At 46.0% G+C, this 143,076-nt stretch overlaps 1 protein-coding gene across 1 annotated transcript; it reads left to right on the plus strand.

Moving 5' to 3' along the window:
* The first annotated feature begins 379 nt into the window (after nt 1-379).
* On the plus strand, nt 380-63,324 carry WNT9A (Wnt family member 9A). The gene is made up of 4 exons (XM_056485102.1): nt 380-561; nt 34,641-34,900; nt 45,919-46,181; nt 56,569-63,324. The coding sequence occupies exons 1-4, from the start codon at nt 467-469 to the stop codon at nt 57,040-57,042; spliced, it is 1,092 nt and encodes a 363-aa protein (XP_056341077.1). The 5' UTR covers nt 380-466; the 3' UTR covers nt 57,043-63,324.
* The last annotated feature ends 79,752 nt before the right edge of the window (nt 63,325-143,076 follow it).

A 143,076-nucleotide genomic window follows, 5' to 3' on the forward strand; every position in this document is an offset into this window, starting at 1 on the left:
CTTGCACGACCACCCAACCTCTGCGCACCTCATCCTCGCCCAGCTGCGCACCTCTGGAACTCTCACGCCTCGCTCACCTGGCCCTGGCACTGCTGCCCGCCCCTGGCACACCCATCCCTGGCACACCCATCCCTGGCACACCCATCCCTGGCACACCCATCCCTCTCCTCACACCTGCCCATCTCGCCCCTTTCCCCCCCAGCCGTGTCCCATCCCCGCTCCGCCGCTCCGCTCCGCTTTCTCCGCGCTCTGCCCGCCCCGCCGCTCCGTCCCTCCTCCCGGGGAGTGTCCCCGTGTCCCAACCCGCCCCTCGGCCGTGTCCCTCCCCCCCGGCGGCCCCTCCCCGGCCCGCCCCGCCGCCGCTCGGGCTCTCGCCGCCGGCCGCGCTATAAGAAGCGGGGCGGGCGGCGGGGCCGCAGCGGGCGCGGCGGGGGAACGAGATGAGCAGCGCCGGCGCCGCTGCAAGATGCTGGATGGACACGTCCTGCTGGGATGGCTCTCCTCCTGCGCGCTCCTAGGGCTGCTCGCCTGCGCCCCGCGGCCCTCCGCTGCCTACTTCGGGTAGGTGCTCCCCCGCTCCTGCTCTTTTAACTTTTTGCCCGAGTTTATTTTTTGGATGCGGGAGGGGTTCTGCGCTTTTTGGGGATGCGCGGGCATCTCCTGACAGCCGGACAGGGGCAGCGACAGCGCCGTGCCCGCGCCTGTCCCGCGTCCCAGCGCTCGCAGACGGGCACCGGGATCCCTTTGGGTTTGCCAGTCGGGACCGGGCTCTGCGGGAGCTGCCGGAATATTCCCCGGGAGCTGCCGGAATATTCCCCGGGAGCTGCCGGGGCTGGGCGAGCGCTCCGTTCCGCCGTTCGCGCACGGAGCGGACCCGGAGCGCACCAGCCGCGGGCTGTACCCCCGTGCGACACGGGGCAGAAAACTCCTTTTTCCCCGCGATTTAAGGGCGTGTTCCAACAGCAGGTGCTGGCTGGTGATGCTTTTTGCGGAGTTTTTTTTAATTTTTGGTGGGGGATCCGCGGGTGCGCATCCCCGGCGCTCACCTGTGCGCGCGGCGGGGCGCGGCCGGCAGGGGGCGCTCCCGGCCCGGCGCAGGTGGATCCCGCTCCTTCCCTTCCCTTCCCTTCCCTTCCCTTCCCTTCCCTTCCCGAGATTTTATCCCTGTTTTATCCCGCTGTCCCTCCTCTGTGCCGTGAGCTGGACCGGCCAGCTCAGCCCGCGCCCCCGCTCCTCTTCAACCCGCGTCGCGCCGCCTCAGCTCCGTGCGCGGCTTTCCCTCCGTGCTTTATGGGGTGTTGCAGCCTCTTATCCTTAATTTTCAACCATTAGTCCCGAAGTGTCAGTTCGAGAAGAGGGTGGGACGCGCGCACCTGTGTAAGAGGTTTTAAGTTTGCACAGCAGTGATGGTTCTTACCCTCCTCTTTTTTTTAGTGTTTTTTTTCCTTCTCTTCTTTTTTTTTTTTTGGGGATGTTGTGTTGTGACCACTGGTAGGAGCCACTGGACCAGCCCTAGAGAATGTTTTAGCAGACTTGAGGTTTTCCCCCCTTCTTTCCAGTAAAACAAATCCCGGTGTTGAGGCTTGTCCATTGCTTGTGGTCTGGCAGAGTTTTCCAAACAGTGCTACTTACATCTTCTGTTTCCAGCTCCAGAACCGTTTCACTTCCTGCTGCTGGGGCTGGTTTTCTAAGGAAACAGCCTGTCCTGTGTGTGCAGGTTTTTAGGGAAAGCCCTTTTCTCCCTCGGCAGTGTGTGGAGCGCTGTTCCCAGCCCGTTGGCTCGTGTGTCTGCCGAGGACCACCGGCACTGTGCAGCTGAATTGTGCCGTGGGGACTGACAGGCTTTGGAAGGAGCTTGGCTGGAGCTCCTCTATTAATCCCTGCTGTGCTGGTGTCTGCTCTAGAGCAGCAGGTAGCTCGTTCCAGTTCCTTCTGGGGTTTCTCCCTTGGCTTGTAGAGGTTTTAAGTTAAGCAGGGACATCCTGAGCCCAGGGCAGTGTCTGCTGTCTGTCCTGACTGCGCTGGGTTTTCTGTCTTGGTACAGCTGCTGTCTCTGATTTGAGACTCCCTCCCTGGCAGTAAGGAGGGGAGAGGAGATGCTGCCAGATGTTCACCCAGCCAGATGTGCACTCCAAGTGCTCCAGGGCTGCTGTGGTGTGCAGTGGAGTTTGCTTATGCAAAGCATCCTTGTCTCTGGTTAGAGCCCAGTGCAGGAGCAGCATCTGCTGCTGATCCCTCTTTGTTCTTCCAGGAGCAGGGGCTGCACTTGCTGAGCTGCTGGGGACACTGGGAATAGCCAGTGCTGAGATCCCAGGTGCTGATAATCCACTCTGAGATCTGACAAGTGTGTGGGAGAGCTGAGCCCTCCTTGCTGTGTGCTTCTGTGTGTTGATAAGGAAGGAAATCCCACCTGGTAAAAGCTGGATATTACTGCAGATCTCGATGGCTCTGCAAGTGCCCTGGGAGGGCTGGTATTGATCTTTTTTCTTATGCCATGTGCATGAAGGAGCTGCTCCAGGTGAGGCAGCACATCTGCTCATCCTCATAAATCTGTCCTGACAACTTGGCTGCATCAGCTGAGCTAAAACACACCCTCTAGGCATCTTCTTTTGAGTCCAAGGCATCACCTGCTGGCCTGTCTGGGTGCTGGCATCCCTGAGGAGGTGGTGGGGCACAGAGTGAGGTAGTTAAGCAGATGTCAGGCTCTGGCTGCAGCTTGGCTGTTCCCTTCTGCAGTCTGGAGGGGGATAGGGACAGCTGTGCATGATCCCTTCCCCACCCCCCCCAGCCCCAATGTCTTATTTCAGGGAAAGAATTCCATGTCTCCAAATGTGTGGCCTGGTGGGGAATTAGTGCCCAGGGACAGCAGTGGGGCATGGTTACACGATAATGAGATTGTGTCAGCATGGAGTTATGTCTGTGCTGGGCTGGGAACAGCACGGCTGGAGGCTGCTGCCTCCCTGGAGCTCTGCTCCTCCTGCAGGGATGCACAAGCAGCCAAGGAGGATAAATCAGCTCTGGAAGCTGAGTGTGGAATGTGGGGGGTTAAAGCTGTGGTGCAGGTGGGGCTCTTGCTGTTTTATTCCCCATGCCCAAGCTGCCTGACTGGGAGGTGTGCAGAAGGTGATGGTCCATGCAGGGAGAGATGTTTTTTTTTAATTTTTCTGAGGGATATTGTGGCAGCCTGGGTGTTGCTGCCCTGCTCCCTGCAGCAGGTGCCAGCATGACCCAGGGCTGCAGTGATGCTGGTGTGCAGAGCTGGGACCCTGCAGCCACCTGCTCAGGAGGCATTTTGAGGGGTTTGGCTCGGCCCTAACAGCTGGGACACAGCTGGAGGAGCCTGGCAGCAGGGATGTGGTGATGCCACAGCTCCAAAGCTTTGTCTGATAAAAAACTTTATGATAGAAGAAAGCATGTCTGCAAAACTGAGCACAGCCCTGGTGGCTTTTTGTCATTTAGAGCTGCCCCACAGGAGGAGGGTGATGGTGGCAGCTGAATTTTGGGGAATTTGGGAATTGTGTTGGGACTTACACTTCTGGGCTTTGTGACAATATTAACCATGCTGGGGTGGCAGAGTGGCTGAGGAACTTCAATCCTGTGCTGGTGGGAAGGGAAACCAGCCCTTAGGAGCTTCTGCTTTCCTGAGCTGCCTGATCTGTGGATCCATAAATCAACCCCCCCTCTATTTCTGGGGGTCCTGATTTGGAGTCTGAATCTGTTTTGATGCACCTCTTTAAAAAAAATAAAAAATAAATTATTTATATATTTCTTTATATCTGTATTTGTTTATATCTATATTTATTTATATATTTATATCTATAATTCTTATATACTTATTTATATATTTATATATTTATATATTTTTTATATATTTATATAATTTTATATTTATTTTTATATTTTTATATATTTATATATTTATATCTATAATTTTTATCTATTTATTTATATTTATATATAATTAGTTATATGTTTATATTTTTATATACATTTTACATATATAAATATGTATATTTATATATAACTTATCTATATTTATATATTTATATTCATTTGTATGTTTATTTATATTTTAATATACATTTTTACATATATAAATATGTATATTTATATATTCATATATATTATATATTATATGTATTTTATATATATATTATATGTATTTTATATATATATTATATGTATTTTATATATATATTATATGTATTTTATATATATATTATATGTATTTTATATATATACACATATGTATACACATATATGTACAATTATTATTTTAATTTTTGCTGGAAGAAGCATTTTTCCTGCAGGTTGGGATTTGCTCTGCCTTCCCTCTGGGAGCAGAAGGATCCCAGCAGCTCTGCCCCCTCTGCAAACACTTGTCAAGACAGTAGTAATGTTACAAGTGGCTCATGCTTACATAGTGTTTATATTGACAGATTGCAATGTTCTGCATAAATGTAACTGATCTGTGCCCTGCACGCAGGCAACAGGAACCCTCAAATGCTCACGGGGGGAGAGGGAGGGAGGGGAAGCATAGCTTGCCCTAATTTACCAGCACAGCCCTCCCCAGGGCTGCTCTGTGGGGTTGGCAGTGTGGGAAGTGAGATGTATTTTTATTCCCTCTGGCAGGTGCAGAATAGGTGCCTGCTCTGCTGTGGGGCAGCAGCCTCGTGGCTCAGGGTGGGATTTTAAGAGAGCCTTAGGAAAGAGCAGAATGTTGGGCTTGAAGGGCTGTTGGTTTTTCCTTGCCTGGTTTGTGTGTGGGATTTTATTTAATTTTTTTTTTTTTTCCCCCTCCTCTCTTGCTGTTTGGAGCTGGTGAATTGTCACTGCTGTGAGTCCTGCCTGGCTTTGCTCCCAGACTTGGCCTCTCTGGGTCAACTCAAGTGTTTAACCTCCATCCCTTTGGAAAAGGAACCCTGTGCCCAGGAGCAGCTTTTGCTTTGCAGGTGCTTGGAAGTGGCACTGGATTGATGGGGTGGTGACAAAGCTGGAACATCTGGAGAAATGACTGTGCCAGAGCTGCATCTTCATCCCTGGGGAGTGGGGTTTGTCCCACATCAGGCTGGGAAGAGCTTGCAGAGGATGGAGCAGCAGTAATTCACACAGGAATTAATATTTTTTTGGCTGAAGTAGTGGGTTGACCACGTTGCTTCACCTTTTGGAGCCACTTGTGCCTCAGTTTCCCTCAGCTGGGGCTGTTCCTCCCTGAGCTCAGGTGAATGATGGGCACTCTTGCAGCCTCCATGTCCAATTGTTGCATTTTTCTTTTCCCAGTGCTGTAAATGACACTGTGGAGAACTAAGATGGGTTGTCAGGAGAATATTGAGTGGATACCTGGCCAAGCAGGAGGCTGGTGACTTCCTTTAGCCTGGCTGGTGATGCAGAACCAGAGACCAGGAACCCACAGGACTCTGCTCTCCTGCTGAAAGGCTGGTCAATCATTAACTCCATTTCTGGGAGCTGCTGACAACAATAAAAGGGAGTCCAGCCCCACAACCCCAACACAAAAAGCCCCAGAGTGTTTAATAATTAAAAACCTTGTGCTTTCTCTGGGTAATGAGGATCCCCTTGAGGCTTATTTGGTTGTGGTAATTAAATTAGGCTGTGGGATAGGGAAGGGGAGCAAGTTAGGTGGAAAGTCTGGAGGACTGCATGGAGAGACCTCTGTGATGCTGCTGAGTCTGAATCTTTCAGACCTGAGCAAGTTCTGTCAGTTTTTGCTGCTTTATTCTTTTTTTCTGAGGGATTAATTCATTGTGCTGGCAGATTTGGTGTAGCTGCCTCTTGGAGAATCAGGGAATGATTTGGGTTAGAAAAGATTTTCAGGTTCCCTGGGCAGGGACATCTTTCACTATCCCAGGTTGTTCCAAGCCCTGTCAGACCTGGACACTTGCAGGGATCCAGCTCTGGGAAACCTGAGCCAGGGAAGGATTTCCTCCTAATAGCTACTCTAAACCTGTTCTCTTTCACTTTGGAACATCCCCACTTGTCCTATCACTATCTAGCTGTGTAAAAACCTTCTCCCCAGCTCTCCTGTAAATATTCCAGGGATGCTCCATTCCATTCCCTTCATTTAAGGACATGGTGATGTGTTATTTCTAATGAGCGTTGATATTTAAACATTCTTTAAGTTTTTTTTTTGAAGTGGAAAATCTGAGAGTGAACTGCTGAAGTTAAGCTGGTGTGAGGGTGGCTGGGCAGCCAGAGGAGGTGCTGGAGCAGTGAACATCACTGGTATTTCCACAGGGTGAGGCATTCATGGTCCAGAGCTGCACAGGGTGGGACATGGGAATCTTGGCTCAGAGCTGAAGATGGGATTTGCCTTCCCTGTCCCTGGTTCATCTCTGTGCCTTGACCCCTTCTAACAGGCAGTGAGGTCAGAAGGGGATTTTGAAGATGTTTAATTGGAATATCCCCACTGGGGTGGGAGGAATTCTGATGGCAGGAGCTCCATGTAGATCCTCCCTGCTCCAGTTCATGGAATTATGGAATTATGGAATAATGGAATCCTTCAGGGCTTGGGTTCTGTGGCCACCTGAGCTCTGTAGGAGAGAGAGGGATCAGCTCTTCCCCTGGAGTTTGAGGACTTCATGCATTAAAAATGTCTTGATCTCCTCTCAATTTCTGACCCTGTGGTTCCAGCTGCCTCCTGAGACCCCTCTGGGGTGGGATGGTGAAACCTCCTGTTAGACACAAACCTCCCAAGTTCCCACCTTCCAGGGCTGTGCTGGAGCAATCCAAGAACTCCCTTGGATGTGATTTTTCCAACCTGAGCCTCTGGCTTTTCAATCCCCTTCTCTCTGCAGCCAAACCATCTCCCTGGTGGCTTGTGGTGTGTTCAAACAATTGATTTCCTCGACCTGAGGAGCCCTGGAGCCCAGGACTTGTTGTTTGCACTCCTAAATGGTTTTGGGGGGCCACTGCTCCTCCTGCAGAACGTGGCTGCAGGTTCTGGACCAAGGATCAGTTTTCCTGACTTTTTCCAGAGCTCAGGTCAAGCTGAGAGGACCCAGAAATTATTAGGATTATTTTTATGGAAAGGGTTAACCCTTTAGAAGGTTTTTTTTGACGTCAAGATGCAAATTTTTTTTCCTCTTCTCCTGTTTGTAACTGTGCTTTTTCAGGTTCCTTCAGATGGTGGCTGTAAGTGCTAATGAGCCTTATCTCTCCAGATACTGTCATAAACACACTTATGAAGTTTATCAGCTCAGCAAGCTTTACATTTTATTGTAATGTGTGTTTGCACTTCCCTAAGTGGAACAGGGAGTATTTTGACTCCGTGGATAAACACAGCAGTTACAGGATTTGCTGGAGCTGATAGAAAAATCTATGCTGATTTTTTTTTTTTTTTCTTTTTTTCTTTCTTTCCCCCTCAGCTCTTACCAGGAACTCTTGCTTCAAATGGATCCAGCAGCTCCTCATTGGGCTGTGCAGCCTTCCAGTCTTATTACAAACCATTCTTTAAGGTGTGGGGAGCATTTTGTTAATTCAGTTGAAGGATTTTGTGGGAAGGGGAAATGAGAGGTAAAAAAACCAAAAAAACAACTAAACTCTTTTTTTGGGAAGAACTCAGAGGAAAACCTCTTTTCTCTCCATCCACCACAGAACATGCAAACTCAACAGTGTGACAGTAATGCTGAGCTGGGGGTACAGCATGGAACCCCCAATTCCTGTTCATTCCCAGGCTGGGTGGGACTTGGCAGTAATTCTATCAGCAGATTAATTAAACCTGGCTGATTAAAACAGCATTAATTGGGCAGCCACATGGCCATGGAGCTTGGGGCAAAATTTGCTCTGATTTCTGCATCTGCCATGCACTGGATGGAGGAGTTTCCCAATTGGAGCAAAACTTTCCTTTCTTGGAAAAACTTCTTGGAGTCTTCCACAGTGAAGCAGCAAACTTGGCCATGGGGCAGAGCAGGAGTGACTTTTTGGGATGTGGAGCAACAGATGATTTCCCCTAGACATGAAAGAAGCATTGAGAGAGGTTCTCAGGATATCTCAGCTTAGCTTAAAACCCTCCCTGGTGGCTGGCTGAGGCAGTCCTGGGAGGAATGGGCAGAAGTTTAACCAGAACATTGGTCTGCTGTTGATATTTTCTGAATTTCAGCAGCCCCAGCACAAAGAGGGTCAAGCCACTGTTGTTTTCAAGGCCAAAATCCTTTTGGAAGAGGTCAACTGGTGAGCAAAATAAATAATACTTAAACATTAGCAGCTTGTTTTGAAGTACACAGGGAGGTGTGCTGAGTCTGAGCCCTGGGTGATGCACAGGAGGTGACACAGGTGGCAAAGATGAATTGTGCTGGCTCAGAGCCCACTTGGCACTGGGATTTCTGCTGCTGGATCTTCAACTCTGGCCATGGAGAGACCTTGGAGCAGCTTCCAGTGCCTAAAGGGGCTTCAGGAGAGCTGGAGAGGGGCTGGGGACAAGGGATGGAGGGACAGGACACAGGGAATGGCTTCACTGCCAGGATAAAATGGGATTTTGGGAGAGAATTCTTCCTGTGAGGGTCTGGCACAGGTGCCCAGGGGAGCTGTGGCTGCTCCTGGATCCCTGGGAGTGCCCAAGGCCAGGCTGGATGGGGTTGGGACAGTGGAAGATCCCTGTCCATGGCAGGTTCTGATGAGTTACTGGGGTTTTTGTAGCCTTCCCTCACCTGATCCCAAAAGGAACAGCACAGGGACATGGCTGTGCCTGCTCCTCATGGTTTTCCTGCAGCTGATTCCCAGTGTAGATCTCAGTGGGAACCCCTGTTGTCAACCCCTGCTGAGCTGGGGACATTGGTTTTTCACTATTTTAATATCATTGGCATCTCTTCAGATTAATGTGGTTTTTTGTTTTTTTCTTTTTTTTTTATTTTTTTTTTTGGTTGGTTGCGGGGTTATTTTTTTTTGTTTGGTTGGTTGGGTGTTTTTTTGTTTTTTTTTTTTTTTAAATACTTGTGATCTGATGCTTGGTAGTGCAACAAAACAAAGCCAGGCAGCCCTGGGGGTGTAACCACCTTCTTTTTTTTTTTTTTTTTTTTTTGAGATTGCAGCTGAAGATTTTAGGTCAAGGTGGCTCTTTTCAGAGGACCCTGTGAGGTTTTCCAGCTCTGTTTTAGCATCACCATCAAACACCTCAGTTTCCAAAGCATCCAAGGTGTGAAGTTGGATTTTCTGGATGTTGGGTAGTTCTCACCTGTGATTGAAGTTGGAGTGGTTTCATTCTGCCCTGGTGACTGTGCAATGCCACCCTTGGGATCCCTGGCAGCTGTCAGCTCTTGGGGTGAGATTTTTGGGGTGGATTTCCCATTCTGGAGCTCCTCTCTGCTGCAGGGAGGGTCTCTGCCTTGTCTGCCAGATTCCTGCAGGAGGAATGATTTTGCTTTGGGCTCCTGTGAGTCTCTTGTGTCTCCCATGGGTGCAGAGCCCCTCCTAAGGCACAGGGGAGAGTGGGTGAGGGCTCATCAGGCAAAGCTTGGAAAATCACTCAGATAATCAAGTTTCCACTCTAGTTTAACTTGAAATGCTGCTGGATTTTGGGGTTTCTCAGCTTTTTTACATCCTGGGTGCCAGCTCAGGGATGAGCATCCACCTTGGACTGGCTCCACTGGTGTTGGCTGCAGAGCTCTCCCAGGGCAGCCCATGACTTCAGGGGACCTTTCCCAGCTCAGAACACAGAGTTCAGCTGCTCTGCAGTGCTGCCCATCTCCTCTGACAGGAAACCCAATCCTGCAGCCCAAACCCCTCTGGGGACAGTTCACCAGAACTGATACTTGATTTAAAAAGAACTGACTTGTTTGGCTTAATCTTGACAAAATTCTTTTCCAGCCCTAATCCTGTCCCAGTGTAAGGTGAGATGTTGAAATACCTGGCAAACTTAGAGCTCTGGGCCTCCCTGCAATCAAAGGTGAGGGGGTAGGGGCTTTTCCAGCCCCTGCCAAGGAGAAATCTCCTGCTGGGAGCAGGCAGGGAGCTCTTTCCCAGTCTGTGGTTAACAAGTTGATCTGACAGGCCAGAGGTGAAGCAGCCACTTGAGCTGAATTACAGGGTCTGACCAAAGATCCAGCATTTCCTCTGGCTCATTAGCACAGCTGTGTTGCATCCCTGGGGACTGTTTCTATCTTCTGGCTTGTCCCATGTTGACTCTGGAAATCCAGAGGCTTAGCATGAGTTTGGAGAGAGGACTGGAGTGAAGAGCTGCCCCTGGGAGGGTGTGAGCTGCACTGAGGAAGGCTTTGAGCAGTGCCTGTGGTCACTGTTATGAGCTGTGATGTCCAGGCTGGTTTGTGGAGCTGAGGGAAAACGTGTTTCCACTGAGTCCTGCCTCTGCAAGGTGCAGGAGAGGCACTGGGCTGCAGGGCAGTGGGACCAGGCACATCCTGCACTTGCAGGGTCACTGGACCCCTCAGCTTGCAGAGGGGTCACCAGCCATGAAGGAACAACCTGATGTTGTGGAGATAGTTTAAAGCAGCTGCAGTGCAGTGGGGATTTTGTGTTGGACGGGCTGGGCTCAGCAGGGTGGGAGGTACCAGGGCAGGAGAAGAGCATCCTCCTCCCTCAGTGCTGCATCCCTGGGGCTGCTCAGGCTCATGGAAACTGAGTGAGCTGGGCTGACTCACTGGGACAGAACCACCCCAGTCTGGGCTGCACAGGCTGGCTGACCCTGTCACACCATGACCCTGGGTGTGTTTTTGCTCTCAGATGTGGGGAGTGACTCCTCTGCTCCCAGGGATGCTGTGCTGCAGCTGGGCCCATCAGGGACAGGCCACTGCCCCTCCCTGCCTGTGTGGGGCTGTTTGCTCTGCTCCCAGAGCTCTGGAGGCTCCTTCTGGTGGTGGTGGCTCCAAGGCTGGTGCCTGACCTGTCTGGATGTTGTTTTACCACTCTGGGTGCTCAGGGTCTGCTTTGGGTGCTTCAGCTGTGGCACAGGAGTGTTCTCACAGTGAGCAGGCTCTGAGCTGAGTCAGGGATTTGTGCACATCCTCTGGCTCTTCTCAGACCCCCAGAAGGCTGTTGGACCACGAATTGTGTTTGAAAATGCCCTCAGTATGTGCCTGACCAAGCTGAGCCCGCTGGGTTGGAGTTTCTCCTCTTGTTGCAGCAATAAAGGAGATGTAAAGACAAATTGATAGGAATCTTCCTGCTGACCTGGTGAGGTCTGAAGCCTTTAAAAGCAGGAAACACCAAGCTTCTGGCTGCACACCAGGAGGGTGGTGCAGCTTCACTTTGGGGGTGCAGTGTGGCACCTGCTCTCCTTTCCCAGAGCGTGGCTGGATTTCCAGGGCAGCTGCTGCTCTTGCTCCAAGCAGCAGCCACACTCTTGCTGCTGTCAGCTGCCTGAGCTCCTCTGCCTGTGTGTGTGCCTGAAGGCTGGGAGAAGGAAGAAACCTGACCAGTGCAATGGAAACCTTCAATTCCCCACGGTCCCAGGAGGAGCAGAGCAGCCCCAGCCTGGAGCTGGGCATGAACTCGGTGTGTACACTGCCCTGCCTCTCCAGGAGCAGCAGCAGCCAGGAAAAACATCAACAGTTCCATGAAAAAGTCTGCTGGTTTGCTCAAGTAGTGGAATAAACATACCTGTAGGTAAAGGAGCCCGAACCACACAGGAAACATTAACAGGAGTGAACACACACAGCCTGTGCCTGTGGGTCAGGAACTGCACCCACGGCAGTGGGACAGCACACAGCAGCTGGGGATGGTTCTGGGCTGGGGGAGAAGTGGTTTGCATCAAACAGGGGCTCTGTGGTTTCCTAGAAAGGCAGAACCTGGGCTGAGCCTGCCCTGTGCTGCTGCTGGGTCCTGGGGGGACCTGGAGTGAAAATGGAGGCAGGATGTGGTTTGGGGTGGTTTGATTGTTATTATTATTATTGTTTTTTAATTGCTCTTCTTGGCTTTCTGATCCCTGTGGGGCTGACCTGCTTTTGCTCTAACCAGTGGAAAAGCTGGGATGGAAACCAGTGGGGAAGCTTGCAGGAGAGTGGGATGGGTGTGGCAGCACCAAATGGGGATCCAGTCCCCAACAACCAGCAGGGCAGGGGGGAGTTGGCTCATTCCAGCCCCCAAATCCATCCTCTGACCCCTTTGGGATAATGGGGGTGCAGTGAGATGTGTATTTGATATTTCAGTGAGGGGGTGAGAGCCTTGAGCATGGCTCAGGTGGGAGATGCTGCCCATAAACCCCAATTTCCCTTTGGCAAATCTGGCTTGCCCAGAAAATCCATGTGGAAAATGCCTTTGGTTGCAACCAGATGGCACCTGTCAGGCACAGGGAGACATTTCTATTAGTGCTGCTCCTGGAGTGTTTTGGATCCCTCCCAGCCTGAGCTGTCCTCCCCAGGGCAGATTGATGGGATTATTGCAGCCTGGAGACAGTCCCTGTGCTCCCAGGCCCCATCTGCACAGCCACTCAGCACAGCTAATCTGAACTGACTTTTAAAGTGGATTAGTTCAATTACTCTTAACCAGCCCTGGTGGAAACTGCTCTCCTTGGGGATTAAAGATCCTTAGTTCACTTCAGCAGGGCTGGTTTCAATGCAGAGTGGGCTGAACTGAATTAACTGAATTAAGGGCACTCCAGAGCTGGTGTGGTGCATTCCTGGGCTCCATCCATTCCAGCTGGGCATTCTGGGGTGTCCTGCCAGTGAGTGACACAGGCAGCCTCTGACAGAGCCTGCCCCACCTCAGCTGGTGTGGGACCAGCCCCTCTGAGCACCTCCTGAGCCACTCTTCAAACTGGAGTTTTAGAGGTGCTTGCTCTCCTTAAGTTTCAAACTTTTGTTTTCCTTTTTTTTTTTTTTTTTTTAAATTTTATTTTTTTTTTTAAATTTTATTTTTATTTCCCTTTAACTCTTCAAACCAAGCTCTTTGCTTTTTCACTCAAAAGATGCAGGGCAGTGAGTCCCACATCAGCTTTTCCCTGCTGTCCTGGTGTCTCTGGATGGAGTGGGAACACTTGACCCACAGCACACTCCTCCTTTAGCTGAGGAGTTTCCCTCCAGTTGTGGCTGTGAAAGGCTTTTTTGGCCTCGGTGTTCCTGAAGTTTTTGTGAAAAACATTCATTCCATGTGGTGCCCTGGGTGTAATTCTTGCTTTGGAGGGAGCTGGGTGGGACAGGGCTTTTCCTCTGCATTTGAGCTGTTGGATGATGTGGGTGTGGAGGAGAAGAGGGGAATCCTGCCAGTGCCAGGGAAGATCCCTGAGGGGAAAAATACCATTTTAATTTTATTCTTTTCTTCATGCTGATCCTAAACATTTTGCCTCTGGAGGGTAGAAGAGCACTGACCCCTCTGCAGATGGGGCTCTCCACCCCTTGTCCTCATCCCTACACCCCAATCTCTGACCTGAAACCATCCTGAGCCCTGCTTTGGGTCCAGATTTAATCCCTGAGCAGATGGTGGAGGGCAAGGCTGCTTGGCACAGCTTTGCCACCTTTCCAAGGAAAGGAAGGGTTAAAGGCAGCCTGCAGTGAGTGCCAGCATGCTCTGGGTAAGGCTCCTGCAGCCTGCCAGAGCAAGGTTTATTTTACTAATAGCCCTGTGTAACTTCACCCTCCCCTCCTGCTCAGGGTGTTTCAGCATCACTTCACAACTGGGGGAGCACTTTGGGTGGCCACAGCAGCCACTGGCAGCTGTGTAAGGATTTATTTTATTTTATTTTGGTGGGGGGGGTGAACAAACCCTGAGTTGGGTTTTTCATGGCTCTGCTGTGGGGAAGGGAACAGAAATGGATGCTGCTGCTGTGCTGGGGCTCAGAAATCCCTCCCAGCCCCTCTGTGCTGCCCTGCAGAGCTGTCTCTGCCTGAGCCCTGAGTACTTTAATCTCATTTTCCTGCCACCAAGGCCAGGGACATCCCCCAGCTGCTCCTCAGTCCCTGGACCTTCAGGCTTGGCACCAACACTGGCAATGTGGCTGCTGAGGTTCTGCACTGAATTTGCTGGAGTTCTCTGGGGCAGGGATGGAAATCAGTCCCAGATTTGAGGTTTATTCTTATCATGGGATGGCTCATCTTGTTCCACCTCTGCCATGGGCAGGGACACCTTCCACTATCCCAGGGTGATCACCTTTAGCATCTCTTACAACTTTTGGGGCTGTTGCTCTGATAAATACTGAAAACAAAAACAACTGAGAGAGAGAACACATCAATTTTGTGTAAGCATCCAACTGAGAAACTCCTAAGGTGTTGCTGAGAACTCTTTCACCTCAGGACACATTTTTATTTGGGAGTGGTGCTGTATTTCAACCTCAGGGTCTCTAATAAAACCTTCTCCTCTCTTAGGGGTACCTGGGGCACCCCCAGCCCTGGGAGTGTCCAGTGGGTTGGACAGGGCTGGCATTATAGACCCAAATTCAATTATTTCATTTGAAGTGCCACTTCTTCCATCGTGTGTTGCTGTGACCATTGGTTTTAGTGGCCCTAAAATGATCTTTCAGTAGGTGGAAGGTGCCTGGCAACACCTAAACTGAATTTTTCCTGCTGTAAACTTTCAATCTGAGGGATGTTGGCCTGTGGCATTCATGGATTAGTGAGGTTTTCTGTATTTTCTGTGTTACTTGCCCCCTTCTTTCTGCTCCTGCAGCTTTCCCACAGGGATGTGAACTCTGCTGTTTGAGGAGATCCTCAACTTCCATCTACAAAAATGAGCTAATGAGTGTCAAAATTGGGAGGGGTGGATCAAGTGAGGTGTTGGTGTATGGATTTTAGGGTTTTTTTGTGCTTTCATGTTGGGAAGAACAAACCTAGGAAGGTTCTAAAAGCTTCCTGAGTTCTTGCTGTGATCAGGTGGTGGCTGGGTGAAGGGCAGAATTAAATCTGGAGTAGAATCACAGCTGCTCCCAAGTCCTGTCCCTGTGATGTGAAAGATCCAAAGGGGAAATTTCTTTGCAGACCAAGCTCTTGTTCAGTTAGATGAGGCCAACATCTTCCTCAACACAGAAAGATGAATCACTGAAAACTCTTAAAATCACTCAAAATCTCTGCTGTGGGATTTATATCCATCCTGCTTAATGGGTTCACACTGGAACACTTCTTGATCTCTTGCTGCCCTGTTTTCAGCAGCCTCTGGACAACCTGAGGGCCTTTGCATTTAGGTGCCAGGATAATTTGGTAAGGATTTGTCCTTTTTAATGGTTTCTTTCCCACCTCACTCCTTAAAGCTGCTCTAATTCCACATTGCCCTAATTGTGATATGCAAACTTTAAAAGGAAAATTGCAGCCAATGTATTTTAAGATCCTTTTGGGCAAGCAGCCCCCTGCTTAACGTGATAAATTTGGACAGCTTTTCTCACTAAGGAAAATAAAAAGCTTTCCAAATCAAGAAAATTATGTAAGCAAATCCGATGAGTGTGCTCTAAAATTAAACCTGCCTCACAGGCTTTGGGACCTTTAGTGTGGAACTAGTGTTGGGCTTTTTTGAGTTTTTTTTTTTGGTTGGTTTTTTTTTGGTTTTTTTTTTTTTTTTTTTAAGCTGTAAAACCTTGCTGGGCAATGTCCAGTGGTTTTTCTCTGATGGATCCATCACTTATTGTGACCAAATGTGGAAGAACATGGAATTATCAGGGACCATCCTTGCCCAGGACACAATTCCCATCATTCTAAGTGAGCCATGGTAGGTGTTGGCCCAGAAATTTTCTGGAAGCAGTGGCTGCCTTGTCCTGGGTCTCCTGCCATGCAGCATCCAAAGGCATCACTCTGTAGAACTCCAGAATCTTTGGGTTGGAAGGGGCCTCAAAGCCCATCTCATTCCAACCCCTTTCCACCATCCCAGGGTGCTCCAAGCCCTGTCCAGCCTGGCCCTGGGCACTGCCAGGGATGGGGAATCCACAATCCCTGTGGGAGCTCAGTGTGGGATTTCTGTGCTGGAGCCAAGCTGTGCTGTCTGCTCACCTGTGACCCCAGCTGTCTGGTGTGAACTTCCTAAACCTGGAGTTGGCAAACTCCTACAGACACTCTAGAAATGACAATTATTCCAGGATGAAGGTGGGATAGAAATGTCTTTACTGGTCACTTTTCCATAAATCCTTGTCTCCTCATTCCAAGTGCATTGGGAAATTCTCTTTTCTTGCTGCTGTCTTCATCCTGCCTCCCACTGTATCACCCAAACTCTCCTCCACTTTGTCCAAGGAGTGTTTCTCTGTGGCCAAAGTTGCTTTGGAGACCTTCATTCCCTTCTCTCTAGTGACCAGTGACAGGATCCTGGAGAGCAGCAGGAAGCTCTTGAGGGGTTTAGGGTGGATATGAGGGAAGGTTTTTCCCCCAGAGGGTGCTGGCACTGCCACCACCCAGGGAATGGGCACAGCCCTGAGGCTGCCAGAGCTCCAGGAGTGTTGGGACAGCACTCCCAGGGACAGGGTGGGATTGCTGGGCTGTCTTTGCTTTGATGGTGCCTGTGGGTCCCTTCCCACACAGGGTATTCCATGATTTGAGTGTCTCCACGAGGTTTCCCTGTTGGGACTCTGGTGCCAAATGCCCTTCCAGTTTGGAAAGGAAGACCCTGAGCTGTGCATGCAGTTGTTTTCTCCAGCCAGAGCTGGAGTTAATTTACCTTAACATTTGTTCTGAGCCACCTTTGGGCTGTCGATAGCCTGGGGTGACCATCGGGGGATCATGGCACCTTTGCTGGCCAAAACCACCTGTACAACTTCAGCATTTCACCCTGCTCTGTGCTCTTCACTTGCCAGCTGTGTCAGCTCAGCCTCCCAAGGTGTCTCCACGTGGGGAGAATCTCCCCTGATGCTGTTCTGCCCCTTTATCTGCAGCCTGGGACGGGTTTCCAGCAAACACTGGGAGCAGTTGTTAGCGTTGCTATCCTTCCCCTCTCTCCTCTTGGCCCTTGGTCCTCCCCAGCTCGTGCAGCCAGCACTGTGCAGGACACAGCAGGGATAAACATCTTAATCTCAGGGATCCTTCCATCTGAATGTTTCCTGGGGCCCTCCTTCGGGCGGGATCAGGCGTCCCCGAGGTCGCAGCCCTGCCGCTGCTCGGGATGCTGGGCGTGTGTGAAAGCCTCAGCAGAGAGCCTGGGATGCCATCCCTGTTCTCCAAGGAGCATCTGTGTGTCCTCCTGGGCTTTGGACTTGGCTCTTGGAGCTCTGCCTGGCCCTGTTAGCCATTGTGATAGCGTTGCCTGGAGCGCCCAAATGTGACATGTAGCAACTGGCATTTTGGCTACACTGAAGTGTAAGATTTTTCCAGTGTAGGTTTATATCTGGTTTGTTGAGTTTTTTTTTTTCTCCCTCTTCTCTCAAGTGTGTGCTTATTACTGTTATGATTTATTTTCAGGCTGTAACTCGGGGTTTTATCGCTTGAAATGCTTTGGAAACTTGGAGGGCTTTTTTTTTTTTTTAAATTAGCAGCATGGCCTTCTTTACCTCGGAGGAAAATTTCAGGGTGAAGAATGCTTTTGATTCCCAAAGAAATTATGTTAGAAAGGTTTTCCTCTTATCTTTGTGTTCTTTGGGCATTACTTTCCTCCTTGGAGCTGCCACTTGCTTTGCTAAAGTTCACTTTGCTTCTTGACAGCTCCAGAATGGATTAGGGTTTGTTGCTGGAATGTCAACGTGGATATCCTTCAGCAGAAGGTTGGGTGGGAAGTCATGATCCTGGGAAAATGGTCTTGACTTCTTGCTTAAAGTGACACAGGGTGGAAGAAATAATGCAAAGAGTATTTTGATGACAAACAGCAGTATTTTTGTGCTGGGATGGGCTGTTCTTGCTCCTTCCATCCCAAGACCTGTAACAATGCAGTGAACATCTCCCAGTCTTTCCCTCCCTATAAAATGTGTCCCCACAATTTGGGTTTTGGTGTTTTTTGTTGCTGCAGCTGCCTGTGAGCTGAATGTTGTTGGGGCTCTTTCCACCACTGCTGTTTTAGGGATGGACAGAGGTAAACTGGAGGGATTCCTTTGTCCAGGAGCACAAATGGCACCTGGGGAATGCAGCAAAGTCAGTGAGCTCTGCTGTTCGTGTTGTCCACAAGTGTCCTGGTTTGGAGGACAGGTGTCTGCCAATAAAGGCAGCAGCTTCTCTCTGAAATGCAGAATGTAAACCCCCTTCTTCCAAATTATGATAATTTTGAAATTAAGGGGCTCTCAGGCAAAGATAGGGGAATTAGGAATAACAGTTCTTTACTAGGAAAATTAAAATAGAAATGCAGTATTACACAGAACAATCCCAAACCCTGCCAGAGTCAGAATCCAAGCTGACACCCGTCAGTCAGTCAGGGTGTTGGCACAGTCCCATTCAATGGTGGCTGCATCCTCCTGCAGGGGCAGATGTGGTTCAGCTGGAGCAGTGCTCCTGGAGAAGGTGCAGTTTCCTCTGAAGCTCCAGGGATGATGTGCAAAGGTCTGACTTTCCTCTGGAATCCAGTGGAAAGAAGGTGCCTTGGTGTCTGAAATCTCAGTTTTTATCTGGGTAGGAAAGGCTTGGCTGCTCCCCTGGCTGGAGCATCTCCCAGTGGGATGATGGAATTTTATCAGTCATGCCCTGGGACTCACTGGCCATTAACAGGAGATATCTCCTGGAGGGAGGATGGGCTGTGGGAAGATAAAGATGATTGCCCAGCTGGTTTAAAGATGGCCCATGAGCAGATAATGTGTGCCAGGAGATCAGGGGCACTGCCCCAGCTGGGTTAACAGATGGGACAGAATCCACATTTCTGGCCACATCAACCCAGCACAACAAGAATTGAGGTGTGAGAGCTGCAGGTGGGATCAGGAAATGTGGGTCAGGGGTGCTGGATGCCTCCCCAGCCTCAGGGGGGTTGGGCAGGAGGCTCTGGCAAGGGGGAGCCCCCAGGGCTGGGCTGGGACAGGGTTCCTGACTCGGGGTCAGCAGGAAAGTCTGGGCTCAGACAGAGGGGCTGGGGAATGTGATCCCAGCTCCCAGGAGCTGTGTCTGCCAGGCCGAGTTTTGTCACAGAGCTCTTGGGTTTCAGCTGCTGCTTCAGCAACGTGGTTGTGTAGGATTTGCTTCCAAAGCTGGGAATTCTCGTTTGGTTTGTCCAAGAAACCAAAGGCAGGTTTCACCCTGGGATCTGTGTCTGCTTAAACTCCAAACTTCCTTGAATCTCCTGATTTTCCCTTCAATTTACATTAATACCCTTCCTTATAAATACATTTTGCCACAAGATTCAGGGGAAAAAAAAATGACTCAGGCTAAGTTGGAGTGCAAGCAGGGCTCAGACAGATTTTAATTTCTTTTGCTCTGAATTTTCTTCATGTATTGAGTGGGTGTCTCTGGTTTTGCTTATCCTCCCTGCTGAGGAGGTTTGTTCATAAGCAATTTTTATTTGGGAATATAATCTACTCTTGCTCCAGTGTCATAATTAATATTTTTTTTGAGATTTTTACTCTATAGCCGATCACCTTCGTGACACTTGGAAATTAATTTAGATCCTTCTGGTTTTATTTTTTGAATACTTTTAGCTTATTAACTCTAATTCTGATGGGCTCCATGTGCCCTGTATCCTCCTGGGAATAATGACTCAGTCTCCAGATCCACAGGAATAGGTGGGATGTGGGATTTGTACAGCTAAGCCCACGTGCATTTTGGAGACAGATGGAAACTCCATTTCAGGCTGGGGCTGCTCTGCTTGTGATTAGCTCTAATGAGCATCTGTTGATGGAGGAGCTCAAGAGGGTTCTCAGTGTTCTTTATCCCTGCTTGGGTTGGAATATCAAGAGCTGAACTGAAAAGGAGGGTTCAGGTTGTGAAGATTTCCAGCAAATCTGTCTGAATATGGAGTATACCGAATGTGGGAGTTTTAATCTTTATTTTAATTTTTATTTCCCTTGTTGTTGTGTTTCCATATCGGACAAATTCCACCTGTGTTGTCAAAAATATTCACTTTTTGTTTATTCACACCCCAGGATTCCCCTGGTGTGTTTGTACCCTCAGGTACAAACTGGACTCCCTGGAATTTGCTTGTCCCTTGTAGTGCTGGACACAATTCCTGGCAAATCCACGAAAAATGAGCATAACCACCAAAGTGAATCCAGCTGTAATTTGTGCCAGACACCTTTTCCTGCACAATTACTGCTAATTAAGAGCTCACAGTTTAATTTGGGAAGCTCCAGAGGAGAACTGAATTTCTCAGTCATCCCCTCCTCTCCCTGCCATGGAATTTTGTCCCGTGATTCCATGTGAGGTTTGTTCTGCATTTCCTCACCTCTCTCGGTGAATGGGCAATTACTGAATATTTCTTTTCTGTTCTCATTAACTGCCTGGCCCCAGGGCTGATTTAGAACACATTATCCCTGTTCTGTATTCCATGGAAAACACATTTGGGTCCTCGTGGGTGTTTTTAAGGTGCTGTCTGAGACAAGAGCTCAGAGAAAGCTGTCAAGAGTCCACTTACTCCAGCATCCCTCCTAGTGCTGAAAATCAGATTTCATTACTTTGGAGTACTTGGAATTATCACAGGTCATCCTATATTTGCTTGTCACACCAGGGAAACCTAAAGCCTGGAAAATGAGGAATACTGATGGCTTGGGAACAACTGTGAATGTTCTTTCCCTGAATCTGCCTTTTATTGTGGCACTATGAGAATGAATTTTAATTCTCAAAAAATGAGTTTGCTCCTCCCATTTCTCACTGCTTCCTTTCCCTTTAGCTGTCCTTTGGGAATTAAGATGGGAATGTGGAAAAGGATTCTGCTCCCTTGCAGAAATGGCCATTTTTCTGTTTTTAATGGAACTGATTTCCTACTGCATACATAGAATTATGCTGATGTTTCCTGGCCCTTAAGTGGCTCAAATAGAAGTAATTTGTCTGTAATGACTTTGTTCCTTTTGCTTCTTCCACTCCTAGTTCCCAAAGGAATTCACAAGGAATAATTCAGACCCCAAACTTTCAAATCTCTTCATCTCTTTCACAGATGGATTCTGTAGCATTCTGGGTTTCAGAGGAATTTAGGGATGTAGATGTAATAATTCCTATTAATGCAGGAATTATTTCAAATGAGCTGCCAGCTAAATACCTCTGAATCTTTGGAAAACTGATTGTCCTGGATTGGGAATGGATCCTGCATTTTCAACACAAGCAATTCCTGTTGTGAGGCAGAGCATCCTCTTGGGTCAAGGCTCTGTGCTGAGTGCAGAAATTGCACCACATTTTCCCAAATGTGGCCATTATTGGGATTTCCCTCAGCTGGGGCTTCTGGCCTCACTGTAGTTTTTCACAGAAACCTAACACTCTCCATGCAGCTGAAACTCAACAACCTTTGAAAGGAAAAGATTCAAACCCTTTACTGGAGATTGGTTGGGGAATAAACTCCTCCTTTCTGAGGTCTAAAGAGTAAAATTAAGACAGGGAAATCATGGAATCACTCAATGGTTTGGATTAGAAGGATAAAGGATAAATCACCTCAAGCCACTGCTCTGGACACCTTCCACCATCCCAGGCTGCTCCAAGCCCTGTCCAGCCTGGCCTTGGACATTCCAGGGATCCAGGGGCAGCCACAGCTGCTCTGGGAATTCCATCCCAATATCCCAGCCAGGAATTCCATCCATCCATCCATCCATCCATCCATCCATCCATCCATCCATCCATCCATCCATCCATCCATCCATCCCTCTGGCAGTGGGAGCCATTCCTTGTGTCTTGTCCCTCCATCCCTTGTCCCCAGCTCTCCTGGAGGGTACTAGGAGCATTTTCCTTTCTCCTTCAAGTTCTTTGGGACTTGGAAATGCCCAGTGTGAGATACTGAAAGGAGCCAGTGTTAGGCCATGGCAGCTTTACTGATCTCAGTTCTGGTCAGCAGGTGAAGGTACAACATCATTTTTTCTGGGTAACCCATGATTGGCCTGATCTTTTTTTTCTGGGTAACCCATGATTTGGGTTGATCATTTTTCTGGGTAACCCTTGATTGGGTTGATCATTTTTCTGGGTAACCCATGATTGGGCTCATCATTTTTTCTGGGTAACCCGTGATTTAGTCACTGTATTTCTGCCCTGCTGCTTTTCTGAGCTGTTGATGTGTGTTTTAGGAAATGGGAACTTGCACAGATGGATTTCAGGTGCTTTGGATGATATTTACATGCTGAGTTAACTCTAAACCTGTGGACACTCTTCCCATGAGAATCTTCCCTCAAGTTACTTCCTCTTGTGTTTTCTTGCACTTTTTCATTAGAATTCAAGATTTTTTCCCCTTTAGCTGCAGGCACCAGGGATGCAGAGGAATAACACAGTGCAGCTCTGTTGTAGCTTTTGTTGGGACTTCCTTCTCCAACACGCCCAACTTGAAAACCAAATTTTTTTTATTTTTTATTTTTTTTTTTTTTTTACCTGCTGCTCCTGAGGTCACCTTTTTTTAGGCAGTGGTTACAACTGGAGCTGCTTCTTGGAACTGGGGTGGAACAGCCCCAGGCTGATGAAGGGTGAGTCTCACAGAGCAGCTCTCAGCTCCATGAATATGGATGCAGCTGTGGCATCCCACAGCTTCACCTCCAGCCCCAAAGCCAGGCTCTGTCCCCCCAAAAGGAGCCCAAAATCTCCCAGGAACAGCTGCCACATTCAGGGGGGATTGGGCTGGCCAGGCACACAGTGACATAATTTGTCTTTGGCCTCTGTAATCTTTCACCCCTTCCACCATCCAGGCACACAAGAGCCGATTCAATTCTTAATCTTGGTGGAAGGAAACCACCTCGTGGTCTGTGTGTTTGAGTTGCTCTAAATTGGGATGGCAGGAGCTGCTGAATCTGACAGCTTTGGGCTATTTTAGGTGGTGAAAATCTGCCATTGGCACTATGGGAGGCATTTATAAGTAACAAGCTAATTATGTAAAATGCACACTGTCCACTTGTTAAGATCTTCTTAAAGTTTCATAATCTAATCAGAATTTGCTATGTATAACACTTGGCTTGTTGTCCTCCCCCCTGCCTTTTTAATGCCACTTTGTGGGGTGGGGGCATGATCAATACAGGAAGGAAATTCTTTCCTTAATACTGGTTGGTGGAGTGTGCCCCACGTGCTGCTCTAATACAAGGCACAGAGGATTTTCCTTTCAGTTCCTGAGCACAAATGCATTGCTTTGAAGTGGATCAGAGAGCCAGAGGCTGGGTTGGGACTTTTTTCCACACCTCCTGCTATCCCTGGTTATTCCAAGCCTCACTCATCCAGGGATGTGGTGCCTTACAGGGAGGAATTTCTTCCTTATATCTAATCAAAACATCTCACCTTCTAAACTAAAACTCTTTCTGCTTATCCTATCACTGAAAAATGGCTCTCCCTCTTTCTCTGATTTTTTTATGGATGCTGTGCTCTGCCCAGCAGCACTCAGAGAATAAAACTGTGGCTTTCCCTGGCCTGGAGTGTTTTGGTTAACGTGGCTCTTTGTTCAGACAGATTTTATGTAGTACTAAAAAAACCCAGGTATGTGCTGAACTCAGCAAGTATCCTGAGGGTGTTCACCTGAAGTGCTGGCCAGGGTGGGTCTGGCTGAGGTCCTTGCCAATGTTCTGTAGTCAAGGCACTTTCAGAAGGGAGCTGAGGTCTGTTAAAAACACCAACATTGATATTTGTCCCCTCTGATTAACCCCAGTCACAGCATCAGCTTCCCTCCCACGAAACTGGGCCTGGGCTCAGGCCCTGGAGGGAGCTGAAGGAGCATCAGGAGGTTGAGGGCAGATGTTCAAACTGTTCTTTCCTTTTGCTGGGACAAGCTGAGGTGTGCAGGAGCAGGTTTTGGGGGCTGGGGGAGCCCCAGAGGGATGGATGGATGGATGGATGGATGGATGGATGGATGGATGGATCACCCAGTGCCCCTGGGTCTGGAGCAGAAGATGGTTTGTGGTGTTGGTGACTTTCCTGGGAAGCTGCTCCAGGTGCAGCAGCAACAACAGATTCCCCTGCACTGGTGGCTCGTCCTCACCTGAGTGTGAAACCGTGGCCAGGGCTTTGTTTAGCTGGAGGTTTGGCCATTGAAGTGTCATTTGAGGCTTGTGAAGCCTCAGGACTGCAAGGCTCCTTCAGGAAACCATTCACAAGACTTTTGCCATCCCTTTTGTCATGGGATGGATTTCCTGCAGGAGCTTTTGGGTGTCTTCCTGCTGAGTTTTGTAAGGAATCAACCTCTGTGCTCACAAGGATTCCACTCCCTGTGCTGGGGCTCGGGATGAGGATGAACTTCCACCTCCCCATCGTGCATCCTGCTCTGCCCAGTGCCCTGAAAGTTTGTTTTTTCACCTGTTTAGTTTTGAAACCTGCCACGAGGATAATGTGACATGAGAGTGGAAAAGCTCTGGGGGCTGTGCAGGGGAGGAATTGCAGCCCTGTAAACTGCTCCCAAAATAGCTGAGATGATGTGTCAAACTGCCCAACCATCCCAACCCTCCACGAGCTGACCTCCCAGGGATATCTAATAGGGGCTGTGATGGTCTGAGGGGAGGGGGAGAGGATCCCCCTCCTCCCTGAGCCCACATGCCTCTTTCCAGAAGTTGTCATTTATCCAGGATTGACCAGGAGCCAGTCTGTGCTTCCAGCTGGGACCTCCAGCTCCTGTAAAACCAGGGCTGGCCAGGGAGGAAGAAGCTCCAGTTGGTTTTTATTCCAGTTGTGTGGTTTTTTTCTCTCTCCAGTTGTGTGGTTTTTTTCTCTCTCCAGTTGTGTGGTTTTTTTCTCTCTCCAGTTGTGTGGTTTTCTTCTCTCTCCAATTGTGTGTTTTGTTTCTTTCTCCCGTTGTGTGCAGTTGGTTTTTATTCCAGTTGTGTTTTTTTCTTTCTCCAGTTGTGTGCTTTTTTTCTTTCTCCAGTTGTGTTGTGTTTTTTTCTTTCTCCAGTTGTGTTGTGTTTTTTTCTTTCTCCAGTTGTGTTGTGTTTTTTTCTTTCTCCAGTTGTGTTGTGTTTTTTTCTTTCTCCAGTTGTGTTGTGTTTTTTTCTTTCTCCAGTTGTGTTGTGTTTTTTTCTTTCTCCAGTTGTGTTGTGTTTTTTTCTTTCTCCAGTTGTGTTGTGTTTTTTTCTTTCTCCAGTTGTGTTGTGTTTTGTTTCTTTCCTCCAGTTGCGTTTTGTTGTTTTTTTTTTTCTCCAGTTGCGTTTTCTGTCCAGGTGAACTCCACCAGCTCTGTGCTTCCCTCGAAGGTTTCATTTCATTTGTGCTGTCTGGAGAGTGAGTTTGATTTTCCCTTCAGCTGCTGTGTGTGCCCAGGGATGTCTGCAGGCTGCCCTGCTGCCAGGCTCTGTGCTCTGTGGCAGTGCAGAACAGAGCAGGCAGTGTTGGGATGGATCTGTGTGTGCTGCAGGTAAATGGAGTTCTGCCCTCCCTGGCTGTGGCAGTGACCCTGCCCATGGCCCTGGAGCCCTGGGAGCTGTGCCCAGCATGGCAGGAGCTGGGATTGCTCCCACCCCATCCAGCCACAGCTCCCATGGACACCCTGCTTTTCCAGCCTAGAGCTTTGTCACAGCACCTCTCTAAATATTTGTTTAAAGCCATTCCCCCCTTGTCCTATTCCTTTCTTATTATCTTGTAATTTATTATTATCTCATCTCTTTCTTATTGCATCATAAAACATCTCTCTTTTCTTTCTCTTTTCTTTCCCTCTTTCTCTTTTCTCTTTTCTCTCTTCGTTCCCTCTTCTTTCTTTTCTCTCTTCTCTCTTCTCTCTTCTCTCTTCTCTCTTCTCTCTTCTCTCTCTTCTCTCTTCTCTCTTCTCTCTTCTCTCTTCTCTCTTCTCTCTTCTCTCTTCTCTCTTCTCTCTTCTCTCTTCTCTCTTCTCTCTTCTCTCTTCTCTCTTCTCTCTTCTCTCTTCTCTCTTCTCTCTTCTCTCTTCTCTCTTCTCTCTTCTCTCTTCTCTCTTCTCTCTTCTCTCTTCTCTCTTCTCTCTTCTCTCTTCTCTCTTCTCTCTTCTCTCTTCTCTCTTCTCTCTTCTCTCTTCTCTCTTCTCTCTTCTCTCTTCTCTCTTCTCTCTTCTCTCTTCTCTCTTCTCTCTTCTCTCTTCTCTCTTCTCCTCTCTTCTCTCTTCTCCTCTCTTCTCTCTTCTCCTCTCTTCTCTCTTCTCCTCTCTTCTCTCTTCTCCTCTCTTCTCTCTCTCTCTTTTTGATTTGATCCCCTTGGAGTCTCTTCATCCTTTTGGGCTTCACAGCACTGGTGGCATGGAGCCTTGATGTTCAGTGATGTGCACTTTGGAAACAGGGCTCTCTTCTCAATGTCTGCCACTTAGTATTGTTTTATTTTTATTTTTTTTTAATGCCTGGTCTGAGTCAAAAAAGCAGAGTTCTCCCTGGGTTTGGTCAGGCCCAACAGCTTGAGCTGGAGGGATCCAGAAGGATGGGCAGGAATGTTTTGGGAACTGGAATTATCCTTTTGAAGGAGTGTCCTTACCCCCTGTGTGATCTTTGCTGATTCCTTGGTAAACCTGCTGGGATAAATAAACAGCAGCACAGGGAACAAACATTTATGGGGTTTTTGGGCCTCTTTGTTTAGATTTCAAATTCCAAATATCATTTATTCTGTGCAGCTCTTCCCAGATAAGGGAAGCTGGTGAGAAAGAACATGAACTTGGATTTTCTTTGCTTGGAAAAGAAAATCAAAGTTATTTCTGCAGGTTTCTAGATGACATTTTGGCTTCTAGGAATTTGGGATTTGTGGTAGGAGCAGCTGGAACAGAATTTCCATGGGGCTCAAGTTTGTCCCAAGAAACTGAGACCACTGGGCCCCTGGGCCACTTCCTTTGGTCTCCTGTCTTTAAAATGTTGGATAAATTCTTTTTTTTTGGTGTTCTCTCATGTGATCCATGGCATTTGTGGTCCTTTCCTGGTGCTGAACCCACCAAAAACTGTTCAAAGCAAGGCAGGGATGGTGATGTATATCTTCTGTAAGTGGTATCTAGAAATGTCCTTTGTTTTCTGTGCCATTTTAGGCTCAATTTTATTAAAAATCATCTCACCCTGTGCCTGAGCATGAATTTCTCTGACCCTGTGTCAGGGATGGAGCTGAGATTCTGGGATGAAAAGATATTCAGTAATGTAAAAAAAAATAAAAAAAAAAAAAAAATCCCCAAACCCACAAGCTATTCCCCCCTCCCCCCAAAAACCCAAATAAAAGCCCCAATATTCTGAAAATCTGTCTCCTTCTGGGTTTTTTGATTTTTTTTTTTTCCCTCCCTTCTATACCATGTGGAGTTAATGGGTTAAAACATTAACTTTAATTTTCTTCTGTGGGTTAATTCTTCATCTTCATTTCCCTGCTTCCCTGCACCAAAACTCCCAACTCCTTGAATTAAAAAAAATGAATTAAATAAAAACCATCAGTGGCAGGAGCTGGGGTTTGGCTTGGGGGTCCAGGAGCTGTCCAGCCAAGGAGGGGACATGGGGGATAATTCCTGCCACAGGGGCACAGCTAATGCCTCTTAAACCAGCAGTGCAAGCCCCTGCTGCTGCCTGGCCCGTGCATTCCACTGGCACTGAAAATCCTTTGTAAATCTCCCTGATTGCTGCTTCATTCTTGAGAGGATGAAGGGGAGAGGAAACAACTTTTCCCTCCCCACCCTCTCTCTCTCTGCTTCTTGTTTGTGGACAGAGTGGGTTGTTCCAGGGGAATTAGGTCTTGGGGTTGAGATATTTACCTAAAATAAAATGTATTTTGCTGTGATGGTGCTGGAAATTTCCTGAGTAAGGTTTGGTGTAAGAAGAGCCTTGTGGTTCAGGTGCAGCACCAAAGACCCAAAATTGATTTTTTTCCTCTGCTGTGTTTGTTCCTCCTGTCTGGGGAAGGGAAGGCAAATCCTTTGGGATGTAATTCCTGCTCTGTGCAGGGCTGGAGGATGCTGCAGCAGCTTGGAGGAGTTTCTTGTGGCCAGAAGAGCTGTTCCTCATGGCACCTCCATCCCATAAAATCTCTGCAGGGATGGGAACATCTCCAGCCCTCCACAGCTGGATTGAGTCACATCTTCCCTGCTCATCCACTGAGAGATTTTTTTTTTCCTTTATGTCACTTTTTTTCTCCTTTTTTTTTCTCCTTTTTTTTTCTCCTTTTTTTTTGCCCTCCTTTTTTTTTTCCCTCTTTTTTTTTTTTATTTCCCTCCTTTTTTTTTTTTTTTTATTTCCCTCCTTTTTTTTTTTTATTTGCCTCCTTTTTTTTTAATTTTCCTCCTTTTTTTTTTTTTCCTCCTTTTTTTTTCCTCCTTTTTTTTTCCTCCTTTTTTTTCCCTCCTTTTTTTTCCCCTCCTTTTTTTCCCCTCCTTCTCTCTTCTCCTTCTCTCTTCCCCTTCATCACTCAGAAGCTGATCCAAGGACTTGGAGAATTTCCCTCTACCCTAAAATCCCAGAACCTTGCACTGGCAGAACCTTTGCTCTCCTTTGGAGCAGGGCTGTGGGGTTTGGCTGTTTCCCACCTGGCTGCTGTGAGGTTGGGAGGCTCCATCACCCCAAATTTGGTTTTTTGGGAGGGTGTAAAGGTGTAGTGCTGTGCTGGGGGCTGTGACTGGTGCAGAAGCTCCAGCTGAGGTTTGGGTACTGCTGACTAAGCAGGAGAGGTTGTCACCTCAGGAAAAGTCTGGCCCTGCTGTTTGGGAGGAAGATAAGGATCAAAACAGGCACTGGGGGTGATTGTGATGGGAATTGCTGGGCTGGAGTTTCCAGTTGCCTCTCTAATTTTCTCCCACAGCAAGGCACCATTGTCCAGGGACAATGATAGGAGAGGTGAGCCCAGGGCAGAGCTGGAATGGTCCTGAGAGAAGAGAGCTGGCAGGAGGAGTGCTGGAACTTGCAAAAATGAGTTTTAACAAAGCTGGGTCTTGATTTCTAGCTGGGGTTCATGGCTTGGATTCCCTCAGGCTGGGAAAAACACTTTTTTTTCTGTCACCTTCCATGACCTCCCAAGGTCACAGAATCCTGTCAGAGGAGATCACTGGGAAAACTGCACTGGGAAGGGTTGGGGTAGAAGTGGAGAATTCTGACAGAGCAATCCTTCTGAGCACTTGCTGAGATTTCACTTCGGAAGCTGAGGTTTGGGAAATCCATTGCCTGATTTTTATGTAATCTAAGGAGATCTGGGATATTTCAGAGTTTAGAGTTCATGTGGCCACTTAAAAACACTTAAAAACCCAAACACAGTAAAAAATCAGGATGAGGCGGTTGAGCCTTCAATGTCCAGCTCTTCTTCCAGATACCAAATTTTCATCCCTCACCTTGAAATTCAGATGTTTTTCTTTGACTTTTGGGTTTTTATACTTGAAATATTCCATAGCCTTTGTGGGAGGAGGAGTGTGATAAATCAATTTAGGAAAGATTCACGGTGTGTGAATGTGATGATGGGGGGAGAGAGCAACTGGAGGTTATTAAATTATTAAATAATAATTAAATAATAATGCCTGGTGTCCAGCATAACTCAGACTCCTTGAGCTACAATCATTAATTTAAGTGTTGTAGTGAAGTTTTGAGCTCATATTGTCAGTTTTCCTTTTTTAAAGTGGTGGAAAGAGGGGGGGAAAAAAAGGGCTGAAAATGTGGCAATTCCACAGAAAAAAAAATTAATGTGGAAAGTGGAACCAGAATAAATTCAGTCATTGTGCAGATGGACCAAAGAGGAATTTTCCTGGGAATAGCAGAGAAGACAGCTCACCTTGGATCCCACCTCCAGTGGAGCAGCTCAGGAGTGAGGGTGCACTCACAGGTCTCTGTGGGTGCCTGAAATCTGCCTCAGCAGATTTTTTGCTCAAATCCCCATCAGGAAAGTCCCCAGTTAAAGCAGGGAAAATCCAGGGGCACTGGTGGGAGTGTGAGCTGATGAGGCCAGGAGAGCTCCTGAGATGAGTGGGAGGCAGGATCTGCCTGGAATTGCCTCTTGGAAGGGCAGTGAGTGGTTTCATGATGTCACAGATAAATCTTGGTGTGGTGGCAAGGCTCTGCTTGGGATCTCTCCCAAATCCTTGGGTGGTTGAACTCCAGGAAAAAAAAAAGTAATTAGCAATGTCTGAGATAAAAGTTCACAAGCAAGGAAGCAGGGTGACAGCAATAGTGTGTGCAAACCAGCTGGGTCTTGTTTTTTACATCAATTAATGATAAACCTCCTGATTTCCTGGCCTCAAACTGGTGGAACTGGGATGGGAACAGCACAGATGGTGCTGCAGAGGTTCCTCTCAGCGTGGGGGCAGCCAGGTCCTTCCTGAGCTTTGGATGTGCACTCAGAGCAGAAATTGGGCAAGATTAGGTCAAAAAACCCACAGAATATCCTAAGGAAGGGTTCATCAAAGTGCAAAGTTGTGCAGCAGAAATTCAAAATTCTGAGTTTTACAAACAGTCCCTTGACTCTGGAGGTTGATGTTGCTCTGAGAGAGGCTGGAGTTGATTTTCAGAGAGGTAAAACCTCTTGCAATGAGCTGTTTGCTCTCTCCAGGTTCCTGGTGGACACACACACAATCCTTTGGAATCTTGGAATCCAGCTAAAAACAGTTTGGGTTAGAAGGAACCTGAAAGATCATCCAGTTTCAACATTTTTCCACTCAGAGATTTCCACTCCATCTCCCACTCAGCCCCTTCTTGGAGCAAAAAAACACAATCCCAGAGTTCTGGCTGGCAGTTTAATCACAACAGTGGTGTGTAAAAAACAAAGGAACCACCCCCCTACACCCCCTGAAAGGTTTCCTTGGGAAGAACAGCTCGGCCTTTGTGAGGAGCTGAGAAAGAGTCCGACTGACACCGTTGCCTTACAGGACCTGGCTCAGCCAGGGTTGCATAAAAGGGTTTTATGGGATTAGGAAGGTTCCCTGCAGCAGTGGGGCAGCTCTCCTGCCTCTCCCTGGCCTTTGGTGTTGGTGGAAAGTGCCACCTCAGCCCTGCTCCCTGTTCTGGGATGTGAGGGTCCTGGCAGGGAAAAGGGAAAAGGTGTGTGTGTGCTTCTGCTCGTCACCTGGCAGAGTTTCTGCTTGCTGGTGAGGGAAAACCCCTTTTTCCACTCCATTTGCTCCTTGTCTTGTTCCAGGGATGCTTCTGATGGGCAGACCTCTGTTTGTCATGAGTTTTGTGGCACTGTGAAGCACCATGAGTTCTATTTCCTACCCTCTGCCAGTCCCTGGGTGTTTATTTCGTGTGTGTTGAGGTTTGCTGGAGATGCACACCATTGCTGTCAGCAAGTTTTGGAAGCTGATCTGTGGGAAACTGTAATTTTCAGTATCCCAAAGCCAAGCACCTGAGGGGGAAAGGTGGGAAGAGGGTGAAAATCAGCAACTGCCCTGCAGGAATTTTGGCTGTAGGATCAATTCCCATATCCCTCCTCACTCCACGAGCCACCTGCTGCAGGATCCTTGGAGATTTTTCCCAGCCCGTTTAGGTGAACAATGGAAAGAGAAAATGGGGAGGGAGTTTAGGAAATGCTTTGATGCCTCCCTCCCTCTGCCTTGCCAGTGAGGGTCTCTTGTGCCAAGCATGGACATTTGCAGAAATGAACATTTAGAGCACCATGAGAGCCAGGAATGAAGGTTCTGGAGTTTTTGTTACAGGTATTTGCTCCTGGGAGTTTTGGCTAATGAGGCACCAGGGCTGGGTGATGTCCCCTCTCCTTGGGGAGCAGCTGGGACAGACCAAAAATGAAAGGGTTAAAATATGCTTCAAATAGAACTTGCTGTTTGGCTTTTCAGATTTTTTTTTTTTTCCTTAATTATTTTTTTTGGGGAGAGCAAAACTTAAGGGAAGATATTTTTCCATGTTTCCCACAAATCACTCTGTGCTTTTATCACTGCAGGATTTTTCTGGAGATACCAATCCCTTTGATTGTTACTGAAGGAGAATTTTCCTGCCCATTTTTGTTGTAAAAATCTCACCTCAGCCATTTTTGCTCCCTCCCTTAGATGATAGCTGATATTAAATCACCATCAATGCCTCATAGTGACTGGGTCTGTACTGGATGTCCCTGGCTGGGGCTCAGCTCAGGATTTTCTGCCCACTGTGCACCAAGGCTTGGGAGTTAAAGCATCCCTGAGTGCCTGCTGGCAGGAGGCATCCCATGCTTAGAGAGAAATTATCATTAAAAACAGCAAATCCCTGCTCCTGCAGGACAGGTGGGGCTTTAAAGGGTTCCCAGCATCCCAGCAAAGGGGGTGGTCCCATCACCCCATTTTTCCCAGTGATGTCTGAGCCCTCCCCAGTGCAGGACTGCAGCATCCCAGTGTGTTCCCAGTTCTGCATTTCAGCCATTCTTCCTTTTTGGCTGGGGATTGTATCCCCAGCTCCTGGGACAGCGATTCCCATGGTGTGTGTGTGTGTGTGTGTGTGCACTGGCACCTGGCAGGGCCAGCAGAGTGGGGACACAGCCTGGCCACAGCTCTCTGAGCCCAGCAGATGTTCCTGCAGCCTCTCTGCCCCTGGGGCTGGTGCCAGCCTGGTCCTTCTCCAGCAGCTCGTCACTTGACACCGGGAACAGGCTGCTGGCATCTTCTGCTGCCCACTCTGCAGTCACAGAAGGCAGGGGAGGGAGGGGACAAGGCAAAGGGACACAGATTTATCTGGGTTTTGGGTTTTTTTTTAGGTTTTGAGCTCGTTCTGTCTTGTAAAAGCTTTTGGCAGCATCTCCTGGGAAGTGTCTCCTCTCTCCAGCCTCGGGCTGTGGCTCGCTGGGTTTTGTGTCAGGATCTCTTCTGCTGAGGGCAGGGTGCCTTTCTGTGCTTTCCCAGGGTGTCTCTTGGGCTTTGATGGGACAAATCATCCTCTGTCCCTTCCCAAGCTGGGTTCTGGCTCTGCTTGATGTGCTGAAGTTGTTTTTTTGTTTGTGCCCAGGACAGTGACAGTGGTGCTGGTGTGTTTTTGCCAGTTCCCCAAGTTCATGCAGCGAGACACCTGAAATGATTTCTTTCCACTTCTGGTTATAAACACAGTCCTGTGGTGGAGGTGGCCAAGGGTTTATGTCCTAACAAACTCTGTGAGAGCTGGTAGGGAGCATAAATCCAAATATTTCCTTTTACCTTTTTCCTGCTGCCACCTTGCACACACACACTGTGAGGAGCCCACAGGGATGCTCAGCCAGGAGATCCTGATCCCACCACCGACCCCATTCCTGCCACAGACTGTATTTCCTGGAGCCCCAGGATGGTTTGGGTTGGAAGGACCTTAAATACCTCTGTCCTGGTTTGGGGCAAATTTGGGAGAAACCCCCTGAATGGGGTCCCTCTAGGAAACAGATTCAAGCAGTCCCTCCCCCAGCTGGTCAGGGAAATATTTCCTCAGAGAGAAGTGAATTGGTGAAAGGCTGTTTTAAAGTTGGTAAACTGACTGAGTTGTTTTCTGTACGTTTTCAGTGTGAAAGAAAAGAAGTGTGTGGAGGGAGAAGAGTGGTCTAAAGTTTTATTCTGAGCTTTTTTTTTTCCTTATAGTTTCTAGTAATAAAGTTTCTCTTTGTACCATTTAAAGTTAAGCCTGTTTTGCCTTCCTCCTAATCCTATCTCACAGTAGGAGAATTTCACAGAATTCACAGAATGACTGGGTTGGAAGAGACCTTCAAGACTGAGTCCAGCCCAGCCATAACACCTCAACTAGACCATGGCACCGAGTGCCACATCCAGACTTTGATTTTTAAACACATCCAGGGATGGTGACTCCAGCACCTCCCCAGGCAGAGGAGGCTCAGATTGGTGAACCAAAACCACTACATTAATTGGTGTTTCCGCCTGGTTTTGACCTGGAACCAGGACAACCATCTAGATCCAAGCCCCTGCCCTGGCTGGGGGATTCACCAGATCAGTTTTCTCAGGGTCCAGCCTGGCCTTGGACACTCCCAGGGATGGTGCAGCCACAGCTCTCTAAGCAACCTGTGCCAGTGTTCACAGGGGAGACTCTCTTGCAGTAATTTTTATTTCTCTTCCCTCACTGTGGTGCCCCTGTGTTGGAGTCAGTGAGTCAGGGGACTCTGAATTCTTCAGAAATCAGAGTGCAGGGATTGAAAGCCTTTGGATGGATTGAAGTATATTAAGCCACTCACACATAAAATAGATGTTTAAGTTAGTAACTCTTAGGGTGAGTTCTAATGCTTTTAGTGAGTGAAAGGTTTCAAATGCCAGAGTAGCAGAGCAAGTTCTAGTGAAGGTTGAAACACTGATATCTTCAGCAAGAGACTCCAGGCCCACAGTTGTAGACAGGACTTAGATATAATAGAGCTGTAGAAAGAATATTGCTTATATTTCTTAGAACAAGATAGGTCATATTGATGCTTTGAGGTCTGAGTTTTCTGTTCTGCTTGGGTGTGCTTTTCTGTTGTGCTTTAGGGTGATAAAGACAAAACAGTCTGATACCAGCTGTGATTCAAGGACAGTATCTTCAGACTTCAAGTCTAAACAACGTGAGGAGGATGACACCTGACAATTTGAGACTATTAATTGGATGGTCGACTCCTGTATGCAAATGGACTGAAGTCTATAAAAATGTAAAATCATGTGACCAAGCTCTCTTTTACTTCCATCGTGGAGCCACTCAGGCAGGGCAGGGGCCACACTGTGAAGTCCTTTCAATAAATACCCATTTTACTTCCCTAACTCTGTGTGGTCTCTGTTCCAGCTCCTCAAGGCAGCAGTACGCGTAGTTTATACCTAGTGCCAAGAAATTAGGATTCTGATAGGTTGAGGAGTGGTGGTTCGAGCTTGTTGGGAAAATCCTACATAAGAGTTAGTGTTGAGGAGAGAGAATTCAGAGGAACCCCTGGCTGACTGATGCTCCACCCGTGTTTCTGCAGGCTGACGGGGAACGAGCCGCTGACCATCCTCCCGCTGACGTCGGAGCTGGAGGAGGCGGCGGCCAAGGCGCACTACAAGGTGTGTGACCGCCTGAAGCTGGAGAAGAAGCAGCGGCGGATGTGCCGGCGCGACCCCGGCGTGGCCGAGACGCTGCTGGAGGCCATCAGCATGAGCGCCCTGGAGTGCCAGTACCAGTTCCGCTTCGAGCGCTGGAACTGCACGCTGGAGGGTCGCTACCGCGCCAGCCTCCTCAAGAGAGGTGGGTCTGGGGCTCTGCCCCGCTGCTGTGACCCGGTGCCTAGAGGTGTAAGGGGTGTCTGACCCTTCCCAAGTCCCTGTCCCGTTGGCACAAAGTCGTAGGAGCCTCTTCCCTCCCTTATCTCTCCAGTTACCTCGTGTCACTGTCCCGTTGCACAAAGCTGTAGGAGCCTCTTCCCTCCCTTATCTCTGTTACCCTAACCTCGTGTCACTGTCCTGTTGGTACAAAGCCAAATCTCCTCCCTTGGCCCTTCCCTAGAGAAGTCCGTTAGCTCAGACCCTAGCCCTCTTTGTCCCCTGAGTCATCATGCAATAAACCAGAACCCTGAGAAAGACAAAGAGCTTCTTTTGGATTCCTTGCTTTATCTAATGTAACAAACTCTAGCTCCCTCTGAGTGAACAGCTAGGAGGGAGTTACAGTTTGCTGCACCCGAGGTGTCTCCTTAGAGCTGACATCACCTCAGGAGGACATGTAGGTGATCTGGAACCCAGCTCTTCCCACTGATGAGAGACTGCAGGAGCTTTTCTTGGAGGTTTTCATGGTTGTTTATTGTTCCTTATCTCAGGAATCCTTTGTCCAGAGAACAGCAGTCTGCTCGCCAGACATCCAGGGCAGAATCTGCCTGGTAGAGGCAGGACTTATCTTTTATAGTCTAAATTACCTACTAGGTATTTACAATTATTTTCCAATATATCTTTGTTAAACTGTCCAGTTTTTGTCCCCATCCAACCCAAGAGTGCCATCATGTCACCCAGCATGGATGACATGGAGAAGAAGGAGGAAGAGGTTCCACACCCCAAATCCTCCATCTTGGCCACGAGCCCCTTAGTATAAACATTCTAGAAATCTGCTAATTCTACATTCTAACAGTCTAATTTACACTCTGTTTATTTTTGCAGCTTGCATTTCTTCTCTCAATGTTGGTAAATTGTTCCAAGGAGCTCAATCCAGCCCTGAGACACCTGGGTCTCATTGGAGGGTCTTTGGGGACTCCCCCAGGGGGGTCTCAAACCTCCCAGGGAAGCCAGAGGAACACTCTGGGCTCCCACAGGGGTTCACTGCCCACAGGGTTTTGTTGGAACCCACAAACCTGGGGTTTATGAGCTTTCTGTGCTTTCTGGCACTGGCACACTGTTGGGAAGGATGAATCAGGAAAAACTTATAAATAAGATTGCCTAGCTTGTTGGAGTCCAGGATGTTCCCCTGGCTTTCTTTGGTGCTTCTAGACCCCCCTGGCATGGTGCCCAGGGGTCCTGGGGGCTGGACTTGGGTCCCTGGAGAAATTTGCCAACATTGCAGGAAGAATTACCAGTCACAAAAAAACAAGTAGAGTATAAATTAGGCTGTTGGAAAATAGAAAAGTGAATTTTAGAGGTGTTCATATTAAGATGGAGGATTTGGGGCGTGGTATGCTTCTTCCTCCTTCTTCATGCCATCCATGCTAAAGTGCCACGTTGGCATCCTTCGATTGGATGGGGACAAAACTAGACATTGCAATAAGATTGAAGTGTATTGGGAATTAATTGTAAGTATCTAACACATAATTTAGAGTATAAAAGATAAGTCCTGCCTCTGCCAGGCAGATTCTGCCCTGGACATCTAGCTAGACAAATCACTGTTAGCTGGGCAAAGAATTCCTGAGATAAGAAATAATAAGCAATCCTTGAAACCCCAGAAACCAGCCTTCTGCAGTCTCTTATCAGCAAGCATTGGGGAAAACCTGAATTTTAGACCACCTTCATGTCCTCCTGAGGGGATCTCAAGCATAAAGAGACACCTTGGGCTGTGACACCTAGCAAAAGATTTTGAGAATATGGAAACTATAAGTGAGATTGAAATGAAAGCCATCTTTGAGGTACCAAAGGTTAGTTACTAAATCACTAGAAGACAATAGGATGGCCAGGAAAGTAATCCCCTCTTGATAGAACAATGGTCCAAAGGTCAGAGAAGACCCTGCTAGCTTGGCAGATGGGGTCCAGAGAATAGTTTTTTGGGGTTTAAAGTATAACACATTATGTTAATGTAATGATTCTTATGGGCTGTATGTAAATGCTATAGGATTTGTATCTTGGATTATATTGGTTAGTGGAAATTAGAATATTCAGCATAGAAGAAGATTTATTGTATTGTAAACAGGAAAATCACTCTCTTACTTCCTTCTCTTACCACTCTCTCACCTCTTGGAATTGTTACTACCCCCCAATCTCTCTCTGCCCTGCTTCCAGCTGTGGCTGGCAGCTCCCAGCAGGGCCCTTTTTACCCACACCTGTGCAATAAACCACAAGTTTCAAGACCTGGCTTATACAGATCTCTCAGTCTGTAATTTAATAGAAAAAAAAAAAAAAAGAAAGAAAAATAAAATACATGTAATAGTACAAAAGAAAAACCACTGACAAAGTCAGAATACAACCTGACACCCCACTAATTATGGTTGTGGTAGCAGTCCAGATGGAGTGATCTTGTTGAAGCAGTGATCCTGTAGGAAGGTCTGGTTGCTCTTTTCCTCTAGAAACCAGTGGGTAAGGGATGCCTTGGTGTTCCAAATCTCAGTTTTTATCTGGGTAGGAAATGTTTGGCTCCTCCCCTGGCTGGAGCATCTCCCAGTGGGATGATGGAATTTTATCAGTCATGGCCCATTAACAGGAGATATCTCCTGGAGGGAGGATGGGCTGTGGGAAAGATAAAGAACATTACCCCACCTGGTTTAACAGCTGGCCCATTAGCAGAGGATATCTCCACAGAGATCAGGATCACTGCCCCGCCTGGTTTTTAACACATGGCCCATTAGCAGAGGATATCTCCCACAGAGATAAGGATCACTGCCCCACCCGGTTTCAACAGATTGTGATAGAATCCAGACTTTTGGGCACATCTTTACATTGTAACCTAGGACACTAAGATTCCCCTCTAATGTACAACCCTCCATTTTAATTTTTAATTCTTACAGAATTCATAGTTTTTTCCCCCATTGCTTCTTTCATCTTTCAATATCCAATTTCATTTATCAGCAAACCTACAGTTTGTTTGTAAAATATCTTTTTCCATTCATCCATCAGTGGAATCCTTCCCATTGTTTCTTTTATCTCTCAGTGCTGGTTTGTAAAGCCAAATCCATTCCTCTCACCCTGGAGAACACTGCTTTTCACCTGAGGGCTTGGAGAAGGCTTCCAAATTTGAGTGATGGAGTTGGAGTCATGGGTGTGTAGTTGAAATAGAAGTGGACATGCTCGAGGCCAAGCTCAGTGGGTCATTAAAAAACCTGTTCTAATGGAAAGTGTCTCTACCCTTGGCAGGGGGGCTTGGAACTCAGTGATCTTCAATGTGTGATTTCACATGGTGAAGAGTTTTGAATTTGAGTGTTTTTTTAAATATACTAATAGGTATGGGACAAGATGGAGGGTTTTGTGTGTTGTTTTCTTTCTATCTTCTTTTTCCTTTTTCATGGTTTCAGGCAGTAGTTTCTGGTTGGACAGTGCTGCACTGAGGGTCACAGGAGTTTGGTTATTGGGTCAAAAGTATAAATACTATAAGTGTTAATTCTCTATTGGACTGTTTGGCTTTAAGAGACCTTGTAACTAGCTAGGTTGATCTCCATTTTGCTCACTTTTAGCTGGTAGCTAGAAGTGCTGCAGAACTCTCTGTACTTTAGATAAGATTTAATAAACAGCCAAGTCTGAACACAAGAAATTAGTCTCCTTCATGTTTTTAATCCTGGCTCTGGGTGAAGACAGAAGAAACTGCAGACAAACCACTAATTAAGTGGTGCAAGTACCACCTTTTCAAGTTTTTATCTTCTTTTTTTCTTTTTGTAGTCAGAGTTGGGATTAAAGTACTAGAGACGGAATTTCGTGTTTGGACTGAGATGTTTATTAATTTTTATTTATAGTACAGTGAGCACTATGGCACTTTCAGTTAACAAGCTAAAAATGAAGGAATGGCGTGATCTTTTAAAGCCAAACAGTCTAATTAAAGTCTAACACCTACATTTTTATTTTACTTTTGACCTAATGACCACACACCCATGACCCCCAGTACAGCATTTTCTATTTAATTAAAAGTACTGCCTCTACCCAAGAAGAATAAGGACAAGAAGGAAGAAAAACGCCCTAAAATTTCTATTTTGTCCTGTACCTATTACTATATTCTAAAACCCCTAATTCCAAACCCTTCACATGTGATACTACACTTCTATTCCAGCTACAAACCAGTGATTCTAGTTCTGTCATTCAATTTTGGAAGCGTTCTCCAAGGCCTCAAGTCAAAACCAGTGTTCTTTTGGGGATCAGTGCCTGACAGCACAGAAAATTCAAAACTCCCAGGGTTCCAGCAGCTGGCCTCCTCCCCTGCCCTGATGTCAGTCTGGGCCATCCTTTGCTGGTGCTGTTTGCCCCAAGATGCACAGAGAGTTCTGTGGAAGGCTGGAGCTCATCCCTGGAAGTGCAGGGCAGGCAAAGAATGTGCTAATGGGGGTAATTTATGGGCTCACCCCTGCCTGCTTCCCACTGCTGGCCCTGGCTGCTCTCCTTGGAGGCTGGAGGTGTTTGTGCAGGTCTCTGCAGCCAGGAGCTACATTTTGTGCCCATTCCTGCTGGAAATTGAGCTGCTGCTGGAGGAGAGGGTTGGGGAGCTCTCAAAGCTGTCCCCTCTTTATTATTTTATTCATTTGTTTCCTAATTATTTTTCCTATTTGTTATGCCAGTCTGTCAGGAAAGAAGTTGAGAAAATGCCTTTTTTTTTAAAGAAATAAGGCAAATCAGGCTGTTCTGTGCTGTTCTTTTAGAAGGGGGCAAAGGGAACCCTGTCATAGTACAGGACAAAACCTGCAAATGTCTGTGTGCTGTTACTGCCATGGATGTGAGCAGTGGGTGATTCCCACCCCTCTTCCCAGCAGCTCAGGTGGAGATGGCCAGGAGTTAGGAGTATTGGAGGAGAAAGTGATATTTTTATTTATTTTCTTTGTACTACCACGTATAGTCCAGTTTCTTCCTTCCACCCTCCCAGTAAAATCCAGTTCTTATTTCCAGCCTGCAGCACCATTTTACAGACAGCATGAGAGGGTCTCCAGGGCTTTAGTGACTTCCAGAAAGTGCCACACTCAGCAACGAGCCTGGACCTGGAAAAGCCAGGGTGTGAAGTCTCCAAAGATAAGAGCAGAGGCTTGCAGGGCTAATTAGTGAGGAGGAGTAATTCAGAAGCACCAGGGCTTAACTAATGCACTGTCACTGGCTGGTGGAAACAAGGAAAGTCCTTATGAAACCCAAGAGGTCCGGCCCGAGCTGCAAGACATTTAAAAATATCCCTGCATGCCAGAGGAGTCCCTGGATTAGTGGTGCCTTGGGGAAGCCAAGCACTTTCTCATGCTGACACCTGGAGGCCACAGCTCGTTCCTTCAGACCTGCCTGTCCCCTGGCCAGAGTTAAAATCCCACGGAGACCCCCCCAAGGCAGCCCTTGTCAGGGACCCAGGTGATAAATGCGAGCTCTGGGGGCTGCAGGGCTGTGCTGCTGTCTCATCCTGCCGTGCTTTATGTCCCTGCAGCATCCCTGCCCTGCCCCAGTGCTGTAAATCCTTCAGCTGCTGCTCCCCAGCAGTAACACAGTGCCCTGTAAATCTTTCCCCTCCTCTCCAGGAGCTGCTGGTTCCTGGTTCAGCATTGCAGCAAGGGGTAGCCCAGGGCAAAGGCTCACATGTATCACCCACCAGGGCACAGCTTTCCAGATTCATCGCTCAGGGCTTGTGTCATCTCCTCCAGGACTTTGCAGGGAGAAAGGAAAAAGGGGGAAAAAACCCTTAAAACTTAAAAGTTTCTCCCTCTGCTTTTACACTTAGCTCTGGCTGCTGGTTTGCTGCTTGGGCTGATGCAGCCCCGTTTCTTAAAATAACAGAGGATTGTTTAAGGGACTCGTTATCCCCTTTGGATACTCGTGCACAATTTTGGAAATGGCTGAAACTGGATAGCCAGGGCCGGCAGACTGTCAATGCACTGGGGCTTAGAATGCCTGCATTGATTTAAAGCTCATTATCTTGTTACAAAATATCTTGGTGCAATCAAATAGTGCGTGGTGGAGATGGCTTTAAAATCTGGCCAGAGCCAAATGTCACATGGAGCTCGTTGGGAGCTGCCTGTGGGTGAGATGATCCCGGTGCTGATGGGCTCCGGGAGTTTGGAAAGCTTTCACTGATTAATCAATTAAGGCTGAAGTGTGCAAGGCCAGCTTGGATGGGCTTGGAGCAATCTGGGATAGTGGGAGGTGTCCCTGCCCACGGCAGGGGTGGCACTGGATGGATCTCGGGGTCCCTTCCAACCCAAACCGTGCCATGATTGCAGTCTCAGACCTCCAGGGTTTGCACACCCCATCCCACTGAGGATTCTCTGTTTCACACTGGTACCTCTTCATTCTGTGCAGCTGTGGCAAGAATTCTCCAGCCCAGCAGCACAGAGGCTGGGAACATCTGTCTTTGGTAGTGGCATCCCTCTGACAGGCATGTGGGCAGTCTGACCTGGGGTGTCCCCCTGAAAAAAACAGTCTATAAAGGATGAGAGATGCTTAGAAGGCATTTTCTGCTCAGAGGAGTGATCTGGATACCCCTGAGTTTCTGTTGTGTGAATTAAGGATTCTCTCTCTGCTCCCAGTGAAGTATTTGCAATGCTGAAGGTGTTTCTGGGCTGTCAGAGGACATGGTCTGACTTCAGGGAGAAAACAAAATTTGTTATTTTAACTCTCACCTCTCTTTGCAGGGTCCTCATTGAGTGTAGAGGTGAATCCTTTTTATTTTAATGTTGTTTCTAGTGAGGAAAAGTTCCTGTTCTCCTTTTCCAGGTGAGCAGTAGAATGATTGGATAATTCCTGCCACAATCTGGGAGGAAGCAGAACCTCAGAACCCTGGGGAGGACCAAACCTCAGTCTCCTGGGCTGGATTTTCATCAGTCTTCCTGCTCCTGGGAGTGTTTTGGGGAGGCAGACTCTGGGAATGGCCACATGAGTTTGCTTGGAGTGTCATGAACCTCCCAAGGAACAGTTCCAAAAATGACCTGGCAGTGTCTCTGCCTGTCCTTGGTTGACACACCAGCTCTCAGATATATCCACTACTGTCACCATCCACTTGTGTTATTTTTGAGTGGGGGATTTCTTGAGTCCCATCCAAAGCTGGTCTGGAATTGCATCTCAAATATGCAGTCGTTTACAGCTTCCATAGCTGCAGAATGGGCAGCTATAAATACTGCCATGTTTGCTTTTTATTTCTGGCTTTTATAATTTGGATTGAAACCGTGGGTCCCTCTGGGTGTCGTTTGCCTGCTGGGGGAGTGGATGCTGTCACATCCCTGCAGGTGAGTGTGGAGGTGTAAAGAAAGGCTGTGCATGGAAGGTTTGAGGTGTAAACTGGCTTTTTTTTTTTTTAGTGAGGTGCTGCTTTGGGTGACACATCTGCCCTCCAGCTCTCAGGTGTCTTCTGTCAGCAATTCTGCTGGTCTGATTTGATTTGATTCAGGAGGAGAGAGAAGAATGAGGAGGACTGAAAGTCTGTGCTGGGTTCCTGCTGTTTGGTGCCTCCATGTCCTGCCCAACTCTTCATGGATCAAACAGTGCTTTGGCTTTGAGGGGACCTTAGAGCTCATCCAGTTTCACTTTCCATCAGACCAGGTTGTTCCAAGCACTGTCCAGCCTGATCCTGGACAGTTCCAAGCATGGGGCAACTCTTGCTCAACTCTTTCCATTTTCAGGCAGAGACTGTGAGTGACACAGAGTGACAGCCACCGAGCTGGCCAGATCCCATTTGCATTCCTGGATCCTGGCTTGTGCCCCTCTGTCCATCATTCCTTGCCCTCCCCATGCCCTCTTCACCATCAGTGATGAAGCAGAGCTTGCCATGCTTTGAGGGTCAGGAGCACAGACTGGTTTTTCCAGTGGTGCCCAGCAGTGCCACCACAGGAGGAGCAGGCAGGAACTGATGCCCAGGAAATTCTACCTGAACTTGAGGAAGAATTTCTTTTCTGGGCAGTGACTGAGCCCTGGTGTGGAGTCTCCCTCACTGAGAATATTCCAGAGCAGTCTGGATGCAATCCTGAGCCTGGTGTGGAGTCTCCCTCACTGGGAATATTCCAGAGCAGTCTGGATGCAATCCTGAGCCTGGTGTGGAGTCTCCCTCACTGGGAATATTCCAGAGCAGTCTGGATGCAATCCTGAGCCTGGTGTGGAGTCTCCCTCACTGAGAATATTCCAGAGCAGTCTGGATGCAATCCTGAGCCTGGTGTGGAGTCTCCCTCACTGGGAATTTTCCAGAATAGTCTGCATGTCATCCTGAGCCTGGTGTGGAGTCTCCCTCCCTGGGGATATTCCAGAGCAGTCTGGATGTCATCCTGAGCCTGGTGTGGAGTCTCCCTCACTGGGAATATTCCAGAGCAGTCTGGCAATCCTGAGCCTGGTGTGGAGTCTCCCTCACTGGGGATATTCCAGAATAGTCTGGATATGTAATCCTGAGCCTGGTGTGGAGTCTCCATCTCTGGGGATATTCCAGAGCAGTCTGGATGTCATCCTGAGCCTGGTGTGGAGTCTCCCTCCCTGGGGATATTCCAGAGCAGTCTGGATGCAATCCTGAGCCTGGTGTGGAGTCTCCCTCTCTGGGGATATTCCAGAGCAGTCTGGATGTAATCCTGAGCCCTGTGCTCTGGGATGGCCCTGCTGGAGCAGGGAGGTGCCCCCAGATGCCCTCTGTGGTCCCTTCTTTACCACTCTGCTGTTCTGTGACACAGCTCACGCTCTTCTCCTGTTGGAGTCAGTGAGCCAGGGGTTTCTGAATTCTTCAGAGAGAAATCAGAGTGCAGGGATTGAATTAAAAGTGCGAGTTCTAGTGAAGGTTGAAAAACATGCTGATGTTTTCAGCAGAGGCTCCAAGACCATAGTTGTAGACACTGCTCAAACATAATGGAGCTGTAGTAAGAATATTGTTTATATTTTTCAGATAGAACAAGATAGATTGTAAGTGTAGTCTATACATAACCTAGCATGTTAAAAAACTAGAATTCTAGTAAGTTAAGAAGTGGTGGTCCAAGTTTGTGTCTTAGCTTGTTGAGAAGATTCTATATAAGAGTTTGAAGAGATTTTATATAAGAGTATTGAAAAGAATCAGTGCTTTTTGCCATTTACTTCTTGCCATCTCTTTTCTGCTTGTCTTTTGACACCGATGTGCTCCTGCAATAAATAACCTTTTAGCAACTACTAGCTGCTTTACTCAACAAAGTTGGGTCATAACCTCACGTTCTCCCAGTAGGATTTCCCTCCATTTCCTGCTGGTTTTTTCCCTTTTTGGCTGGAATTACAGCCTGTCCCTGGTGTCCCTGCAGGTTTCAAGGAGACAGCGTTCCTCTACGCCATCTCCTCAGCAGGGCTGACCCATGACATGGCTGGGATTTCCCTCCATTTCCTGGTGATTTTTTCCATTTTGTGCTGGAATCAGAGCCTGTCCCTGCTGTCCCTGCAGGTTTCAAGGAGACAGCGTTCCTGTTCACCATCTCCTCGGCGGGGCTGACCCATGGCTGGGATTTCCTTCTATTTCCTGGTGATTTTTTCCATTTTGTGCTGGAATCAGAGCCTGTCCCTGGTGTCCCTGCAGGTTTCAAGGAGACAGCGTTCCTCTACGCCATCTCCTTGGTGGGGCTGACCCATGGCTGGGATTTCCCTCTATTTCCTGCTGGTTTTTTCCCTTTTTGGCTGGAATTACAGCCTGTCCCTGGTGTCCCCGCAGGTTGGGATTTCCCTCCATTTCTTGCTGGTTTTTTCCCTTTTTGGCTGGAATTACAGCTGTCCCTGGTGTCCCTGCAGGTTTCAAGGAGACAGCGTTCCTCTACGCCATCTCCTCGGCAGGGCTGACCCATGGCTGGGATTTCCCTCCATTTCTTGCTGTTTTTTTCCCTTTTTGGCTGGAATTACAGCTGTCCCTGGTGTCCCTGCAGGTTTCAAGGAGACAGTGTTCCTCTACGCCATCTCCTCGGCGGGGCTGACCCATGACATGGGATTTCCCTCTATTTCCTGGTGATTTTTTCCATTTTGTGCTGGAATCAGAGCGTGTCCCTGGTGTCCCTGCAGGTTTCAAGGAGACAGCATTCCTCTACGCCATCTCCTCGGCAGGGCTGACCCATGGCTGGGATTTCCCTCCATTTCCTGGTCTCCTTTTCCCTTTTTGGCTGGAATCAGAGCCTGTCCCTGCTGTCCCTGCAGGTTTCAAGGAGACAGCGTTCCTGTACACCATCTCCTCGGCGGGACTGACCCACGCCATGGCTGGGATTTCCCTCCATTTCCTGCTGTTTTTTTCCCTTTTTGGCTGGAATTACAGCCTGTGCCTGGTGTCCCTGCAGGTTTCAAGGAGACAGCGTTCCTCTACGCCATCTCCTCGGCGGGGCTGACCCATGACATGGGATTTCCTTCTATTTCCTGGTGATTTTTTCCATTTTGTGCTGGAATCAGAGCCTGTCCCTGGTGTCCCTGCAGGTTTCAAGGAGACAGCGTTCCTCTACGCCATCTCCTCGGCAGGGCTGACCCATGGCTGGGATTTCCCTCCATTTCTTGCTGTTTTTTTCCCTTTTTGGCTGGAATTACAGCTGTCCCTGGTGTCCCTGCAGGTTTCAAGGAGACAGCGTTCCTCTACGCCATCTCCTCGGCGGGGCTGACCCATGGCTGGGATTTCCCTCCATTTCTTGCTGTTTTTTTCCCTTTTTGGCTGGAATTACAGCCTGTCCCTGGTGTCCTTGCAGGTTTCAAGGAGACAGTGTTCCTCTACGCCATCTCCTCGGCAGGGCTGACCCACGCCATGGCTGGGATTTCCCTCCATTTCTTGCTGTTTTTTTCCCTTTTTGGCTGGAATTACAGCTGTGCCTGGTGTCCCTGCAGGTTTCAAGGAGACAGCGTTCCTGTACACCATCTCCTCGGCGGGGCTGACCATGGTGTGAGATTTCCCTCCATTTCCTGCTGTTTTTTTCCCTTTTTGGCTGGAATTACAGCCTGTGCCTGGTGTCCCTGCAGGTTTCAAGGAGACAGCGTTCCTCTACGCCATCTCCTCGGCGGGGCTGACCCACGCCATGGCCAAGGCGTGCAGCGCGGGGCGCATGGAGCGCTGCACCTGCGACGAGGCGCCCGACCTGGAGAACAGGGAGGCCTGGCAGTGGGGAGGCTGCGGGGACAACCTCAAGTACAGCAACAAATTCGTCAAGGAGTTCCTGGGGAGGAAGCCCAACAAGGACCTGCGAGCCAGGGTGGACTTCCACAACAACCTGGTGGGCATGAAGGTGCGTTGGGGGCGCCGCGGGGTGGGGTGGGGGTCACACTCTTTGGGGTTTTAGGGATAAAAATGCTGGTTTTGGGTGTGGAACAGAGTGTTGGATGTGAAATGAATGGAGTGATCCTCTTTCTGGAGTCTGAGTTGGTTTGCACCGTGCAAAACCCTTGGAGAGAGAAATGGGACTGGCCAGGTGTAGGAATTATGAGGTGAAGACAAAGATTGCTGGTTTCCCACAGGGAAGAGAGGATTTCACACCACAGAGGGATGGAATGAGAGGTTCCTCAGGCTTGCATGGGGTAGAAGAAGAGTTTTGTGCTGCTGCAACATGTCCTTGAGGGACGCTTCTCTTGCAGCAGTTCAGTGTGGCATCTCCTTGGCCAGGCTTCTTTAAAACTGGCTGGAGAAACACCTGGCTGGGAACCAGGGTGGAGAGATTGATTTCTGGCTGACCTCAGACCTAAAAGTCCCTTCAGTGGTCTGGCAGAAACCTTCTGTGTCACCTAGAGCAGGAGAAGGTGCTAGGTTGTAGAGTCCCTTTTTTCTTTTCCCATCTTTATCCTCTTTTCTCTTTACACCTCCTGTGAGCTGCCTGGGGGCTTCCCTGCAGGACTGCCAGAGTTCTGGAAGCATTTGGATGATGCTCTGGGGCACATGGTGTGATTTTTGGGTTTGTGCCGTGCAGGGCCAGGATTTGGAATCAATGATCCCTGTGGGTCCCTTCCAGCTCAGCATTTTCTGTCACAGATGTAAAGGACAAAGTGTCTGCAACACTGGGTCATCCAGCAAGGGGGAAAAGGAAAGGGCTTTCCACCTTCTCCCATGATATGCTTGGCTGTACCTAGCCTAGAGTTGCTCCAACATGAAAATCCCCCAGATTGGCCAGCACAGGTGCTCAGGATCAGTGTTTCATTGCACCAACCTCCAAGGGGGACATACTGCAGGGCCAGAAATAGCCCTGGAGCCTTGTTATTGTCTGTGTGATTGGATGCAGGCTTGGGGCTGGGATGGGGGACCTGGGTCTCCAGTTTCCCAGGCAAATGCAGCCCAGCCAGTTGTGCATTCTAGGAATGGCCACCCCAGCTCAGTTGTTGCTGTGTCTATGTATAAAATGTCATTCCTCGCGACGGAATTGGGGCATCGGGGAATGCACCAGCCAGGGCTGGCCAGCAAAATGTCTCCCCCTCTCCCCACCACCAGATGCTCCTAGACAGAGCTGAGATCAGGATTAGAAATATCCTGGATTTAGCTGGTGTCTGGTTTTGGCTGACAGCTTTCCTGCTCTGGATTAAAGGGCTCAGTGTCTCTGAACTCCTCAGCAGCTCTTTGACGTGTGAAATGGGCTTTGCAGGATGATGAGATTGTTTCAGTCCTTGTGTTGGTTGCTCTGTCCCATCTTTTGGAGCTGAGTGTGTGCTGGCAATGGATAAGGTGGCCACAGAGGCTGTGATTCCATGCTGGATGTTTCTGTGAGGTGTCCTGGCTCTCCTCTCATTCCCAAGTCACACAATACTCATCAAAACCTCCAAGGATGTGACTTTAGCTGCCACTGGCAAGTCCTTGCAGCTCCAGGAATATCCACCAACAGTGGCAGGGCTAAAAAACCTCCCAGATGGGTTGGGTCCAACTCCCAGTGTTCCCAACCCCAGGAGCTGCAGTCAGGATGTCCACACGGCTGAGGCCACTCTTGGATTTAGGATTTGTGTCCTTAATTACCCATCTGTGCTCTGCACTGCCTGCCTTTGAGCTCCAAGGATGAGCTGGAGGGCTTGAACCTTCCCTTGTGTGTCCTGATCCTTGTAGTTAGCTCCCAGGGGAAGATGCAGGGCTCTCCAGCATCCTCTGCCTCCACTTCCCCTGGCACAGTCGGACTCTGGCAGAGGTTTCAGAGTGTGAGACCTGCAGCTGAGCAGCTGAGTAACAGTTGTGACACTTGTCCAGACACCCAGAGCCCTCCTGGCAGTGCAAGTCACAGACCTTTGCTGCAGGTCAGTGATCCAGTGTTCCTATTTTTGTCCCCCCGTGTCTGCCGAGTTGGGATTGCTGTCTGACAGCTTTCCTTTGCCTGTTTGCAGCAGCAGTTGAAATGATTTCTCTGTTTGTGCTGCTGGAATAATTCATTGTGCCATGGTGTGGTTGAAAGCCAAGCCAAGCAGCTCTCCAGGCTCCCAGCACCACCAGGGGAGGAGGGAATGTTGAGAAGGAAGCTTTCAGGAGGGTGGTGATTGAAGATCACACATCTGTATGGTTGGGATATGTGGCCCTAAACCACTGGCACAATTCAGTGTCACTGAGATGATGATCAGAGATGAGGATCCAGGTTGGCTTTGTGGCTACAGAGTCAAAACTTGGGAGTGCTTGCTTCAGATTCCACAATATTGAAACAGTTTGACCCTCTTGATGCATCTTTGCCACTGCTTGCTCTCAGGTGTAGATTAATATCAGGTTTGATCTCTGCTCTTCCTCCTGTTCCCACTAAATCTGTCCTGGTTTGAAGGACAGGTGTCTGCCAATAAAGGCAGGAGCTTCTCTTGGAAGTGGAGAATGTAAACCCCCTTCCTCCAAATTATTATTATAATTTTGAAATTTAGGGGCTCTCAGGCAATGATATGGGAATTAGGAATAACAGTTCTTTACTAGGAAAATTAAAATAGAAATGCAGTATTACACAGAACAATCCCAAACCCTGCCAGAGTCAGAATCCAAGCTGACACCCGTCAGTCAGTCAGGGTGTTGGCACAGTCCCATTCAATGGTGGCTGCATCCTCCTGCAGGGGCAGATGTGGTTCAGCTGGAGCAGTGCTCCTGGAGAAGGTGCAGTTTCCTCTGAAGCTCCAGGGATGATGTGCAAAGGTCTGGCTTTCCTCTGGAATCCAGTGGGAAGAAGGTTCCTTGGTGTCCAAAATGTCAGTTTTTATCTGGGTAGGAAAGGCTTGGCTGCTCCCCTGGCTGGAGCATCTCCCAGTGGGATGATGGAATTATATCAGTCATGCCCTGGGACTCAGTGGCCATTAACAGGAGATATCTCCTGGAGGGAGGATGGGCTGTGGGAAAGATAAAGATGATTGCCCAGCTGGTTTAAAGATGGCCCATGAGCAGATAATGTGTGCCAGGAGATCAGGGGCACTGCCCAGCTGGGTTAACAGATGGGACAGAATTCACATTTCTGGCCACATCAACCCAACACACACTGCAAGTGCAGGGATGAGAGGATGGAGGCTGAGAGCACTGCTGCATTCCTTGCTGAGTCGATGGATATTTTCCTTGAGGAAGCTAGGGAGTTAAATATGATTCTCAGCACGTTTCTTGTGTCTTCAAAGGAGCTGCTCACCAACCAACTCCTGCCCTAAAGACTTTGCAACCATCGAGTGGGGTTTGATCACCCCGTGACTGCAGCAGTCTGAAACCACTTTGGGCTAACCTGGTGTGGTTACTGGAACAATAACTCATCTGGGTTTGATTTGGGGTGGATCAAAGGCACTATAGGAGTGCAGACAGCCTTGATTTGTGCCATTTTTGGAGCTGAACAGTTTGGAGCTGCAGTGTGTGTGTTCACTGAGGGAGTGGAGAAGTCCCTGTGAAAGATACAGCACAAGCTTGGTGGTCTCCCACTCATTCTTTACATGTCATTTTTCCCATCTAACTACTCCCAAACGTGGCAAAACATACAAATAGTCCCTTGAGACCCAGCAAAATGAGGACCTGTGCTGGACTGACTAATCTGGCAAGCAGCCCTCTCCCCTCCTGGTCACCACAGCAGTTTCTCCATGGTGCCACAGCAGCAAACAATCCATGTGTTTCTGAGAGGGTGACATGATCCTATCCCGCCTAGTTTTAGTGTCTCCTGCTAGACGTTCTCATTTAATTATGATTTTACTTCTGCTTTTTTACAACCTTGATGGGCTGCCTGTAATTCTGCTGCCACCAGTGAAATAATGACTGAACATGTTGTGCCCGTGGTGGCTCACCAAGTTATATGATGTGACCTCAGTGGTTAATGAAAGGGCGAGCTTGTCTAGAGTGAGGATGAGGTAATTAGACCAGGACTTCTCCAGCCTCCTCTTTATTGAAAAGCAGGAGTTCTGAATAGGCCACTTATTAAAAAAGCAATTTCCCTTCTTTTGCCAGATCTACTCCCCTTCATTCAGCCATTCTTTCCGAGGGGTCTTGGGTGGAGAGGGTGTTTTGGGGGGAGATGTGTGTGTGGAGGGGATGGGGGAGAAGTCAACTGTATTAAAGCTCCATTGCCAGCAATGAAGTTTCTGAGTTATATTAAATGAAGCCCAGGCAGCCTTGCTAAAGCTCTCATCTCCTCTCTGTCCTCCCCCCTTTTCCCCCTTGTACACACAAGTGCAGCCCTCTTTTGTAACCCATTAATGAAAAGGAGGAATATTAGAGCACTCAATTAGTTCCACTGGGCTTGAGTAAGTGATGTTTTAATTAAATTTGCCCACTTTCTCAGCAAAGTATCATTAAACATGACTTTCCAACTCCCTCTCTGGAGCGTTGCTAAGTTTCTTAATCCCAGGAGTGCTGACCTCTTCCAGAGGTATGTCTGGTCAAGCATGTCTTACAGATCCAAGGGGCACAATTAAAAGGGGCTGCTGTTACCCTAGGAAAAAAAAAAATTATCATGTTCTCATTGCCTTTTCCTTCATCCTTCCAGAAGGAGGGATGTAAACCTTTGCCTGAAGTGTATAACCACAGTTGTCTTGAGAGTGTTTAATACCAAATTGTGGGGAGGCAGAAATGGAGAACAAGAAAAGATCTCTCCTTAAGCAGTTTTCCTGCTTTGAAACTGGTTCCTTCCATGAGGCTTCATTGGTTTTTTTGCACAAGATGTTTTGGTCTGTGCAGAGCAAGTGTTTCTGAAGGATCACAGAATCCTGGAATGGTTTGGGTTGGAAGGGACCTTAAAGCTTGGCTTGTCCCATCCCCCTGTCATGGTCCTTGTCACCCTTGTAGGCTTCAGATCCAGACCCATCCTGAGACAGCTGCACCTGAAACCATCTGGGATGCTCTGGAGAGGATGGTGGGAGGTGCCTGCACTTCCCCTTGCTGTTGACTTGCTTATTTTGGAATTCCATGTGAGGAATGGCTTTTCCCCCCAGGCAGTGCTGGCAGGGACCTCTCTGGAGGGCTGGAGATGCACTCTCCATATCAGGGAGATGTTTGCCCAGCTATCATCTGTCTGAGGAACTTCATGAGCTATCACATAACACGTTATCAGAGCATGCCACCCTCTTCATTTCTGGAGCTCTGCTGGGCAGAGGGGGGAAACTGAGACCCAGAAAGATTAAGTGACTCACTAAAGGTCACACACAGGCAGAGGGAGGCACAACTCTCCTGTTGCAGAGACAGTGTTTACAAGCACTGGCCATCCAGTCTCACACAGTTCCTACTCCTTAACACAGTTCCAGTCGAACTCCAAGTTTTGCTGCACCCTCATGATGTGTAATCATTGCTGTTTTGGAGCTTTATCCACTTAATGCATGAAAAAAAAAGGAAGATAAAGAGACTTAAAGCATCCTTTTGGCAGTTTTTTTAGGGATGTGTTTGCAGTGAGAAATGGGGCATCACGTGTTCACCAAGGTACAAATCAAACCCAGCAAATAACAGCTTGAGAAGAGCTCTTAATGTACAGATCAGTTTTCAGGGCCACCACTGGTATTAATTGCTGCAGGTTATGACAGGTAGGAATGCCCAGGCGTGCTCTCTGGATTTTCCTCTCCTCTCAGGCTGAGAATGGCTCAGCCAAAGCCTTTCTTAGGCCTGGAAATCAATACTCTGGAAAAAAATCGCTTGCTGTGTCCCATAAGTGATTGCAGTTGGTTGTTTATGTGGAGCTTTTTTAGCATGGGAAGCATGCTAGGAATACTGAGCATGGGGAAAATACTTCTGAAGTTCTCAATTTGAAGTGGGGTTATGTTGTTCTATGATTAAATGTTTGTGTTTTAATACCTATGCCACTAAAATATGAGTGTTCCTGTTTTTTGAAGAGGAAGGGTGATGGGAGGGGAAAACTGTTCTGAAACAGCAGGTTGAGAACAGGATGAGAAGAAGGGTTTTTTTAGCAAGGTAGGAGAAAAAAAAAAAGAAAGGACAACTTCTAACAATCTGTGAAACTTTTATAATTCAGGCAATGGCATTGAAGGGACAAGTCTGGTCCACTGGCTGTGTGTGGGGACCGTGGCTGCTGTCCAGACAAACATTAATACTTGAGCTGAGAGAGTGACTAAGCCTGTTTAAATTGAAGAGGGGGATGGAAGGGATTGGGTTTGTGGGGAGGCATCCCAAAGCCCTCTCCAAAGCCAGGCAAGGCTTTTCCCTGGGTGAGCTGCCCCGAGGAGGAGGGTTTGCTGCCTGCTCTCCCCCCAACCATAGCGAATGGTTTGAAGCCCTGGAGCCGCAGCCCAGCCATGACGACAGCGGAGCAATGGAATTCCCACTGCTGCTGCCCAGACAAGGGTTGTCTGAAAAAAAAAAAAAAAAACAAAAAAACCCACCCCCAGAGCCCCGTGACCCAGCTGGGAATGAATGGGAATCCTGTCCTCGGCGTTTCGGCTAAAACACTGAGAAATTGTGTGTTGCAGCATGTCTGAGACTGATCCTGACGGGGCTGAGCTTCGTGGCACACCATTGTGGGGAGGAAGGATTACATGTTGCATAGCAATGCTCTGCTGTGATCCCTTCTCCCCGTGGCTCCTTGTAAAGCCACTTGGGAAGGCAGTCCAGCAGCGCTATCTGGTTTCCTCCCAGCAGCAAAGCCCAGGGAAAATGGTTCTGTCTTGCTTTGTGTTTTCCTTTCTCTGTGTTTTGGGTGTTCTCACAGCAAGGTCAGTGGGAATTTGTGTTCCTAAGTCAAGCCAAATAGCTCAAAAATCCTTATTTTCCTCCCAAACTGTTCTGTTTGAGACTGCCAAACCAGGTGGTTGCTCAGAGGAGAGTGGGAGGACAGAATTTTCGTGTGTGATGCCATCCCTGACCCACCACTTGTCTTTCTTTGGCTTTGTTTTCATGGTAGGATCTCTCTACAGCACCCAGTACTAAAAGGATGCTCCTTGTTGCTGTTTCTCCTGAGTTACTACAACCCTGCTGCTGTGTGGTAACTGTGGAGTTGGGCCCATGGGGAGCATGAAATAATTTTGTGCCTTGGATTGAATCTGGGCCATTCTGCTTCACATCTGTGACAAACGTGCAGGTGGCCACATCCTTGGTGTAGACAAAATGATTATTCAGGGCTCTGTTCAGAACATGTTCAGGGCTGTGTAGGATGCAGGTAAATCAAGCTCTGAACTGTGATGAGCCTTAAAAAGAAAGCAGGAGCTACTACAACTCTTGAAATATGATTTTATATGGTAAAACCTTGTTCCTCCTCATCTAACCAAGAGTTCTTTTGGGAATAAACATTGCATTTTTCTATCCTGGAAGCCCCTCCAGGTTTGAAAGCATGATCCAGACATTTGTCCCAGCATCCAGCCAGCAAAGCTTTCTCCAAGCAACCTGCTGACTTGGATCAGTCTTGCTCTGCTTCCTGAAGAAACGAGGTGGATTTAAGTGTCTCTGACAGGAGCTTGCCACAAGAGGAGGAGAGGTGGTAGTGGAAGCTGGGGAGCGGGACGGGAAGCAGAAGGGCTTTTCCAAGATTCTTTTTGGCTCGTGGGTGGCTGGGGAGGCAGCAGGTCCCCATCACGCAGCGCCTGGAGGAGCTGCAGCCTGACTGACAGCAGCAGGGGAGGCTGCCTGGGCAGGGCATTTTCCTGGGATTTTCACTCCTGCTGCCTCGTAACATTCTCGAGCCCGTCCCGGTGCTTCCAGGGGAAGGTTTACGGGGCGGTCGGGATGCGTGTGAAAATCCACACGCTGCTCCTCCTGAACTGCTGCATTCATGGCTATGGGCACAATGGAAACCCTTTATGGCCCACCAGTGCCTGACACCTGAGCTGTCCCAGCCTCGAGCTAAAAGTGAGTCAGGAAAATCCAGACTGGGGTTCATTTGGAATTTCCTTTGACCCCAGATGAGGAGAACAGAATTAATCTACTTGAATGCACTTATTAGTACCCCTTGAGGGACTTTTGTGCTGCTGAATGTTTTAAAGAATGTTTTAAAGCACCTCCATTAGTGCTAGGTGGAGATGTTTAGACACCTGAGTCTGGCCCAGAGGGTGGGATTCTGCTCACAGAATCCCCCAAACTGAGGTGCCTCTGTGTGAGCTGGGTCCCCAGGCTCCTGTTGGTGTGCTCAGCTGTCAGTGGGAGCCTGGAGAGCTGTTCAGTGGAGCAGGTGTTTGCCTCACTGCAGGGTCCTCCCCTGACTCTGACAGGAGTTCTGAGGTGTTTCTCAAGCAGAGGTGTTTAAACTCAAGTGTTTGCCTGGGTGAGGTCAACCCTGGCTGGCTGATGTGATTCAAGTGCCTAAACCTACATGCTTACACCTGACTGAAGGTCTTCTGCCATCAGCCAGCTGCCAATCCATCAGGATCAGGTTTTCCAACACGTGTTGGGCTGTATCCACCAGCCCCACGTGGATGCCTTGGCCGTAGTGCTCCTGCAAGGTCAGCACTCCCACAGAGCTCCAGAGAGCTCCTGACCAGAGCTGCCCCGGCTCCAGGTTCCCTTCCTGAGTTTCATGACCCTGTCTTGTTCAATCAGCTCCAAGCTGAGCCAGTTCCTGTTGGTTTCTTGCCTTCCCATCTCCTGTGCAATGGGGGTTGTCTCCTGTTCCAGGTGGAGCAGATGCAAGTGCGCTGGGGGAGGAGGAAAGGTTGTGGAAAGCCTGAATGGATGAATGAGTGCAGTGTGCAGCCTTTCCCAAGTATCCCAGCAATGTCTGCCCGGTTTGCTGATGGTGTGGGCGTGAAATCAGGTGGGGGAGCTTTGTTTCACACGAACTCAGCTCTCACTTCTGGGCAGGCAGTGAAACGAGACTTTACACGAGGGAGGGCGCGGGTGAGGGTTGGGGTTTTTCCCACCCCCACGGTGTTGAAATGTGTTCTGCACGCTCTTGTCTGACATTGTGGGATTTCTTGTGGACTTGGCGAGACACTTTGGCACACAAAGCGTGACAGCCCTTACCCAAGCCATCCCAGCTGAGCGCTATAACCAGCAACACATCTCCCCCTGTAACCCGCCACCGCTTCCAATGCTACTGTGTATTATTGGATTGCACTTGCAAAGGTCTCTGGCTGTCACAGGAATGAAGTGTGACCATTGGACAGGCTCTGCTGAAGGCTGCATTATGCATATTGTCTTTCTAAAAATGTTTCTGGAATATCACAGTTGGGCCAGGCCCCAATTCCGAGTCCATGACCTATTGCACGGTTGCACATGGGGCTCAGCAGGATTTGTGCAGCCAAATAATTAAGAACCGGATGGTCAGGAAATGGACTGCAGCCAGTCCTCTGCTGTCAGGAGGCCACAACGTAGCCAGATGCCATCATGGGCACGGGGGGGTTGTTTTCTTCTTTTTTAGGTACCGTAGATGCCCAAAGGAAGGGCACTTTCAGCAATACTTTGGTACCTTGTCAGGACCCAGCTCTGTGAAACAAACTCTGTTCTCACCTGCTGTTCTAAGGGGGGGTTGTACCTTACCCATTTAAAGCCAATAGAATCTAATTTTGGGGAAGTGGCAGGGTAGGAAAATTAGAAATACAAATTTGTGTTTATAATCCCTGGACAAAATGTGGGGTATCTATGGTTGTCCAAATAACATCTCTGCTCTTGTGTTCCCATGGAGGTATCCCAGGTGACAATCTCTCTCTGGAGAAGGGGAGTTGGGACATTCCAGTGCTGTTTCTAAGGAGATGGATGTGGTTGTCTGCCATGAAACTTCTTTATTGCAGTTGACTTTTTTAAAGCATGTGATCTTTTGTTTAGCATCAGTCAGTTGATGATGCTAAACTAAGATTACTTCTACTCATACTTGGGTCTGGGGTCATGTGGTATGGAGAAGGTTCCTATTGTCCACACTCCTATTCTGGAGCATGTGCCACCCCACCTCTTTCCACTAAACCAATTTCTTCCACTTTTATATCTTATCTACTTATTATTGACAAAGATAAAGAGGTGTTACAATATGTATTAATCTCTTAGTTGTATCACAGTTTCAGATCTCTGTCTACACGATGAGCGGCAGCACTGGACAATCTTTGTGCACCTTTCTGGTATCTTTAATTAGCCAATTAAGCAAAGTTTTTGCAGGTAAATGTCATACTCTGGGAACTAAGATCCTTTTGAAATAAATATTCCCTGTAGGATGTGTCTTCCAACAGATACTTTTTGCACTGTCATCAACTTTGTGTCCCTCAAGTGTCTTCTAGAAAATGTCGTGTTTTAGTTGGTGATTTGATTTCTTGGGCCGTGACTGATTCTCTTGGGGGCCGTGTGTGTGTCTGCAGGTCATCAAAGCGGGCGTGGAGACCACCTGCAAGTGCCACGGCGTGTCGGGATCCTGCACCGTGCGAACGTGCTGGAGGCAGCTCTCCCCCTTCCACGAGATCGGGAAGCAGCTGAAGCAGAAGTACGAGACCTCGCTCAAGGTGGGCAGCACCACCAACGAGGCCACGGGGGAAGGCGACATTTCCCCGCCTAAAAAATCCAGCCCGGGCCACAGCGATCAAATCCCAAGGACTACGGATCTCGTCTACATCGACGACTCGCCCAGCTTCTGCCTGATGAGTCGCTATTCCCCCGGCACCTCGGGGCGCAAGTGTTACAAGGACAAGAACTGCGACAGCATCTGCTGCGGCCGGGGGCACAACACGCAGAGCCGGGTGGTGACGCGCCCGTGCCAGTGCCAGGTGCGTTGGTGCTGCTACGTGGAGTGCAAGCAGTGCACCCAGAGAGAGGAGGTTTACACCTGCAAGGACTGACACAGCCCACGGCCGCCCCCGGGGATGAGCTTGGAGAACTGCCTATGGAGACAAACAGGGTTTGATTGACCTTCTGGGATCTGGAAGCTATGTTGAGACATAAGCACTTTGTAGGGTACAGGTGACCCAGCTGTGTTGCTGTTTTGTTTTGGGGTTTTCTTGTTTTTGTTTTTTTTTTTTTGTTTTGTTTTTGTTTTTCCTGTAGACTGAATTTTCATGAGGTCCAACCATGTGGAAATAAGTGCCTGTCACACTGGGGTTAGACACCAGTTGACCTTCACCTTCCTCGTCTACGCAGTTTGACGGATCATTTCTCCTTGGAACATTGTTTCAGCCATCCTCCATGAACTCCTGGGCTAAAACAATCCCTTTGGCATAAATATCCTGTACTTCTTTATTCCTGGAGCTCACCCAGCTGCCTAGAGAGCTGAGCAGATACAGAAGATCTTTTTGCTTTGAGTGCGGTGCTACGTGAAGCGGACGCATTTCTCCTAAAACTGGAGAGGGATTTGTAGGGAATGATGGGTTCTTCCAGTGGAGTTTCTGCACATGGAGCAAACCAGGCTCTGACAAAGAGACCCGCTGGGAGCATCAGCTCTGTAATGACAGCTCTGTATCCGCGTGCACTGCCACCACGTGCAGCTCCAAAACGTTGGGTCCACCACGCTGCCGACAGAAACAGATCCAAGGAAGAGGTTGGGAAGACAGCAGAACACCAGACGTGCCTGTCCCCTTCACCCAATCCCACATTCTTTATTTAAAACAATTTGCCCAAATGCAGATTCTTTAGCACTATCGCTGTCTTAAATTTATTTTTTTTTTTTTAAACCACTAGATACTTTTGTTTCACTCTTCACTTCGCGCATGTTTTTTCTCTCCTCTTCCCGCCTCTTGCCGATGGAGGTCAACCTGTGGTAACAGCTTCAGAAATCCCAACTGGAACTTGTTGAGTCTTATGCCAGCTGAATTTGGGTGTTTCTCTTGAGTAGGACAAGAGGAATCCAAATTTCTCAATCTTGGAACTTGGGCTGTCTTGCATTGTGGAGCGTTTTGGCCTGGATCAGACCTCTGGAGGAGTTGACTTTTCTTTCCTAGGTCATCATTCCATTTACTCTAAACCATGGCAGTGGTACATGACACAAGCTGTATGTAAACCCTATGACCTTAAGATGATTTTTTTTTTTTTTTTAAACCACTAGATTCAGAACTGTATTTTAAAAACACACCTGCTAAATCCTAACAAACTCGTGGATTTGGAATAAACCAATTGACACAGAGGCAGCCTGAGAGAAGCCAGAAATTTGACTGCAGGGGTTGATCACTCCAGTGCTGTGAAACACACGACAATCTCCAGCATTTCTTTTTCACTTGGAAGAGAAGATTTACAATCCAGGACTTGGTGTGCCAATATTCTTCATATAAAAGTGGATTGGAGGCAGCCAGCGAATGCCTGAACGAAGCTTTCTAAGGAAAAAATGGGGAGCAGAGGGAATTTTGTTTGATTTTTGGTAGCAGTTATTGATTGTCCAGTAGTAGCAATTTCTACCAAGTTTCTGTAAGCCATTGATCTGGTGTTCAAAAGAGGAGATTCTCAAGCATTAGTAAAAATTAGTGAAACAAAACGAGAGCAACTTCCCAAGACAGACCATTATTTTTCAAAGTATTTTTTCCTTATTTTTATTTAATTTTTAATTCCCTCCCCCCAGATTGTAGCCACTAATATTTAAGTTGTTCATATGCATCTGCTGGGAGGAGAAAAGATAGATTTGGGGTTTTCTTGATAACAAATACCTGCAGCTCAGCCTGGCTTGTTGGCATCAAATCTTGAGGAGGGGACTTGGGGAGGGACAGGGTGTTACTCTTCAATAGCACCATGGTTCTGCAAAGAGAAGAAAAATGTCTCTTTTTTTTTTTGGTATTTCCCTATTTGCTGTACAATTCTAGAGGTTGGGATAATGCTGGAGGAGTGAGGATGGAATCCACATGTGGAATTCCCACCTTCCACCCCAGCAAAGCACCAGGAAGGTCTCACAGCTTTTGGGAAAGTCACCCTTGAGCAGTTTACCTAATGGTTTAAAAAATAAATTGCCTAGAAACCTATTATTCAGTGTGTATGTATAGATATATATACACACCCTGACACATAAATATATATATATATAAATATTGAACATTTATTTATTGTAAAGCCCTTCAGAAGGACCTTCTTATGGTTTCAATGTGGTATTATGTTAAATTCTCTTTCTCCCTCTGTCTCTCTCTCTCACACATATGTGCAAATGCACTGTTACATTTTTGTGTGTTCTAGAATAACTCTTTCCCTCCAAAGTAAAGCCAGATCCAAACCTGCTCAAAACAGGAATTTTGGGATCTGAATTACTATTTCTGGCTCCATTCTTTTTTTAAATCTGTTCTTAATTAAAAGAGGGGCCGCAATTTATGTGCATTATTATTATTATTAATTATTATTATTATTATGGTTATATTTAAACCATGGGCCTCATTTTCCTCCTTTTCACTGGTGTCTCTGTCTCCATTGACCTCGCTGGAGTAACTCCACATTGCACTGGTGTGAGAGGAGAATGAGTCCCTAGAAGCAGAAGAGAGGGGAGTGTTGGCATGGATATCCTGGCTGAGAAAACTCCAGGATGGGATGGACAGGGAAGCTTGGTGTGTTCAGCAGTGTGGGGGAGAGAGAGATGGGTGGGAAACAAGGCAGATTGTCCAAGCTTGTCTAGAAGAAAGCAGCAAAGAGTGAATGAACTACTGAGTGAAAGAGCTCTTCTGTGTATTATAACTCACGCACTGAAGCCTGGATGCTTTCTGTAAGTATTTAAAAAAAAAAAACAAAAAAAAAACAACAAAAAGACAAAAAAAGAAAAAAAAATAATAACAAAAAAAAAAAAGACACCACAAATTGTATTTATGTTCATGTGGATATAGTACTTGCCTGTTATATATTGTAAATAGCAAGGTTTATTCTCCTGTGGTTAAAAAAAAGTTATAAATAAATAGTAGCGAGGCACATGTGTTAAATGTATAGGCAGTGTATAAAATATACTAACACTCTGAAATCAGGAGAACTTGTCTTCTTGGCCTTTTGACCTAGGGTGGTAAAACAAATGTGGGTTATTTTTCTTCTCCCCCCTGCACCACGCTGTGGGTGTGTTTTGGATGGGGGGTCTTTAGTTCCAGCATTTTCCAATGTTTGCCTTATCCTTGAAGAAGGAATGGGGGCAAAAGCCTCCTTCTGGAAAAATCCAGTGGAACTGAAGTAGGAGCTGGGAGAGAAGATGTCAAACCATCTCAAAACCCCTGGGAGTGCTAGGCCTGGGTTTTGTGATGGTGAGAGACGTGTTGGAGTTGAATTAACTCGTGGAGTACGAGTGCTGCTCCATCCACAAGTCTGGAAAACCCGAAGTAAGAGACTGGGAGCTCCTGTGTGAAACACTGGGGAGTGTCCTGTAAAACCTTTTTGTCCCAGCTGGATTAAACTGGATTTTTCCAGAGAGGCTGATTCTGCCACCACACCATTGGATCTCCAGTGCAATTCAAGGAAATTGCTCGGTTTTGTAAAACTACTTCAGCGGTGGATTTGGGTCCCTGAACTTTTTCATGGTGTCATTTCTTATATATATATATATATGTATAAAAAACAAAAAGTGCAAAGCAACTTCCCCCCTTTTTCTTATCCCCAGAGAAACAGGATTTTGCTCAGATGTAACTGGAGAAGGACAGATGGGTGGAGGGGAGATTTTGGTTCCTGACCCCCTTTCACTCCCTGTTCCCCCAAAAATGTCAAAGTGTTGGTTCTCCTAAGCTGATCCAGCCAGATCAGTTTTGGGGTGGGGGGGTGCAACCATTATTTATATAACTTTTTTATTAATTTTTTTAAAAAGAGAAGTTAGCTGATGGAAGAATATTTTTATTGAATAGTGCATTTTAGTTATGTCAGAAATATAAAAAAAAATATATAATATTTTTGTAAACAAGGCAAACTGAAAATGTTTGCTGTTTTATATTAGAATTTTCTATTAAAAGAATAAAAACCCACAGAAATAATTGTTGCACCCGTCATCTGTTTTTTAACAAGCTTCTATTCTTTGTGACTGACTCATTTATGCTGGATGTGGAGAAATGCAAAACAAGTCCTAAACATTATGTTCTTATCTTCCAGTTATCAAAAACTCCAGTTGGTGAAACGTGCAGTGTTTAATCAAAGGGGATTTTTAATTATTACCATTATTAAGGCTAAAAAAAATTAGTTATGAAAAATGAGTAGCTTTTAATGGAAGTATAAAAGAATCTACCCCAAAAATTCAAGTTTACCTTTTTTAGCTGAACATCTTGGGTTTGAGATGGGTCTGGATGGAGGAAATCCCAAATTTATTTGCAATAACTGGGGATTTGCCATTGAGCTCAGTTGGCTTGGGAAGAAGGGTCTTAAAAAGTTGGGGAAAATCAAATCATAATCTGAGTAGATTGGAAGGTTGAATGAAAAGGACCAAATTCCAGGCTTGATCCAACACCAGCAACTTTCATCTCTTTGAATGGGGCAGTGCAAAACTGGGGAGCTGGGGATTCGATCTGCTGTGATTCAGGAAGTTTGTCCCTCGCCTTGGGAAGCAGGGAGTGATTTATGAGCCCCCTGTTTGCTAAAGAACACTTGGGATTGCTGGTTTGGAGACCTGAGCTGGGGCTAAAATAATTTCTGAGGAGTTTTTGTTGTCAGCCAGCTCGTTGACATCTGCCTCCCTTCAGCGAATTCCTTTGTCCGTCGCTTTTCAGCTGCCCAGTTTTAGGGAACATACAGTCGGCTGCTTTGGCTGGGCCAGGCTTGGATGACCCCAGATGAAGGGACAGATTTCTCAAGGGTACTTTCATGGAGTAGAAGCTGCTTAAGGTGATTTTCTGGTGGATTATGGTGCCTGTGAAAAATTCCTCAGTTGATGCTGCAGTAAAATCCGGTCTGTTCTGTTCCCGACGGAACAGGTGCAGTAAAGCTCCTCATTCCCGGTTTATCCAGCTCTGCAGGCACATCTGTTGGGTTGAGTCTGGCTTCCGTGGCCAGCTCATCCTGGATTTCAGTTTTTAGGATGCTAATTAGGTGATGACTTTTAAAAAGTGATGTTTTCCCACAAGAAATCCAAGATACGACCTTTCTGGACCACGTTGCTCAGTGTGGCACGGGATGAGGTCCAGAGGAATCACAGCAATCAGGGAATGTTTGGGCTTGGAAGGGATCTCTAAGATCCATCTCATTCCATCCTCCTGGTTGAATCTGCTCAACCCCCTGAAACCTGGATATTAGCACTGAATAGATTTTAGATCTGTTTTTCACCGACTAACCTTGGCTTTGACCAAATCATTTGCAAGTTCCACAAAGTGAATATTTCTGAACAGAGCAAACAAAAGAAAAAAGGGAATCTTGAGGCTTTGTGGGTGAGGAGGAAAAGAAAATGGATTTGGCAGCAGAGTTTTACTCTGGCTTCCTGTAACTACAATTCCTCAGGTGCAGGGAGGGAGTGGGGAGCGAGACAAGGAATTATGCAGACACATCAAATTCACCTGTCAGGAGAAACCTCAGAGTTTTGCCTTTTTCTCAGTTGTTGCTGAGTGTTTTCAGAAGTGGGAAAAACCCTTCTTAGCACTGGGCAGAAAGGACAGGAGATTGCTTCCCCCAGTAATGTTGGGAAGGGTGTTGGCATCGATGTGCAATGGATCTGGAATTTTTCCCCCTTAGGACAGGAGCCCGTGGTCTGCAATCCGTGGGGACACCTCTGGAAGGTGTTTGGCCCATGTGCAGGTGCTGGCAGCAGGAGGGGATAAAGGCATCCAGGTTAATAGAGGTGGGATTGAATTCAGGAAAATCGAGGTGTGTGTGTATTATCCCCTTGAGCATGGATCCATCTGAAACACCAATCACCAAACCAGCCCAGGAATTCCCCTTGGACCACCCCACTTTCACAGTTTGAAGCAGGAATGTAAAGTCTAGGATTTGTTTTGCACACCTGGGATGGCATTTCCTTTTAAAGGGAGGTGGGAATACTAACATGAAGGATTAGTATTTTTCTTGTTTTTTTCTTTTTGTTTTGTTTTGTTTATTTTCCAATGTCTTATGGGAGCCTAAGTTATTTTTCTCTACCTCATATGTACAGCTTGTAGGTATAAATCTGATTCTGAGTGACTGTTGAGAATGTATTTAAGTTATTTAACATCTTTGTATAACAAAAAAGAAAAAAAGCAAGAACAAATGAAACAATAAATGTATTTTAAATTATACTTGAAGTGTGCTCCTCTTCCTTCATATCTCTTGGAAGTCTTTGTGTAGTGGTTGTGGTAGGTCATTCCTTCAGCCTCATTCATGAACATAAGCCTGGCCTTGGGGCTAATTTAAGCCCGAAGAAAAGCCTCTCCATCCATTGTAAATGACATCCTTAAACAAGCTCAGGAGGCTGAGGGACTCCATCAGCTTCCCCTGGGATTCCATGGTCATCATACTTTGCTGGAGAAGTCAGGATACCTTGGCAGAGTGTCACCATCAGGATGTGATTCCAAAATAACTGCCCGGAGCTCAGAATAGGTTGGACGTGGTCAAATTTAGTCTGGGGGAATGACAACGATGAAAAAAATTGTTGTTATCCCAGGCAACACATTGACCTGCTTGATCAAATGTCCTTTTCTTCACTGTGGAGCTCTGGAGCTCCTCAGTACCTCACTGCAGCTGAGCTTTAAATAACCAGAGTGGGGAGGGAGCCACGAGCACCATCCAGTCCAACTGCTGACACCCCAGCAGTCCCAGCCTGTCCCTGAGATGTCCAAATTCTCCTGGAGCTCTGGCAGCCTTGGGAATGTTCCCTGGGGAGCCTGGGCAGTGCTCTGGGGGAAGAACCTTTCCTGATTTCCACCCTAAATCTTGGAACAAGATCATCTTTACTGCCCCTCCAACCCAATTCTGCTACTTTGGAAACTCTGACTTGAGTCTCCAAAGGGTTTCCAAAGTCCCTTTGGCTTTCCAGTTCTCTCCTTCCCATGCACACAAAATTCTTGTATTTATTCATTTATTTTACCTTTCCTGCTGTGGGGAAAGCACCCAGGCTTTTAACCCTTTCAGAGCTGGTTCCTTTATGCAGAATCAGCACTGCTCATCCTCAGACAGAAATGCTGGATCTTTATCCAGGATTGTGCTGGTGTCCCACTGTTGTTCTTACAGATTATTATTCACCCAAGGAATTGTTACTAAATCAGTGAAAATCCTGCACAACCACTGCTCCTCCTGCTTTTGCTGTGCTTTGTCCCTTCTTGTGATGAGAAATGCCAGCTCAAAGCTCTGAGGAACCAGGCAAACACTTTGATCCAGGTATTTTTCACACAACCATGGTTTGTGTTGGAAGGGAGCTCAAGGATTATCTAATTCCCACCCCCTGCCATGGGCACCTCCCACTAAACCAGGCTCAGATTTTAATCCAGAAGAGCGGACGAACGGAGGTGGTGGGATGGGAGATGGATCTACCTCTGCTTTGCTTCCCACCAAACCCTGCAGGGCAAGCCCTGCCTTCTCCAGCTTCCCAGCTGGCCTCCCATTCACACTCCTGGCAGTTGGGTGATGGGAACTGGCGGGTTTGGAACCTCACAGAGCCGCTCACGGGAGTCGTGGAGCCGCAGAGCCGAGGAGGTGGCAGCGTTTTGACAGCTGTTCCCACAGAGGAAGTGAGTGATGTGAGACTGCACTGTGAGAATTTGGGATTAAAACAAGGATCAGATGAGAGGCTTCACCTCCAGAAAAACTGAAATAGGTTTTTTTCCCCCTTTCTCTCAGTTGTTTTCCTCGCTGTCGCTGATCCTTGAAGGTGGTTTCAGCCTGAAGCTGTGGGTGTGCTGAGCAGAAGGGGAGCAGGGGAAGTCAAATCCAGTAAAAACAGAGCTGCCTTTAGCTTAGAAATAAATAATGAGCTTCCAGGTACACTGAGGGATGTGTGGAACTGTGTGTAACCCAGATGAGTGGAGAAGAGCATGTGAGTAAAAACAGAATGAGGAGAAAGAGAGAAAAAACAATGAGGGGACAAATTTTATACCAAGCTTCCTCTTAAATAGGCACAAAGATAAAATCTGACTGTTATTTGGACAAAAATATGATTAATCACCAAGAGATGAGATTAAAGAGTCAGGTGCCAGAATCACAGAATGGTTTGGGTGGGAAGGGACCTTAAAGTTCCTCTCATTGCACCCCACTGCCATGGACACTTTCCACTAGACCAGGTTGCTCCAGCCTGGCCTTAAACACTGATATTGATTCATCATTATCATCATTAACATCATTAACCTCATTAATATTTCTCAGGCTGTGTAGTGTTTTGAGTATCTCCCTTTATCCCAGATCCACACAACTAATACCAGAATATCGATATCAGAATATCAGTTATAAATATCAGAATATCAATTATGAATATCAGAATATCAATTAGACATATTAGAATAGCAATAATCAATATTAGAATATCGATTATAAATATCAGAATATAAATTATGAATATCAGAATATCAATTAGACATATTAGAATAGCAATAATCAATATTAGAATTCTAGTCCAGAGCCTGCTTTTCAATCCATTTCCCACCTCTCCTGGATGATGAACTCCCTGAAATGACATTCCTGTCCTGGCTTCTCTGTCATTTCTGGCCTTCTCAGCTTCCCAGGGCAGTGTTCATTTGCAAGGTGCTAATTACAAGGGCACTCAGCCTAAATTAACACTCATTTCTGCCTCTCCCTTGCACAGAATAATCTCTCAGAGGATTAGGACAGGTTGGATGGGGCTTGGAGCAACCTGGTCTGGTGGGAAATGTCCCTGCCCATGGGACAGGGTGATCTTTAAGGTCCTTTCCAACCCAAACCAATCTGGGATTCTGTTTTTTTTTTAAGTTTTCAGGCTCTCCCTGAGTGATGTCCAGGAGAACTGAGCAGCCTTTTGGGAGGGCTGAGGGAATAAAATGGAAATAAAGTGATTGGGCACTAAAGGGATCTCCAGCCTAAAGAAATCCCCCAAAATCTGCTGGGAAGTTCCACCAGCTAGCCCTGCTTGGTGATTCAGACAGAAGGCTCTGCATGCCTGAAGTTTCACTTATTTTTGTCAGAATTAAGGAGGGAAAAATGGGATTTGTTACTTCTAACAAGGCAGCACTAAAATTGTCATGGACAGATCTTAAAAAAAGGCATCAAGAAGATATTTGAGATTTGATTTGGTGTCTTGGTTATGAATCCCAAATGTCCCAGACACCCAGGCTGGTCTGGAATCGTGTTTTCCATGAGCCACCTCTCTCTGGTTCCTCTGTTTGTCTCCTGAGGCAAGGAAACTTCCATAAAACCCAAGTTTTACCTTCCTCAGGTGGGAATGACCTCACTTGGGGCTGTTTTCCTTTGGAATTCCTTGTGACAGTCACTGGGACACAAACCCAGCTCCAAAATTCCAAGGCATAAACAGGACCTTTGTGAAAGTGACTGCTGTGGCTGGATATTAATTTGGGTTGTTTCCTTTTTATCTGTGCAAAAAGAATTTTTTTTTTTTTTGGTTGAAAAACTCAAAAAAAAAAAAAAAATTCAGCTGCTTCAAAAATCAGAGTTCAATTATTTCCATTCCCACTTTCCCCAGTGGATTTGCCTCCTGGGCTCACCAGATTATCCTGGTGCATCCATGGTGCCTTGATCCATGGGGATGAACTGGCCAGGAAGTTTGGGCTGTGTCTCAGAGCAGTGACAGGAGATAACTGAGTTTTAATTTTCATTAAAAAAAAAAAAAAAAAAATTTTTTCAGTGGGTGGAAGTACAAAGGAAAGGATAGCAGGGAGGAAATCTGATGAAAATAGCAATACTGTTCCTGAAAATCAGAATATATTTTATAAAAAAATAGAATTTATGGGAATTTTTGGGTTTTCTGCAGATTAGAGGATTCTCAGAAATCATCAGGATAATCCTGAAGGTTCCTGATCCAATTTCTTGGCTCCTGATGCCAAGATCATCCCAAGGCCAACCTCACCCAAACCACCTGGATTTTACCTCTCATTCACCTGAAATCACATCTGAGATGTGCTGCAGCACAGGGGAAGGTTGTTGACCTGAATCCATATTTCATTTTTATTTCTGGATTCTGAATTGTGAATTTCTGAGAAATCCAGAGCCAGTCCTAACAGGTTAAACACACTCCAAATGCAAAACAAGCAGCTGTGTGGGAGACCTGATAATTTAAGTATTCAGGAGATATAGAGCTGAAAATATGGTTCATAATTTAATTATTATTCATTTTAAATTAGTTATTTTTAATTAATTTTATTTTCTATAAAAATTATCATTCTGGAATATTCTTGCTTTACACTTAATTCCCTATTTAAAGTACCTGTGTGGAACATTAGGAATCACCAGTGGAAGGAATGTGATAGAGTTATTCCTGATTATTTTGAGGAAAGAAAAGCATAAAATGGGAGTAGTAAATAAAATCTTTTTGCTGGGTGCCCTTCTCAGTTCTCTGTCCATCCTGGCTCCCACTTGAGCACCCACCTCAACTGGAATTGGAATTATTATGACAACTGCCAGATATCCTTGGGAATTAATCAGCAATTCCTGCCTTCCCTGTGGTTATTTCCAAGCATTTTCTTTTATTCTGGAGTTGGGGGTGAAAGTGTGGCTCCAAAAATTCCTTTTTTTTCAGGAGTTCTGAATTTTCTGTGCTTTCTGACCCTGACCCCCAGGAGAACACTGCTTTGACTTGAGGCTTGGAGAAACTTCCAAAATTGAGTGATGGAGTTAAAATCATGGGTGTGTAGTTAGAAGTGTGTGATTTCACATGGTGAAATTGGAATTTGGGGTTTAGAATATTGTAATAGGAGGTTCTGGGGTGTTGGTTCTTTCTTCCTTCTTGCTCCTTCTTCTTCATGATTTCAGGTAGTTTTTGGTTGGATTGAAAGTGCCTCAGTGTGGGTCACAGGTGGTTGGTTATTGGGTCAAAAGTATAAATAATAGAGGTGATAGCTCTTAATTGGAGAGTTAGCCTTAAAATACCTTGTAACTAGCTAGATTCACCTCAATTTTCTCACTTTCAGCTTGTTAGCTAGAACTCTCTGTGCTATAGATAAGAATTAATAAACAACTGAATCCAAACACAAAAATCCTGTCTCTTCTGCTTCTATCCTGAATCTGACTAAAAACAAAAAGAAAACAAAAAAACACCCCAAAAAACCCACAAAAAAAACCCCAAAAAACAAAAACCACCAACCCCCCCCCCAAAAAAAAACCCCAAAAAAAAAAAAAGCCAAAAAAACCCCACAAAAACCCAAACCAAACCAAACAAAACAACAACAAAAAAAAAAACAACACTAATGGGTGGGGGTTGAACTGGGACATCTGCTCTGCTGGTCTCCACATCCTTAGCTCAGGACACTGGGGTGATTTATGGAATAAATGGGGTTCCATGGGTGCAGGTGCCATTCCCAGCAACCATAAATAACAGAGTTTGGAATCAGCTTGATGGTAGAAGTCAAAGCATTGCATGTTTGGGGCTGTGGCACTTCATTAGCCATGAGCCAGGCCCAGCAATTTTTGCCAGCTCATGATTTTTGATTAATTATGATGTTTAGAAATTAGGTATTTAGTATTAAAGAAAAAGTTGGGGCTTTTTCATGATTCCTTTTTTTTCTTTCCGTGTTATTTTCTCAGGGATATATGCTGTTATACATTTTAAAATATCAAATTTCTTGCTTGCAAAAAAAGAGCCATTATTAATTACTGCTTTTAGGGAATGTTTTGCATTTCTGCAGTTAGCTGGATTTTTTTTTTTTTCAATCTTTTTCCTCTCTTCTTGGTTTCTTTCACTCCCTTGCTCTTTTTTATTCTCTCTCTCTTTCAATCTCTCATTGGTAACAGCAAAAACCAGACAATGATGTTGCTGCTGCTGTTCCAATTTTACCTGGAGAAATTAAGGCCTGGTCCGAACTTATTTTGCTATTTTGGACCAGGAACTGACCTGACTCTGCAGATATTTTAATCAGGATTTATTTTTTCAGTCATTCAAAGAGCTTTGAAGGGTCCTGCACTGATCCAGTGTTATCTCATGGTGTCTATATCTGTATCTTATCTTTTACAACCCCTTATCATTGCAGTCATGCCAAATGCACTGATAAAGCTGAAGTTATCTGCACCAGTGTGAGGCAGAGGTGCAACCTCCACCCTTTGGAAGCAAAGCAGGGCAGGTGAGACACTTCAGGTTGTCTCAGAGGACACGAGGTGCCAGCTCTGGGCAGCTGAATTCAGTCTTGGACATCCCAAAGGACAGCCTGGGAGATTTCATGCTCTGACCCCACTTGGAGAAGCCTTTAGGAATCACAGATTACCCTGAGCTGGAGGGGACCCATCAGGAGCATCAAGCCCAGCTCCTGGCCCTGCACAGACCATCCCAAGAGTCACACCCTGTGCCCAAAGGGTGTTGTCCAAACTCTTCTTGATGGTCTTTCAGCTCAAGAAAAATTCAGCCCCAAGGAAGATGCTGGGAACAGCTGCCAGCCCCAGGCTCCCTCTGCTTTCTGCCCAAATTCCTCTTCCCAGCTGTGGTTTCCCCATGGCTCTCACCATGGGCAGGGGATGGGTGCTGAATTTCCTTCCCTGCAGGAAGAAAATGTGTTCCCAGCCCACGGGAGGAGTCACATCAGAGGCACCCAGAACAAGGAGCTCTCAGCAGAACAGCACAGCAGGAACAATCCCTGTCCCCTTGGAGCCTGACCCAATGACCACAGCAATGACCCAAATGTCCTTTTTGCCACCAGGTGGAGCTGGGAGAGAATTCCTTGGAAGGGGCCAGCTGAAAGCACCCCAGGATGAAGGCACGAACAAAAAGAGGAATTTTTTGTTTGCTCATCCGGTTGCTTCTCCCAGAAAATTCTTGTATTTCTCACGGAGAAATTTCCCCATGAGAAGCAAAAAAAAAGGGGAAATCACAGGTTGTTTAATTTGCAATGAATAAACTCCTGCATGGCTGGAACTCGATGATGTTTAGGATCTCTAAGCCACGCCTGTGGGATTCTGGGGTTCCCTGGCTGGCTGTTGGCTGAGAGGAACAGCAGACACAACCTTTGTCATCGTTTACCTCGTGTGTGACTGCTCAGTGTCCACTCATGGTCACCTCACGTCCAGGACTGCCCAGGCTTGCTGGGGACAAGGCTGGCTGCAAGCTGTTCCCATGGAACTTGTGTCCCCACCCCGTGGTGGCTGCTCAGGGGATGGCAGCAGCGTTCCTGAGCATCCTGCTGCCTCAGTGGGAGTGGAAATGCTCTGCCCTTGCTCTTCTCCCATCCACGAGAGGCTCCCAGCCCCAGGAGACACTGAGACAGCTTCTCCCACCCTACAGCTCAGAGGAGCTGCTTCTGTACACAGGTGGGGTTGGTCTTTTCTCCCAGAAAACCTCCTCACCACCAGCTCAAACGTCCCTCACTGCGTAGATCAATGTTTTCCCAGAGTTTTCACAAGACCATGGAAACCCAGAATGGTTTGGGTTGAAGAGACCTTAAAACTCATCTCATTCCATCCCTCCCATAGGCAGGAACACCTTCCCTTGCTCCAAGCCCATCCAGCCTGGCCTTGAACACTTCCAGGGACATCCACAACTTCCCTGGGCAACCACCACCTTCACAGTGAAGGGATTTTCTCTCTCAATTTTACTCAGACCCAAGCAGGGTGTTTCTAGCCTCTCTCTTTGTTTCCCCCAGCTGTGCCATTCCTTCCTCAAGCTGGTTTATGTCTTTTCCATACACTCTGCATCTTTCACAGGGCTGCTGGAAAGGCTTTGCAAGCTCCCATGGAGGTACCCTAGGTAATAAAATTCATGTTACTGAATGCTGTGCAAACAAGTGAGGTCACTCTGTTTAGTAAATCTGTTTTTCCCCCGACTGAGGATAAAACCTTGTTCTCTCAGAATGCTGGAAAGTCTTAACACCTTCCTTTTTCCCCTCTCGTTTTTTTTTTTGCTCCTTTTGCTCATTTTGAATTCCCTCTGTCGGTTCCCCTTGTGAGTATCCCACCTATTTATCCAATGCTGTTATTGTTGTTGGATGACTGGAAAAGATCTGCCTTTGGTGAGCAGTCTCCCAGCCCACAATGCTGCCTTTTTCTCAGCAAAGACGCTGAGGATCACTAATACCAGCTTTATTTTCCTTGGCACTTCCCAGAGCTGGAGCCACCCAGCCTTTCCTTGCCGAGTGCTTCTTAATCAATATTAAAGGGCTGAGAGTGCAGGCAGCTTCCCTCTGCAAATAATTATTAATCAATGGTGTGGGGCTTTGGTGGGGAAGGGAGTTCAAGAAGCCTTTAGGATGGGAGGGTGCCTCAGCTGGGTTCTGGCTGAGGGGATGGGTGTTTATGTCAGGTATTTTGTTTAGATTAGATAGAAAAAAAAGGACATTTTTTTACAATGAGGGTGGTGGAACTCTGGCACAGAGAGGTGGTGGATGCCCCATCCCTGGAAATATTTAAGGACAAGTTGAACAGAGCTTGATTTAGTTGAAGATGTCCCTGCTCATGACAGGGAGGTTGGAGTAAATGACCTTTAAAGGTCCCTTCCAACCCAAACCATTCTGTGATTCAAGAATCCATCTCAAGCCCAGACTTAATTTGAAATTCTGGAGTAGCTCAAGTTGTATATTGACATTTCTTTAATTTAAGGAACATTTAGGTTCTTAATTGAATCAATATATTTTGAAAACCAAGGGTATAAGAATTTAAATTCTGAGAAAATAAAGAATTGGCTCAACGTAAACACTGTTTGAATTTAGTCATTGGTCTGCACTGCTCCTGAATACTCTGATTAAAATATTTAAATTCCTTCAATTTAAAAGGATTCAATTCCAATATAATAATTTTCTGTGAAATGCATCTTCTGGGAAAGCAATGTTGGGCAGTTGAAATTCTTGGAGAGCAGAACCAAAACCCACTCTGTGACCTTGATATTGCAAAGCCCTGCTTGCAAGCCAGTGGGAAATTTTCTGCAGGAATGCTTTCCTGTTGGAAAAAGCCAATTTGATAAAACTGATATGGCTTGTAAACAGCAATTCTGTCAAGCTTTCTTTAAAAAGAAAAGTTCTGGTTTTCAGTTTCAGGAGGTGCTTTTATTCCTATTTCTTTTTAAGGTGCTGCAGCATATTGTTTGTATAAAAACAATGAACCTCAACTCACTCCCAAATTCTGTCTTTATTGACATTTATATCGACTGCAAGTGTCCTTTTCCCTCAGAGCCCTGTTTCGTAGGAAATCTTGAAAATATTTTGCTTTCCCTCTCATCCAGACTGGAAAGATATTTGAAAGCATGGGATTTACCACAGAATGGAAAGTTGGGTTCCTCTCCAGCTCCAGTGCTCGCAGGTAACGGGCTCTTCACGGTTCCTTTCTGAAAGGACACGGGACCAGATTGTGGAAAAACCTTTCCAGGAACGTGGTGGAACCCCCTGTTGCTTGAGGAATGTTAAAGCTGATTTGACAAAGCCCTGGAGAATATGTTCTTGAGGGCAATTTGGGATTGGCAGGCAAGTGGACGGGTTGCCTTAAGACATTCTTTATGCTTCCATGAAGGGAGGACAAAATGTTTATTTTGGTTTCAGGGTTTAATAGGTTTGGAGATATTTCAAGCTACTGGAGGCTTCAAAATTATTCAGCCCAGAGACTTCTCCTTAGTTTTCTTTTTTTTTTTTTTTTTTTTCAGGACTAAGAGCAATCTGGGCAGAAACAAAACTCCAGCTATTGACACAAAACCTCTCTCGTGTCACAGTTGGGGTCAAAAAGCACTTTTCCACCTGAAAAATGAGATTTTAGAGGGCAAAGCTTTCTCCCTCTGTCAATGCACTCCTAAATTTCCTGCGACCTTCAGTCAGATTGACTTGGGGGGAAGGTTCAGTGTGAGAAATAAAACTCCTGAAATGAGCATTAATTCCTCTAATAGTTGTTTTGTGCAGCAGGGCGAGTGTCTCACAGCCTCCTCGTCTCCGTTTCCGTTGGCTGTTGACGTTTCCGTGAGCTTTGCAAGGAGCCGTGTTTTCTCCAGAGCGTGGAGACTTTTCTTGCCTTTCACTTTTCCAGCTGCACGTCAGGGAGCCAAAGCCCTTGGAAATGTCAACTCCAAGGGGAAACAGGTGATGTGAACTCGCCATGAGTAAGGCTGGAGGGTGGCTGCAGGAATATGACATTCCAAGAGTTTTACATAAAAACGCCGATCTGCTGGAGCATGAAATGACCCTGCTGGTCTTTTTTATAATTTTTTTTTTTTTTTTCCTTTTTCCCTTCTTTTCCTGCCTCTTTTAATTGTGTGTGTCCTTTTCCCTGTGCCGTGGGTTGTGTGTTTTGGATGAGGAGGAACCTCCTGCTCTCTCGTGTGACAGGATCCAAGGACGGGCCCACCAAGAGCAGATAAAACCTCGGGAAATCTCCCAATCCAAGTGTGAGTCACCAGAAGAGTTGATTTGAAAGGACAGCTGTACTAACATTGACTAAGATGCCTATTAAAAATACTGGCAGCCATGGAGGGATCACTCAGTATTTGATCATCCATTTTGGAAATTAGTAAAACAATCCGCAGAGATTCTGAATAATATTTTCATGTCGAGATAAGAACTTTTAATTTGTGGGCGTTTTTTAGCATTTTACGATTTCCTCCCAATTTTACTCAGGAAATCATAGAAACACAAAATACTCCTACTTTGGTGGAACTGATATTTGAAACAAAAACAGAAGCCTAGGCTACATTTGGTGAACCTAATTATGTTTTTCCCCCATGATCCATTATTCTCTTTATTAGCCTGTGACAAACTGCCTGAGGTTTCTGGGAAATGAGCAATTAATTCCATGTTCTCGGGGGCTCAGTTTGTGTGTGGTTCAATGCCCGGGTAAGGCACAAGATTTTGGGGGCGTTTGGAGCCTTTCTGGGAAAATCCTCAGCGATGAAGACGCCTTTCCCATGGGACCAGATGGATTTTCAAGATCTCCCCAAAGCCCCATGTTCAGGTGTGGTTTTGGGACCACATCACAAGGTCTGTCCCTGCACATGGCAGTCCTAACCCTCCATGGATTTTATCCACCAGGAATGCCTTGCTAAGGCCAGGAATGTGTCCATTGGTTCAGAGAACCTCTTCAGGCAAGGCTGATCCTCAAATCCTTGGAAACAAGGGGCTGGTTGTTCTTCTGTGTGAATCCCACGGTGGGATAAACCTGTTCCTCCCAAAGTCAGGTAGAAATGTAGGGAGAGGATTAGGATGACTTTGGTGAGGAGGGGCCCATGATGCCTTGGGTTTTGGTTTTTATCTTTTTCAGACTCTCTGCTACTTGGTGCGTAACTCTGAAACTTCATTATAGGTGTTAGTAAATTCTCTTCACAGGGTAATTAGACAAAACAATTCCTTTCTAGCTAGAGAATCAAGGACAACTGGTACCCAAAAATCACAAACAATGGTGAGGGAAAGGGGGCAAGCCAGGGGCTGAGACTTCATACCTGGGGCTGTGGTTGGACAATTAACCCCAATGTGTAAATGAACCAAAACTTATAAAAGTGTAAAAACTCATGACCAGGATCCATGTTGGATTTGAGTGTAGACCCAGCCAGGCTCTTGCACTGCCCAAGGTGGATCCTTTCAATAAATTCCTATTTTATCCTTTCAATAAATTCCTATTTAATCCCTTTTGCTCTGTCTGGTCTCTGTTCCAGGTCAGCCTTTCAAGGCAGATTTCTGGGAAGAGGGTGAGCTTCCAGAAGGGATTTTCTTCGAGTTTCCTTCTGGGGAATCCCAACCTTCAACCTCTGTCTCTCAATCCTTCCTAATTTCCCCTGACCCCTTATCCAGAGTGGGATGCAGCAGCAAAGGGACTTTGCTGTTTGCTCTCTCAAGGGATAGAGAGGAATGGCAGCACTGGATTCACTGTGGAGAACTCTTGGGAATTAGGGAATTATGGAATATTCTGAGCTGGAAGGGACCCACAAGGATCTTCAAAGTCCAGCTCTGTAGATGGAACATTTTTATTTTGGCCCACATTTCCTCAGCCCTCTGCTGTACTGGGGGTTTGGGGATGTCAGGGTTGCTTTTGCTGCTTGTTGTGATAGAAATTAGAATTTTCACGAGAACAAAATTAATTTTTAATATGGAAATCTTCTTTAACTGAAGTTTTAACTGAAGGGATGAAGCTTGTATTTCTTGGGGGTTTGTTTTCGGGTTTTACATGCTTTTCAATTTGGTTTGGGTTTTGTATGTTTGTTTGAGGTTTTGTTTTGTTGGGTTTTTTTTTTTACTCCCAAAGGAGAGTGGGGCAAAACCTCTTTGCTTTTGTCAAGGTTAACAGTTGGACTTTAAGATCTCAGTGGTCATTTCTAACCCAAATGATTCTGTGATTCTACATTTGTGTGAGCCTGCATGCAAATGAAAGCAGAAGGTATAAATAATACGAGTAGGAAAACACATTTTTTTTTTCCAAGTGCAGTAAATATGCTGCTTTTTTAAAGAGCTTTCACCCATTTTTCTTACCTCAAGACAAAAACTGAGCTCCCTGAGCACTTGTTAAAGAAACAGCAGAGGTGTGAGGCCCGTGGGAGAACAGCCCAAGAACTGGTCCCAAGAAGAGTGACCAAGGATGTGCTGAAATTGGAATTCAGACCTCCCACATCCACGATGATTTGCAGCCTCACCCAGGGCTGGTGCTGGAGGGAGGAGTTGGGTTGGTGCTGCTCATGCCAGGACAGCAAAGCCTGGGTTGTCTTATCTTATCTTCCAATAACTCTTATCTATCTTCCAATAACTCTTATCTTCCAATAACTGCTGTTTTCCAATCAGGCCCTCAGTGTTTGTATAAATCCTGCCATGCAGGGATCCTGGTGTTGTCCTCCCTGCTCCAGAGGAGAGGATCAGGGGATGGGAGAGATTTCCATCCATTCATTGTCCTTGCCTGTGCTAACCCTCAAGGAAAGTCCTTCTTTCACCAGGGATGATTTGCACTGCTCTGACTCCAGCCAGGCTGTCAAAACCTCCCTCCATGAATCCATGTGAAAAAAGAGGGGGATCTTCTGTCTTTCCAACCTTTGAAGAAAATGGGAATGACTGGTGAAGGAAACCATTGAAAGAGAAGCAGAACTTCATCCACGCTCTCCCCAAAGTCTCCTCCCTCTTGCCACCGTGGTACCAGATAAAATTCAGATTTGTGCTACTCCCTGATGAAAATCCATTTCCCCCCGTGCTCCTGTTGACAACCTGCCAGGAGAGGTTATTAGATACCATCCCTGAAGCCTGTGCACACTGACCTGCTCCGAGGGAATCAAATAAAAGCTTATTCCCTCCCCAGCCCAGGCCCACCCAGGGAGAAGCAGGCTGGTGGCTTTGCAAAACTTGGATTATTCTGTCCAGAAAGCTGCACTTTTAATGGATTAAACATCTCTGTCTTTTGTGGTTGCCTGCTTAAGAAAGAAAATCATTACAAGAAGAAAATGTTGAACCGGTGTATATTTTCATCTCTTGATTCAGAGTCATTTTTCTTTCCTCCCTGCCTTCTTCCTCTCTGCTTTTCTCTGTACAGAGGAGTAAATTTTGCCTCCGTGATATTTCTTTGGCTGAACATGATTCAGCACCGCTGGTGCTCTAAATCAAGGTAATCAAAATAATCCTGTTCTTTTAATCCAGCCACTGGACCCAACCCTGTGTACTACATATATATTTTTTTCCGAAGGTTTGGCTCTGACATCACTGAAATATTGCAGCAAAATATCAGGAATAAACCAGCATTGTTCATTCCTGCTTTCATCCCCAGCCAAGCTCCTGCAGCTCTCCACAGGCCTCAAAGAAGACCTGGCTGCCTAGAAATGCCCAAGCAGGATTCCTTCTGGGCTGCTGCAGAAAGAGGAGAAAAACTAGAATTAAAGATTTTGGGAGGATTGTGCAGAGGTAAAAAAAAACCAAACCAAAACAAGCAAAACAAACAAACAAAAAAAAATCAACAACAACACAACAAAAAATCAAAGAGGATCCTGAGCCAGCTCTGGGCTGATGTCACCCAGCAAAGCTCTGACAGTGTCCAAAGCTCTCTGCTTAACCCAGCTGGAGATTTGACCCAGGAAATTCCATCTGAGGCTTTTTCTCATGGAGCCCTAAAAACGAGCTCCTGGCTCCATTTTCTCCACATCCACTGAGCTCTGCTGGTCCATCCCAAGGTCTGCTGTGCTCTCCCTTACCTTCCCACTCCAGCTGCTGTAGGTCACTTCCACGGGTGGGAATGGTGCTGGTGGAATGGATTTTCCTCCTGAGGGAGTGGGAGGCTGATAAGGAGTGTGGGAACTCCACCAGCAAACAGGTGATATCTGATATCCCAGTTTTTGGTCCTTGCTTGTGCTCTAAACCTCCTGTTTGCTGTCTGAGCGGGTTCTTCTCTTGCTTCCACATCTAAACCTCCCAGGAAGCAGAAGTTTTCAGCTCAGACACAACATTTAATCCCAGCTATGTTGTTTAAAGGATTAAACTGATATTTTATATTGTGGCAGAATGGATTATATGAGGAAATTGGACAAAACTAAGTGTCAGTGTAAGATTCCATTGCTCATTGGAGGTATTCCCAAATTTTGGACCTTGCTGCCTTCCATGTGACCACTGCAGGTGATTACCTCTGTTAAAAATACGTTTGGTGCCTAAATCTTAAAATGCATAAAATTGTAGATATAGATGTAACTAAATCCACAGCTTCTGAAAATTTCATGAGTTTTCTTCCTGTTTTTTTGGTTTGTTTTTTTTTTTTTTTTTTGATAATATGAGGTTTGGAAATCAGCATGAACAGTTAAATTTTACACCAAGCCTCCCTCCACTGATATCAGGGAGGCTGCATCAATTCCTCATTTGAAATGTTGGCTCTGGGAAGTTGCTAAAAGTTCCTGGGAAGGAACCAGCTCAAAGTTTCAAGGAATCTCATTGAGAAGTTATGAGTAACAGGAAAAAACCAAAGGCCAAAGCTGGCTTTCCAGCTAACCATTTATTTTCCCAGAGAAGTCCCTTATTAATTTTTATGGTGCATAAATACCAGAAAACGAGACACCATTAATTAGTGACTGGTTTTGGTCTTTGTACTGAACTCGATTCAATCCAAGCCAAACTGGGATTTTTTTCTTTAATTTATTTTTTTTTTTAAGAGTAAAAGAAAAGTTCATGTGTGGATAGACAGATTTTGGTGCTTATTTGATTTTATGAGCAAGTCTGATCCTAATTTAAATTAGTACAGTTTTCTTTTTGTTCTAATCATTGGGACCCTCTCTCGAAAAACATTTTTCTTCACCTCCACCCCAAATATTCCAGGATGTGCATCATGGTGCTTAGGGATGGATACAGCACCTGGAAGAGTGAATTCCATTTGGTTTAGATCTTCACCCAAAATCTACTGGCTCAACAGAGATATCCATGGGCATCCTTAGGGTGGTAAGGGAGCCCTTTGGGAAGAGCCTTGTGAGATGGGTGAGTGTTGGATGTGCAGCCCCTCTCAAACATTCCCACTCCAAAACACGACAAAAAAAGCAGGAGATGATCCCTGCACAAAAGGCTCCAGCCCAAGAAACATTTTGGCTGCCAGAGTGGCACCAACAACCTCTTCCTCCTCTGATGGAGGAACCCTTGGGCTGACCTTCATCCCTCATCCCTCACCCAGAGCACTGGGATTGCATCCCTCGTTGTGGTCCAGGCAGACAGATATTCCCTGGACCCTGATCAGCTGCAGTTTGGAGAAGGCATCCCTGGCAGATCTGTCCCATCTGCAGTTTCTCTTTGCTTTCAGTCGCTGGCAGGTGTTTTCCTCATCTGGAGCTTGTTTTTTAGGTTTCTGTGAAAGATCCATCCTTAAAAAAATTACAGATAATCACACCAAGAATCTGCTCTACAAAATTCCTGGGCCTGAGAGGATTTGAGTTGAGCACTGGCACTCTAAAGGATGATGTTTCTCTGAGCCTGCATTTGCCAGTAAATAACATAGAAGTCTGACTTTTAATTTATTTACATTTTGGAGATGTGCCTTAGGTGCTGTTCTGTTGTCAGGCTGTGCTTCAGGGCTGGCTGCAAAACTGGTTCCAGCACAACTTCCAGAAGTCCACAAGAGCATTCACTGAGTCTTCAGCACCTAAACTCACTTGGATACCAATAAAAAAAGTAAAATCTAAAAATCTAAGCCCAGTTATGTTTGAAAACCTTGGAGATTGGATTCACTGTTCACACATGTTATTTCTGAACAACACATCCTCAACCCAAAGCAATAATATCCTCCAGCTTTGGGTTTTTTGTCAAGGTCTCATTGCAGATCCAACACTTCTGCTCCAATTCCCACCAAGGCAGGAAAAGAAATCCACCTTACAAGGTGTTTTTCTGTATCTACTGTCCCACTGGATGAAAGATTAGATTGGTTACACCTCATGCAGGTTTGAGGTGTAAAATTCTTTGGAAATCTCTCCATCTGGAACAGATTTGCTTCATTTAGGGTGAGGGTATTGCTGGAATGTGTCTGGTTCCAGCTGAGAGATGAGTTACCTTGGTCACTGCACAGATGGTCCAACAACCAAGCTACAAATTTACCTTCCAAATAAAGAATTCCCCCTTTTTTTCCCCCTTTTTAAGAATTTTGATTACACAAATGGCCTCTCTACCTCTATCAGCTGGAGGAGTGTCCATGTTCAGCTTGAAAAGATGGGTGAGGACTGAAAGTTTCAAAGATTTCTTCACTCCCCAAAAGGAGGTGGAAAAGAGGTAGAATGGACTTTTTCTGCTGTGGTTTCCTCTCCAGTTCTGTGTCCCACCTCACTCACAGCTGTTGTGCAGAAAAACCATCATGGAACATCCACCAACCCATCCTTGTCATTGTTTGGGTATTTTTCACCACTTTTTGCTTAATGAAATAATTATCAAACAGAGGAATTAATTCCAGAAGCCAATATAAATCAGGGCAAGAAACACAGTGCACTGGAAGCACTTTGCCTCCAGGCTCTGCCAGCCCCTTTGGAATGAGAAGACAATGTAAAAATTGGAGATCTGGGTGTTCAGACCGCAGGGCTGGGAAAACGGAGTTGTCTGAATGTAGGGTGGTGAGAAATGGTGTGAAAATTACAGGTCTTAGTCTCGAGCACAGCTGTAGAGCACCCAGGGGTATGTGCTGCTCTGGCTTTCTGCTATTCTTGGCTCTCTGAGTCCCTCTGAAGTGGCAGATGACATCCTGAGAGTCTCCATGATCCCTGAGCTCTGGGAAAACTCGCAGCATTAACTCAGGAGAAAACCTGGAGGACTTGGAGAGGCCAAAACTCGGGGTCACTCAGGGGAATTCAATCCCAGGGGCTGCCTCAGGGGAGCAGCAGGAATTTGGGAAAGGTTTGTTGGTGTTCAGAGAGGTAAATGTTCTCTCTGGGCTCTTCCTGCCTTCTCTGCTGTTCCACCCCGGTGCTGGATGATGTGTGTGGGCAAGGAGAGCTCTTCCAGAGGCTGGTTTAGAGCCTGGCGCCTTTACCAGTAAAACTGGACCCATTTCTTCAGCATTTGCCTGAAATCACTGTTGACATTACAGTTTAACTGAAGACAGACTCACTTGTGGCTTAGGAGATGTAGGTGCAAGTCCCAAGTGGGATTCTGGACAAGCCACTTGAACCTCCCCTGTGCCTTGGCTTTTTTTTTTTTTTTTTTTTTTTTTTTTTTTTTTTTTTTTCTCAGAAACGAAATGTTTTGGTTTTGAGCAAAACTCTTTTCCCCTCTTTAAAATGTTTCTCCCTCCCGTTTTTATGTTTTAGATGGAAAATTTCTAAAAGTTGGGGTTTGTTTTGTTTTGTTTTCCCGGTTCCAGTTCCTGTTGGAGAACATTTTTTTTTTTTGTGGAAAACACAACTTTTCCCACAAAGTGTTCTGAACTCTACCAGAGGAAAGCACAATATGAGTTCTATTATTCTTGTGGTGCACTTGGGGTCAGGACACATTCACTGGTCACGTAGCCTTACCCAGTGTGCTCTCCTGGAATGGGAATGCTGATGGGAGAGGAGCCCTCAAGGACATGGTTTGGGGTTTTTTTGGGTCTATTTGCTCTTTAAACATTTCTAACCTCTTCTTAAATTCAGCCTCCTGCTCCCTTTTTTCAACTCTTTCCAAAGGGAGGCATCCCAAATCCGTTCCTCAAGGGTTTTATTTTCTGTGTGGAAGTACCACACACAGCTCTTATTACCCTCCTTCACCTCTCCCCCTCCCCACTCTTCATCCTCTTCCCCAGATCCCTCCCAAACACTCGGGCTTGGCTCATTCCCGAAGCCAGTTTGGTTTTCCTTCAAGGAGCCTTTCCGCAGCTCTCGTTGCAAACCACACATTAGCAAAGCAACGAGCTCCTCCAAGCCTCTGTGCTGTTGTGAATCCAGGAAAAAAATAATAAAATCCCTCAAGAATAACAAACATCCTTCCTCCCCCTCCTCTGCAGACCTGGTGAAAAACCAGGATGTTCCCATCCTGAACAGGAGTTCATCGGGTCGGCGTCGCTGAAATCCACGGCGCGAGGGGGAATTTCGGGGAGCTGAGCCACAGCACTGAACTCTTTTACCCACCCCTTGGTGGGTTCACTGTCTGGTTTGGAGCAGAACCCACGACCTGGAAGGGAATGTTTAATTTAAAAGGGAACCTGGAGTTTAATTGTCCTTTGGTTTTGGCTGCGCTGCGAGCGAAGCCCTGGTGCGCGTCTTGCGGAAAGGGAGCAAACCCAAATCTAGTCAGGGCTGATTTGCTCGGGTTTATTTTGTTTAATTCGCATGAACACAAACCAAAAACGATTTAAAAGCGGGGTGCCTGAGCAGAGGAGCCGGAATGTGATCCAGGAGAGGGACCAAGGAGTGATTTTCCAGCAGCTCCGTGCGTGTTCACCCCCAGCTCTCAGATCTCCGGCCACAGCTCCGGTCTCTCACTTGCCCCCAGACAAGATGGGGAGTCAGGGCTCTAAGGAAGACACGAGGAGCCTCCTTGAGGCTGCAGTAATGAACTCTAATTATTAGTTGGATGTCTGGGTTTCTGCATGGGGATGTATCAGGGCAGTCATCTGCGGAGAGGCAGACTGGAAGGCACACAAGATGTGTGGGATCTGCCGCTGGCTTTGAAGAGAATCCTCTAACTCAAAAAGCACTGTAAACTTTCCCAAGAAGTTAATCCCCTTCCTTACCCTCTCTCTCCCCCAGATTGCTTGAATAACATGAATCATTCCACCCTGCACATGGCAGACGAGGAAGTTTTCATCTTAAAGCATTAATTTTCTATTGGTTTTTTTTCCTAGAATAAAGCATTATCAAAATCAATTTGCTTTCACATATTTTCATATTTTTTGCATGAAAAGCAATCTTTCAGATTAAAACCTCTCAGAAGCCAAACAGCCACCAAGATTCTAACAAATTGTGTCACAGCTTTTTGCTTTGTCACTGCTGCTGGTAAAAAAGCACTGTAAAAAAAACCAACCCATGGTCAGACAGTGCTGTAATGTCCAGTCTGCACCATGGGGAAAGGGTGTGCTGGAAACATCACTGGCTCCTTTTTGGATACAAACCAAACTTTTGAGATGTTCTTCAGGTCACAGGTTGGCTTTCAAATTGTTATAAAGTCCCTCCTTTCTTCTCTGTTTTCTTTTCCTTTTTTTTTTTTTTTTTTTTTTTTTTTCTTTTTCAGCTGAGGTTTTATTGATTATTTAGGGTTGCCTGTTTCTCCTTGGTCTGCCCAAAACCCTCTTTCCCCACTTCCTTCTGAAGTGCCTTGAGGCAAGACTTTCAATGATGCTCAGACACACACGGACTCGTGAAATCAGAATTTAACATCCATACAATGTACAAGGAGGGAAATATTTTGGGGAGATGATGGGGACAGAGCTGGCTTGTCCTGGCCACTGTCACCCTTGGGGACACTGTGGGGTGAGCCTGTTTGCTCCCTGGACACAGCAAGAGGTTTGTCTTCCAGCATTATTGGTTTTCCCACTGGGAAAAACAAATGGGTTTTCCCACTCTTCATCCAGAAGGAAGGGCTGTTCATACAATGTTAGAATGGTTTGGGTTGGAAAGGACCTTAAAGATCCTCCAGTTCCACCCCTACCACGGGCAGGGACATCTCTCACTATCCCAGGCTGCTACAAGCCCTGTCCAACCTGGCCTTGAAAAATTCCAGGGATCAGTTTCAGCTTCTCTGGGCACCCTGTGCCAGGTCTCTTCACCTTTATAGTGAAGAACTTTTTAATATTTCACCTAAACCTACCCACCTCCAGCTTGAAATCATTCCTCCTTTTCCTGTCACTCCAGCCCTTGTCCAGAGTTCCTCTCCAGCTCTCTTGGAAGTTCCCACTGGGCTGGAAGGGGCTCTAGGGTCTCCTGGGAGCCTTCCCTTCCCTTCCCCAGGATGAGCAGCTCCAGCTTTCCCAGTGCCCACCTCCTGTCCAGCTCCTCCCTGGCTCTGGCTGGGGCAGCATTTGCCCTGCCCTCACCTCCTGGGTGATAAATGCTTGATAAAAGACATAAGCAGAATAATTTTGGGAAGGGATGGGGAGTGATGTGAAGTCAAGGAGAGGAGATGAAATTCTCGTTATGATAAATCACTCCAGAGCTCCTCTGCTCATTGGAAATTCCTGTACATCCCCAGAAAAAATACACCTAAATCTAATTTTGTTCTTTTTTTTTTTTTTTTTTTTTTTTTTTTTCCTCATCTCTGCACCTCCCTTGCAATGACCTCTGTTTCCTTTGGAGTGAAGGCATTTTGCACAATGAGTGGCATTTTCTCTTCTACCCATCCCTTCCCCATTTTTCAGCCTGGAATGTGGGATTAGATGTTGTAATGTGGCATTAGGAGCCATAAAGGTCAATATCCTGCCTTCCAAAGTCACTCCTGGGCTCACAAGGCTTTGTTAACGAAAACCCCATAACCCTGCTTCCCTCTCCCTCCCGAGAAAAAGGATTTAGGAAACAGCTCAGGGTGAGAAAGGGGGAGGAAAATAATAATGACCAATAAATTAAATAAAGACCAAGCCTTGTCCTGCCATACACAGGAGTCAGGAGCCCTTTTGCATTTGAGACACCCAGCAATTACCAACTAATCCACTGGGCAAATGCAAGATGGTGCCTCCAGCCATTCTTCCCAGCCCAGCTGTTTTGTGTGGGGAATGTTTGCCGAGTGAATTAAGGGACAAGCAGGGAAAATACCCTCCTTGTTTCCCTCAGGGCAGCAGGGTGGCTGCACAAAGCCTGCAAAGGCTCTTTGGGCTCAGCTTTGGGAGGTAGAGGCTGTAAATGAGAATGTGAACTCCCTCCCTCCAAATTATTATTGTAATTTTGAAATTTAGGGGCTCTCAGGCAATGATATGGGAATTAGGAATAACAGTTCTTTACTAGGAAAATTAAAATAGCAATGCAGTATTACACAGAACAATCCCAAACCCTGCCAGAGTCAGAATCCAAGCTGACACCCGCCAGTCAGTCAGGGTGTTGGCACAGTCCCATTCAATGGTGGCTGCATCCTCCTGCAGGGGCAGATGTGGTTCAGCTGGAGCAGTGCTCCTGGAGAAGGTGCAGTTTCCTCTGAAGGTCCAGGGATGATGTGGAAAGGTCTGGCTTTCCTCTGGAATCCAGTGGAAAGAAGGTTCCTTGGTGTCCCAAATCTCAGTTTTTATCTGGGTAGGAAAGGCTTGGCTCCTCCCCTGGCTGGAGCATCTCCCAGTGGGATGATGGAATTTTATCAGTCATGCCCTGGGACTCACTGGCCATGAACAGGAGATATCTCCTGGAGGGAGGATGGGCTGTGGGAAGATAAAGATGATTGCCCAGCTGGTTTAAAAATGGCCCATGAGCAGATAATGTGTGCCAGGAGATCAGGGGCACTGCCCCAGCTGGGTTAACAGATGGGACAGAATTCACATTTCTGGCCACACCAACCCAACACACACACACTTGAACAGAATAACAACGGCGCCTTCTTTGTTCTGAATGTTCTCCACTTTCTAGACTCTTAACAAAATGTGACCTTCTGTCATTGCCTGCACAATAACCTATTACATTTATTGGAGCAAAGCAATTAGCATCATATATTTGGTAAAAGTTTTGCAAAAATTTAATGAGGCGCGTATACACATTTATTTATGCACGTAGTTTAACTGCAAAAATCCTTTGTGTATATTTTAAAATCAGTTTCCATGCTAACAGCCTTGTTTTCTTCCTTGCTACAGATACACTCAGAATTCATCAATTAATTACTCTTTCTTCTGCTGACTCAGATTGGCTTGCAGCTGTCAAGCCCCTCCACACTCTGCTTTTTCCTCCTCACTCTGCTAAAGGAGCCCTCTCCTAGCACTGAGGGCTTCCAGTGCCATTTGGAAAACACAAATTTCCTTCACACCTGTGTCTGAAAACGAAATTGAATTTGGAAATACCATGAGAGTTTGAACTGTAGGACATGGAGTACAGGGCCAAGTTCAGCTTTGCCCTTAAAACCCATAGCTGTCAGAAGGATGCTGTCAGTATTCTTTGTTTTCTACCTGGGTAACTGGGAAATTTGATGTTTCTTTGTCTAAAGTCAGAAGAACTTTTCAGGAAACCAAGGAGCTCTAAAGGCAGAGACAGGTAGGAAAGGTGTCTACAGAATAAAATTTCTGCATCATCATAAATCCCAGAAATTGGTCACTGACTCTGGTTTGCTCCTCAAATCTGTTTTCCCAAGCTTGGGAATATTTTTCAGGCTCTGATGGAAAATTTTACCCTGAACCTGACAGGGTCTAAGGTAGTATCTTCCTGAAAAAAACAACTTTTTCTATGATGAAATAACGTTTGTCCATCAGAAAATTTTCCATCACAAACAATAATCCAGGACCCCTTTGTAACCAAGAACATTTCCAAGCAATCTTATCTGAGTGGTATTTACAGGTTACTCAAGCAGGATTGTCATGCTCTAAATAAGAAGTTTTAATTTTGCTAGGTCAGGAATATTTTGAAGGATAAATATTCCAATAAATGATAATATCTCCAAGCATTGGGAGATAGTAACCATGTGTGTTCTGGTTATTTCTTGAGTAATTCCATAATATAAGAACAGTCCTTACTCCTGTTCTGGATTGGGTAAGTTTATTCCTGTTGTTATTCAAAATCCTATAAAATTGTAATTTCTAATATCCAAAGATGCCCAGTAAATTGTGAAAAAGAGCAATTATAGAAAATTGAACTGGTATCTCAGGCTCTTTACTTGTTTCTGTTCTTGGTTTTGGTATTTTAAAATGGAGAATGTTCCCTGAGATTATAATTTAAAATCTGGATTTAATGTCTGGAACTGTTCAAGTGATGGATAAAGCAGTAGATAAATAAAACAATATATGGATTTATATTGAATAAATCAATAAATTAGAAATACCTCAGATATTAGGACTGTGTCCCACAGACTTCTATCTATTAGTGTCCTGGATTTTTTTTGGGAATATCTGCATAACTTTATCTATGAGAAACCGTAACAGTGAATTACACAAATCCTGTTTCACACTAAGTTCAGATTGAGTTGGAATATTTGAGAGGGCTTTTTTTCATTCTGAGATTTCCAAAATCCTCATCAGGAATCTGCTGGAGGCTCCACTCTGAGCATTAAAAATAAATTTAGCACCCAGCCCAGCCACTCCAGTGCAGTGCAGCGACCTGGTGGGAGCGACAGCATTTCTCCCACCCAGCCATGGGAAGGGCCATAAAAAAGCAGGGAGGGTTTGAAATGAAAATCCCTGATTGATGGTGCTCACGAGGGCCATAGACCCAGAATTGCTCCAGTGTTCATAAACTGAGGACATTCCTCTCAGCAGCTCTGAGGAAAGGTGTCCCTTTGACACCTTGGCTGTCCTCCAGCCCCAGCCCCAGCAAGACCTCACACAGGGAGAAGGAGCAGGGAACTGTTGGAGTCAGTGAGTCAGGGGTGTCTCTGAATTCTCCAGAGAGAAATCAGAGTGAAGGGATTGAATTAAAGCCTTTGGATGGACTGAAGTATGTTATGCCACTCACACATAAAGTAGATGTTTAAGTAGAAGTAAGTCAGTAATTTTAGGGTGAGCTCTAATGCTTTTAGTAAGTGAAAGGTTTCAAATGCCACAGTAGCAATTCGAGTTCTAGTAAAGGTTGAAACACACTGATATCTTCAGTGGATGCTCCAGGCCCACAGTTGTAGACAGTGCTTAGACATAATAGAGCTGTAGTAAGAATATTGCTGACATTTTCTGGATAGAACAAGACAGATTGTATGTGTAGTTGTATAAGTAACCTGGTGTGCTAAGAAACTAGAATTCTAATAGGTTAAGGAGTGGTGGTCTGAGTTTGCATCTTAGCTTGTTGGAAAAATCCTATATAAGAGTTTGTATTGGGGAGAGTTGGTGCTTTTAGCCATTCAGCTTTTAGCCATTCACTTATTGCTATTGCTTTGCCATTGCCTTTTGAGACTGATGTGCTCTGTAATAAGATGTGCTTTGTAATAAATAGCCTGGATCCAGTTTTATTGTGAAAAATAGAAAATGTGCCTCTCCTGTTTTCCCTCTAGCTCGGAGCCTGTTTTGGCTGCAGTGGCCAAAGGCTCCGGGGTGCTGGCGGCGACTGACGCGAAACGGATTTGTGGTCCCAGCCCATTTCCCAGGACACTGGGGGCTGTGTCATCCTTAACAGCTTTAATTGGCTGGGGATTCAGCAGAGCAGCCAAGGCCTGCTCTGGTGCAGGGGTTAATTAATGGTGTTCTGCAGAGCAGAGGCAGTGGTTGGGAAGTGGGAAGAGGCACGGCGCTCTGACCCTGATTAAGTGTGGATTTGTGGAGAAAAGCCATCCCCGTTCCTGAACCTCGAGGAAAACCAAAGCAAACCAAATAAAGGAAAGCAAAGAGAATCACAGCATCATTTTCAGCTGGAAAGGAGCTCCAAGATCACCGAGTCCAACCATCCCCCCAGCACTGCCAAGGCCATGACTAAACCCTGTCCCCAAGTGCCGAATCCACACATATTTTAAATACCTCCAGGAATGGCTGCTCAACCACTTCCCTGGGCAGCCTGTTCCAGTGCCTGACAACCCCTTCAGGGAAAACATTTTCCCTGATGTCCAACCTAAACCTCCCCTGGCCCAGCCTGAGGCTGTTCCCTCTCCTCCTGTCCCTGTTCCCTGGAGCAGAGCCTGACCTGGGGCTGTCCCCTCCTGTCAGGGAATTCTGCAGAGCCAGAAATTCCCCCTGATCCCCCTTTTCTCCAGGCTGAGCCCCTTTCCCAGCTCCCTCAGCCCCTCCTGGTGCTCCAGACCCTTCCCAGCTCTGTTCCCTTCTCTGGACACATCCCAGCCCCTCAATGTCCTAAATAACTTCCTTTTCCCCTTCTCCCATCCCATTGCTGGGAAAAGATGGAATGTAGCTGTTCAAGCCTGATTTTGGTTTTCACCTCAGTCTGGGGTGTTTTATCCTCATCCAGATTTGCCCTAGATTTACCTCCCAGGACAGCTGAGGTTGGATTTTATCTCCTGGTTCTCTGCATGGGTGGTGTAGTTAATGGCTTATGTTCTCAAGCCACTCATGGATTGTTGTGAGGTTTTAGGATTTAAATGATAGAATCAATGGTTTGGGGTGGAAAGGACCTTAGAGATCATCTTGTGCCATTCCCTGCCATGGCCAGTGACAACTTTGAGGCTGCTCCAAGCCCTGTCCAGCCTGTCCTTGGGCACTTCCAGGGATCCAGGGGCAGCCACAAGCTCTGTTCCAGGTGCAGAGGATGTTTGCACTGCATTCATCTTGGAGGATTTACACCCCTCCACCTACAGCCTTGTAGAAATAGAGGTTGGCAACATCCTTATTTTGGCCCAGATTTTTGCCAGGAGCTTTTCCAATCAATGAAATTAGAAGTCAGTGTAAGTAATATTCCTGCTCACCCATTTATAATTTGATTTATAATGAAGATAAAGGATTTAGTGCATTGAAGAGACTTTAAGCCTCCTTCTGACAAGTCAGCTGTCTTGCCTCAGTTTCCTCAATGTTAAGAAAAAGTCTCTTATTCCTGGATTTCTAATATCCATGATTTTAAAGGCTTTTTCTTTACTGTCCTTAGCAGCTTGCCTGTGTTCCAGAAGTGTTTCAGGCCCTCAGCACTCCACACATCGTGGTGACAAAAACATCATGGGCAAGAGCACTACAATTCCAGCAATTTAGCTGGCTCCTGTGTCCTGCCCCATTATTTCAGATTTCAGGAATTATTTCTCTGCTGTTTAGCACTTTTATAACAAACTGATCCCACTGGAAGACAAGGAGACAGCTTGACCAGGACAAATCAAACCCAGCACTGAGCTCAAAGTGGTGTCACATCTATTTTGAGAATTTGATTTTCAGTTTCAATTAAGGAAACCTTCAGATGGTCAAAGAGCCCTGTGGCTTTGCAGCAAGTACAGGAGGTTCTTGGTTCAGGGGCTGGGGAGCTGGCCCCTCCTCAGTGGTGGGATGGGGATGCTTTCAGGGAGGGGTTATCCACACATCCCGAGGGGTTTGTGGGCTGCCTCTGGCCACCAGGGGATGCCTGGAGGGGCAGAAGGGTTTTTGGGAGGGTGACAAACCCTTTGTGCCATGCATGAGGAGGGCAAAGGGATTTGTCAGACAAGGGGGAGTTGAGAGGGATCCTTTGTGTGGTGAAATGCCAGCCGGGCTGCAATTCCAGCCGGGAGGGTTTTCCCTTGGGAGGGAACCCAGCGGCTTTAGGAACATCCTGTGACTGAATGCTGGAGTCATCTCCTCCTGGGAACAGCCCTGCCACCCCTGGCTGCAGCTCGCTGCTGGGTTGGAAATGCTCTCATTCATTCCCAGGGATACAATCCCTGGCTCCTGGTCACCCTGCCAGAGGCCAGCGCTGTCACAGAGCTGTCACTGCCCTGGGGGGACAGCGGGGGGACAGCCAAGGGCTGAGGTTTGAAGGCAGGGAAATAACCCCTGGAACAGCACTGGAGATGGGAACATGAGGATTGGATGGCAGGGAAATAACCCATGGAACAGTACTGGAAATGGGAACATGAGGATTGGATGGCAGGGAAATAACCCCTGGAACAGCACTGGAGATGGGAACATGAGGATTGGATGGCAGGGAAATAACCCATGGAACAGTACTGGAAATGGGAACATGAGGATTTGGTGGGAAGGAAATAACCCATGGAACAGCACTGGAAATGGGAGATCAAGGATTTGATGGGAAGGAAATAACCCCTGGAACAGCACTGGAGATGGGAACATGAGGATTTAATGGGAAGGAAATAACCCCTGGAACAGCACTGGAAATGGGAACATGAGGATTGGATGGCAGGGAAATAACCCATGGAACGGTACTGGAAATGGGAACATGAGGATTTGGTGGGAAGGAAATAACCCCTGGAACAGCACTGGAAATGGGAACATGAGAACTGGATGGCAGGGAAATAACCCCTGGAACAGCACTGGAAATGGGAACAAGAGGATTTAATGGGAAGGAAATAATCCCTGGAACAGCACTGGAAATGGGAACATGAGAATTGGATGGCAGGGAAATAACCCATGGAACAGCACTGGAAAGGGGAGATCAAGGATTTGATGGGAGGGAAATAACCCTTGGAACAGCACTGGAAATGGGAACCTGGGATTTGAGGCAGGGAAAGAGCCCCTGGAGCAGCACTGGAAATGGGAACCTGAGGATTTGAGGCAGGGAAAGAGCCCCTGGAGCAGCACTGGGGAGCCCGAGGAGCTGTGGCAGCGCTGCCGTGCCTCTGCCAGATGTGGCTGGGATGCTGCAGGGGCATCCAGCTGTTGCTCTGCTCAGGAATGCTCCCTCCAGCTGTTCCTCCTCACCAGCACGGACAAGCCCAGCCCTCACCCTCCAAATGGATCAATATTCCCAGCCTCCAACCCCCATTGCTCAGGGCCCCTTGACCAGGGTGGCAATGGGGAAATTAGCTGGGTGGATGTTTTGTTTAATGATGAGGATATATTTGTATAATGACATGTTCAGGTCTCAAATAATGAGCTCAGATTTTTCTCTCCCCCCACCCCCCCTCCCCGTTCTCCTTGCTTTCCAGGGAATGCTGGCAGGTTTGGCTCTGTGCATCATGCCACAAAAATCTCACTCCTCCAGAAGAAGGCGAATACACGGAGGAGCTTTCTACCAGGCTGATGTATCCCACATGCTTTCTATCTCAGCTTGGATTTCTTCAGGCCAGACAAAAGGATCAAAGACAGGGAGGGGCAGGGCTGGGGGGAGCTTTAATCCTTGCAGACGTGGAGAGCAGGGCAGCAGAGCAGGGCTAGAAAGGCTCAGACGTAGCCAAATTTAAGAGCTGGTATTTATGAGCTGTGCCTAGAAATTGCCTCTGAGGATTGCAGAGCAGCTGGTGTCCCTTTCAGCTGACATTTGCATGGCTGGAGCACGGCACGGGCATGGGCAGGGAAGGCAAATCATGGATGGAATTGGTGGATGCAGGAGCAGGAAATGGGTGTTGTGTGGTCCAGGTTGCCTTTCTGTGGGTTTGGGTCGTGTTGTCTGCGTGGAGCTAAGGCAGGGGTTAGTCCCAGGGCTGAAATGTTGCTGGGATGGCAGCAAATTTAAATGTCTTCAGCTAAATCAAGCTTCAGAGAGGGTCACCTCCCACCAAATCTGAGATTCTGCCATTCTTCTCCAGCTCTGAGGGTGCCCTGCAGTCAACCCTCCATGGGAAGGAACACGAGGTGGAATTCCAGCAACAGAAAGAGGGATTTCTACCCAAGAGTAGTAATTTAAAATATATTCCAGCTCACAAATATTTGAAGGATTTTTCCAAACACAGCTCACAAGGGCTGCTGTGCTTATTGAATGCTTGTTAAGTAACTGCACAGGGCCTTGTCCCTGAGTTTTGACTGGGAGTTATTAACACCCACTCAGTAACATTTCACATTCCAGGCTCTGGATTTTAAGGCAGTTTAATGTATTCAGGAGATCCAGGAAAGAAGAGAAGCTGGTGACAAATGAACATCATCCTGGTGACACACACATCTCCCATAACTGTCCCCCAGTGTAGAAATTCTTTTTCTTGGCCTCTCAGAAAACCAAATAAAACAGGTTTTATGCTGAGGTGCTATGTGAGGGTGAAGGATTCTGTGAGGCACTCTTGTCCCCAAGCAAGCAGCTTATATTTATATATATATTTATATTTATATTTATATTTATATTTATATTTATATTTATATTTATATTTATATTTATATTTATATTTATATTTATATTTATATTTATTTATATTTATATTTATATTTATATTTATATTTATATTTATATTTATATTTATATTTATATTTATATTTATATTTATATTTCATTTGTGCCATTTTAGCTAAGGCCATGAGGTTCTCTGAACCCCAGATCAGACTTGCCAAGTCCAAGAAGACAAAGCCAGGCTTATGTCGATAGGAGGGAAGGAAGGAAGGAAGGAAGGAAGGAAGGAAGGAAGGAAGGAAGGAAGGAAGGAAGGAAGGAAGGAAGGAAGGAAGGAAGGAAGGAAGGAAGGAAGGAAGGAAGGAAGGAAGGAAGGAAGGAAGGAAAGAGGAAAAGAGAGAAAGAGGGAAAGAGGAAAAGAGGAAAGAAGGAAAGAGGGAAAGAGGAAAGAGCTGTTGAGGAAAGAGGGAAAGAAGGAAAGAGGTCCTGCTCTGCCTCCTCCCCATCAGCCCAGCCCAGGTTTTACTGTTCCTTGCTGCTTTATTTTCCTTGCAGGAAGGGCTGGAGAGCTCCACACACATTTTTGTTCCCTCTGCCCCTGCCGGGGTTGGCAGGAGGGGTTGCTAAGCACTCATTGTGAGTGTTTGTACACACTCAGCACCAGGTTACCACGAAAATTTGGGAAAGGCTCAGCCTGGAGGTGACGTTTTCATGGACACAAGGTGCAGGGAAACTCTCACACTTTGCAAACCTCCATAGGATTTTTTAATTTTTATTTTTATTTTTTCAGATAATGCCAGTATTTTTGTTGTTCTCACAGCCTGCCCTATGACAAGACATCAGCAGGGATAGGGATAATCCTGCTTGGAGTAAAAGTGGGAAGAAGCTGTGCTGCACATCATTAAATAAATTCATTTGCATCACCCAGGGACAGGGAGGGTGAGTTTATCCCTGCCATTTGTTTGGAAATTGGGAGTGGATGCAAACCCAACCCCTCTCTTGGGTGCTCTCAGGGTGGAAGAAACCAAGAAACTCCAGTGTTGCTTTCCAGGGCTGTCTCACCAGATCTGGAAAATCCTAATTCCAATGTCTTTAAGGGCAGGACTGGGAGATGGGAAGGGATTCTTGGACAGGAGTGAGTGTGAGAGCTGTTCAGGGGAAGTCTTAAGCAGCAGGAGGGCAGAACAACAGCCCTGGTGCTGTATCCTGATCCTGCTGCAGTGGATTTACAGCTGGTTCCTTTCCTGGAATGAGAAGATTAGGATCGCTGGAGCTGCGTGTGCGTCTTCCAGCGAGGAGAAGTAGGTATGCAGCAGCTGTAAAAATAAAGAGCCCTCTCAGGCCCTCGTAGTAAAAAGGTTTGGAAGCTGTTGAAAGTGGGGTGGGGTGGGAAAATCCTCAAATTTCCTACCTTTTTTCTTTTTTTCCTTTTTTTTTTTTTTTTTTTTTTTTTGGTATTGGGAATTTCAGCCCGTGAGTTTTGAACTCGGTTTGAAAGAAAGGAAAGAGATTTGCATGAAACTGGGGGGAAAGGCTTAAAATGACAAAAAGGCTTCTAAACTTCCTTGAACACCCACAAAAATCAGTTTAGTTTTGCCTCATTTTGCTGCCTTTCCCAAGAGCCCTGCTGGTGTTGGAGGCTGCAGGGAGTCAAAGCCACAAAACCTGGTGAGAGGAATTCCAGAGCAGCTTGACAAGGCTGGGCTGTGTGCTTGGTTCAGCTTGGATCCATGATTTGGGAGCTGAAAACCCACGGGGATCATGGAGGGACAATGCAGGTGACCAGGGATTCACCTGTGACTGAACTTGTGATTTCCACTGAAGGAAACAGTGGAATCATGGAATCATTGAGGTTGGCAAAACCCTCAGCAGTGCCAAGCCCACCACCATCATGTTTTATCTTCTTTTTCTTGCCAGGGTCAGGATTAAATGCTCCAGATGGTATTTCTTGTTCAGACTCAGATATTTATTAATTCTTATCTATATTACAGAGAGTTCTACAGCACTTCAAGCTAATAACCCAAAAATGGAGCTGAATCTCTCTCTCCAAAAGGCCTCCCAAGGACCAACTCTCCAAGTCACCCAAACTACCCAAACTTTCAACCCAACAACCAAGCACCCATGACCTGCAATGCAGACTCCCCCACCCAATTAAAAAAGATCAGCCAGACCACGAGGAAGAAGGTGAAGAAGGACCAAACCTCTACCCCAAAACCTCCACCTTGCTCCACATACATCACCACATCCCAAAACCTCAAACTGCAAATCTTCCACCATGTGACACCACACACTCCCATTCAAACCCACACCCACAATCCCAGTTCTGTCACTCCATTTTGGAAGCTTTCTCCGTGGTCCAAAGCTGTGTTTTCATGGTGGTCAGTGCCCATCAGCACAGAAAGCCCAAAATTTTCAATTTCCAGGGTCCCAACACATCACTAATCCATGTCTCCAGGTGCCACATCCACATTTTTGGGCACTTCCAGGGTTGGCCTTTATCTCACAATGGTGGGAGATGACACTGGGATAAATGAGACCCTTTTTTTCTGGGTCTGGATGACTGGCACCACCACAAACTTTCCTCCCAATCCAGGAATCAGAGGATTCCTCCTGCCTGAGGAGGTTCCAGGGAATGGGGTGGTGCCTCCAAAGCTGCCAAGCAATGCAGGTTTCCTCAGGATAACCAAGCCATGGTGGTGTCCATCATTAATTTGGTGATTTTTCTGGTGGAATTAGGCTTTCCTGGAAGTAAAAACCTCCCACTTAATTGTAAATATTTAATTCCAAGCCCCTAAATTCCCTCATTTGATACCAAACCAAAGAGGAACTACAGGGAAAGCAGAGTGGACTGAAATCTTCTTCTCAGAGATGTTTTTATTAAAATACCCATCTTGCCTATCAATAAGTGAAATCTGTCAATGTCTTTACACACCAAGGTGAAATGATGAATTGTGAACTTACTGGCTTGCTTATTCTGCCTCATTTTGAGCCTCTTCTGCCTCTTTTTTAAATCTCTGGATGTGCTGCCTTGCTCAGGTGGATGTGGTAATTCCTGCCAGGAAGGTTCTCTCAGTCCTGAGCTCCATGAGGCTCCACACGGGCAGGAGGACACCACAGCTCCTGGTTTTTTTCCTCTCACCCTTGTTCCATTTATTTTTTGGGAATGGAGGCTGATATCCTGACTCAAATACACATCCAGAACCTCTCCTGACTCCCAGACACAAGTGCCATCCTCTACAGGAAAAATATTCCTATTAGCACTTAGGGAAAGCTGCCCTTGGAAAGTTTCTCCCTGACTTTTGTCAGCAAGAAATCTGTTTATTTTGGGAATTTCCATGCTGTCCCAAAAGTCCATGTTAAAATTCCTTATTAATCTTCTTACAATGTTATTAATCAACATTTCCTTTAAACACACAAGGACAATACTGGAGTTTGCAGAATTATTTGTTGTGTAAGGGCTTTTATCCCCCCTTGCTTTATAACTTCTCACAGCCCCTCACAGAATCTGTTGAGCAACCCCTGAGATTCGAGGCTGGTTTGGACTCAGTCCTAGAAAACAAGCCAAGCAGGATAAATAAAATAAAACATCTGGAAGTCTAGCCATCAGAATATCATCAGATATCCTCTGATTCCGAGGGTATCTTGTGTATGGAAGGTAATAATCTGAAGCATTGGGCTGTTCATAACACATAACTCTCCGAAAGAATGTGGAATGAGACACGAAATAATGTTGATCTGTGTTGATTGTCTCGAAAATTTACTGTGGAAAATCATGAGGTCTGTAATGAATAGTTGGATCGCTCAAACAAATGTCTGTGCCAATAAAACCTAAACATATATTTAAAAAACAAAGATAACAGAAGTCAGTCTCGCTGAGCAGAGATGGAGGGAACAATGTGAAGGATAAACACTGTTGAAAGGGGGGAAAAGGCAAATAAGGTTCTAATTAGGGGGAGGGACTGAATAGATTACAGAGAAAAAGATAAAAGCAAGGAAACCTAATTGGAAACACAGCAGTGTGGTATCAAACAATCCAAAATATGTTATCTGGGACAAATGGGGGTTTGGATCTTTCCACAGTGAGGAAAAAGGTTGATGCTCTGGAGTTTAGGAGACAGGAAGCAGAGAGAAGAAAAAATATTAGTCAGGACTAAAATCCCATTTCCCAAATTGGGAAAGGCCATGCAACTCTTCCTCCATGCGGAAAACTGGGATTCCTTCCTCAATCCTCATGGGAATACAAGAGCCTGAAGTGATGTTCAATGTCCAAGGTGCTCATCAAAGACCTGCTGAGTCCTCAGGCCTTTCAGTGCTGGTGGAAACAGAGCCCCAAGTTCAGCCTGGCCACTGCTCCCCATGGTGGCCCAGGAACAAAGGGAATTTCCCTGAATTTGGCCAACCCACTGGAGATATAAACCATGGACTGCATGGTGTGGGAGCAGGAAAGATCAGTGGGTGTTGGTTAAAACAGGATGGAGAAAAACTTCATGTTCAGTTTGGGATGGTGTCTGAACAGGCACCTTATCAAGGGCTTTGAGGCTCCTTTTGGGATCCATCCCTAAATCCAGATTCTGAGGAAGGAGCAGGAAGGAGCAGGAAATCACTCTCCTGAGATTATGGTACCCATGTTTATTTTATGTGCTGCACCTGGAGGCTGCAATATGTTCTCTGCAATATGTTCATTCTCTGGAATATGTTTATCCAAGCCCTGGTACTCAGTGGAATTTTCCTCTGTGGTGTTCTCATTGTCAGCTTCAGGATCAAAAGCACAAAAAAAAAAAAGTGGCCCATTTCCCCCCATATTCTTTATATTTAAAGAGAAGGGAAGATATTAGATCTTGGGAAACTCTCTGGTTAATATTGGCTGCCTTTCATCACTTTCTGTCTCCCAGGTTGTGATTTCCTCAAATTGAGGCTCCAACTTTGATTTTGGATCCATTGAGGGTGAGCAGAGACCCTGCAGGTGCCTGAGTTCCACAGCAGTGGGTTCTTCCTTTGGAGGGACAAGCACAGCTTTGGGAAGCTGTTCTGTAAAAAAACACAATCCCTTTTCCAATGGGCAGGATTGGTTTGGACGTGGGGCAGTGCTCAGCAAACTCCCCCCTTGCTGAGGATGCTCCTGGTGGATTTGGCTGCTCCCTTGCCAGCAGCACTGCCAGCAGTGCCAGCTGCTCAGGAATTTGGAGCACAGGCATATTTGTGGTCATTTCTCCTTATTTCACAGGGCCTGCTCAGCAGTACTTGGAACAAGCTGGCCTCGTGGATTTCTGGCAGGAGGCTGCAGAGCTGTGATCCCTGTAGGAACAGTCTGTCTGTCTGTCTGTCTGTCAGTTCTATCTGAATTTTAAACAAGCTCAGCTGTGCCTGGGGTGGGCAGTCTGCCTTTCCTGTCCCCTCTCTGAGAAGCAGCTGCCCTGGTTTTCCTGATTTTACTTTTATTTTAGCAAACAGAACCATGGGATCATCTTTGCTGTGACACCCCTTCAACCTGCTCCATAGATAACTTAGTTTGCTCCTGCAGAGAAGCTGCATTTTTAATCTCTTAAAAAGGAAATACATTCACAATTTTGAGCGTGGCCTTTTCCTCTGCTCTGCTATTCATAGCAGAAGTGTCACAGATGCTCTTCACTCCTTCCCCCCTCTTCCTTTATTCCCCCTTAAATCTTGATGAATAAACAGACAAAAAAGACAATCTTAGCCTTCCCTACTGTGTTTCTGAGGGTCAGTGAATAATTAAAACTTCCCAGCACAGTTCACAGCACCTTTGGGGTTGTAAAAAAAGATCTGATTAATAACATGGAAACAAATGCTCACTGTTCTGTTCACCCCATGATGGCACCAAGTGACCCAAGCACTCCAAAACTGACCAAAAACTCCAACGAGCCAATGGTGAAACATCTCTAAATAAGGAGAGAAAAGACGGATTCTAAAAATGAACGATGCCTCATCTCAGCATGTGGGAAAATCTTGAGGTTACTGCTGGGGGCCAAATATAAAAAAGCAGCTCTCCATATGTTCTCCTGATAGATTTGAAGCCGGGGACCACGCTGTGGCTGAGGTTTGCAGCTCAGATACGGAGTGATACAGTCACAGAAAAATTTGGCACGGCAGCCGGAGGTCGGGAGCGGCGGCGCCGGCACAAATGGAAATTGGGAGGCAGGACAAAGGTTGGGAAGGAGCAGAGGGATCAAACAGCCTCAGGAGCAAGACCCTGAATGCAAGGTCTGCAGTGACTCATCCCTGCTCCCTGCAGGATATGGGATGGAGTTTGTTTGTAGATTGGATAGCAGGAAAAATGTGTCCCCGGGAAGGGTGGCCAAGCACTGGACCAGGGAAGGGCTGGAATCTCTCTCCTTAAGTGCTCAAAAGGTTTCTAGGCAAGAAATGATGAATTGGGAATGGTTGGACTCCATGGCCTGAGTGGTCCTGTCCAACCTTCCTGATTTCATCATGTTCAGCCCCTCCAAGCTGGGTTTTCCCAATTCCTGGCTTGGTTTGCCAGGCTTCTCCCAAATCCGTGTGTGGGAGCCTCAATCACCTGTACTGATTGCCTCCCTCCCTTCCCATCCCCAAGGCAGCTCTTCCCTGGAAGCCAGACCACAACAGAGGGAAATTCAGGCCAGAGGAGGCTTCAGCTGATCTTGCCCAAAGCAGGGTCAGAGAAGAGGAGAGCACAGGTTGGGTGGATGAACTCTCACCCTGCACCCAGTTTTTGTGAAAGGACAATGAAAAACAACAAAGAAAATTATTTCTCATCATCTGACACGGAAGGATGGCCAAGCAAGGCATCCCACTTGTCACCCCCTGGGACAAGCAGTGGTGTCAGGCTGGCAGAATTCCTTTGGATCTCTGGAAAAGCCACTCCTGTCCAAATGACCCAAAGCTGTGAAGAAGAGCCCTTGTTTCTCGTGTTCCAGGGATTCTGAATTCAGCACTGCTCTTCATTTCCAGGGAATGAAATCAAGAGATGGAATTCTGGGAGCAGAATGACAGATCCAGAGCTGAATTAAAGAACAGAGCTGGTGCTGAAGACAACTCTGGGTAAGTCTGGCTGCTCTAGGAAGTTATTTCAAGGTTTCCACTGCTACAGAATTGCTTTTTTTGTGGCTGATTGCATCATCTGAACTGTGCAATGGCACCATCCTCATTCTCCAGGTGAAAATTGGGGTTGGTATTAAAAGAGGAGGTGTAATGTTCATTTCAGTCAATATTACTCATCTAAAATGAGATATCTTACATAATTTTTAATTTTTTTTTCCTTTAGAGGGTAAATTATCTGATTTCACAGAATCCTGTCATAAATGAATCCATGTCCAAGGATCATTCTGAGGATTAGGAATGGAAGAGGGGTGCATCAAAGTGAGCTAAATACTTCATTTCAGAATATTTACCTCTGATCTGCAAACCTGTATTGCTGAGAATTCTTTTCCCAACATTAAAGCACTAATTTACTGAGTGATAACAATGACAGAAACCTCCAAATTAGTTAATTATTAGGCCTTGGACACTCCAGATTCTGATATAAACTAATTTTCCTCTTTGAAGCCTGTAATTTTTATTCTCTGCCCTTGATCACAGGCTTCTCCCTGGGAGCAGATGAGGCTTCAGAATGAGTTGCCAGGCTTGGTGTGATGGGTGCCCTTAATGACTCCTGCTCAGTGATTTTCCCAACTTTGTTAACTCCACTTGATGTCCTGACCTGCTTCTCCCAGACCCTGAAGCTGCCACGTCTCCTTGGATGTCTGTCTCTGCAGAGAGACAAGAATTCCCTGAGGCTGAGTTATCAGCTGGTTTTCATCTCATTTCCATTTTTTTTTTATTATTATTATTATTTTTTTTCTCCTCCCTGCTTCCCTGGGCTTTTGTTTAGATCCAGAAAAATCAATAAATATCCCAGCAAAAGGCACTTCTGGAAGGTTGGGGTGCACAGAGCCACATGAGCCATTAAAATTGTCTGCAGGGCACAGTTCCCAGGCTGTACATGTGGGGGTGGGGTTTCTCTCATTTTAATATCAGATGTCTGCAAATTATTGAAGTCTGTGCAAGTCACTCAATTCTGCCTTTACAGCCTCCAGACACCCCTTCCCTCCCTGGCCTCCAGGTTCAATTTCATTCAAGGCCTTTATAAACCTGGTAAAAAGAAAAATAAAAGCCAAGAGGACCAACCAAAACACCCCAAATGGGTTTTCATTTGCAGCAGGTAGAATTTGAAGGCTGTCAGACTGGGATGTCTCTGATTTTTAAAATCTATTTCACTTGCAGCTGCTCTCTCCTCTCCTAAGTTTTCCTCACCAGAGACTCTCTTAACCCCAGCCCATTACAGCTGACTTAAAGCCCTGCAAGTCAAATAAAGAGCAGCTACATTTTCAGCAAAGTAGGGTCAGTTCTGGTTTAATTCAAGATGGAAAGCCAGGTGCTTTAAGTGCACTTTGCAAGAGGGGGTTAAGTTACAAAAATAAACTTCCTTGCACTGGCACAAGCTCGTGGAGAAGGAGAAAAAGAAAAATTATGCTCATCCAATTCTATAGAGCTTGGCAGGAGATGGGAAAAGCAGAGCAGGGTTTCTAGGAAAGCTCGGGGAAAGTCACTGCTTAGAAAGCTGATCTGGTGAATTTTGCTTTTTATACCTTTTTTCTTTTTTTTATTTTTTTTTCCTGGATTCTCACAAAACCACACAGGCCAGGAGGGATTGACTTCAGTGTCTGCCACAGTGCTCAGGGCCAGAAAGAAGCTTTGAGCAGATGATTCTGTGTGTGCTGAGTGTTTCTGTGGCCCTGGTTGAAGGGACAAAAGGAAAGTCCCAAAGTGCAGAGAGACCAAAACCCTCTTAGAAGTTCCAGCCACGTGGAAAGCCAGACACAGCTCATGTCTCCATCTACACTGGCAGTTAAAAAAACATTTAAGTTATGACCTTAAAATGAGAATCAGGTCTCCCCAGATCCCTTGGAAAGACAAGGATTGGGTTTGGAGGTGTGGGAATCATCCCATTCCACTTCTGTCTCAATCTCTTCTCATCCTGCAGAGCATCTGGACCTGCTCTAGGTGTCCTGGTGCTGCTGATCCACTCATCCAGCTCTCTGCTCCTGTTTTTACAAGGAATTTGGTGCACACTGATAAAGAGGATTAGGATCCTTGTGGGGTTTTGCTTCACAGCCCTGAGTGCTGGGACTTTCCTCTGGTACAGGCACTAATTGTGATCCTCTGGAACAGGTGAAATCAAAAAGGACAAGGATTTCTTGAGCATTTTTTCCTTCCTGACCCCATCAGCAAAAATGGAAACTCATGGAGAATTAATTTATGGGTATTTGATATTCAGGAAAAAAAATACAATGTGAATAAATGAGTAAATGCTGATGTTTAAAGATAGCTCTGCACAAAAATAAAACTGTTGGTGTTTTCAGGAGCAGCTCAGGTGGTGTTGGACACCTTTGTCTGGGAAAGGCAATAAAGGCCTTCAATCACCATGACCAGCTTGGAGAAAAGGGAAATGACTTTCTTTTTAAAAATGCTGGAAGGTCTAAAATTGTTCCAACATTTTGAAGGTTTGACCATGCCCCCAATCCCACTGGGAAGATGGAGCAGTAATCACATTTTTTCACTTTCATATTGCACATAATGAAGGAAAAATAAGGTAAGAGCACATGGGTACAATCAAAATGGGGAAATCCAGGGATTGTAGGATTGTTGTCCCAGTATTTACCTGGAGGGATTTTTAGGCATCCCTCACTCTGGAAGACAAGCAAACAGGAGGAAACATCAAGCTTCTTTCAAAAAGAAAATAAATTCCTAATCCTCAGAGGTGCAGAAGAAACCTTAAAGGGGCAAAATGGAAAAATTTCCAGTACAAGAAGGCAAATAAAGAGCCAACACTTATTTTTGCAGAAGTCTGATGAAGTTTAAGTCCATAATAAGCCCAGGGTGGGAGAGGGGAAGGTAGTGAGAGGGGCTGACTCATGTTTTTTGAATGTTTGGGGTTAGCACCAGTGTGTTTGGCAAATTCTTCTGTGTACTTAATACGTGTGAAGGAAATTATAATTGGTCCGTAGATGATTTGTTAACTAAAAATAGGGGCTAAAGCTGTAAAAATATTTGTAACATAAAATTTCAGCAGCTCTTCATCATTCTTTAGTGCTTTTCCCCAAACACATTGGGAACTATGGGGTCTCTAAACACCTCTCTGGGGTAATTTATTGGAGAGCTGATGGCAAAGCTGAAGATGAATTTCAGCACTTGGGGCGAGATCTGCAAAGGCAGCGGAACCAGACCAGGACCCGCCAAGGTAATGGAGCAACTGCTTCTCCATCCCTGCATGGAATTCCCTCCCTGTCACCCTGCCAGCACCTTCTGTGCTCTCAGGAGTTTGTATTTCTGAGTGAGGGTGCATCAGCTGAGCTTTGGCTGTCTGAACAATCTGCCCTTGGTTGTTGTCCCCAAAGCCACAAACTCATCCCAAGATTTGCCGTTATCTTTCCAGTCCTAATTTTTCACGTTGTTTCCGTATTTTGAACAACTTTCAGCCCATTTTTGGCCACTCCTTCCTTTGAACAAATAGCAAAAACACCTTTTTGGACACTCCTTTTTCAAACAGGAATGTTCCCAGATGTCCTCAGCAAAGTTTGCATGAGCGAGGAGCCCTGAGCGAGTCAGCCCTGTGTGGTCTCACTCGTTACGTGGCACGTCACCTCATTTTTTTGGGTACACGTAGGGAAAGCCACAGGGTGAAGCTGGAATTGATTGAAAGTCCAGTTGAACTTGGTGGAAAAATTCCTCTCTTGACCTTCCCAAGCTTTGGCTGCTTTCCAGGCTCATGATGTTCACACCTCCTTAATGCAGCCCCCGGCACTTGAGTCATGTCGAGCTGGGGCGGGGGAAATGTCAGGTAATGTGGGTTCAACAGCCACCCTGGAGGGGACTCAGCTTTTCCCAGCTCTGCCACGCTCCAGCCTGGAGTTTATGACGTGTTCCTGGTCCCAGTGCATCCCAACTGAGCTGCAGAGTTTGAGATTTTTTGAGATTTTGCTCCGCGTGCGACGGGAGCCGGCGGAACGTGGGCTGCCCCAACACCTCAGCCTTGAGCTCAGCCTTGAGCTCAGCCTGGAGCTCAGCCTGGAGCTCAGCCTTGCTCCTCTGCCCCCTTCCCACACATCCCCCCCTCTCATCTTCCTCTCCCCAGTCCCATGGCCAGCTCCAAAAATCCGTCAGCTGGAGTTGCTACTCCCTGAAATTGTGGAGATGGTTCATGGGATGGTCTGCTCAGCGTTACCTCCCTGTCACTTCTCGTTTGCCCTTTATGAATTGGTGGATGAACTTGAGCAAATCCCACAAATTCCTCTGTTTCCTCTTTTTGCCTTCCCATCCCATCTCTCTTTTGCTGCTCTGCACCTCCCATCCAACCCCTTCCCCCACTTCATATCCAAGTCAAAATTCAACATTAAAACCACTGTCCCTTAACCAGTTTTCACATGTGTGAAAAAAACCCTCAACATCAAGGTGATTTCTTCTTTCAGAAGGAATGAAAGACTTGGGAGGGAATTGATCTGGCCATGGGAGCACCCTGCTAACAGTCACTTAATTTTGTTCCTAATTTCGTTTTTAATTTCATTTTTAATTTCGTTTTTAATTTCAATCTTAACGATGAGGCCATGAAGACAAAAATCTGAATAAATCCTCATCCCCCTTGCTGTCACCTATTCCACAGGCCCAGAGAGAAGGCACAGCCTCCACATCCAGCACTCAGCAATGGAATTTTTTCCCCTTAGGGGAATTCTGCTGCTTGGAGGCGCTGGATTGAATTACAGCTCCCATCTTTCCCCAGGATGAAATCAGGAATTACACATGACCTGACAAGCCAACTTTCACTTCTCCAGGAAATTCTCCCCATCCCCTCCCTGTCCTACCAGGGGATACCCAGCATGGTCTGGTTTGAGTAGAACCACAGGACTGATGTCAAAACACGGAGGAATAATTTGGAGAGAAGTTGGAATCATGGATGGACCACAAGGTGGTTGCCCCATGGGTGGAATATCTCAGCACTGATATTCCACAGGGATATTCCACTGGGATATTCCATAAGAATATTCCACAGGGATATTCCACTGGGATATTCCAGTGTCCAGCAGTGCTGGAGTCAATGGTTTCCTGAAGTCAGAAATCACAAGAAAAAACAAATCCTGTCCCAGATGGATCCAGTAGATTGTTGTGACCTTCAAGTTTTACCTCAAGTTTTAGACTGAAAATAAATGGATATTTTATTACATTTAAAAAAAAAATTAAATAAAAATTTTAAATAAATATTTTATTAAACAAACAAAATTATTGAATAAGAAATCCACCACATCAGCATTTTATGTTTGGCCCAATTTTTCAAGAAGCTAGGACACCACTATCCAGCTTCTTTGCATTGACCCTTTGTTGTTTTCTTTAGAAAAGAAACATCACCCAGCCATCATCCTGGAGGTGTCCAAGGCAGGTTGGACAGGGCTTGGAGCAACCTGGGATAATGGAATGAGATGATCTTTGAGGTCCCTTCCAGCCCAAACCACTCTGGGATTCTATAAAAGGTGGTTTTTAAATTCAGCACTGGGTTCTGGATTTCTGCAACTCATTCAGAGCTCCCATCCCATCAAATCCCTTTCCATTCCCTGGGGAAGGAGGGAATTCAGGCCATGAGTTCATCCTGCTCAGCCTGTGAGAGATTGTTGGGGATTTTGGGATCTGAGCTTATTGGATGAGTGTGGTGAGGGGCTTTAAAAAATCCATTCCTTCTCATTGTTGAATTTATAAGGGTTTAATAACTCATCTAAAAATCAAACCTCAGTGATCCCTGTGGGTCCCTCCCAGCTCAGGAGATTCCACAATTCAATGATTGTCTCAACAACACAGCTGCCAAAAATTTAATTAATTATTTCGTTAATCAAAACCAACAAATGTTTCAGCACTTTTGGCATAAATGTGACATTTTCTTCTGTAATTAAGGACCTTCCTCAACTTCCATGTGAGCACTTCAGTTTGGCCTTAACCTGCAGAAAATTCAGGCTTAACTTGAATTTTCAGATTCTTTGCTGAACCAAGGCTTAGATATCAATTATTTTTCTCCTCCCCCCTCATCATTTCTCACCCCTTTCCTCATCTGCTCCTTCTAATCTCACCTTTTTTTGTATAAATAAATCCTAAATCGATGTCATTCTTTGTCCTATAGATAATTGTTTATGTTGAAGCAGTTTTGCTGGTTTTTTTAGGGCTGAAAGCAACCTGAAAGATCCAGGTGCAGAAATCCAGAGCTCAGTGACTTAAAACCAGCATGTGGATGGATCCAGTCAAATTTACATTAATTAACTGAACTTCTCAACTGTTCTCCTGCATTTTGTCCCCCCAGCTGCTGCTCCTTTGTTAAATAAAAACATTATCTTGCTTCACACTGTTTAAATTTTCTTCTAGGTTGACACAGAACTGAGGTGGGTTTTGCTTGGCAAAGCAAATATTGCCAAGGTTGCTGAAAACTGTGATTTCTATGTGATTTTTTTTTTAAATTTTGCCCTCACAGGTGAATTCAACCCAGGTCTACAAATGAGGTGAGTCTCATTTTAAACTCCTAACTGCTTTATCAGTGAAGTGACAAATTTGCTGGAACTGTTTCCTGAGGATATTTGTTTTCTTTTCCCCACTTGTGCTGAGAGTTGGGACATTTTTTTTTTTCTGTAGAAAGGTCACTTCCAGCTGAAACAGCTCCAGGCTTTGCTAAAATATAAATTTAAATGACTTCTACAGAAAAAGAAATAATAAAAATATTCCCTGAAAAGAGCAAGACCTGGAACAAAATTTGGTTCCTTGAGCTTCATTTTGCCACAAATTCCTGCTGTAACTTGGGAATGTGATGTTACCTCTTTACCTTGTTTATGAATGGACAGAAAATATGAAAAATGCTTCCTTTGTCTCATGTCTGTGTACTGGCCATTCTGCACCAATTTGTGCAGGTTTTGTAATAACTGTGTGTAATTAAGGGTCCCTTTATCAAGGCAGAATAGGGCATACATTTATATTTCTGTAAATATAAGACTCCAGCCTTTCATCTTTTGGTGCCTTGATCTGTAGTGACCATGATAATTCTTGCTTTGTGCCTGAGCTCTTTGATCCAGGGAGATTTCCAGCCCCATCACTTTTGGGAGTCCCTGGCTGAGGGGGGACTTTGTTCTTTGCTGGGTCTACCACAACATTCCCTATTTCCTAAAACACAGCAGATGTCCAAATTCTCATTGTAAGGTAGGGCTGGAACCACCCCTGGCCCATTCAGTGTCCAAAACTCAATGGGTTCATCTTAGAAAATGGCAATTAAAGTTATATATTATTGACAGGGTTTGGGGTTTTGCCCCTGGGTAATTTTCTGAAAGCTGCTGGAGAACAGAACAAGCCCTTTCCTTTCTCTGTCACACTCATATTTCACAACAGCAACATCTCAGCCTTTCTGCACAGATGGACACACAGAAAATTGCAAGGCTGGGACTTGCCTTCAGCAGAAAATTGAGCTCTGCTAACTTGGATTTTTTTTTTTTTTTTTTTTTTTTTTTTTTGTGCACCTGAACCAGAAGGAGAAACCACTTCTGATTTTCTACAGAATTTAAATCATGTTTGGGATAGAGGGAGAAGGACCCCCAATGGAGAAACGAAGGGTGGGTGTCACCACAGGTCATCATTACAAAATAAAAATATAAATTTAATAGTAGAAAAGACTTTTTCAGCTTCAAAATTCTGCTCCAGGCTCCATTACCTCCTTTGCCTGAGCTCAGATCCCTGCTGCCATCAAATCCCAGGGTGCAGATGAAGTGTCCTGTGCAGACCCATCTCTTTTCACTTTTCAGAGCCCAGCAGTCCCATGATGCTGCTGAAGTGAAAAATCACCAGCTTGCTTTTTAAATATTTTCCTGTATTTTCCCCCTTCACCTGCAGAATATGGAATAATAATTAAAACATATGGAAATGAGGAAAAGAAAAACAGCTAAACTGAAATGACATTTTACTCCCTAATTTCTTGCTGCTGAGATGATGATGCAATTTGAGGAGAGAAGGAAAGGAAGGAAATAAATTTTTTCTGTGAGTTTTCACCAACTCAAACTGATTTTTTTTTTTTTTGAGTAGGTGGTATTGTGAGGCACAGCATGAGACACAGAGATGCTGAACATCACTTTGCTGACAGGATTTGGCCTGACCAAATGGTTAAATCCCAGCAGCCTGATACAAACCCTAAATAATTATAGGTCAAACCATATCTGGAAACTGTTTGGCCACAGACAGATTTGTGTTTCTCTGGCTCAGGGACAGGAGGGAAACCAGCCCTGAGTGATTCACCTGCCTCACTGAGCAGCTCTAACCATCCCAGACTTTTTCTCCTTTCCTCCTGGAACTCAGCAGCTTTCCTGGAGAGGGTTTCTCCATCCCCTTTTCTCCTGGAACCCAGCAGCTTTGCCGGGGAGGGTGTCTCCAGCACCGTCTCTCTGCTGTAAGCCGAGCCAGTCAGGCAGGAGGTTTTATCCCGCCTGAGGAATTTGGAGGAAGGGTTTCTAAGCTTCTCAGCGCATAAGCCATGCGAGCATATGGCCATAAATCCCATAAGCTCGGGCACTTAGCGGTGATACAATAGCACTCCTCGGAATAATGCTGCTCTGATGGGCGGGATGCAGCAGGGAAGGGTCGGAGCTCGGGGAAGGCTCCGCGGGCTTTGCTGTCCCAGGAAAAGCTGTAAATGTTCCCTTTCCAGGCAGTAATCCCTCTGGGCAGGCGCTTTTTGGAGCCGGCAGAGCCAGAGCATCCTCTCGGCATCCTCTGCAGGATGGAGGTTTGGGGAGCTGAGCTTTGCCTTTGCCTTCCACTCATCCCTTGGCTGGGGATGGAGAGTCATCCTTCCCTGCTCCTCCAAAGTGTCAGAGAATCACAGAATATCCTGAGCTGGACAGGACACACACACACACACAGGGATATCCAGTCCAGCTCCTGACCCTGCTCCTGATCCCAGAAATCCCATCCTGTGCCTGACAGTGCCCGAACACTCCTGCAGCTCTGGCAGCTTTGGGAACGGCACCATTCCCTGCAGACCGTGATATCTGACTCTGTTTTGAGCATCACGAGCTTTGCTGTCCCAGGAAAAGCTGCAAATGTTCCTTTTCCAGGCAGTAACCCCTCTGGGCAGGCGCTTTTTGGAGCCGGCAGAGCCAGAGCATCCTCTCGGCATCCTCTGCAGGATGGAGGTTTGGGGAGCTGAGCTTTGTCTTTGCCTTCCACTCATCCCTTGGCTGCGGATGGAGAGTCATCCCTCCCTGCTCCTCCAGAGCGTCGGAGAACCACAGAATATCCTGAGCTGGACAGGACACACACACACAAACAGGGATATCCAGTCCAGCTCCTGACCCTGCTCCTGATCCCAGAAATCCCATCCTGTGCCTGACAGTGCCCGAACACTCCTGCAGCTCTGGCAGCTTTGGGAACGGCACCATTCCCTGCAGACCGTGATATCTGACTCTGTTTTGAGCATCGCATCCCAAAATGCCAAACCCAAGACGCCCATAATGGATTTTTTTTTTTTTTTTTTTTTTTTTTCCTGGTTCGCTCCTCTTTGGTTCCGAGCCGATCGCGGCGTCTCCTGAGCAGCAGCACCCCCTTCCTCCCCTCTCGGATGTCCCGGGGCTGAAGGGGCTAATCCTTTACATTAACCAGCCCATTAACCATTGTGCCTGTAAAAACAGCCAGCCTGCCACAACGCGGGCTGGCTCTGCTCGCCGCTGTCCGTCAGCTCGATCGAAGATAATGTGTAAGGGGATAGCTCGGCCGCTGCGTGCTGTTGACACTGGGAAGAAAGATCCCGGGGCTGAAGTGGCACTCGGGTTACAGATGAGCTGGAAAATCCACCCGCTCCCGGGAGTGGTGACAGCTCTGTACACAAACCGCTGCTGCCCGCGGTCCCCAGGGCTCGGCAGGCAGGGGCAGGGGCTGGGGGATGCTGCTGGAGGTCAGCAGGGTCGGATCCTTTAAACCCCGCTGTTGGAGCGGGAGTGGGACGAGTTATCAGCTTAAGGGAAATCAAAGGGGGGATCTGCTCACTCTCCTGGGGCACTGGAGGAGCTGGATGCACATCAAGGTTGTGGTGGTCCTGAGTTGCTCTTGCAAACGCTCTCTGGTGGGTAATTCCTAAATTCCATCCCAGCCTGCTGCCGGAATTTTGGCATCCCAGGGCCAGCAGGGAGAAGCCCTGCCTTGTCCTCCTGCTCTGACACTGATGCCTTGAGTTTTAGCTTTTATATTTTCCACATTCTGCACTGCATTAGTGTGTGGCTCTGAACTTCGTGTAAAGTGTTAGCAAGCTCTCCTCACAGCTCAGTCACACAAAACAATCTTTTTCCAGCCCAGAACCAAGGACACCAGTGCAGCTTCAGCCCCAAAAAGTGCAAACAGCAGCAAACTGAGGAGAGAATCTGGGAGGGTGGGACTGCAGAGCCTGGAGCTGGAATTGGACAATTAACCCCAATATGGAAATGGACCAAAACTTATAAAAATGTGAAAACTCAGAGTGACTCAGGGTCCATCTTGGGTGTAGCCATGGCCAGGCTCTTGCACTGCCCATGGTGAATCCTCTGAAATCCTTTTAATAAATCCCTGCTTTATTCCTTTAACCCTGTCCAGCCTCTGTTCCAGGTCATCAACACCAACACTCCACTCTCCACTGCTCCACCTCACACCAGGACCTTTATAAATGCTTCAAGGCAAGACTTCAGTATTGACTTTTAACTTTAAATTTTTATTAATTTTTATTTTTTCACTATGTCAGCTGGATCCCCTCTTTTTAAACCTTGGTGCTGGAGCATGAGTGGAACAAGAAATCAGCTTTAGAGAAATCAAACTCAGGGATCTGCTTCTCTTTCATTTTGGGCTGGGCAGATGGAGGAGCACAACAGTGCTGTGGTGGCCATGAGTTGTTCTTGCAATCACTCCAGGCTGTGGTGGATAATTCCTAAAGCTATCCCTGGGATGTGTGGCACTCTGCTGCCAGAATTTTGGCATCAGGACCAGCAGTGTCCTCCCCTGGAACAAGCTCTGCCTTGTCCTCTGACTCTGACACCAACACTCCACTGCTTCACCTCACACCAGGAGTTTTATAAATGCTTCAAGGCAAGGCTTCAATATTAACTTTTTTACATTTTTTTCCCCCCAAAAGTGTGTTTTTCTGATTTTTTTTTTCATGGGAAAAGGTTAAAAAGTCAGCTTCCAACCTTCAGTGGCTCAGCCCGAAGCAGAACATTTCAGTTTTATCAGCTGGCATGAAGGGATCTGTTTCAAATCATTTTTGACAGCATATTAAACTGCATTTCTATCCCAGCTTGAAACTGGCCCGCCCATTGTCATTCCCTTTCTCTGGAAACAACTTGCTTTTCTCCCTCTGAAACCCAGGTGAAAGTGGGGGAATCACTGGGACATGAACTTGGCTCAGAGGAGAAAAAGAGGGGCTTGGATTTTCAGAATGTGGATCCAACAAAGGAGCAGTTTGATTTTCACTTGATCTGAGCACAGCCCCTGCAGCCAGGCTGGATAAACTGAAATACAACACTGCAGAAATCCTGCATGGCCCTTGCCTTGGACATTTATTCACCAGCAGGCATGGCCAGACTTCACTGCTGGCTGTGACATTCCACGAAACAGCACAAATACGGAATAAAGGCCTCTGAGCACTCCAGGATTCCCTAGGAAGGATGAAATATGTTGGGATTAAGTGCAGTTTTTAGAATAGAAGCTCACAGAGAAGGATTATTCATTGGAATATTGGAAAATTATTGAAATGGAAAAAAAAACCCTGTATTTTTATTTTTTCACACACAGAACTTCACTGCTGATGTAGCAGCTCCTCTTACAAAGGCAGAGAATGGAGAAATAGAAAATGATCACTGGTTTTCCCAGAGAAGTTGTGGCTGCCACAGCCCTTGAGATGCTCAAAGCCAGGTTGGACAGGGCTTGGAGCAACCTGGAGTAGTGGAAGCTGAAAAAAGAATTTTAAGGTCCCTTTCAATCCAAACCACTCCATGACCCTGATTCTAAGATTTAAAGAGTCTGGGGACTGTTGTGACTCCAGCTGTGGGAGATGGGGGCAGGATTTGTGTTCAGATCTAAACTTCTCCAAGGAAATCACTTTGTAGAATGAATGCTCCCCTCAATCATTGTGTTAAATTCTTTTCCCAGTGGTTCATGTAGAAATAAACCAGAGCAAGGTGCTTTCATCTGATTTCAGCCCCTTATTTCCCTCTATAATGGGCTCTGAGGGGAATTCATTTCCTAGAATGAACTTCCTAAACCCAGAATTGTCAGTGGTATCTGCCCTTATCAGTGGAAATAATTAAGAAAGGGATGCCAGGAGATCATCAGTGCTCAAACAAACCAGGGGATGCACTTTTGGGGAGTGAATGTTGAAAAATCTCTTTTTTTGCCCTAGGGAGGAGAATAGGTGCTGGTCAGTCTGTTAATATTTCTTTTATCACTTTAATAATTCCATTCACTAAGGACATTGGGCATTACCTGGATAGGTAACAACAGCAATTCAGCTTTGGAGACCTCAGTGAGAAAGGTTGGGATGAGGAAGATTGAGAGAGAGAGATTTAGAAAAATAAAACAGCACAGAAAGCAGCAGGGCTGCATTACAAGCCCTTCGTCCTGGAATCTGGCAAAACACGGAGACTTTTGTTTTACAGATGCAGGAATTCGACTTTATTTTTGTTCCCTTCTCTTCCTTTAGCAAGGAATCCTGAGCTGAACTCCTGCTTACAGCACTCTGGCTGGCTCCCCCAGGCTCCTCCCTGCAAACCTGGAGTGAGTGGCTCAGTCCCTTGGAGCAGAGCTGAAGGAATGAATATTCCTTCCTTCCCTGCCATGCCCACGCATGTTCCCAGCTCCTTCAGGATCCGCTTCCCCAGCGGGTCGAGCCCTGTGCTCCTGCATTCCTCTGGCCACAGGGTGTAGGAATCCATCCCACTGCTCCTCTTACATAAGGAAATGCCCTGCCTGGGCCAGCCCTGATTTTGTCATTCGGCTTCCACGCCTCCTCTCTCCTCCTCCCCTTTTTCTGCTGCTCGTAAAATCAGCCACAGGAGTCATTAATCCAGCGAGCTGGGGAGGTCTCCATGCAAATGTTGCTGACTTGGGCTTTCAGCAGAGGCTTGAGGGCTCTTCTAGCCTGGGCTTTCCCCTCCAGGGCTTGGGGCTCAGTGCTGGTGGACACAGGAGAGGACTTGGCCCATAAATGTAGGAGTTGGTGGTTCCAGTAACCGCTGGCTCCAAGGGAGGACAGAATCCAGGAGGGGAGGCATGGGGTGAGGGAGGAATTTCCACCACAATGGGATGTTGGCTTTGTGATTCAACACAACCAGCACGTGGGGATTTTATTTATCTTTTTCCTTTTCCTTCTTCTTCTTCTTCTTCTTCTTCTTCTTCTTCTTCTTCTTCTTCTTCTTCTTCTTCTTCTTCTTCTTCTTCTTCTTCTTCTTCTTCTTCTTCTTCTTCTTCTTCTTCTTCTTCTTCTTCTCTTCTTCTTCTTCTCCTCCTCCTCCTCCTCCTCCTGTCTTCCTCTCCTTCCTCTCCTTCCTCTCCTACCTCTCCTTCTTCTTTTTCTCCTCCTTCTTCTCTTCTCTTCTCTTCTCTTCTCTTCTCTTCTCTTCTCTTCTCTTCTCTTCTCTTCTCTTCTCTTCTCTTCTCTTCTCTTCTCTTCTCTTCTCTTCTCTTCTCTTCTCTTCTCTTCTCTTCTCTTCTCTTCTCTTCTCTTCTCTTCTCTTTTCTCTTCTCTTCTCTTCTCTTCTCTTCTCTTCTTCTCTCCTCTCTCTCCTCTCTTCTCCTCCCTTCTCCTCTCTTCTCTTTTCTCTTTTCTTCCTCTCCTCCTCTTCCTCCTCCTCCTTTTCCTGCCCTGGATGAAAGTGGATGTGGTCTCCCTACAACACCAAGATCCCTCCAAAGATCCAAGGGCAAACCTGCCAGAGCAGGGACAGCATCAGGGAATCCATCATGGTGCTTCTGAGCTCAGGATGGCTCAAAGCCAAATCCCACTTGCACATTAGAGCAAAAACCCGTGAGTTTGAGGAACTTTTCCACCAAAGCCAAGGTGCTGGTGGTGGATGTGTCCAGAAAAGCTCTGGAGAAGCTGCAGCCCCACACATTCCATTGATTTTCCATACTTCCTCCGAGTGGCTGGAGCTCTGGAGTAATTGACACCTTCCAGGACATTACTTCATGGTGTGGTGGCTTTGCAGAACAACCAGGTTTGACTTTCCTACCACTGTCTTCACTCATGGCTGGCACTTCCTGAGGAGACAGCTCTGTCATGAAAATAGGGTTGGTATTTTGAAATATATATTTTTTTTTTTCACTTACAGAAAAAAAAGCTGTGTCTGGAGCAGGCTGCATTTTGCAAACATATGTGAGTGTCTGAGCATATGCAAATGTAGCATTTTGTGGGATGGAAACATTCTGGGTTAACCTTTGTCAGAAAACAGAATTACCAATTTTCATGTCGTCGTGACTTTCCAATTTGAGGACTGTTTTCTATGTAAAAGCTCTCATAATTCCTTAAATTATTATAATAGGCTTATCTGTTTCATACATGAGTGCCTTCTATTTCTATTTACTCATTTTATTGTCCTCTTCCCTCAAAAAAAAATATTTCAAGTTATTTTTATATTGCCAGTGATTTTCTTCTTGAATATTTTGAATTATTTCAGAAAAGAGAAATTCACATTTTTATGTGAACCTAGAAATGTCTCAGAGGCAGACAAAGAAGAGAAATTGCCATGGGTGTCAGGAGTGTGGAGCTGGGACTGCAGGTGCCTGGTGGGCATAGGAAGGGCATCAGGAACGTGGTGGGAAGGCAACAAAGGATTCCCAGAGCATGAGGATGCTGGAAGGGAGGTGAAGATCTGGGCAAGACACCCCATTTATAATGAAATACGTTCATAATGACCAGGGAATTCCAAGGAGGAATGTCCAGGGTGAAATTGATCCCCTGAAATATGGCAGTGAAGGAGGATGAACACTAGAAAGGACAGAGGATCTGAGGCTGGAGTCTCTTCTCACTGGGAGAACTCCCACTGTCCTTAAGCTTCTCCATGGAGAGGTTCCACATCCCCTATGATCTCCTGAGACTCTGCAGAAAATAAATCCTTTATCCATACCTTCAGGAAAACAGCTCTTACTGGCATCACTGATCATGGGATTCTAGGGTTTGGGTTGGAAAGGACCTTCAGACTCATCTTGTCCCACCCAGGGACACCTTCCACTCTCCCAGGTTGCTCCAAGTCCCATCCAGCCTGGCCTTGGACCCTTCCAGGGATGGGGAATGGCGACTGAGAGATAGATGATGGTTGCTTGTTTCACTGAGACAATTTCTCTCTGAGACACTTTTGCAGGGAATTTTGCCAACAAATAAAATCCCATCCAACACCTTCTATTACTCCTCATGGTGCGTCACTACTCATGAGAAGAGATTTTCACCATGCAGCCCATAAAAAGTGGCCTGATGGGCCAGACTGGTGGCTGGTGTCAGTTGAAATCTCCAGGGTGATGCTGATTCACCCCGAGCTGGGGACTCATGACTCTGTTTTCTGTTCGGAAAATTCGACGAGCGATGTGCGGGAAGGCTCAGCCTGGGATTTCCCGTCTGGAAATGCCATCTGGGAAAGGTATGGTGGCACCTAATTCCGTGGGTAATCACAGCCACGTGGTGATGACCACAGGGGAAAAGATGTCCTTCCCTTTCCAAGGATCCTCTGTAGTGCTGACACCGCTGCTGTCTGGAGAGGAAAATGACTGGGAAAGAAAACATTCCTGGATCCATCTGTCCAGGTGAATTAGCCTCTCCCCATTTCTCATCCCTAGCACAGTTCCAAACCCGTTTCCAAGCAGTGGAAACTGTGCTTGTTTTTCTCTCCCCAGAAACACTCCCAAATCCCGATTTCCCCAGGCGTGATCCTGGATTGCAGCAGCACTAAGCCTCCTGCTGCTCTCAGCACCTGACTGGGAGCCCCAGCAGGCACAGAGCTTTGCCCAGGCTCAGCAGTGACAGGGCCCTCCTAGCATCCCCTTCCCTGCCCTCTGAGCTCAGCTGGCACAGGATTTGCCTCCTTCCCTCCCTCCAGCAGCAATGTACAGGCTTGCACCGTCCTGCCGTGAGCTATCCCGTAAACAACAACAAAATGAGCTTATAACTTTAAGCCTCCCAATGAAATAAGAAGCTAATTTGCCCCATCACAGTGCTTGCCATCTGTAAGAATTAGTCCCAGGGGGAAATGAATAGAGCCATTATTCCTACCGGGCTCTTGGCTGTGTAATTCCTCCAGTGGTGAAACAGTAGACAGCGAGAGGAAAAACATAATACTTGTGTGACCAGGCTGCCATTGGCTAAAGGAGTCGTGTGTATCTTGTTCATGAAATGAAGAGTCGGGCAGGCAGCTTAAGGGGTGACAGACCTCGCTGTCCCAAATTCTTCTTGGGCACCAAGTAATTAAAGCACCCTGTGGAGGGGATAATAGGGCCAGGAGACAAGTTAAAGGTGCTTTTATTGATGGCTAGGCTTGGGAATGGCTCTGCTGCAAGCCATGGAAAATGGATTGTAATTATATTTGGATTGTAATTATATTTATGCTCCCTCTGAAAGTCTCTTGCTCCCTTTCTGTGTTCTCCTTTTGTTGGGGGTGATGACCCTGACCCTGGTGGGTCCATCTGAGTGGTTTTTGCCAGGGGAGGTTGGATTCTTCCCTGCTGGAAACTGGCCTGATTCCTGTTTTATCCTGCATGAGGATGTGGCCTCTAATTTATCAGCAGAGCTGAGCCCAAGCCATGAAGTAAAAGGTCCACAAGGATTTTCCAGCCTTAAGTAAAAGTTACTTTATCTGAGAGGAATGGACAAGGAGGAACATGAGCACCAGGAGCAGGAGAGCAGAGGGAGACTCCTGGCCAGGGGGAAAAAATGGATGTCCCTGAACACAACCAAATAACTGCTGTCTCCTAGAAAAGTCAGTATTATATCCAGGAGAGCATCTGAGCTCAAATCTTGCTGTCCAAACAACTGGAAATGCCTTAATTCCTGATGTCTGTGTTGAGGAGTGAGCCACAGCCAGAGAAACTCCTGACATGTGTGAAAGACCTGCCCAATGCCACACAAAAATTCCCAGCTCAGGGAACTTTTCCCCCAAAACACTTGGTTTTCCTTTGTCCCATGTATTCTGATTATTTTTGTGCTTTGCCAGTGAAGAAATAAATGAGTCTGGTCAAGACAGGCTCGGATTAGATGCACCCATTTTGCATCTAAAATGAAGAATTTTGGAGTCTGTAGGGGAAAAAAAAAAGCATCATGGGACTGTCACCCCTTCAGCTGAGGGAAAGGCTGCTCTGGTAGGAGGGAGGGAGTCAAATTTGAGGACTTAGTAAGTGATTCCACATGATAAGCAGCTTTTCTTGTGCAGCCCAGCACCACTCCGTGCAGGCACTGGCTCCTGCCAACTTTTTGCTGCTGACACGACTTTCATAATTTTTGATTTGTTTTTCTGCCTAGAGGCAGAATAATGGAGAAAATAATGTCTCCATTGATGCTGCTGACCTGCCCTAATACTTTTGTTTGCTCTTTACCTTGATGTTCTGTGTGGGTTTTTTTAGTTTATTCAGTGCTATAGCTGAAATTGTCTCTTGCCTTGCCTTGCCTTGCCTTGCCTTGCCTTGCCTTGCCTTGCCTTGCCTTCCCTGAAACTTCCCTGAAACTTCCCTGAAACTTCCCATGTCCCAAATCTACAGTGGGATTTCAAATTTCAGTATCATTTTAAGACTGACCACCTCAGACACTGAATTAAATTCGAGTCCAGCATTTAAACTGAGAACATGGAATGGAGCACCAGGAAGGAAATTAGGAACCTTTGCTGTGTTTTCACAGAATCCTGGGATCCCAGACTGGTCTGGGTTGGAAAGGACCTTAAAGTTCATCCAGACCCCCCTCCCACTATCCCAGGCTGCTCCAAGCCCCATCCATCCTGGACTTGGACACTTCCATGGATCCAGGGACAGCCACAGCTTCTCTGGGAAATCCATTCCCACCCTCACAGGGAATATCCCACCCCTCTTCCCTATATCCCACCCATCCCTGCCCTCTGGCAGTGGGAAGCCATTCCCCCTTGTCCTGTCCCTCCATCCCTTGTCCAAAGGGATGTCCAGAGCTCCTCTCCAGCTTTCTGGGAGGTTCTTTAAGCACTGGAAGGTCTCTCTGGAGCCTTCTCTTCTCCAGGCTGAGCAATCCCAGCTCTCCCTGCTGAGGTTCTCCACTCCTCAGAGCACCTCGATGGCCCTCAAATTTCTGACTCACAGCACATTTTGACAATTTGCTTTCCACCTTTGCTTATGAAATAGATATTTTTGTTCTCGGTGGAAACAGATTTGTGGAGTTAGGGCCTCAAAGAAAAGATCTAAAGGACCTGAGAATCCAAATCTTTTCCTGCTGTAAAGATCAGGAGTAGGAATTCCTTCGAAGCAGAAAAGGCTTCTGAGGCATGGAAGGTTCCAAAGGCTTTTCATGCCCAACAGCTGCCTTGGCTCTCCATGTCCAGGCAGTGAGGTGGTGGAGTTCTGCACGAATGGTCTGGATGGGGAGAGAGCAGATTTCACATCTCCTCCAAGACCAGCAACTCCCACAGCTTCAGCTCCTAAAAAAAGAAAAGAAGCCTTAACCAAACTAATTGCTTATCACATTGAGAGCTGGCAAGGGCTGTTTGGGGGTGAAGTGAATATTTGGTGTCGAGGAAGAAAAAGTATTGTGTTACTGACTCAAGAAAAACACTTTGCAGCCAATTTGCACAGTTTGAGCTCGTTTCCATGGAGTTCCTGCAGGAGTGGGAGTAGATAGGAACTTGCTGTGGGATTTGCAAGTGCTGAAGCCCTGAGGTCTCTTTCTCCATCCACCCCACAAAAGTGTCCAGCTCTGAACTGCACAGGCACAGCTTTGCAGAGCCACTAAGGCTGAGCCAAGGGTTTTACTGGGAAGGGCCCAAGACAAAGCAGGGATTTCAGGAGGGGCAGCACCAGGCACGCCGATTCCGTGCTCGCAGGCGAAACCCCGCGGATTCACACACACACAGAGAGTGGAAAAAGGGAGCTGGATTGCTCTGAGCTGCCATGACGTTAACAAGATGTCTCCCTGCAAACCTGTGACCCAAACTCAGATGTTCCTACTGGGAATATCAGGGCACAGAACACGACGTCAGCCCCACGCAGTTCCCGGAGCGCGGCTCTGCCTTTCCGCCCGGCGCTGTGGATTCCTGCCTTTCATCTCCTGGAGGGTTACCAGCACTGCCTGTTCTAGGCATGGAAATCTGCCTCCAGATCCTCAAGGCAGTTCACACATCCCACAGAACACTTGTGCTCGCATGGGTGGACAGCATCATAGGTCATGGAAGTTGTGCTGCCGTCTCCGTGCCAGCCTGGTGAGGTGATGGTGACCTTCTGCTGTCCCTGGAGCTGGTCCAAGGGTGTGAGAAGGTCACCACCACCACCACCAGGGTAATGAGATGAACAGGAGGCTGAGGCAAGTGAAAGCCTTCTTCCTGCAGCAAAGAAATTCAGTTGAACCGGCAGAAATGTCCCCAGAGATGTGAGGCAGGCAGGGCTGTATTGCCAGTGTTATTTAAAATTGGGTTGGTCTCAGTGTGCAGAGGGTTGGTGGGGTCAGAGAAAGGGAGGCTCGTTCCAGCCCTTTGGAGGGATGAGATCCACACTGGAGAAGATCTCTCCCTGCTCTGTAGGAGATTCCAGATGGATGGGTGGGTGCAGCCACCCCAAGTGTCTCAGGATCAGTGCCCAGGGTTACAGCACTGCGGAGCGACAGCAGATTTGTCTTATCTCAGACCCCAGTTTGACAAGCCACTGCCAAACAACAGGACCCTGCAGCCACATTTAGGTTCAAAGTGTGACATAAAATGCTTGGCTGAACCAAGACCCAGATCTCTTTGAATCAACATCCACGTGCTGCTTGTGGTGGCTCTTAAGTCTGGATGCAAACGTTGGGAATCCCTGTTTACAGCTGATGCTCTTGACACCTACCCTGGCTGGAAGTGTTCAGAGCCAGGTTAGATAGGGCTTGGAACAACCTGGTCTAGTGGAAGGTGTCCCTGCTCATGGGACAGTGCTGGAACTGGAAAATTTTTAATTCTTTCCAAGCCAAACCATTCTGTAATTCCATAAATCCCTGTCTCTTTCCATGGATCTCATGCATGAAGAGTGGATTGCATTTAGCTCACCTGTTAAAGTGCATGAAGAGGATGAAGATGCTCCAGATGGGATTTCATGGAGTGGCAGGGATGACTCATCCAACCACCCACTCTGCAGAGCTCCTGGGTGCCATCCCCATGTCTGTGGAGTGAAGCAGTCACGAAAAAAGAATTCGGCTCTGTGAGTAGGTGGTCAAGAGAGTCCCATCTTCCTCCATTCCCTGGGAAAGGAGCCAGATTCTGGCAGCCCTGACTGATGGATAGTTTGGGTTCTTACCAGACTTTTCATTTCCAGATTAGCTGTCTGTATTTTTAAAGGAACCACAGCTCCCTTCTCAGATACAGACTCATCGTCCTTGCGAGAAGCTTCTCTGCCACTTCCAAGTTTCCCTCTTGGATTGATGAGGGAGGTGCAGCTTTTCTACCCAGCCCAGATAGAAAACCAGCCACCACCCAGCCCATGATTAGGGCCCCTCTCATTATTTTAATTTTGGGTTTGCAGTGGGACGAGCTGGCAGCCGTGCGCTGCGCTTGGCACTGCAGAAGAGTTTAATAATCACCTAATAAAACTTTTCATCTGGCTTCCCACATCTCTGCCTTTCCCAGCTCTGTGCCCTTCCCTGCACTCTCTATCAGGGATGTGGGGTTTAGCATAACACACATCACTGCTGTAGCAACCAGCTTCTCCCTCCCTGCTCCTACAGGTATTTGCAGGTACCATAATTTCACTGCCTCTAATCCAGTCCCAGAAATTCCAGCCAAAATTGCCACTTGTGGTCTGTCTCTGTGAGTTTTGTCATGCCTACATCATGGGGTTCCTCACTGTCTCTAAGGATAAAGGAAAATGTGGATCTTTATTTTAGGTTTGTTTGTCAACAGCACTTGGGAGTGGTTCAGTACTGAGGTGGCTCAAGGTCTTGTCATAGTCCTGACTTTTCCAACGAAACTTTGAACTTCCCAGCCTGGATTCTTCAAAGGAAGGCCTGAGAATCCTGGCCTTGAGTAAAATGTTGGATTTGGAGCTTAAAATCCTGATTCATATTAATCTGGGCTGACCCAAGGTGACTGCAATTCTGTCCCTTTGGGGCTACAGGTTCCCTTCTCTCCCTTGCACTGCTAATGTCAGGCAGCAGCATTAAAATAAATCTATGCAAGGGAACAGGACAGCTGGGAAATTATTTTTTTAATATTTTTTAAAAAGGAGGAACTATAGATGTGCTATAATTGACATTTCTATACAAAAATTGCAGCTGAGCAGCAGGAGACAACTCTGCTTGTTTGTCTTGTATCGGATGCTCCCCTTTGGGCCAAGGAGAGGAAATGGAAATTATAACCCTCCTGAAAGCAGCAAAGCATTCCTAGGAAAAATCCATTTATGGAGGGCAGGAGAGAATGAGATGCAGACATGGGCAGAAGGAGCCTGGAGGAAAAGCAGGGACCTGGCTGGGAGCACTGGGGAGCTGCAGGGTGACAAAGACAAATCCCCCAGGGTGCCACAGGGGGCTGTGTGGAATAATTTGCAATCCAGGATGCTGCTGACAGCTCCTGGAATGAAAACAAGCTCTGCAGAGAGGCTCCTCAGGCCACTGGGACCAGAGAGGGCAGGTGGAGAGTGCTCTTTACAGCTCTTTGTGTTTCTAATCCTGGTTGGTTTTGAGTTTTCCCTGCTGAACACCGAATGAGGAGACAATTCCTGTTCAGGTTCTGAGCTTTTGGTGACTTTGGGGAGAATCAACAGCACAGGGCAGAGGAAAACAGGACTGATTCCTTTATGATGGTTTGAAATGTTCATCAACCCACAGCCTGAGATCATGCTAAAACTGACTTCAGGGCTCTTAAAAATGCTGCAGAATCCACAAAATAACCTTGGTGAATTTATTGAGCCAATTGATGGAACAGCACCATTTCCTTTACTTTAAAGTGGCTGCATTCACCAGATCTTGTGTCTTACATCCAAAGACCTCTTTCATGACTCCAGGAAGAGCTGAGGTAGATTTCTACACCATAAATATTCCTATTTGTGCTACTTGAATCCCACTGAGCACAGTTTAACTCCTGAAATATCTGTGGGTGCTGCCTGGGGCAAATTCTGAGCTGAGTTTAACAGCATTGCTCATGCTGGAAGCAGGGAAAGTGTGCAAAGATTTCCATGGAAGAGGGAAATCAGTAAGAGGGATACCCTGCGTAGCATTTTACTTATCCAAAGTCTTGCAGAGTGTGGAATTCCAGTTAAAAATGACTTTGACAGAACCATTTTGGGTGAAAATTCCAGTGTTGTACAAATTGTACCGAGTCTTCAACAGAGCCAGGAGAACACAGGTGGGACCCACTGCCCAGGAGAACAACTCCAGCTGTTCCCAGCTCTGGAATTATCTTGGACTGAGACCAAGTTCGCTGCCAATGGATGGAACAGCACCAACTTTGATGGGCAGTGGGGGTTTCACTGCGAGGAATCTCATCCAACCTCTGCCCTGGGCTGACCTTGCTCGGTCTGTGAAATCCGAGAGCGAGGTGGCCCAGCCTGTGTCCAAGTGCACTTGAGGAATGCCAGCAGGCAGAGAAGCTGGGTGAATGTCTGAGAAGGCAAATTTTCTGTTATTGTTAAAAACACTTCTATAGGATCCTTTCTTGAAGAGGTCATTTTGATTTGTTTCTTTCCCGTGCGCTTTTTTTTTTCTTTTTTTTTTTTTCCAAAAGTCAGTTTGGCATCTGATACCTTGTGCAATGTATATATCCCCGTGGTCCAGAGAGCTGGAGAGCGCCAGGAAATCCAGAATTTTGGCATGGATGTGGGGCCAGCTCCCATAACACAGTCAGGGCTTCTCCTTGTCTGTGGGATCTGTGTGACCCCAGGGTCCGTGGTGGGCTCAGGAATCAGCTCTGGGCTCTGCCCCACAGACCCTGGCAGGGAATCCCCAGACAAAGAAGGTTTGTTCTTCCCAAAGAAATAAATGAGGGCTGGAGGGAATAAAACACTGAGTGTTGCCCTCCTTGAGGGGAGGGGGAGAGGGGTGGTGGCCAAAGGAGTTGATCACAGCACTTTGAGTGCTAAAAGCATCTCTGCACTGGGAGGGGTGAGCATGGAAAACTGGGGATGTGTGCAGGATCCAGGATAAATTACATTTATTCTTCCATCCTGACTAGAATGTTGGATTTGTCTTTACAAACAAGGTGTGGGTCTGCTGGTAGGCAAGACTAGCACTGAGAGATGAAAGAAGCAATGGGAAGGATTCCACTGATGGTTGAATGGAAAAAAAAGAGATTTGCCTTTACAAACAAACTGTAGGTTTGCTGGTAAATGAAATTGGATGTTGAAAGATGAAAGAAGCAATGGGGGAAAAAACATGAATTCCATAAGAATTAAAAATTAAAAGGGAGGGTTGTACATTAGAGGGGAATCTCAGGTATCTTAGGAAGTCTGTGCCCTCAAATACCTCAGCCCAAGGGGAAAGAGAGAGGGAAATGCAGCTGGGAAATTGGGATAAAAGGGAGGCTGCATCCTCCAAAAATTGGAGAGATCCCAGGGGATGCCCATGGCCTCTCCCTTTATTCAAATAAAGAAAAAGGACTCCCCTGTCTCCTTTTTGGACATAAACCTCTTGTGTTTGTGGATTAATTTTCCTGACAATCCCACCTCCATGAGCTCAATAATTCATCTCTAGCCTGTGAATTCCTGATTGGAATTATCAAGTCACTGCTCTTTGCTCTCTGCTCTCCCAGGTAAAATGCTCTGCCCCTTTTCCTCTCCAGAGTGAAGCTCAGGCTGGGATTCAAATAACATCCATGTGGAAAAGCTGCACCACACTGGGAACTGAGCAGGATTATTTTGCTCATGGAATACAGACATTTTGATAATATTAAAATTATTTTAATTGATGTTCTCTTTGTGGAGAGGATAAAATATTGCAATGACTCAAACAAACGTTTTCTCCTGTTTTAAAGCAGTGATAATGTCAACTGCCAAAATTCAGTGATAAAACCAACCTCCAAAATTCAATGATAAAATCAACTGTCAATATTCAGAGATAAAATCAATTTACAGTGATGTAATCAGCTGCCAATCTTACAGTGATCTGGTAGGAGCAGATGATGTAAAATAGGATTAGAACAGGTGGAAGAATTTCTCATTCCCACCTGAGGATCTGATCCCAGGGAGTTTCTCCTGAAAGAATCTACCTCACCACTGTGAGTCCACAAATATATCCTTGGTGGATCTAGAACTCCCCCTTCTTCCTTCAGGAGAGTTACAGAGCTGGAATTCCACACTGGAGAGATTTCCTTTCCCCAGGCAAATTATAGCAATTAAAAAGAAAATTCCAATTATTAATTGCAGCCATGCATGGAGAACACTCACAGGAGCAATGCAATTGATAAAAGCAAATATTGGGTGCACATGGAGAAGACTCAGATTAATGGTTCCTAATTAATCAGAAATTTAGGATAATTTTTTTTTCTCTCTCTCTCTCTAACCAGAATTAGAAGAAGGAGCTTTTACAGGGCAGGCCTGATGTTAAATAAAGCTGAGATTGGCAACTTCCAGTTCTGACTAGAAACTGATAATTGATAAGAAATCAAATCAGTGAATGAGAAATTATTATTCTTCACTAATCAGTTAAAAGCGGTAACTTGGGAAGAAATATAAATCTAAATTCTGTCCAGTTTTGGGAAAATTAAGAAGTTATTCTACCATGATGAAACCCATTTTTCTTATGCTAGAAAATGGTCAAAACCAGAATTTCTACAAATGTGGAGTGTGTGATGCTGAAAATGAAACACATCTTTGATTTCTGTTGGGAAATGGATCTTAAATGTCAAATTCATCTCATCTGACTCCATTATTCATCTCACCAAGGTTGTTTTGACAGTCCATGGCGTGGGAGATGCATCCCTAAAAGGCAATTCCTTCTTTCTGGAGGTGCCTGGTTTTTTCCCCAGAATAAAAATAAAGCCAAGAGTGACCAGCTAAGACTTAAAAGTCCCATCCAGATTCCATGGTTAATGGTCAAAGTGACTTCCAACAGAAAAGGCAGAAAAACAGCTTTTATGCAAAGAAAATGAGAGAATCTGGTGAGTAGAAAATGCAGAGATTTTCACCACTTTGCCCTTCTCGTTCCAGTTTAGTTGTTTTACACATTCAGGAGAGCTGAGTCCCCCTAAACACACTGAGATGGGCAGAGACAAGAGTGGAGTGATCCCATATTTCAGGTGAAAACCCCAGACAGGGATGTGCAGTGAGTGCAGGATGAGCAGGATGCATGGCCCTGCTGTCATGTTCCCTGTGCTGAGAGTTTTTCCTGCCTGAGCTCAGCCTGTCGTGGTTCTGTGTGTCCACAAATCATCCAGGCTCTGTTAATGCCATTTTTCCAGTGCAGCAGAGCTGGGGCTTGTTTATCCCAGAACTGGGAATTGTGCAGCTGCTGCTCTGCTGGGAAGTCCTGGCTAAATGGCCACTAAATTTTAATTTTCTGCTTGCTGAAATTCTGGGGTAGGTGAAGAAGACATTCATGGAGCTGTCATTACAAAACTGACTTTTCAGGAGAGGAGGGGTGGAATGGATAAGACAGGGAGTAAATCTGTAAAACTGCTGCATGGGGTGAGGGTTGTGGCTTTTGACCCTGGATCCTCTTTCAGGATATCCATGGGCCTACCTTTGCCTTTGGATCACCAGACAAGATTACCTGGGGCTTTAAAACACTCCAGAATGCAAATCCTCACATACCCAAGGCATGGCATCCCAGGGGATTGCAGCACAGAACCCCTGTGGCTGAAGCTTGAATTTTGACAAGAGAAAAATTGGTCAACCTTGACCTGCTCAGCTCAGGGAAGAACTGGGAAATCTTTGGAGCACAGCTCTGGCTCTGCTCAGTGATTCATGGGGATATGAATCTCCCCGTGCCTGAGAGGACCAGGCAGCTCTGTCAGCAGCAGCAGAATTAGGAGGAGCTGCAGGAAGAAGGGATAAATGTGCTTTCCCTCAACCACAAGCCATTGGTTGCATTCCTGCAGAGGAACACAGGAACCAGCCCGTGGCATCACTGGGAATCTGATCCCCATCATCAGTTTATTAAAGCTGCATCTTAGAAATGCACGCACATAGTGGGGATAATTCCTTCCATTCCAGGAATCCCTGGGTAAGGTTTCGAGGCTGAGTTAAGAAAGGTCAGGGTGGATGATCAGGGTGTCTGCTGCCTTCCATGTCTCCAAATCTCTGCAGGGATTTAGAAGGAGCCAACACATTTTCACTTGGAAGTTGGGATTTAAATAGAGATTTGTTAACGTGCTCCCCTCTCTTTCTCCCTCTTGCCTCTGCATATCAGCATCAGCACAGAAATATTTCTTGTCTTTCCCTCACACTGCCCCACTCCTCATTTCTCCTTCCTCTGTCTTTCAGAGCTGTGACAGCAAAAAACCCCCACAAAACTAAACCCCAGTCCCAGCAGGGAAAGCAATTCAATCCCACACCCCCTCTGCCTCCCTCTCTGCCCCAAATCCGCTCCTGACTCCAACTGAACGTGAAATATTCCATTATTCAGCAAAAAGACAAGCTGAATATTTATTAGAGTTTTCCAGGCTCAGCCTGCACAGCACCACTATCCTAAGGATTAGAGAAACCATGGAAAAGCTGGGCAAGGCTGGGGAGTGATGCCACCTCTTTTCCTGTGCCTTCATGAAAGAAGTGCCTTGAAGGTTCTCTGCTGTTTCCCTTCTCTTTGGAAAATGGCACCTGGCTGTGGAAAATAAGGATAAGCTCTCTGTTAGCTTCAATTAATGAAGAACTTCTCAGGTACCTGAAGGACTGAGAGAAGGCAAAGCTGCAAATTTTATTTGTGTTATTCAGCAAAGTCATGGGCACATCTGGGGGCGTAAATTTGGGATTTCATTAAGGCTGGTGGACTTCTCAGTGATAGGATAAATTCTGAGCCATCCCTGCCAAAATCCAAGAGCCTATAAAGGAGTGGGGTTTCACTTTTTTTTCCCCCCCCTGAATTAATCCACATATGTAGCTCATGCTCACATCAGGAAAAAACTTAATAGCTTCGGTTTGATGCCAGTGACAGTATTGAGCAACTTGGCAAAGACCCCTGGAAAAAAGCCAAAGCCTTTAAAAATAACAGCACCACCAATAATAATGCAAGATTCCAATTAAACTGCTGTGCCACTGCATGGGAGTGACCCACTGGCCACGGGCTACTGGGAACTGAGGGAGCAACTGGTTGGTCTGCTCTGATTTATTCAGCAGATCAGCTGCACTCACTCTGGGACTGAACACCAAGTTCTTTGCTTGCCCTCAAGTGAAATTATTATTGAGGTCAGCAGAGGTATAGAGATCCAGGCCAAGTGGGAATCTGGCACAGCAGCTCCCAGTACTACAGCTACATTTTCCATGACTTTTTAATTTTTTTATTTTTTTATTTTTTTTCAGCAGAGAGTGCAAGTTTCAAGGAGAAAATGCTGCTTTCTGTGAAAAAGGAATGACTCAGCACCTTGGAGGCAGACAGATAGAAAGACAGATAATATTGGGGAAATCAGGTGTGCCAGCTTTGGCTGACAGGGATTGGAACATTTCTCTGTCCTAAATCAGTCAAATTTTTGTCAGTTTGAAACAAACACGATGAGCTGACACTGATGAGCTGTTTATTGTGGAAGCCAAGGAGTCTCCAGCTCTTTCCTTCCTCTGGAATTTCAGGTGGATCCTCTAAGCATTCCATTAAAGATTCTGACTCGTTTTTCCTGCCCAGGCAGCCTTTCCTTCTCTTCCTAGCTCAGCTATATCACGAAATGAAGGGACAAAAAATTAGTTTGTTCCTGCTCCTTTTGGCCAGGCCTGCTGTAGGACTGCAGCTCCAAATCCTCAGGACTGAGGTGGGAATTGAAGCCAATTCTGCTTTTTTTTGTGGCACCTCCAAAAATTGTTCTTTGGCATAATCAGGGTCATCTCCTCCAGCCAGTCTCCTGAATGCAGCAGCCCCTACTCCTAAATTCCACTGGATGATCATTCAGGAGCAAGTTCTCCAAGGGATTTGTCAGAAGAGCAGCAACACTCCAGCCAGATGAGCCAAGATGTGATTCCTGGGTCAGCAAGGAAGATGTTTGTGGAAGGAGGAAACACTGGAAAATAAATTTTAATACTTTTTTAATTTTTTTATGTGGTGTTTAAAAACATTTGACCCAATCAACGGAAATTTTTCATTTAGATCTTCATGGGCATGTGCTGGACCTGAATATGGGGTATAATTAAATTTTTTGGGAGTGGTTCCCTGGATGTGAAACTGAATTTTTTGGATTATTGGTGATGGAGAAACAGAAGATGCTAAAACAGCCAAAGTTTGGGTTTCCCCTTCTTTTACACATCCAAGCTTGACCTATTCTTTCTAAATCTCTACAACCAGTGGGGGTGAATCACCCAAACTTGGATTTCTGGGAATATAAAAACAGGGCAGGTGAATCCCAGCCTGTATGTCCAGTATGTTTATGAGATTAGTAAATAATGAATTGTGCCATCTGCTTTTTGTCTTTTTTTTTTTTATCCCCACATGATTTTGCAACTTGTATTTGTAACTATTGGCAGAAAGAAGGTGGATGAGGGATGGCAGGAAAAATTCATCTCTGTAAAACTTTTATAACCTTGTTAGCAATGCTATTAAAAATGTTCTCCAAGTAGTTATCAAGGTGTTTCGCTTCCTGAAATGTGGATTTATTGAAACTTCGTGACAAAAATAGTTTGGAGAAGTGAAATTAATCACTGCATTTATTAAAAAGAAAAACAAACCCCCCAGGAAAAACAAAGAGAAAAATGATGTGAAAATATAGAAAAGAATTAAAAATAATCTATATTGAGGCCTGGGAAATGTTGGTATTTCTTCAAGAACTGTTTTAAAATCCTCCTTACAACACAAACAAGATTTTGCTAAATGTTTAACTAAAACACCTTTTGATTTCAGACTTCTGAGAGCTTTCAGCAGGTTTTCTGGGGGATCTGGAACCAGGACAATTCTGCAGGAGGGACTGTTTTTATAATATATTTGGGCTTGGGAAATAGAAATCTCCAAATAATGTGAGCTCATGTGGATTTCTCCTGTGGATTCCTGACCCACCTTTCAGTGCAACTAAGCCAACTTTTCATCTGGTCTGTATCAATGTCACAGAGGCACCTCCAACTTCTACCTGAACCAAAATATTCACCCTCTAAAATGCAGATTAATCACGGGGAGGTGCATTAGTTGGCTACTGGAGCTTCCCAAGGAGTTCTGTGCATTTAAAAGCTCAGCACGAGGATTTATTGCCTTATTTTCCAAGTCCTTTTTCTTTCCATTATCTCAGCGCCTTGCCCAAGTGACCCTCCGATGGTGATACACATAAATACAGCCCAGACATGCCCAGCCCGTGATTAAATACCCTGATAATTTTGAGGCCCTCCAAGATATAGGATTTCACACTATCACAAATCCTGCTGCAGTCAACCAGTAGCCACAATCAATTACTCGCAGCGGCCGCGCTCGTGTTCCTCCTCCAGAGTTTCTTGATTAGGTGCCAACAGCGCTCAAGGCCTGCTGCTTTCCAAAGGCAGGGAAAAGAGCAAACTCCCACAGAGATAGCCTCAAAAAAAAAAAAAAAAAAAAGAGAGAGAAAGGCTCTGCCTGCAGGAGAAGCAGTGGAACAGCCCCTGAGCAAGTCCTAACAAATGCTCACGCCACCCGAACTCATCCCGCGTCCGAAGGAACGAACTTGGAAAAAGCACCCAAGTCACTGGGAGCCACGGCCAGTTCCAAGAACACTCCGAGACCAGAAAGCTTTGGCTGGGTAGGATTTCAAGGTCTTGTCCACAAGGATCCACAATTAAAATTTCTCGTGCTAAAGTTTCACGGTGAAATAAAAACCCTGAGATTCCAACGCTTCCCCGTCCTCCCCCCCGCTCCAAAACACCGCTCACAAAGCTCGGTGGAAGGAAAAGAAAACCTCCAGCATTTTGGCAATAGGCTCTGCCCTCTTTTACATATTTCAATTCCATCTTTTGGAAGAGCTGTAAATCTTTCCTCCTATTTTTTTCCTCCCCTCCTTGTTCTGTCCTCAGCCTGCTTGGCCGTGTAATTGCAGCGTTCATGTTACTTGCATGCAGAGGAAATGATGTTTAAAGGGAAGGGAACTAAAGGTCTTTCTCCTCCTTTCTCTCCTTGGCTTTAGGGATTCACTGGGAAGTGCTGGGAAGGGATAATTGGCTTGTACCAGCAATAGTGTGGCTAACAGGGTTGGGGAAGGGATCGTTGCCACACCTCGAATCCTGGGGTCAGTTTGGGACCTCTCATGACAAGAAGGACATTGAGGGGCTGGAGAGTGTCCAGGGAAGGAAACAGGGCTGGAGGACAAGAAGGGAGCTGTAGGAATTCAGTCTGGAGAAAAGGAGGCTCAGGGGGGATGTCCCTGATAGGAGGGGACAGCCAGGGGGATCAGGCTGTGCCAGGAGAGGTTTGGATTGGAAATTAGGAAAGTTTTTATGGAAAGGGTCATCAAGCATTAGAGGAAGCCGCCTATGGCCAGCAGAGAGAAAGGAAATGATGCTTGTCAATTATTCACAACACACATTCTAATTCTGGAGCACTTTGGGAGCATCCTCTGCAGAAGAGCAGCCAGTGCTTCAGTGCTCTGCAGGTGGGAAAACCAAATTATGGATCACAAATCAAGGCTGCAAATCATGGCTGGGAATTCAAAGGGACTCCAGAAGGTGAAGGACATTTTTCTCTACAAGGTGGCCACAATCCTTGTCCCTTATTTGTCACTTTATTTAAAATATTCTCCTTCCTTGGAGATGAACAGGTGGATTCTACAGGAAAACTCTCTGCAGGTTATGAGTATCAAGCAATGTTTTAAAGTTTTATGGTTATTCAAATTCAGAAGCTGTGGGCACAAAAGATTCAGGAAAAAAAACCCATGCTGTATTTTCAGAATAAAGTATTTTTTCCTTCCCATTTATCAGGTGAATAAATTTGAGTTCAAAACATGATGGGATTTAAAGCTGGTCTTTTTGTAATGGATATTTAGAAAACAACTCCTGATAAAATTTCTTGTTTCATTTCATTTAAATGTTTAAAAAGGAAGATTATTTTTTTTTCCCCCTCCAGAAATGTTCCAGCCTCCGTGAAATTTTCAGTGGGAAACTCTTCTGCAGTGGAGAATGAAGTGACCAAAGAGAGAGAATGAGTCACGTTCCCTTTCATGTAGAAACTGGGGTCAACACAATCCCATGGGATGTGGAAGAACCAACTTCAACTCCTCACTGGCACAGCTTGGACACTTGTGCCCCAAAAACTCCTTTCTGCACTGGCAGAGCAGCGAGTTCCTGGCAGCTGGAGCACAAATATTCCCCAAACCCTCCCGAGCCTGGTGGCACCGCTGGGTTTTGGGGAAGGTTCCAACCGTCGTTTCGTAAGCGGCTTCACTCCCACATCATCCATCTGTGGGAAGCTCATTCCATGGCCTCATCCCTCTCTGGCACGTTCAGGGAGGTTTCTGGCCAGCTCTGTGATGAAGTGGTGCATCCAAGGTGTTTGGATTTGCCCTTGGCCCCGGGTTCCCTGTGACGTCCTCTCCTCTTCCAGATTAATGTGCAGTTTGGGAGGGTGAGAGTGCCTCCAGCTGCCAGGGGCTGTGGAGATGGGAAAATTACCCTAAAGAAACTCCTGACAAGCCAGAGCTGGAAACTGTGGCCTCCATGGAAAGGAAAATCATTGTAGTGTAAACATGCGGTGATGCCCTTCAGGACTGGCCTGTTTTTAACCTGTTTTTAACCTTGCTTAGCTTTGAAATTTGCTTTGGGTTTTTGGGACAGCAGCTTGGGGTGAGCAGAGGGGAACCCATCCGTGTGTTTTGTTGAATGAAACATCAAATAAATGGCATAAGGAAGGAATGACAAGGTAGGAAAAATCAATAATGATGGGTTGGATCATGGTAAAACAACCATTTATCTGTGACAATCAGATTAATTGGGAAAATTGATGGGACCTTTTGATTGCAGCATTGCTGTAACTCGCTGCTTATACAGAAGGTCTGATGAGTTTGAGAACCAGATCCATTTTGAGTCTGTTTTTGGACAATGGAATTGGAATCCTGGATATCAGATATGCAAATAAACAATCATGTCTTTCCTCTTGTTTTGAATTAAAAGGTCAATAACACCCAAGATTAACTGAGGGGTGCAAAACATGATGGCACTGAGTGCCCATAAACCAGATGAAATCCATCAGATTGGAAGAAGAGGGAATTTTCCTGTTTGTTTCTCCACTGAGGCAAAGGCTGCAGTTTGATTTCAATCTTTTATTGAGAACAGATAATATAAATGTGGTGGCAAAAGGATAGGAAGAGTTTTTGTAGTCCCAGACGGAGCAAAAACAATCAATCTCAAAAGAAACACAGCTTCATCCTCAAAATCAACCAACCTGATCTTGCACACCTCAAAAAACAAATGGGATTTTTCTGACCTGATGATCTTGGTGAGTCCCTCTCAATTCAGGAAATTCTGTAATTCTAGTCCTGAGATCTTAATTTGGGGCTCTCTTTGAAGTCACTGTCACCAAAGGCCTCCAGCACAGAATTAATCCCATCTTTCAGTGGAATCCTGCAATAGATTCACGGATTCATCCTCAAAAAAAATCCTGGTGGGGATACAGGGAATATAAAGGGAGCTGAGGCACAAATGACAAAACTTAAACTGACATCAGATAAATTTCTTCCTGTGCTAAGAATGTACCAGTTTCTCCTTCCACTTCATCCTTCCCACCTCCATGAAAGGTTTCCAGAGCTCCAGAATTAAAGGGAAGAGCTGATGTTAACAACCTCGTCTTTGCATTGCACCAAATTCCACGCCAGCCACAGCAGAGCTTTACCTAATCTGGACTCCTCTCTCATCAGCCACATCTGGTGTTTTCCATCCTGCTTCCCTCTGGGTGGGGTTTATTCCCACTGGAGGATCATCAAGACTTTCCAGCCTCATTTTCCAGCTGCATTTTGGCCTTTCAGTTTAGAAGGGCTCAAAATTCTTTCCAAAGTCTTTATGGGAGCTTCTTGTTTACTGCCACAGCCCAAGGTGACAGGTCTTTCCAGTCACCCTAATATGGATTTGACTTCCCAAAATTTGTGCTGCATTTCCCATAATCAGTCTCTCTTTATTCCCTGTGATCATTTGGGCTGAATTTGCAAACTTGACTTTATATGGCTGATGTCAAGTGCAAGAATCAACCACACACTCACAGAGGAAAATGATGAATCCTATGCAGAGTGAATGTGCAAATCCACGGACTTAAATTAACTTTTAATTTTCCTTAATTCCTGTAACTCCTTAACAAACTGTTGAGGAGCCTGTTCAACGGAATGAAGAGATTAAATATACAAAAATATAAATATACTAAACTAAATACACTAAAATTACTAAAAGATGTATTTTCAAAATCCAACGCACACGTGCAGGCAGAAATGAGGTTGCAGTGTTTCAGTGGGGGATGTGTCTCTCTGGTGTAAAAATGTGCTTTTTGCAAGCATTTTTCCTCATTTTGCTCATTTATTTGGATGCCCAGGACTGGGGGAGGGAGCACAGCATTTGCAGCATCACAATCCTGTCCAAAATCAATGTCAGGGTGTATCTGTCAGCCTTCATTTCACACGAGCTCAGCACTGCAAGGAAAGATTTCTGCTCAGGATTTGTGGCTTGGCTGCTTTTCAGCCCATCAGGGGCGATGAGGAACCCTCAGCACCGGCCTGAAACGGGTTAAAACTCCCAAAACGCGACACTGGCCCCGAGGTGACAGAGAAACCCTCCTGTGTGGCCAGCACTGGGTGGCTGAGGGCACTTTAGGAAAGCTAAGCTGCCCTGTGGGCATCGTTTCTATTCCCAGCAGAGCTGGTTTCTTAATCCTCTTCTCCAGTTATGCGACTCCAGCGCTTTACCTGCGAGGGCAGCCACACCTGAGCCAGGTCTAAGCCTGCTGCAAGCTCAGTCCAAGGCAGAAATCACATCTCCCTCCTAAGGTTTCACTCTTTGTATGGCTGGCATGGAGAACCTCTTAGGAATGGAGCCAATTGTCGTATTACATGTGCTGCTTGTCCAAGAGGAATTTTCTTTGCTTTCTCTTCTTTCTCTAGGAAGTAGCCACAAATGTCCAGTGTAGGGTTACTGGGCCCACGCAAAAAAAAAATTATCAGATTTTAGCAGCTATTCCTGGAATTACAATATTGTTTTGTCTTTTTTTGAATTGAAATGACAGCAGCTCAAATGTCAATTTTCACATCAGGGGCTGTGGGGTTTTTTTTTCCCCTAGGAGTTCAAATTTTACAAAGATGACAAAATTACAGGGCAAGGTTTTCTCTTTTCTCAGTGATAGAGCCAAATATTTCTTTCTAAAAATCAAAGTTTAATAATGATTATGGTTCTTTTGGGATAAAAAAATAGATTCTCCCACAAGTCTGTGCTGGAGGAAGAGATCAGGACAGACTGAGGACACTGTCAATGTTTAGTGTGAGGTGTTTCAGGAGAGTGAAGGCTCTGAGCAGATGGGGCCCAGTTTTGATTCAGGAAAGGGAAAACTGACAGAGCCCCATAGGCAGCTCTCATTGCTGTGCCATTTCTTGTCTCATTTCAAGGGTGGCGTTTTTGGCTGATCCTGGGATTCTACACAACCCCAGAAAATCAAATCAAAGCCTCCTGTGCTACCCATCTCTGCAAAGAGTGTGAAATATGGATATTGGTCTGACTGTGGCTCACCCTTACATTTCAAAATGAAGATGACACAAAAAAATGTTGAATTTTTGGAATGAGTCCAGAGCTGCTCCAGGGCTGGATCCAGGCTGGGAGAGCTGGGAATGTTCACCTGGAGAGGAGAAGCTCCAGGGAGAGCTCAGAGCCCCTTGCAGGGATCCAGGAGAGCTGGAGAGGGACTGAGGACAAGGGATGGAGGGACAGGACACAGGGAATTACCTTAAACTGAAGGAGAATAGGTTTAGATTAAATATTAAGGATTCTCCCTAGGAGGGTGATGGGACTCTGGCACAGGGTGCCCAGAGAAGCTGTGGCTGCCCCTGAATTTCTGGAAGTGTCCAAGGCCAGGCTGGACAGGATTTGGAGCACCCTGGGACAATGGGAGGGGTGCAGGAATATCCCACTGCCATGGTAGCTCTGATTCTTCCACAGATTTCAATGTCAATATTGGGAAAGCAGCCTAGTGAGGAGGTGGCTTCACACACATGAATTAAAACTCTTGTAAGGCAGCTCAGGAATATTTCTGAGGTGCAATTCTTGCTTTTGGCTCGATTACTCAGCTCCTGACATTCTCCATTTGCTTTGTCACACGTGCATCACTCCAGTTCATCCCTTCAACTCCTGTCCCAAAGCTGAGATGCCCTAATGAGGAGAGTGTTGGTTTTCCCTTTCCACACAGCAAAAAAAAGGAGGAGAAACACCTCCAACACAGTGAGAGCCTCTGGTGAGGCCTCTTCCTCTCCAGAGGGATGAGAGCAGAGCTGAAGATGGCAATGCTCCCAGCAGATCACCCCCAGGTTAAACCAGGATCAAGCTGGCACGGAGCAATGCACACTTTGGGAAACGTGGGTGAGCACGGACACAAACAATGCCCTTTGGTTCAGGGAGTAATCTCAGTGCTCTGCAGCTGGGACAGACTCCAACTGTGTGAGCTGCCTTGGGTTGTTGATTGCTGCTTTCAGTTTTTTTCTCTCTTTAGCATTTTCCCCCCCTCTTTCCTTCCCTCTCCAAGTGAATCTCAGCAAATCTGACAACCCCAACACACCCCACCCTCTCTACCCCTCCTGATCTGATTTAAATGCCTGCCACTGCTGCTGGTACCAGTGCTGAAAAAAGAACTGGCTCCTGTTCAAGTCCTTCTCCTTTCCAAATGTTTAGGGATTTGGAGCCCATACATACAATTACTGTGTGTTTCTCGGGAAGAGAAAATAGCCAGCAGCTGTTCAGTGTCTGATCAATTATGAGTTGAGGAAGAGGAGTGGAAGAGAGGGGGGCTGTTGGTCAGAAATCTGCACACAATTAGGAAACAATGCTGGGAATGGGTGCTTGGGAGATGTGGGAAGGACAGACACTCTGGAAGTGAGTCCTTGGGCTGACAGGTCTGCAGTGGTCTCCTCAACAGGGAGAGAAAACTGCTTGTTACAGGCTGTAGGTGAATTTTTTAAGGATTTGGTGAGGTGAAGGAGGAAGAGGAGCCAGTCCTAGTCTGGGGACATGGACAATGAGAGGGATGCTGGTCTTGGAGCAGATTCCCAGCCAAGCACTGTCTTTGATGGCAGCTTAGACATCCAACTCCAGGTTGGAGACACAAATAAATGTGGATATCTTGGTCTGCAGGACAATTCCCGCCTCAGAGGTTCCATCCAGTCATGTGGGTAGGGAAAGACACACAGGGCTGGCAATATTGTAAAGTACCTTCAAATATTTATTCCTTAGAAGGTTCAAAAGGAATTTTGAAAGAGAGTTAAATCCAGAGACTGGAAGGTTTTTCCAAAATGCAGTGATCTCCCACCATTGTGCAAAGGAATTCAGCCCAAATCTCCATTTCATTTGGGATGAAAAAAATATTTTGTCTTGTATTTTACTGATGTGACTTGGATGAAAATGGGGTGATAGATCCTTCACTTATCAGCATTACCCAGCACCCCATAATGGAATCAGGAATGGTTTGGGTTGGAAAGGACCTTAAAGATCACCCAGTTCCACCCCTGCCTTGGCAGGGACACCTTCCCCTATCCCAGGTTGCTCCAAGCCCCATCCAACCTGGCCTTGGACACTTTCAGGAGTGGGGCAGACACAGATTCTCTGGACAACCTGTTCCAATTTATTCCCTTTAACTCACAAGTCATGACCTGAGCAGCCTCCACTGACTGAGATCATGACTGAATGTGTGTTTGGATGATGCTCACATTTACCTGAGATCCAGGGAACCTCTTTCATGGACAATCTGTGGCTGGGAGCCAAAGGACTGTTGAACATTATCTTATTCACAGAAATTTGGGGTGAAACTGGAGGGAGCTGTTTGTTAGTGACTAAATGAACCCATAAACCAAATTTTTACAGAGAATTTGGGTTCACCTTGAGTATGTCCAGAAACATTGATGTATTCTAGAGTGTATCCTGCCCATTGCTGACTGAATCTCAGCGATGTCAGAGAAATTAAAGATGTTTCCCCACAATCCCAATCCCAGCATAGCTCTGATTGGAAGGGACCTTTGGAGATCACCTAGACCAACCTCATCCTACAGCAAATTACCCTGGAGTAGGTCCCACAGGATCATGTCCAGTTGTATTTTGACTCTCCACACTGTCTCTCTTCCAGCCTGTCCCAGTGCTCTGTCACCTTCCCAGTAAAGAAGTTTTCCCTCATATTCAAATCAGACTTTCCCTTGAAGTCTTTGCAGTAATCAGTGACAAAATAAGCACAGGAGTTTGCATCCAGTTCCAGTGAATGAGAATAAATGGAAACCATCGGTACCTTAGGGCAAAAATGAAAACGTTTTCAAAATTAGTCATTTCTTGGGAAAAGGCTCGGTGAAACCTGATGGTTGAAAATGTGTCAGCATGTGGTTATGGGGACTGAGATCTTTATAGCTGATGAATTTAATTGCATCCAGCGTCCAGAAACGTGATTCCATAGTCACATGAAGCTGCAGAAAGACCAAATCTGTCCCTCCTTCCCACAGCAGCAGAAGCATTTGGTAAGTTCTGCTCAGCAGTGTCATCACCATGGATACATTAAATGTTTGTGTTGGGACACGTGGAATTTTACCTGAAGTCTCCATTCCCTTGCAATTACATAAGATTATTTATCTTCATTAAGATTATTCATCTTAATTATATATAAAGTGCTTTTGATCAGGAGCACCTGAAAACGTGACCAAAACACTTTCAGTGTTTCAGGAAAAGAGGTTTGTGTTGCCCTAAAATAGATTTATTATCTCACCTAACTACAGTAATGCAAAATTTAGATGTTTAGTCAACAGAGCTCTCTGCATCACATATATTCAGTGGAAAAAGCTAAAAAGTATTAATCTGAACCTAAAATATATGGGAAGAACCTTCCTCTGGACATTCCAGTCTTTCCATTGTCTGGAGACAATGGTTGGTTTTGAAAGACGCCACCCAACTCTTCGATGGATGGGGCCAGGTGAGAATCCACCAAATTCCAACCTGCTTTCTTCCCAGGCTCTTTAGGATGGAATCCATCCCCAGGATGACAGAGGAAATCTGCTGACCCAGATGTCTCCTTGGGCTACGTGAGAGCTCCAACGCGTTTTCCCCCGAGCCCCGGCCGGGTGCTGAGCTCAGGGCAATAAAACGGGTCAGGCACGGCTTTTCTAGATTAGAGCTGCAATTGAATTCAAGCTGATTTCCCAGAACACTGATAGCCCTCCTGGCTCTGCCAAGTCAAATTCAAAGGTCGTGGCTCTTGGTGCCGTTCAGATTAAGCCCACACTGTCCTAACGAGCAGGGATCCCCAAACACTCAGGGAGCTCCAGCCATTTATGGAATCACATCCTGGTTTTGCCAACAATGCAAAGAGGAGTCAAAGATGACAAACTGCCTTCTCAGATATCCCAGATTAGATTTTTCCATGGTGCTGCTGGAGTTTCCACTCTCCCCAGCTGATTTGACACCACCTCTGTCATTCCTCTTGCCTGTCTCCAGTAACAGCTCCTGGAATTCTGCATTCCACCTGGGCAGGGACCTGAGCCTCCACCCACTCTGCTCCACAGAACCAGCACAGACCTTCTGCTCCCCTAACTCTTCCTTCTGGTCCTTCAGCTTCTGAACTCAACAAGAGCCATGGGATTCAGGGAAAGGTTGGAATGTTCTCCACTTCAATCCTCAATTTACAAACGTGTTTTTCGTGACTCGTGGATGTTGTTACCTGAACATGGAAAGTGTGGCTGCTGTCTGACCTCCAGGATTAGCAACCAGGCATTTCTACAGCCACTAAAATTATTGTCAGTTGAGCTACCAAAGCTGCCAAGACATTCATGATGGGTTTTTCCTATAATTTTGTGTGTTTGGGGCCTAAATGTGTCTGTCAGAGAAGATTCGTTACAAAATACAATTTTTTTTTTTTTATTTTTTTTTTTTTTAGCAAACAGAGATTGCAACTTTTTAAACACTAGATTATGAAATATTTTGGCTGAAAATATGCTGGTAGATTAAATCAAGTTGACAAAAAAATTTAAATTTATTTCGTGTTTCTTAGGAAAATAAAATTGGCATTTGGGGAAAAGCAAGTGAGTTAATTTCTTAACTTTTGTTATTGAAGTTGCAAATAAATTTTTTTATCAATTTTATTCAGAAACATGCAGTGGCTATTTCTTTTAATTTTTTTTTTTTTTTTTTGAAAGCTGGTCCATCAAAGAATGGAAAAAATCCATGCCAAGTTTTTTTTTTTGATACCCCATGGAGAAACAAATTCCAGTAGGTATCTAATATAACCAAAGATAATCATCCTTTGGAGATGTGCTTATCTCCTGTGATTTTCCAGGAACTCCATGTGACCAGATCACTGGATTGACAAAAATCCCATGGCATTGATTAAATGCTCTTAACATGAATAAAAGAATTCTTCCAATGTCTTTGGAGCTGATATCCTGTGATTGCTTCCTTAGAAAAATTATTAAAAAATACCAAACCTTCTCTGGTTGATCAGATCCCAGATTTTCATCCCAGTCATCTTCTGCTTAAATTATTTCCCTGAGAAGTGTGAGCCTTACATAAGTGATATCTCCTCTCCTCACTTGAACATGGAGATGTTTATCAGCCATGCCAGATTTATGGATCAGGCAGAAAACACCCACAGCTTTCAAATTCAGATCTTTTCTGGCTGATTCTTTTTTTTTTTTTCCACAGAAGAGATTTGGGATATGTTTGGCTACAGTTGCTATCCAAAACCCATTTGATTAATAAAGTCCCCCTGTAGCTTAATTTACTTCGCACATCACTTCAGGAATTTTTCCATTTCCTCTTCCTGCATTCTCCAGCAGATACTTTCACCAGGTTCTTCTTTGTTCTCCATTATTTCCATCTTTAAAGAGAAAATTCATACATCAAACATGATTCCATGAAAGGATAAGAAAAGTTTTGTGTACCAAAGAAAACACCTGGAATTGCAGGCAAGACTTATCCAAAATTATGGATTTTTTCTTTCAAATCATAGAAGCTTCATGGTCCTACTCAATTCTTGAGATTTCCTCTCCATTAGTGAATTCCCATCAATGCAGCTCCCATGGTTCTTGTCTCTGTGGTTCTTCTTCATGAGCTTCACACTAATTTCTGCTTGAAAATATTTCTACAGCTTTTTTCCTCTGAAAAATTCCTTTTTCTTCTAAATAAAAAACTAAAGATGTAGCAACAATGAATTCAGAATATTGTAGGAGGTGCCCAAGTGGGATTAATTTTTTTGTTTCATTATTTTATGTAAAACACATGAGGCAAAATTTCATTTTCTTGGATCACAGGAAATCCTTTGTGTTTTGAAGCAGAAACATTTCTGTCAGAATATGCTGAGATTCAGAAAACAGCAAACATTGATTTGTCTTCCCTGCCAAAGAGATGCAACTTCGGCATATTTGGCAAAAATTTCAACCTTTTTTCCTCTAAACATTTTTTTCCTCATTTTTCTTCTGGAATGGCATTGGAATGGACTTCCCAGTGCCAGTGGAACTCTTGGAGTGCTCCTCATTGAAGAGCTGCTCAGACCTCAGTGAGAGTTCATTGGAGTCTTTGCTAAGGAACACGACAAGGGAACAACTTCAAAACCCTCCATGTGGAATTACGGATTGAGAACGTCCTTCTCTGAGATAAATCCTTTATTCCAATAAATGCTCTGCTGCCAATATTCCCTTCTCCAATCAGCTGAGGCAATGCAGGAGAAGGCAGAGGAGTTGTCAATGCTGGTCCTGTGGAAAAACGGATGAGAGCATGGATTGTGGTCCTTTGACCTCCTTTGGAAACCACCTTCATTCCTTCTTCCCACCACACCGCCTGGGCTCCAGGGCTGTTCAACACTGAGTGACTTCCCAGATGTGAGACCTCAGCATTGATGTGTCCAGGCCAGAGCAAGGAACTTGAGGGGAAAAATAAAGGCACTGGAAAAAGCAAAACACCTCCGGAATTACCGGCACCACTTCCCGGAGCGGCGGCGGTTGGGTCTGGTGGGGAAAAGTTTCACCTTCCAGCCAAATTCTGACTCAGCCTGTCCCCGTCTTTGTGTGCCAAACCTAATCAGATCAACCTGAAATTGCTTAAACTGGGGAAGCGTGGAGATATTCCAGCCAGGATCACTCTGGATAATCATAACACTCCCCATTATTCCAGTCAAGGTGTGCTGGGATCCAGCGGTTTCAGAGTTGACGTGGAATGGTTCAAGGATGGAGAAAGTCAGTGCTAGAAAATGGAATTAGGATTGTTCAAAGCTGTGTTTTCCCTTAACATTTGGATTAAAACCTTACACTGAGTGTAAGTCTGAAACCTCTCTCAAAACACAACCTGGAGTTAATTTTAGACAGGTTTGTAGGATGTGCTTCCTTAGTAGAAAGTTTTAGTGTGAGCAGAACTCATGGGAAAAGTAGAATTCACCCCTGGGAGCAATAATCCATTTATATCTGAAGTGTTAAAGAAACAGGTGATGTCACCTTTTAACTTGAGCCATGCAGATGTCAATATCCATATTCTCACCAAAGTATTCCAAGATCTCTATTTCATTTTAGAGATTCTTTATTTCACCCAAGCTTTGCAGCTTTCTACCCTGCTTATAACCAAAAAAAAAAAAAAAAAAAAAAAAATCTAGTTTTTCTTACCCTTTCTCTGTAGCAAAGTACATCTTTAACAAGTTTTCTCCAATGTGTGGAAGCTCAATCATGAATTTTTTTAAAACTCCCTCCCACTTTTGGATTATTGATACTGAGGAGACAATTTTTGCCTGACCTATTCTGCCTAAGAAAGTTCAATTTAGCTTTTCATGCTCCAGGTGAAGGCAGAGCATATGAGCACCAGAATCTTTCTTGTTAGTGGCTTAAGATAAACTTGGAACAGCCATAAGATAAATGCAGGGAATTTTTGCTGGTGGAATTGTAATCTGAAAAGAAAATTGATGTATGGAAATCATATTACCGCTGTCTTTCACATGCACGTTCTCAACACTCTTTTATTTCAGCGTTTTTAACTCTTGACCTCATGGCAAATTTATCCCTCATTTAATACTTAAGATGTTTAGACCATTAGGTAAAAACAGCGTTGTTATTTAGGTTACGTGTTGGAAGTCACAGTGCCTGGAAAGAATTCCACTTTGTGGTTTCCAGGCTGACTCCAGAAAATTAGAATTGCAGCAAGGCCGTCCATGGAGTTCAATTTAAAACAAAAATCCCAAACCCCAAATCCAGACTGAAGCAAGCCTTAACAGTGCAAAGGTTTCAAAATTTTTGCTTCACTTCATCAGCATTTGTTATTTCCTAAAGGAAACCAGGGAGGTTAACTGTGCAAAATGGATGTGGATACACAGATATTTCACACATAAATGTGTGCACAAGTGTATGCCTGTGTATATATTAATTTTTCCCCTGTTCTTCTTCATATCAGACTTCACCACATGGCACTAAAGCCATCATTTAATGTGGAATTCTGCAGCTGATGGAATGTGGAGAATGAGCTCTTGCTTTCCTATTGGTCACCAGGCTCCCCTTTAACTGCTGGGGGAGCACCAAACCTATAAACAGGTCTGTGACCATAGAAACCCCTAGATCAACTTTTCAATTTCATCACACTAAAATAATTGGCTTAATTTTTTCTTTTCTATACATCAGACAGAAAAAATGCCTGGCACGTGTGTTCAGATTTATATATTATCCAAATTGATGTATTAGGGTTCAAAGTGTGGATGGGACTCACAAATCAGGTAATTCCTCCTTGTGGGAAATGCCAATTTTTCTCTCCATCCAGTCTTTAGTAGCTCATTGAGATACAAGTAGAATTCAGAGCAAAAATTTCTTTTATCAGTGAAGTTTTCCACTCATTCCTGTTTTAGGGCTGCATTCACATATTTGCTTCCCCTCTTACTGAATTTTTCCCATTCACTTTCCCAGCTCTCCATACACAGATTGTGCCCTTGTCCAGCTGAGTTTTGAGGATTTTTTTCATTAATCCAGCTGTAATTTCCCTTGTGACTGTCCATCCTCATGCTGCACCTCTGAGTTGCTGCATTTCCTCCCCCAATCCCATTTCTGTAGTGGAAATCTGACTCAATTCAAGCTAAAATTGCTAATCCCAAGCCATTTGGTTTGTCAATATTTGATAGAAATAACTTCCTTTTCCTCCTTGCTTCTGTCACAGCTACCAGAGACTTTTTATATCCCTTCACACTTTTGCCTTCATATTTGATACATCACAAGAGATGCATCAAGATAAAACAGGAATATGATTCACTCCACCAAAAAAACCCCTCAAATCTGGTTTTCCATTCCTGTCCCTAGAATGAATATTTTTTACCAGCTGTCAGTTTGTTCCCAGTTTCTTAACCCTCACCCAATCCTCCATCTTTCCCAAATTT

The sequence above is a fragment of the Oenanthe melanoleuca genome, chromosome 2, assembly GCF_029582105.1.
Source record: "Oenanthe melanoleuca isolate GR-GAL-2019-014 chromosome 2, OMel1.0, whole genome shotgun sequence".
Classification (NCBI taxonomy): Eukaryota; Metazoa; Chordata; class Aves; order Passeriformes; family Muscicapidae; genus Oenanthe; species Oenanthe melanoleuca.

Bases quoted from the DNA above. Each gene is read 5' to 3' on its own strand.
- WNT9A (XM_056485102.1), top strand. From the start codon at position 467: ATGCTGGATGGACACGTCCTGCTGGGATGGCTCTCCTCCTGCGCGCTC. The intron at 562-34,640 runs GTAGGTGCTCCC...GTGTTTCTGCAG, and splicing joins CCCTCCGCTGCCTACTTCGG to GCTGACGGGGAACGAGCCGC. The intron at 46,182-56,568 runs GTGCGTTGGGGG...GTGTGTCTGCAG, and splicing joins ACAACCTGGTGGGCATGAAG to GTCATCAAAGCGGGCGTGGA.